Source organism: Coregonus lavaretus (assembly GCF_964263955.1).
Source record: "Coregonus lavaretus genome assembly, chromosome: 20".
NCBI classification, from domain to species: Eukaryota; Metazoa; Chordata; class Actinopteri; order Salmoniformes; family Salmonidae; genus Coregonus; species Coregonus lavaretus.
This window is the reverse complement of record NC_140007.1, coordinates 44,372,798-44,516,976: the sequence shown is the minus strand read 5'-3', so window position 1 is coordinate 44,516,976 and position 144,179 is coordinate 44,372,798. Positions and strand designations below refer to the sequence as shown.

General features: G+C 44.8%; 5 protein-coding genes across 5 annotated transcripts; 1 reads left to right on the top strand and 4 right to left on the bottom strand.

Annotated features, from left to right (window-relative positions):
* Positions 1 to 9,688: 9,688 nt before the first annotated feature.
* Positions 9,689 to 17,279, bottom strand: LOC311147343 (ragulator complex protein LAMTOR5-like). Its single transcript, XM_084184029.1, has 4 exons — positions 17,132 to 17,279; positions 16,983 to 17,044; positions 13,432 to 13,549; positions 9,689 to 10,091 (listed from the first exon to the last, which is right to left on the bottom strand). Exons 1-4 carry the CDS (start codon positions 17,164 to 17,166, stop codon positions 10,031 to 10,033), a joined length of 276 nt encoding a protein of 91 aa, XP_084040155.1. The 5' UTR covers positions 17,167 to 17,279; the 3' UTR covers positions 9,689 to 10,030.
* Positions 17,280 to 53,081: 35,802 nt separating this feature from the next.
* LOC311147563 (pepsin A-like) lies at positions 53,082 to 56,847 on the top strand. The gene is made up of 9 exons (XM_084184314.1): positions 53,082 to 53,143; positions 53,285 to 53,426; positions 53,855 to 53,972; positions 54,326 to 54,444; positions 54,762 to 54,958; positions 55,168 to 55,284; positions 55,591 to 55,735; positions 56,089 to 56,187; positions 56,640 to 56,847. The coding sequence occupies exons 1-9, from the start codon at positions 53,088 to 53,090 to the stop codon at positions 56,775 to 56,777; spliced, it is 1,131 nt and encodes a 376-aa protein (XP_084040440.1). The 5' UTR covers positions 53,082 to 53,087; the 3' UTR covers positions 56,778 to 56,847.
* Positions 56,848 to 57,296: 449 nt separating this feature from the next.
* LOC311147542 (uncharacterized protein) lies at positions 57,297 to 63,887 on the bottom strand. Its single transcript, XM_084184291.1, has 6 exons — positions 63,586 to 63,887; positions 60,211 to 60,513; positions 59,838 to 59,979; positions 59,606 to 59,712; positions 59,391 to 59,437; positions 57,297 to 58,468 (listed from the first exon to the last, which is right to left on the bottom strand). The coding sequence occupies exons 2-6, from the start codon at positions 60,317 to 60,319 to the stop codon at positions 58,283 to 58,285; spliced, it is 591 nt and encodes a 196-aa protein (XP_084040417.1). The 5' UTR covers positions 60,320 to 60,513; positions 63,586 to 63,887; the 3' UTR covers positions 57,297 to 58,282.
* A 599-nt stretch (positions 63,888 to 64,486) lies between these two features.
* On the bottom strand, positions 64,487 to 109,543 carry znf335 (zinc finger protein 335). The gene is made up of 30 exons (XM_084184931.1): positions 109,012 to 109,543; positions 107,548 to 107,793; positions 106,370 to 106,510; positions 101,009 to 101,135; positions 100,691 to 100,774; positions 99,947 to 100,063; positions 99,679 to 99,824; positions 98,198 to 99,452; positions 97,313 to 97,462; positions 93,738 to 93,905; positions 93,266 to 93,530; positions 92,651 to 92,825; positions 82,956 to 83,068; positions 82,463 to 82,481; positions 80,472 to 80,591; positions 80,164 to 80,240; positions 79,727 to 79,887; positions 79,238 to 79,458; positions 78,506 to 78,605; positions 78,203 to 78,291; positions 77,889 to 78,023; positions 75,349 to 75,506; positions 74,977 to 75,154; positions 73,869 to 74,075; positions 73,031 to 73,173; positions 71,973 to 72,115; positions 71,249 to 71,541; positions 69,735 to 69,878; positions 66,439 to 66,544; positions 64,487 to 65,559 (listed from the first exon to the last, which is right to left on the bottom strand). Exons 2-30 carry the CDS (start codon positions 107,791 to 107,793, stop codon positions 65,438 to 65,440), a joined length of 5,403 nt encoding a protein of 1,800 aa, XP_084041057.1. The 5' UTR covers positions 109,012 to 109,543; the 3' UTR covers positions 64,487 to 65,437.
* A 1,116-nt stretch (positions 109,544 to 110,659) lies between these two features.
* On the bottom strand, positions 110,660 to 117,883 carry mmp9 (matrix metallopeptidase 9). The gene is made up of 13 exons (XM_084185002.1): positions 117,529 to 117,883; positions 116,915 to 117,153; positions 116,434 to 116,582; positions 115,974 to 116,102; positions 115,525 to 115,698; positions 115,205 to 115,378; positions 114,748 to 114,921; positions 114,204 to 114,359; positions 113,436 to 113,610; positions 112,397 to 112,536; positions 112,137 to 112,287; positions 111,720 to 111,823; positions 110,660 to 111,522 (listed from the first exon to the last, which is right to left on the bottom strand). Exons 1-13 carry the CDS (start codon positions 117,661 to 117,663, stop codon positions 111,407 to 111,409), a joined length of 2,016 nt encoding a protein of 671 aa, XP_084041128.1. The 5' UTR covers positions 117,664 to 117,883; the 3' UTR covers positions 110,660 to 111,406.
* Positions 117,884 to 144,179: the final 26,296 nt, after the last annotated feature.

Genomic DNA, 144,179 nt, shown 5'->3' with positions numbered 1-144,179 from the left:
TCCCTGGTCTCACATCGCCCTTGACTTTGTCACGGGGCTGCCCCCTTCAAGTGGCATGACCGTCATTCTCACCATCGTTGACCGTTTCAGCAAGATGGCACACTTCATTCCCCTCCCCAAGCTCCCAACCGCCAAGGAGACCGCCCAGGTGGTCCTGGAACACGTCTTCCGGATCCACGGACTGCCAAAGGATGTAGTTTCTGACCGTGGTCCACAATTCTCCTCCGCTTTTTGGAAGGAGTTCTGTCACCTGCTGGGAGCCACAGTCAGTCTGACTTCCGGATTCCATCCCCAATCCAATGGGCAGTCAGAGCGGGCTAATCAGGAGCTCGAGAAGGCACTGCGATGCATGACTTCACGCAACCCCCACTCCTGGTCGCAGCAATTGACATGGGTGGAGTACGCACACAATTCTCTGACCTGCTCTGCCATCGGTATGTCCCCTTTCCAATGTGTTTATGGATACCAGCCTCCTCTATTTGCCAGCCAGGAAGAGGAGGTTACTTGCCCATCTGCACTTGCTTTTGCCCGTCGATGTCGCCGCACCTGGTCACAAGCCCGAGCCACACTCCTCAGATCCGTTGCCAGCTACACTACCGGGGCCAACCGTCGGAGAATTCCTGCTCCCACCTACCATGTTGGTCAAAGGGTGTGGTTGTCATCGAAGAACCTGCCACTCAGGGTGGAGTCGCAGAAGCTGGCACCTCGGTTCATTGGCCCATTCCCTATCATAAGAGTGATTAGCCCAACTGCTGTCCGGCTCCAACTGCCTAATTCCCTGAGGGTGCACCCCACTTTCCATGTGTCTAAGATTAAGCCCATCCATGAGAGTCCGCTGGTCCCTGCTGCGCCTGGTCCTCCTCCTCCACGGCTCGTCGATGGTGGTCTGGTTTACACCGTCCGCCGCCTGCTTCGGTCCAGACGGAGGGGTAGGGGTCTCCAGTACCTCATTGACTGGGAGGGCTATGGACCTGAGGAAAGGACCTGGGTGCCAGCTAGTCGGATTGTGGATAGGACTCTCATCACCGCTTTCCACCAACGGCATCCTGATCAACCTGCAATCCGTAGGGGCCGCCCCAGAGGGGTCCCTAACCGTCCTGCCCGCTCGGCTTCCTGTCCTGTGCCTGATCCTGTCTCGGGACCTGTCCCATCTCCCGACCACGGCCCTCCGGCTTCCTCCGAGGATGAGGACGTTCACTCGGACCGTTCGGAGGAGTTCTAGCCCTCCTCCGGCTCCCCTCCTCCCGCCCGGCGTGGTGTTGCTCTTGGGACTTCTGGGGCCGTCCCTTGGGGGGGGGGTTCTGTCATGGGCCTCTCACTCCACCAGGTTACCACCTTAATTTTCTTCCACTCTGCTCACCACTCTCTCTACTCAGCCTAACTAGCTCCACCTGTCCCTGCTCTGCTCTGCTCTAATTACTCTGCCAGCTGCGCTGCATTACCCACTACCTCTCCCAGTATTTAAGGCCCTGTCTTTCAGCTCTCCGGTGTCAGATCGTCTGCAAAGCTCACACCCGGAACCTGTTTGCTCGCGCTTCTGGCTCACCCTGGTTTTGTGACCCCGGACCTGCCTGTTTTTTGGATACTCTTCTGCCTCAGGAGATCCAGACCTGCTTCTGCCATTACGACTCCTGACTACTCTTCAATCCCGGTAACTCTGACCAGCCTTCTGCCTTGCTACTACGTATTTTGGATTTCCCTTGAACTGTACTGCTGCCTTGTTTCATTCCGCCCTGTTGTGTCTGTGTCTCCCCCCCCCAGGACTTCTGGACCACCCACCACCGGCTTCATAGGACGCATCGCTGCCACTGGGGGGGGCACAGACCCAGCACATTGGACGGGATCCCTGTTACCCCTGGAGCCTTCATTCACTCCCTACTTCCCTTTTCCCTTAAGTTTAATAAACTTTCTGGTGTGACGCAATTGTGGTCCTCTGGTCGTCTGTCTGAACCGTGACAGCGTTGTTTTAATATTATATGCCCACGGGGAGAAATGATGGGGCCTTTAAGTGTGACATAGCCTATTTAAAACAAGTTGTTTTGTTTCGAATTTGATTAGAAATATTTGTTCTCTTTTTATGCCTTATCAATAATTAATTTAATCTTCTTATTGACGATGTTTGGCATGTCCATGCTCAGCCATAATGTAATTTACACTAGGTCTAGCCCCTATATCAGTGTGAATTACTTAGAACAATGTGGACTGCAAATGGGTTCAAGTTAATGTATTTACCAAAGATAGGTCTACATTTTGTTATTTAATTTCTGTAAGCCATTTAACAAACTATAACGGATTAACATTGGAATTGGAGTTTATTCGAAGGCAATACATAAAAAAAAACATAAATACACAACTTGAAGCAACCACATATTTCGCCATGGAGCACGTTTTGATTGGCCAGTGAGGGGCCAAGGCTTGACACACCCACAACTTGTTTATTCATCAAAACTGAGCCCTTTCGGCCAAGGCCAGCAAGTACGCCGATATTTGCAATAGTGAAAATACCAAAAATATTTCTGAAACACCCCTGAACCTATAACGTTTCCTACCGCCTGCGCTTAGATTTACAATTGCGTTAGGTTTGTTAAAATAGAGCCCAAGGTGTTAGTTAGAAGCAGTGGAGGCTGCTGAGGGGAGGACGGCTCATAATAATGGCTGGAACGGAGCAAATGGAGTGGCATCAAACACCTGGAAACTACGCGTTTGATGTATTTGATACCATTCCACCTATTCCGCTCCAGCCGTTACCACGAGCCCATCCTCCCCACTTGAAACCCTACCTCTTTAAGGAATACCTGGAATAGTATAAAGTAATCATTTTACCCCCCACTCCCATAAAAAAAAAAAAAAGTGGTTGTCCCACTGGCTATCATAAGTTGAATGCACCAATTTGTAAGTGGCTCTGGATAAGAGCGTCTGCTAAATGATGTAAATGTAAAAAATCAAGGTGCCACTAACCTCCTGTGGTTAGAAGCTTTCTCAATGGGCACAAAGTGGATGAATCACTGTTGTTTCCACTTCATTTCAACAAAAATTCAGTTTTTCCTTCTGATGGCATTGAATCAAAATGGGAAACTAATTGGATTTACCAAAAAGTCATCAACGTAAACAGATTTAGAGATTTTGGGTATTTCTTTCTCATCCAACTTTTTACCTAAATCCAAAGACATGGTTCAAATTTGTATTGATTTCACTTGAATTCACATAGACGTTGAATTGACGTCGACTATGCCCAGTGGGTTCAGTTACCTACAGTTACAGCATCCAACTCCTTTTTTAGTGTTTTGTCAACTAGGGCAATTCATTACAATGTATTAGGCATGTTGATTAGTTTGTGCTGGAGTAGGCCGGGTTGGAAGAGGATATTGGTCATCAGGCGATACAAAAGTTAAATTAACAGAACAAAAGATGCTCTCATCTCAGAGTAATTGTTCTCAACTCAAGGTTTTTCAATATGTGAGAGCAAACAACTGAAATGAAGACATTAGATACTTTTAAAGTGTTGAATACAATGAGACACTGTATCAGTTTACTTTGATAGGCCTTACTGTGTGAACAAGCTTTGTGACCGCGTATCCATAGCTACAACTGCGGTAGCTCTGCCTCCCATTAGACTCCATACTACAGTAATACAATACAACACTAATAGCCAATCTGACATTCTCACATTCTTGAATCAGCTCTTTTGGTGTTAATGAGAAACGCAAAATACATTAGTCATGCGGAATGGTGAGATTACGTTGCTAAAAAGCTGCTTGGTGGTTAGTTGAAAAGCTTTTGGCTTAGTTTATTATCCCTGAAAAGGAGAATGGAACGACCATACACCACAGTATTGTGAACTCATACACCACAGTATTGTGAACTCATACACCACAGTATTGTGTACTCATACACCACAGTATTGTGAACTCATACACCACAGTATTGTGTACTCATACACCACAGTATTGTGAACTCATACACCACAGTACTGTGAACTCATACACCACAGTATTCAAAATGGTTCAAGTACTATTTGAAATCTTTCAAATACTTTGAGCGTTTGCATTAGCTCGTCTGGAGTGCCAGGTGCTCAGGGTTTGCACTTTTGGGACTTTTCTATTAGTTCCATTGCAACAAGGAGAGCTCAATCAATAATAATAGTAATACATTACACTTTTATAGTTTTTTTTTTATTACAGACAGAATCTCAAAGCGATTGTTAAGCTAAATAAACAACAAAGAAGTCATGTAAAAATAAATATAGGCTACAACAGTAGCTGGATCAGATAGATCAAGTCAGCTTGAGTACTTCTTGAAGCCTCCAGATGGACAGCCGCAGTCTTGAGAGGATCTGGAAGCTCATAGCAAGATGGTCAGTGGAGGTAGTGGACAGGTCAGCATGCCTAAGGGCAGGCAATCAAGCAAAGCTTAAGTTTTTGAAATGATTTCAAATATTATTTGAACCCAGGTCTGGACCATACACCACCGCAGTATGGTAAATTCATAGAGAGGTCTCGTTCTGTATAAAAATCTGCTGGACCAGTTGCTCTCTTCAGATCAGAGTTTTCTTGTTGCATTACCGGACAATCGTACAACTCTGTTTGGAACAAACAGATCATCACTACCCACTAGCTGTTTTAATTTAGTTAGAGGAACAAACATCCCACTGGGCACACTATGTCATTTCGACGTGGATATGTTGGGTAACATTTGGTTGAGACGTTGATCAATGAGATTACAACCTATATTCACCCACTCAAAAAGACAGCCAAAAGTTAATTGAATTTCCAATGTGTTATCACTGCTTTCAACCATCTAAAAGCACAACCAAATTCTAATGGAAAAACGATGTGAGATTTTTGGTTTAGTTGTCACCCAAATATTTATCACTGCACTTTCAACCATTTAAAAGCACAGCAAAGTTCAAATGGGAATACAATGTCAGATATTTTGTTTATTTATGCAACAGATTAATGTGATATCACTGTGCTTCATCTAATAGCAGAACCAAATGACCTGGATTGTAATTGAAATTACATTATAAGTACTTGGTGCAAGTGATCAATGCCGTTCGAGATTCTGACAGATTATTACAGCAATTGTGAAGATCTCCACAGACCTGCGGTGACCTAGGCATGCTATCTTGAACATGCACGCTTTATATGATTACAGAAGAAGAAATGTATAGTTCCAGTAACCTCAAAATGTGGCCATGATGTGTTAAACTCATTTTAAGGTTGAATGTTACATTAGTTTATAAGATAGCCTTAACTTTATGCTATTTACTGTATTACAAAAGTAATATTGAATTGTGTTTGGTTGACAGTGCAACCAAATATCAACATTTAAAGGAGATGCATCTACTGCTTGGATAGTTCCATCTGTGCCACTGACTTAGTGTGGCTTTAATTCCAGTTTGTCTACAAATTAACAATTGATATGTTGGATTCACGTCTCCATCTCAAACAAAAATCAAAGTTATAGAATAGGGCTAAATCAAATCAAACTTTAAATGCACTTTAAATAAAAGTTTGATGTAATTTAGTCATCTTCTTTAACATAGATGTTTGGTTGCGATGGAGACCTGAATCCAACATATCAATTGTTTATTTATTTATTAAAAGCTCCAGCACTCCAAGTCTCACAAATCGAAATTCCAACATATAAATTCATAGAGGGGTTAGCTGACAATGTCATGAAAACAATGCATGTGCTTGTGAACGCTGTGTGTTGTGATTCGGAATGGCCAGATCGCTAGCAACAATGACTAGAAGCTGCCATGTGGGGAATCGTAGTTTTCAGCTAGTTTTATATCTTGTTCTTGATATCATGTCTTGTTTTGAGGTGTTTTGACTGATGTCACGTCTATGCTAATATGGCTAAAATTCGCTAGCTAGCTAACCAACAACTGTAACGATGTATTTGAAAGACAATAAGTGCTCATTGTGCAAATGTATTTTATGTTTTCAATAAACATTGGAGACTAAATATAGTTTACATGTTGTCAACAATCTAAGCCAACCCGTCCGTCTTGCCCCATAGTTGCACACGCCTCGGTTTTGTTGCTAAACAACCAACCCGTCTTTTGTGTGGCAGTAGCAGCTATCATGAATATTACAGCCGAAAACAACCCACTGGACACAGACGTCAGTTCTACGTCTAGTTCTGATTTACATTTGATTGAGTTGTCAACTAACATGAATTCAACTTCAAATCAAAATTAATTTGAACCATGTCATTGGATTTACAGTGAGTTCCAAAACTATTGGGAGAGTGAGACATTTTTTAAAAATGTTTTGGTTCTGTACTCCAGTACTTTGTATTTGAAATGATACAATGACTGTGAGGTTAAAGTGCCAGCTTTAATTTGAGGGTATTTTCATCGATATCGGGAGAACCATTTAGAAATTAAAGCACCTTTTGTACATAGTCCCCCCATTTTAGGGGACCAAAAGTACTGGGCCAAATTCACTTATATGTGTATTAAAGTAGTCCAAAGTTTAGTATTTGGTCCCATATTCCTAGCACGCAATGATTACATCAAGCTTGTGACTCTACAAACTTGTTGGATGCATTTGCTGTTTGTTTTGGTTGTTTTTCAGATTATTTTGTGCCCAATAGAAATGAATGGTAAATAATGTATTATGTAATTTTTGAGTCACTTTTATTGTAAATAAGAATACAATATGTTTCTAAACACTTCTACATTAATGTCGATGCTACCATGATTACGGATAGTCCTGAATGAATCGTGAATAATGATGATTGAGAAAGTTACAGACACACAAATATCATACCCTAGGTTAGCATGTCCTGGTGGTATGATATTTTTGCTTCACAGGCTTGATGTAATCATTGCGTGCTAGGAATATGGGACCAAATACTAAACTTTTGACTACTTTAATACACATACATTATAAGTGAATTTGTCCCAATACTTTTTGTCCTCTGAAATGGGGGGACTATGTACAAGAAGTGCTGTAATTTCTAAACGGTTCACCCAATATGGATGAAAATACCCTCAAATTAAAACAGACAGTCTGCACTTTAAACCTCATAGTCATTATATCATTTCAAATCCAAAGTGCTGGAATACAGAGCCAAAACAATAAATAATGTGTCACTGTCCCAAAACTTTTGGAGCTCACTGTAATTAAAAAAGTACAAACATTCCCGAAATTCCTTTAGATCGATTACTTTTTGCTAATCCAATCAGTTTTTCCCATTGATTAAACGTTATCCCATTGGATTTTGTGTCGTTGAAATGACGTGGAAACAACGTTGATGCAATCAATTTGTGCCCGGTGGGAAAACCCTAAATTGTTATGCATTTGTGAGTTTAAAAAATACATAAAAGCATATCCCTAAAACCCTATACAAATAAATACATACATGCAAATACACTTGTCTAGAACAATAACTATTTATTCATGAAGACTGAAATACAGTATACTTAAGTATACTTATATACATACCTTAATTTTCAATAAGATGTTGACCAATTTCCCTCTTGATTTTAAATAGGAACTTCAGTAAACAACAAAGGTGGTGTTCTGCGCTCGAGGAGATGGAGATTCCTACACTTGAGATGCGCGATCCATCCTTTTGATAGTGCACTTGATAGGAGGCTTACTTGGAGAAGTTTCCTCGGCATATAATTCGACAGAACTGGTCCCGTTCACTTGAGGGCACTGAGGGAGAAGGTGCCATAATAACTTTAGTTCAACGTGTGAATTCCGTCCTCGGAGTTGCAACTCAATCTCCACCACCTCAACAGTACATTGGCGATGAAGTGAGTGAGGTCGCGTGAACCAAAGCCGCCCTCCATAGGGACTGACACGTGATTGAAACGTGGAGCTCGCTCTGAAAACCTCCCAACGTAGAAAAACAACGCCTGCTCTGCTGTCAAACCATCATGCTAAAAACACTGTCTTGGCCAGTAGGGTAATATAAAGCTAGGCTATTAGCTGAGAAGTGTGTGAACCATGTCAGAGTCGGAGATTGGGGTGAGTCTTTCTGCAGATTGACACAGACAGCCAGCCCGGGCGGTATCGCTGACTGCAGTGTTCTCTCTGCAGCAAACGGGACATCCCATCCACTGCAGAGGAACTTTAGCGCAAGATCTTATCTGTGTGACCTGAACTCCAGTTGTGTAATAATGAGATTATATAATGGTAAACCATATAACTTTTCTAGGTTTTGACACGAATACCACCTACCACACCCAGGCCTATTATTTGCACAGAATTACCTCTGCAGGACGCACTTGCTAAGAGAAATGCTGAACCGTCTAAAGGAGAAAATAATAGACCCTTGACATGGACAAAGTCAGAAGATTCATCCATATCCCAGTTAAAGTTTATCCACCTGAAACGCCCTAGAAACGCGTTTAACTGGAAATGCATTCACTTGAAGCCTTAGGCACCTGCTGGGACAGTGACGACATCAACGTTGCAGACATGTCAACTGTGAATGTTCACAAAAGTTAAACACATCATAATTAAAAGGAGAGAGATGAGAGAGAGCAGATTAACTACACTCAGAGGGGTCAGACAACTCCTTTTTTGAGGGAGCACTGATAGCTAAATTCCATATCTGTGAATTAACTCATCAGTAAAATAGATTTTTCTTTATTTTCAGAATACGAATAGATCAAACTTGAGGGGGGCTGCGATACATGATACACACTTGAGATACTTGAGTGAGCACTGTACTGGTCATGAACACACAGAATGTCTACGCGTCCCAAATACCACCCTATTCCCTATTTAATGCACTACTTTTGACCAGGATCCATAGAGCCCATAGGGCACTTGTCAAAAGTATAGTTAATAGAGTGCCGTTTGTATAGTTAATAGGGTGCCGTTTGTATAGTTAATAGGGTGCCGTTTGTATAGTTAATAGGGTGCTATTTGGGACACAGCCACAAATGACTGTCATTGACCTCTGACATTAGCCACATTAAGGTCAGTGCATTCTGAGTCTGCCTTCAGGCTGTAATGGGGACTGTGAGGGGTGGCCTTCAGGCTGTAATGGGGACTGTGAGGGGTGGCCTTCAGGCTGTAATGGGGACTGTGAGGGGGTGGCCTTCAGGCTGTAATGGGGACTGTGAGGGGTGGCCTTCAGGCTGTAATGGGGACTGTGAGGGGTGGCCTTCAGGCTGTAATGGGGACTGTGAGGGGTGGCCTTCAGGCTGTAATGGGGACTGTGAGGGGGTGGCCTTCAGGCTGTAATGGGGACTGTGAGGGGTGGCCTTCAGGCTGTAATGGGGACTGTGAAGGGTGGCCTTCAGGCTGTAATGGGGACTGTGAGGGGTGGCCTTCAGGCTGTAATGGGGACTGTGAGGGGTGGCCCGGAGGGGTGTGAGGGGGACTGTGAGGGGTGGCCCAGACTCAATGTTCAACTCCTGTAGGTCAAGTTTACTTACTCGTCCCAAAAGAGGGACATTTGTCACACCTCACATTTGAAAACAGACACAGCACTAAAGAGAGTGAACTGTGACGAGGACTCGATGTTCATCCGTCTCAGGTCAAGTCAAGTATCCTACAAGTGGGACATTCATTTGGCATACTTCCTATTTGCACTAAAAACTAGAAGATTCTCAGTCTAGCCAGTACAGCACAGTATGACTTAACTAAGTCCCCTGACATGGCAGTATGCTTTTTAATACAGAACAGACACCATAACACTATTGACAAATTGCATATTGATGTTACATTGCTTTTAATATTAATATGTATATATTACAATATCTCTACATGAATTGCAGATTAAAATGTCCCAAAAAGTCATTGCCAGGTCAACAAATATTGGCCCAAAAACTGATCAGACCTATTAACTTATACAAAACACAACTCAAATAGTATGGACTCTACTTTTAAATATGATTCTTGGCCAAACAGACAGTGGAAGATGAAGAGAAAAAAAAAAAAGCTATCTAACACCTGAATGCAACCTCCCAGATCCACACCATGTATTGTGTGGGATTATTTAGCATTAGTGAGCAAACAGCTTTACACACAGACTCCTCCATCTTCATTAGGCGACTTCATGACGACATCTTATGAACAGCTACTGTGATGGTTCCATGTGCTCTCACTAGAATATTCCTGTGGGTAAAACAAACAATGTGGCCTGTGGCCAATCAATTGCATTTCAATCAAGACATTACTAAACTACAAAACTGATCCCAGATCAGTAGAAACTGACCAACTGCCTCAGCTCGACATACCATTAAATACCATAGGCCGCATGTCATGGTGTAATTTGCATCTACAGCAGGGGTGTCAAACTCATTTTAGCTCAGGGGCCACATGGAGGAAAATCTATTCCCAAGTGGGCCGGACCGGAAAAATCATGGTATATATATATAACTTAAAAACAACAACTTCAGATTGTTTTCTTTGTTTTAATACGATCAACATACAACATAAAGCTGGAGCCTGAGGACAGTGTGTCCAAAATAGTACAAGCACAACATCACTATTAATCATAAAACACGTCAAGTTTATTTGAAAATTCTAAAGAAAAAGAACACAAACACACAATGCATCAGTGATTAACAGAACTGTTTCACAGATCACAGAACTATATCAGGGTGTCATTTCTCAGGCAGAAATGTAGATAAAAATAATGAAATCCTGTTCCCCAAACAAGTGCAAGAACCACAGAGTCAAGAATAGGTTAAATATACAAATAAAATAAAATAAAAACAATAGCACATCAACATAAAAACATAAACATAAAGCTGGAGCCTGAGGACAGTGTCCAAAAGCACAACATCACTATTAATCATAAAACACCTCAAGTTATTTGAAAGTTCTGAGGACAAAGAACACACAAACACACAATGCCTCAGTGATTCACAGAAGTATATCACAGATCTATATCAGGGTGTCATTTCTCAGGCAGAAATGTAGATAAAAATAATGAAATCCTGTTCCCCAAACAAGTGCAAGAACCACAGAGTCAAGAATAGGTTAAATATACAAATAAAATAAAAACAATTAAAAACAATAGCACATCAAGATAAAAACATAAACATAAATCTGAAAGCGTTGCTCAAACTCCCGTAACAGTCCCGTTATTTTATCTTTGAACCGCTTCATGTCTGCCACATGTTGGGTCGCGCACACATTTTTCAGACAGGGGAAGTGAGCTGCATCACCACCGGCGAGTTGCGTCTCCCACAATGACAGCTTCAACTTGAAAGAACGTATGCTGTCATAATACTGCGTGACAACTTTGTTGCGCCCTTGCAGCTGTTTGTTCAAGTTATTCAGGTGCTCTAACATCCACCATAAATGCAAGGTCCTGCATCCATTCTGCGGAATGAAATTCTAACACTGGTTTGCCCTTTTCTTCCATGAACTGTTCAATTTCTTCTCGTAAATCAAAGAAACGCCTCAGCACAGCACCTCGGCTTAACCATCTTACCTCAGTGTGGTATGGCAGGCCATAGATGTGGTCTTTCTCTCTGAGAAGGCTGTCAAACTGACGGTGATTCAGGCTTCTGGATCGGATGAAATTAACAGTTTGGATGACCACCTTCATGACGTTATCCATCTTTAATGACTTGCAACACAAAGCCTCCTGGTGCAAAATACAGTGAAAAGTCCAAAAATCACATCCTCCATTTGCAGATTGCACTTTCTCTCTGAACTTTGTCACAACGCCTGCTTTTTTCCCAATCATTGAGGGCGCACCATCTGTAGCCAGGCTGACAGCGCGGGACCAGTCCACTCCGACCCTGTCCAGCGCGCCGACGAGTGCGGTAAAAATATCAGCTGCTGTCGTTGTATCTGTCATCGGCACCAACTCCACGAACTCCTCGGTGATGGTCAATGTGTCATCAACTCCGCGGATGAAAATGGCCAGTTGTGCAACATCTGTAATGTCCGTGCTTTCATCAATTGCAACCGAAAACGCAATAAATGACTTTACTTTTTGCTTCAACTGGCTGTCCAAATCCACTGAAAGATCGGAAATCCTGTCTGCAACTGTGTTTCTTGTCAGGCTGATATTTGCAAAAGCCTGCCGATTTTCAGGGCACACAATCTCCACTGCCTTCATCATGCATGTTTTTACAAATTCACCCTCACTAAATGGTTTTGAAGCCACTGCGATTTCATTAGCAATGAGGTAGCTAGCTTTCACTGCAGCGTCACTGATGTCTCGGCTGTGAGTAAACACAGACTGCTGTTTCTTCAGACCCGCCAACAGTTCATTCACCTTCTCTCATCTCCGCTGTCCTTGAAAGTTGTCATATTTGTCGGCATGAAGACTCACATAGTGGCGACGAAGGTTATATTCTTTCAGCACTGCAACATGCTCTGAACACACCAAACATACAGCTTTCCCATTCAATTCCGTGAATAAATAGGATGACCATTTTTCTTGGAACACTCTGCGTCCACTTTTCTATTTTTTGACAGAGACATATTGGGGCAATGAGGGTGCCAAAGCACATAATGTTAAAAGTAGAAGCCCTAATAAATATCGCGGGCAAAACAAAGTAGCTCATTGGCTGCACGTGCTTGACCTACTTGCTCTGCCCCGGTATAAACAGTTTGCTTGCTTAACACAATTGCTATTGCGCCATCCAGTGGACGCAATTGGAACAGCAGTTTATTTTATTGAAAAATTGCAGCGCATTTTTATACTTAACAAAATTATAATAATTATTATTATTATTTTTTTTTAAATATTTTTTATTCTTTTATCATCTCGCGGGCCGGATTAAACCCGTTTGCGGGCCTTATCCGGCCCGCGGGCCGGACGTTTGACACCCCTGATCTACAGGATGCTGCCCTACGATCTATTCCCATTTAAGCTGTCCATCATTATAAATATAGCATGTTGCCCACAGGGGATCAGTGTTTTATGACTATGTCTTGAACATAGTTTCAAATGAGTTGTTTCGACTGCTCAGAGATATGCACAGTGCAGTGTAAAGGTGAAGTTCATGGACCTATATATGAAGCAGTGCACATACTTTTGATATCCACAAGGTGGCAGCACAGTCAAAGACAACCTAACTAGACAACAAGACATTCACTTTGCAGATAAGCGCCCAGTCGAGTCCCAAAGCCACCCCTAGTTCCTACCTATGCCCGCCATGTAGATGTGAAACACTTGCAAAGGTATAATAACATGGTTGGGCCTTTCCCTCTGATGGAAAGACTGGGAAGTCTTTGCATCATTATCTATCCAATACTTTCAGATCCACACAAGTCCCAAAGAGGAAGGGTCTAGAAACTCTATTTGTCAATAGTAACAGGTCATATAACTATCTGAGGGCGAGTTCGTTTTGCATCGCCGGGTACCCCGGGTGAGCAGAGTTTGCACATTTTATAGGTCCTAAAATGAAATCTCTACCAACCCGGGGCACTAAGCGATGCAAAGGGAACTCGCCCTAATATTGACTCCTGATTGGATGTGGTTCCTCACCCTAAATCTGACTCCAGGCACACTGTGGGGCTGTCTGTAGGGTCTCTGGTGAGAGAGGCTGCCTGTCTGACCAGTACAGACACCACTCCCCCGTGCTCATCAGACAGAGAGCCACGACCTGAAACAAACACAAGGAGACAAAGCAGACTCAGATTCAGTCATATGGAAGAACAGAGCGAAATGTAGGCTGATCTAGTTTCGAAAGTGGGCCTGGTACATTAGCCAGGGCCATGTATTCAATAGCATGTCTCAAACCTCAGATTATGTAAAATAGGGTCTAATCTTCAACATGCAAATATGAGATTTTTTTTTGTTGATTTTAAGTGTTTTTAGATAAATTACGTTTAAGGTTAAAAAATGACATGTTTATAAAAAAAAATAGGATTTTTCCAAAAGGTATAAAATAGTTTGACAACCCTGTTTGTAAGCTTTTAAATGATATCTCAACTGTTTATCTTTTCCAGTGATAAAGACATGGATGTCTCATGGTATGGTGGGGTTACCCCATCCATAGACGCTAACTACCTTTAGTGTCTATTGATGAAGTTATCTTCTTCCCAGGGGACTTTTGTTAATAGGCCTGACGCTCGGTCTAAACGTGAACACACATCGCTTACTGTGCGGTTTTTCGAAACATAAGGAATGTACATTGAGGGAAAAAAGTATTTGATCCCCTGCTGATTTTGTATGTTTGCCCACTGACAAAGACATGATCAGTCTATCATTTTAATGGTAGGTTTATTTGAACAGTGAGAGACAGAATAACAACAAAAAAATCCAGAAAAACACATGTAAAAAAAATTATAAATTGATTTGCATTTTAATGAGGGAAATAAGTATTTGACCCCTCTGCAAAACATGACTTAGTACTTGGTGGCAAAACCCTTGTTGGCAATCACAGAGGTCAGATCTTTCTTGTAGTTGGCCACCAGGTTTGCACACATCTCAGGAGGGATTTTGTCCCACTCCTCTTTGCAGAACTTCTCCAAGTCATTACGGTTTCGAGCCTGACGTTTGACAACTCGAACCTTCAGCTCCCTCCACAGATTTTCTATGGGATTAAGGTCTGGAGACTGGCTAGGCCACTCCAGGACCTTAATGTGCTTCTTCTTGAGCCACTCCTTTATTGCCTTGACCGTGTGTTTTGGGTTATTGTCATGCTGGAATACCCATCCACGACCCATTTTCAATGCCCTGGCTGAGGGAAGGAGGTTCTCACCCAAGATTTGACGGTACATGGCCCCATCCATCGTCCCTTTGATGCGGTGAAGTTGTCCTGTCCCCTTAGCAGAAAAACACCCCCAAAGCATAATGTTTCCACCTCCATGTTTGACGGTGGGGATGGTGTTCTTGGGGTCATAGGCAGCTTTCCTCCTCCTCCAAACAGTTGATGCCAAAGAGCTCAATTTTGGTCTCATCTGACTACAACACTTTCACCCAGTTATCCTCTGAATCATTCAGATGTTCATTGGCAAACTTCAGACGGCCCTGTATATGTGTTTTCTTGAGCAGGGGGACCTTGCGGGCACTGCAGGATTTCAGTCCTTCACGGCATAGTGTGTTACCAATTGTTTTCTTGGTGACTATGGTCCCAGCTGCCTTGAGATCATTGACAAGATCCTCCCGTGTAGTTCTGGGCTGATTCCTCACCGTTCTCATGATCATTGCAACTCCACGAGGTGAGATCTTGCATGGAGCCCAAGGCCGAGGGAGATTGACAGTTCTTTTGTGTTTCTTCCATTTGCGAATAATTGCACCAACTGTTGTCACCTTCTCACTGCTTGGCGATGGTCTTGTAGCCCATTCCAGCCTTGTGTAGGTCTACAATCTTGTCCCTGACATCCTTGGAGAGCTCTTTGGTCTTGGCCATGGTGGAGAGTTTGGAATCTGATTGATTGCTTCTGTGGACAGGTGTCTTTTATACAGGTAACAAGCTGAGATTAGGAGCACTCCCTTTAAGAGCGTGCTCCTAATCTCAGCTCGTTACCTGTATAAAAGACACCTGGGAGCCAGATATCTTTCTGATTGAGAGGGGGTCAAATACTTATTTCCCTCATTAAAATGCAAATCAATAACATTTTTGACATGCGTTTTTCTGGATTTTGTTGTTGTTATTCTGTCTCTCACTGTACAAATAAACCTACCATTAAAATTATAGACTGATCATTTCTTTGTCAGTGGGCAAACTTACGAAATCAGCAGGGGATCAAATACTTTTTTCCCCTCACTGTATCTTTCTTATCAGCAATAAATAATTTTCAAAAAACTAAAAAGGTTCAATTACTACACACCTTCATAGGGGCTAGTTTTCCCACACGGCCCTATCTCCATGTTACAGCATGTGTTCACGGAAGACAGACAGAAGAGAGGCGACCACCTGTGCTAATTAGCTATAGCATGCTCCTAACACCTGTGTGTAACGGAAGAAGGCCGCCAGAAATGTGTTGTAACAGAAAATTATTGTCGGCTGCAACTGTGATAAAGCCAGTTAAAATATTGTACAGTAAGTGTGTATTTAGCGTTTGTGAAATTATTTTGATGTGATATGAAAGTAGAGGGCTTTATGTTTCTAGAACCGTATAGCAATCGAGAATTGATTCACCTTCAGATGGAGTATCTGGCTGTTTTGGTCCTTGGACCTTAAAAAGGTAGACTTAGCGAAATGAGCAGCTATTGAGATGAATGAGATGCAAGACTTCGTTCACAGCGTGGTAGCCATGGCACCAAAATAGCGGAGAAGTTGAGCCATGCGCTTCGACGCACTTAGTTGTTGTGGAAATTGCCACACGATGCTGTTTACTTTCTGCATCTACGTCACGTCGCTGAGTCTACCTTTAAGGAGAAATGGTAGGCTCGCCCACACATCTTTAAGAGTACATTATTGGGCTATGGTGGGGTAAAATAGGTCAACTTTGTGCACCTTTATCTCTTGAATAGCCCCGTGTAGCTCAGTTGGTAGAGCATGGCGCTTGCAACGCCAGGGGTTGTGGGTTCGTTTCCCACGGGGGGCCAGTATGAAAAAATGTATGCACTCACTAACTGTAAGTCGCTCTGGATAAGAGCATCTGCTAAATGAAAAATATATAAGTAAATTAATGTTTTGGCATTCAGGTCCAACAAGTCACTTTCTGAGCACTTCTACAACGGTAAAATATGTATGGAAGGTTTTGTTCAAATGAAAAAGGGGTGCTGTCAAAAAGTGATTGAATTCAAATGGATTTACCCCCCTACCAGAGATAACAGGCTTTGGCTATAGCTAGGCTACTATTATTTGACTTATTGCATTGTCTAATATTTGTAACTATTGCCATTTCAAGAGGATATGTTCCTAGTTTTCAAACATTCAGTTAGTCTTTTGTTGAAGTGTCAATTGTTAGACAGAAGAATAAGAGAATTGCCATACATGGGCTGAAAGAAAATAGTGTAGTTAGCATCATTTCCCACTATGATGAAGATGACGACGACTGCGTGCGGTCGTCAGTCAAATGTTTGCCAGCTGAATAATAAGATAAATAATGAAAACAACAAGAAATTGGTCTAACTTTACTTACAGCCTAGAATATGTCCTTGTTGGTCCGTGCAGAGAACTCCGACAATGGCTGGATTCTTCATGCTATCAAAACGATATGGATACACATTTCAGGAATGTTTTCAAAAAATCTAACGATTTTGTACGAGTCTCGATCAAATAATCACTTACGTATCATCTAGATGTTGCTCCAGTGTCGACTCCATGATAATAAAAGCCTAAATCGACTTAGCTGCAGTTAATACATTTGATATTTTGCAAGAAATTGTATTGCGATTGTCTGCTTCCTGTCTTTTCTCGAGTCAGTCAGCTGATGCTCACGTGATACGCATTCCAACGGAACCACGCGAAGGCTAAATTACACCAACCGCGATTCCATCTGATTTTTTTCTGTAATGGGACAGGAGAGGGAATAAGAACACGTTACAACATTTCAACATACATCAGTGGTAAAGCAACATAAGAACAGTTCTTTTTTTCTCCCAAAAGCAATAGATGTACATTGTCAACAATTGACTACCTCCCTTTACAGATCGATAGGCTATCCTTTACCAACTAGGCCAGGGGTCTTCAAACTTGATCACGTCTTGTTTTATAATTCAGGTGATTGATGGTGTCAAGGAAAAGTAGGCCTAATGAACATTTAAAAATAATAATAGATTTGGTAGATAGTTTTTCATAATTTCGACCTCGGTCTCCACATTATAATTGGAAGAGGAAGTGTAAACTCTAACATAGCCTATTAGCTAGAAAGGTAACTCCATTTTTGCAAATAGCAGCTGTTTAGCTGGTTAAACAAAGGTTAGCCATGTGTTGGCAAAAATGTATGTCCAAAGCAAGAAAGTACTTTCCACTACTGGTAGGCCAGTGAGTGTAATTAGCTACAATGAGTGTAATTAGCTACAATGAGTGTAATTAGCTACAATGAGTGTAATTTGCTCAATAGGAATTTAGAAATAGTTGAAAGAAGATATTATCATCTTTTTCTACTGTAGGTATGTCATTCAGAATGCATTTATTCTGCTACCGATATTCATAAAAACATTGAAATAAAATAAAAACATTTCCCACTTAAAAATAATTAAATATATACCGCAGACCCAAGGTTGAATACCTCTGAACTAGGCCTTAAGTGACTGATAAATAAACAAAATAGGCCTACATTCCAGTGATTCACCTGGTGAAAATTATTCCAAACTCATATTTTACCCTTTTCTATAAATAGCTTACTGTGTATGTCCCACCCTGATTTACAGCCTGGCTGCCACTGTGCATTTAGCTACAGTAAGCAAAACGAGGAGAGCTCTCTGGCAGTGCCATCAACCACCCTGACGGATCGACTGTAGCCTACATAACAGATTTAATTTACACTTCTTTAATTTATTTTACCTTTATTTAAGCAGGGATTCAGCATTGAGACCAGGGTCTCTTTCACAAGGGAGTCCTGCATATACAATTTCATAAGACAAAATCTAAAATCAAATACAATATTAAACCAGTAAAATACAGCACAACACAAATATTCAAGAAAAACAATTACAGTCCTCAATAAGAAGGTCCCCAGTCAATATTTGAAATTGCCCGAGCGGCACCAGAACATCCAATTGTAATGTATTTTGTAGTTGGTTCCAGCAATGAGGTGCTTTAAAACTAAAAGAGGATTTCCCTAGTTTGGAGACTCGAGGAACCTCAAGAGTTAACCAACCTTGTGAACGGGTTTGGTATCTCATGTTTTTATATTTTAACAGCGAAGTTAGGTAAGTTGGAAGCTTGTGTAGTAAAGCTTTGTAAACAGAAAGGGAATAGTGAAGTGATCTATGGGACTTCAATGAGGACCAGCCAACATTTTGATACAGGATGCAGTGATGAGTACTAAAATGGTCACCTGTGATAAAGCGAAGGGCACTATGGTAGACGGCATCCAAAGGTTTAAGAGTAGTGGCAGCTGCATTCTGGTAAATGGAGTCTCCATAGTCAGGAACTGGCAGGAAAGTTGACTTTACAATCTGCTTCCTGCTATTTAGGGAGAGGCAAGATCTATTTCTAAAAACGACGTCCACTTTAAATCATAGCTTTTTAACTAGCTCATCCGTATGTTTTTTAAACATTAAATCTTTGTCAATCCAAATGGCCAGATATTTATAACCAGGAACCCTATTGATGGGAGAACCATCCAATGAATAAATATTTGGCAATTTTTGCGATAATTAGAGAACAACATGTATTTAGTCTTGCCCGCATTAAGTACAAGTTTTAAACCAACCAGGGCTTTCTGTAAGGCAACAAAGTCAGATTGCAGCTCTGACATAGCCTGGTCAACAGTTGGGGCAACGGCATACAGTGCATTCGGAAAGTATTCAGACCCCTTGACTTTTTCCACATTTTATGTTACAGCCTTATTCTAAAATTGATTAAATTGTTTTTTCCCCCTCATCAATCTACACACAATACCCCATAATGACAAAGAAAAAACAGGTTTTTAGAATTATTTTCTAATTTATAGAATGACCCCCCCCCCCCCCCCCCGAAATATTACATTTACATAAGTATTCAGACCCTTTACTCAGTACTTTGTTGAAGCACCTTTGGCAGCGATTGCCGCTTCGAGTCTTCTTGGGTATGATGCTACAAGCTTGGCATACCTGTATTTGGGGAGTTTCTCCCATTCTTCTCTGCAGATCCTCTCAAGCTCTGTCAGGTTGGATGGGGAGCGTTGCTGCACAGCTATTTTCAGGTCTCTACAGAGATGTTCGATTGGGTTCAAGTCCGGGCTCTGGCTGGGCCACTCAAGGACATTCAGAGACCTGTCCCGAAGCCACTCCTGCGTTGTCTTGGTTGTGTGCTTAGGGTCGTTGTCCTGTTGGAAGGTGAACCTTCGCCCCAGTCTGAGGTCTTGAGCGCTCTGGAGCAGGTTTTCATCAAGGATCTCTCTGTACTGTGCTCCGTTCATCTTTCCCTCCATCCTGACTAGTCTCTCAGTCCCTGCCGCTGTCAGAGTGACCATCGGGTTCTTGGTCACCTCCCTGACCAAGGCCCTTCTCCCCCGATTGCTCAGTTTGGTCGGGCGGCCTGCTCTAGGAAGAGTCTTGGTGGTTCCAAACTTCTTCCATTTAAGAATGATGGAGGCCACTGTGTTCCTGGGGACCTTCAATGCTGCAGACATTTTTTTGTTACCCTTCCCCAGATATGTGCCTCGACACAATCCTGTCTCGGAGCTCTACAAACCATTCCTTCGACCTCATGGCTTGGTTTTTGCTCTGACATGCACTGTCAACTGTGGGACCTTATATAGACAGGTGTGTGCCTTTCCAAATCATGTCCAATCAATTGAATTTACCACAGGTGGACTCCACTCAAGTTGTAGAAATAGCTCAAGGATGATCAATGGAAACAGGATGCACCCTGCAGCGGAAAATACAGAGCGTAGGTGTTGATAATGTACTCTAGTTGCACCGTGATTGGCTCAGTGTTCTGTCACTCATGGGGACATTACGTCACCGCCAAGTCTAAGTGTAGAGCTCTAAAATTCAAGCCCCTTGGGTGCTGCCATAGAGTTACATTAGAAGTGCCCATCCAAGAAGGCTTAAGGTCATTGAAAACAACTGTTAACTCGGAACTGCGAAATCTGACTTCAGTGAGTTCAAGACAACTGAGAACTCGGGAAAAACAAGCTCCGACTGGGAAAATATGTTTTGAACGGTCATCCAACTAGGAATTGTAAATCCGGATCACGGGCCTCTTTCTAGAGCTATGACCTGAAGATCACTGACGTCATCATGATTCGATCTGGGGTTTTTCAGAGTTCCAAGTTGTCTTGAAAGCACCATAAATCCAGAGAATGCCAGACTTTGATGACGAAGTTTGATGACGAAATTTGCCTACGAAGGACCGCCGCGCCACCTTCCTGTTCAAGTGAGCACAGCACAACTGTCTTGTATGCTGCTACATAATAATATGCCAGGGAGATATGTATACTGTAGCTAAGAAAGTAATACTAAGTGTATGTTGTGTAGTAAACGGTTAGTAGCCCATGTGCCTCACTGTCACAACTTCCTCCGAGGCTGCCTCCTCTCCTTGTTCGGGCAGGCTTCGGCGTTCGTCGTCACCGGCCTTCTAGCCACTGCCGCTCCTCATCTCATCATTCCATTTGTTTTGTCTTGTTTATTACACACACCTGGTTCATATCCCCTCATCAGTACCTGTATAAGTGTTCCCTCTGCCCCCTTGTCTTTGTGTGTGATTGTTCATTGTAGAGGATGTATGGCTCGGTGGAGCTAGATTTGTATTGTGTATCGCCGGGATATTCACCCGTGTGCCTTGTCTTCCCCAGGGCGCCGTTTACAGCACTGGTGTATATTATGCATTGCTGCGTACCTCTGTTTATTTGAATAAACCATTTATTCCGTGATTTCCTCTCCGTCCTGGCTCCGTCCTACATCACCCGCTACGCTCATCCTAATAATTTGGTCTATTTTCCCCTCTTAATTTCGCCTACTGTTCTGACTTGGTGGTGCACATGTAGCCTATAACCTGTTTTAGAGAAATGTAATCATCGAATATTGTAATATTGTAATAAAAAAAATGGTCTGCTTATATGCCCCCTTTATTTATCCAACGGTTCTGACTTGGTGTACAGGGAGAACACTGTAAGAACGGGCCATGTTCTGAATTATGTCGTTGTACATTTCAAAAGTGCTGGAAAAATAGTTATATTGACTATGTCCGTCCTAGCTCGCTCATTAATGTCTTAATCAAAATTACGGATTGCCTCTTACCCGCTTCTCGTCCCCTTATGCCATAGTTTGTTCATCTCAATTTTCAGTAGAACCCACATTTCTTTAAGCAAGTCAGCCATATCAGCTATGTTTTTTTAAAAGGCAGTAAATTAGGCTGAATGAACTGTTTCGCTGCCAGTCAAGGCTCTGCTGATAGCCAGGTTTAGTAGTGGTAAGGTGTTGGGACTGCTTTTGGGACTCTGCTGTTGGGACAGCTTTTTGCCCCACCAAGATGTACATGCTAAAATCACCACTGGAATAGGGTATGGTAGTAGGTGCCAGGCACACCGGTTTGAGTGTGTCAAGAACTGCAACGCTGCTGGGCTTTTCACGCTCAACAGTTTCAAGAATGGTCCACCACCCAAAGGACATCCAGCTAACTTGACACAATTGTGGGAAGCATTGGAGTCAACATGGGCCAGCATTCCCGTGGAATGCTTTTGACACCTTGTAGAGTCCATGCCCCAACAATTGAGGCAAAAGGGGGTGCAACTCAATATTAGGATTTTGTGATGTACTGCAGCCAAGAGTCAAGAGTTATTACAAAATGATCAATGCAGATAGTCCGGGTAGCTATTGGTTAACTACCTATTTAGCAGTCTTATGGCTTGCCGTGCGTGCAGTCTTTGACACTTTTTTAGAGCCTTCCTCTGACACCGCCTGGTATAGAAGTCCTGGATGGCAGGGAGCTCGGCCCCAGTGATGTACTGGGCCGTACGCACTATCCTCTGTAGCGCCTTGCGGTCGGATGCCAAGCAGTTGCCATACCATGTGGTGACGCAGCCAGTCAAGATACTCTCAATGGTGCAGCTGTATAACCCTTTGAGGATCTGAGGGCCCATGCCAAATCTTTTCAGCCTCCTGAGGGGGAAGATGCGTTATCGTGCCCTCTTCACGACTGTGTTGGTGTGTTTGGACCACAATAGATCCTTAGTGATGTGGACACAGAGGATCTAGAACAAGCGTAGCAGCTGGAACGGTGCTGTGTCCGGGTCTAAAAACCAGACTGGTGCTCATTTAGAATAGAATGACAAGTTTAAAAGTTCTTAGCTGAGAGTTGGCCAGGGATTCTAAAACTTTGGAAAGGCACGATAACTTGGAAATTGGACGGTAGTTATCTAAGTCAGAAGGAGCTCCTCCTTTGTGCCGCTTTCCAGATCTTAGGGATAACACCAGAAACAACTGGCAAGTAAAAAATATAGGTTAATGATTCTGCAATAAATGGGGCAGAGAGCTGCAGTAAGAAAGGTGATCAACCCCTGTGATTTTTTTAAACATTGGTTTTTAGCAAGGCACTTACTGTAGTACATCAGAGATTTGACTACTTTCCAGAAGTTTGCTGGATTCCCACCATTCTCAGATACATGGTTCAAGAAGTATGTTGACTTTGTTTTTCTAACCAGAGATAGACATCTATTTCTCAGATGTCTGAAGGACTGCCAGTCAAACTTAGTATCAGTCAAGCTAAATGTCTTTCCTGTAATTTTTCAGACAATTCATACGTTAACCAACGGTTTGATCGATCCTTTACTCTTAGTTTTTTATATGGAGAATGCTTATCTGCAACAGTGTTAAACAGAGAAGTAAAACAATTTAGGGCCTGATTTGAGTCAGAGATAGATGACACCATCCCCCCAGTCACACAACCCCAGATCAGACATGAAAATTCCTAAAATGTCTCTGTTATAATGCAAGGGCTGGATTAAGGTCTGTTAGCATGTCTTATGCAGGCAATGGAACAATGGTGACTGAGCACATTAGTAAATATTCCATTGGCAGTATACCTATGAGGGGCATTATATCAAATAATATCTAAAAGAGTAGATGTTTCATGAGCTGAAACAAAAGATCCCAGAAATTTACCATACACACAAAAAGCTTATTTCTCTCAAATTTTGTGCACACATTTCTTTTTGCATCCCAGTTAGTGAGCATTTCTCTTTTGCCAAGATAATCCATCCACCTGACAGGTGTGGCGTATCAAGAAGCTGATTTAAACAGCATGATCATTACACAGGTGCAGGGGACAATAAAAGGCCACTCTACAATGTGCAGTTTTGTCACACCACACAATGCCACAGAGTTCTCAAGTTTTGAGGGAGCGTGCAATTGGCATGCTGACTGCAGGAATGTCCACCAGAGCTGTTGCCAGAGAATTGAATGTTAATTTCTCTACCATAAACCGCCTCCAACGTCGTTTCAGAGAATTTGGCAGGACGTCTAACCGTCCTCACAACCGCAGACCACGTGTATGGCGTCTTGTGGGCGAGCGGTTTGCTGATACCAACGTTGTGAACAGAGTGCCCCATGGTGGCGGTGGGGTTATGGTATGGGCAGGCATAAGCTACAGACAACGAACACAATTGCATTTTATTGATGGCAATTTGAATGCACAGAGATACCGTGACGAGATCCTGAGGCCCATTGTCGTGCTATTCATCCGCCGCCATCACCTCATGTTTCAGCATGATAATGCACGGCCCCAAGTCACAATGATCTGTACACAATTCATGGAAGCTGAAAATGTTCCAGTTGTTCCATGGCCTGCATACACACCATGTCACCCATTGAGGATGTTTGGGATGCTTAGAATCGACGTGTACAACAGCGTGTTCCAATTCACGACAATATGCAGCAACTTCACACAGCCATTGAAGAGGAGTGGGACCACATTCCACAGGCCACAATCAACAGCCTGATCAACTCTATGCGAAGCAGATGTGTCTTGCTACATGAGGCAAAATGTTGGTCACACCAGATACTGACTGGTTTTCTGATCCACGCCTCTGCCTCGAACGAGGACGTGGCTTAACACAAGAGTCAATGAGGGTTACCTGTTGCTGGCCAGGACTGAAATCCCATCACTTGTTAAGTGCATTTGCAACATTTTAAAATCGCTTCTCAGCATCTCAACTCTCTCTCCCACCCACCCTCCCTCTCGCTCTCTCCCACCCCCACCCTCTCTCTCTCCCACCCTCTCTCCCTCTCTCTACCACCCTATCTCTCTCCCAACCTCTCTCCCACCATCTCTCTCTCTTTCCCAACCCCTCTTTCTCTCTCCAACCCTCTCTCTCTCTCACCCCTCTCTCTCTTTCTCAACCCCTCTTTCTCTCTCCAACCCTCTCTCTCTCTCACCCTCTCTTTCTCTCTCAACAAATCAATCTCCTAACATGACAGAATGGTTTTGACGTACATATGAAACGGACACTGAGAAAACACCTTCCTAATATTGACTTCTTAATGTTTTGTATACTCAGTGTATGTTTTACTGTATGAAAAAAATATCACATACATCATCACTATATTTGTAATTTTACAAACTTCTCTTTATAAGCCCATCTCCCATCTGACAGTGATGTCTTGGCTCTCAACAGGTGCTGGACAGGCTGTTGGGTATATCCTCTATGATAGGATCATACCTCAGCCACCAACATTATGTGTCCTTATCACAGTGTTATATAAATACCTACTCTATTCAATTCAACAAAAGTGTCTGGCAAATATTTGAAAAGGGATGTTGATTGTTATCTGGACAAAAGCAGCCGGCCGGACAAGCTAGCCTCCTGCTGTGGCCACGGATAAAATCTCTCTCTCTCTCTCTCTCTCTCTCTCTGTGTTGCTATGTACTCTCATCTCAGGATTCAGTTTGAGCCTCCCTGAGATAATAAATACAATTATAAATAATATTAAATAAATAAATATTTTCTATAAAATAATAGAAATGGAATAGCATTTATATATTATATTCATATAGGCCCTACTTCGGAAAATGATTCATGCATTCATGAGAAGCCTACAGTACATACCAATGCAAGGTTAAAAGACATACCAAATCATATAATTATTCCTATTTAGAAAGTGTCATTTTATTGAGATTAACCGTATATAATATACACATTTCTCCCCATCCATTTGATGTATAACTTGAATAAGCTATGATAATGTCTTTCTCTCCTGTGTCCTGTGAGATTACTACTAAACATTAACCCCTAGAAGCCTCATCTTTTAAAGTAATACATTCATCACCAATTATTTGTTCATGCATGCATATCCGTTGGCTGGTTGGGTCTTTATCTGTTTCTTAGAGATCAAATCAAATCAAATCAAATTTTATTGGTCACATGCGCCGAATACAACAGGTGCAGACATTACAGTGAAATGCTTACTTACAGCCCTTAACCAACAGTGCATTTATTTTAAACAAAAAAAGTAAAAATAAAACAACAACAAAAAAAAGTATTGAGAAAAAAAAAAGAGCAGAAGTAAAATAAAGTGACAGTAGGGAGGCTATATATACAGGGGGGTACCGTTGCAGAGTCAATGTGCGGGGGCACCGGCTAGTTGAGGTAGTTGAGGTCACCCATTATGTCACGTAGACAAGTTCTAAGAAAACTGACCGTAACCTAAGTTGAACCAGATGCTTTCAGGCAGGCAGACATCAATTTTCTGGCAGGGATACGGAGTGATGATTGGCATCAGGAGTGAATGGGATCTGAAAGAAGTGCCACAAAGGAAATAGACTCCAGCAGATATCATTTCTGTTGGATGGTCAGGGAGCTGAAGTGTCCGCCCACTCAAGATTCAAAGAAAATGTAGGACTAGAAGCCAAGACTCCAGAGGATGAGTCACTGTGGTTCAGTCAGGACATAAGTATATCCCGACATAAAGTCTCATAACATTGATGAAAATGTTCCTATCAACAAGTTTTATCTAACTATTCCCTATCCCCTAAATGCATGTTTGGCCTATAGTGTAGAGCCTACAGCAGTCTATAGTGTAGAGCCTACAGCAGTCTATAGTGTAGAGCCTACAGCAGTCTATAGTGTAGAGTCTACAGCAGTCTATAGTGTAGAGCCTACAGCAGTCTATAGTGTAGAGTCTACAGCAGTCTATAGTGTAGAGCCTACAGCAGTCTATGGTGTAGAGTCTACAGCAGTCTATAGTGTAGAGCCTACAGCAGTCTATGGTGTAGAGTCTACAGCAGTCTATAGTGTAGAGCCTACAGCAGTCTATAGTGTAGAGCCTACAGCAGTCTATAGTGTAGAGTCTACAGCAGTCTATAGTGTAGAGTCTACAGCAGTCTACAGTGTAGAGGCTACAGCAGTCTACAGTGTAGAGCCTACAGCAGTCTACAGTGTAGAGCCTACAGCAGTCTATAGTGTAGAGCCTACAGCAGTCTATAGTGTAGAGCCTACAGCAGTCTATAGTGTAGAGCCTACAGCAGTCTATAGTGTAGAGGCTACAGCAGTCTACAGTGTAGAGGCTACAGCAGTCTATAGTGTAGAGCCTACAGCAGTCTATAGTGTAGAGCCTACAGCAGTCTATAGTGTAGAGCCTACAGCAGTCTATAGTGTAGAGCCTACAGCAGTCTATAGTGTAGAGCCTACAGCAGTCTATAGTGTAGAGCCTACAGCAGTCTATAGTGTAGCGCCTACAGCAGTCTATAGTGTAAGGTATACAACAGTCCATAGTGTAGAGTCTACAGCAGTCCATAGTGTAGAGTCTACAGCGGTCTATAGTGTAGAGCCTACAGCAGTCTATAGTGTAGCGCCTACAGCAGTCTATAGTGTAGCGCCTACAGCAGTCTATAGTGTAGCGCCTACAGCAGTCTATAGTGTAGAGTCTACAGCAGTCTATAGTGTAGAGTCTACAGCAGTCTATAGTGTAGAGCCTACAGCAGTCTATAGTGTAGAGCCTACAGCAGTCTATAGTGTAGAGCCTACAGCAGTCTATAGTGTAGAGTCTACAGCAGTCTATAGTGTAGAGCCTACAGCAGTCTACAGTGTAGAGTCTACAGCAGTCTATAGTGTAGTCTACAGCAGTCTATAGTGTAGAGTCTACAGCAGTCTATAGTGTAGAGCCTACAGCAGTCTATAGTGTAGAGCCTACAGCAGTCTATAGTGTAGAGCCTACAGCAGTCTATAGTGTAGAGTCTACAGCAGTCTATAGTGTAGAGTCTACAGCAGTCTATAGTGTAGAGTCTACAGCAGTCTATAGTGTAGAGCCTACAGCAGTCTACAGTGTAGAGTCTACAGGAGTCTATAGTGTAGAGGCTACAGCAGTCTACAGTGTAGAGTCTACAGGAGTCTATAGTGTAGAGGCTACAGCAGTCTATAGTGTAGAGTCTACAACAGTCTATAGTGTAGAGCCTACAGCAGTCTACAGTGTAGAGCCTACAGCAGTCTATAGTGTAGAGCCTACAGCAGTCTATAGTGTAGAGCCTACAGCAGTCTATAGTGTAGAGTCTACAGCAGTCTATAGTGTAGAGTCTACAGCAGTCTATAGTGTAGAGCCTACAACAGTCTATAGTGTAGAGTCTACAGCAGTCTATAGTGTAGAGTCTACAGCAGTCTATAGTGTAGAGCCTACAGCAGTCTATAGTGTAGAGTCTACAGTGTAGAGTCTACAGCAGTCTATAGTGTAGAGTCTACAGCAGTCTATAGTGTAGAGTCTACAGCAGTCTATAGTGTAGAGCCTAAAGCAGTCTACAGTGTAGAGTCTACAGCAGTCTATAGTGTAGAGTCTACAGCAGTCTATAGTGTAGAGTCTACAGCAGTCTATAGTGTAGAGCCTACAGCAATCTATGCCTCATGACTCAGTAACCAGGACAGGATGACAGGGCTCAGTAACCAGGACAGGATGACAGGGCTCAGTAACCAGGACAGGATGACAGGGCTCAGTAACCAGGACAGGATGACAGGGCTCAGTAACCAGGACAGGATGACAGGGCTCAGTAACCAGGACAGGATGACAGGGCTCAGTAACCAGGACAGGATGACAGGGCTCACGTCTCATGTTTCTGTTCTGTTATTGCTGTGTTATTCCTAAAAGTAGACAGACTGTATCATTTTACCTAGTAGCCAGGTCAGCTAAGGCATGACAGCTCACCTCGCTGGATGTTTTCTCTCTCTCGCTCTCTCTCTCGCTCTCTTTCGCTGGAGTTGGTTGTGTGAGCCTCCCTCAGCCACCCGAACCATGGCCTAGTCACCCTGCTACCGTCGGAGACAGTACAGGTGGACCGAGAGACTGAAAAACAGCTTCTATCTCCAGGCCATCAGACTGTTGAAGGGCCATCACTAGCCGGCTACCACCTGGTACTCTGCCCTGCACCTTAGAGGCTGCTGCCCCTTATATAGAGAGATATTGATTGCATTGGATTGAACACTGGTAGCTTTAACAATGTTTACATTGCATTCAGAAAGTATTCAGACCCCTTCACTTTTTCCACATTTTGTTATGTTGCAGCCTTATTCTAAAATTGATTAAATTGTTTTTTTTCTCTCTCATCAATCTACACACAAAAAAAACATAATGACAAAGCAAAAACTGGTTTTTATATTTTTTTGCACATTTATAAAATAGAATAAACTGAAATATCACATTTACATAAGTATTCAGACCCTTTACTCAGTACTTTGTTGAAGCACCTTTGGCAGCGATTACAGCCTCGAGTCTTCTTGGGTATGACGCTACAAGCTTGGCACACCTGTATTTGGGGAGTTTCTCCCATTCTTCTCTGCAGATCCTCTCAAGCTCTGTCATTATGGGCTATTGTGTGTAGGTTGATGAGGAAAATGTTTTATTTAATCCATTTTAGAATAAGGCTGTAATTTAACAAAATGTGGAAAAGGTGAAGGGGTCTGAATACTTTCCGAATGCACTGTAGGTCTCCTCCACCCCTTGGTCCTGAGCCCTTTTTTTTTTTTTTTTTAATCTTCCACCCAAAGACTTCGTTTTTTATGGGGGTTGAGTATTCCCAGCAATCCTCCAGGATAGACTTTCCCATGTGAGTAGATGTGTGTCCTTTCAGTGATACCCAGTAAGCAATAGATCGTTTTTGTCGCGGTAGTCCTAAGGGTATCTCACCCATTTCCACTCGTAGGGAGGATATGGGGGATGATTTAAATGCGCCACAGTTTATTCTTAGGGTGGCGGCTTGGATAACGTCAAACTATTTTTATATCCCTGGGGCCGCTGAGCCATATGCCATGCATCCATAGTAAAATTCAGATCTAATGAGAGCGAAATTCCACAATTGTCACTGAATTACCACAGTGAATTATTGTAATATTTGTTTATGTGTCAATTAATCCCATAAGGGCGATTTGACACGAAAAGAAAATGTCATTCATATACATTCATAAGTGATGATCGGGATGCCCCCCCATGAGTACCCGGTTAGACATCTCATTGCATTTAGAGCTTTTTTACACCATCATATTATTCGTTCTATATGGCGTTTCCATGTTAGTGTGCTGTCAAACCACATCCCTACATTTTGAATTACTGGACCCTGCTCCAGGGTCTGTCCATATAATGACAGAGTCACGTTAGCTGGAATGCTCTTCCTGGTGAAAAATATAGACTTGGTTTGTTTTTTAAGTGCAGACCATTCTTCCACTCCTGCGATCGTTTCCTGTATTTGTTGCGTCACAAAGGTGACATTGCGGCCTCTCATCCATATTCCTCCGTCGTCAGCATACAGTGACGTCTTCATTCCAGGCCAGATAGAGCCAAAAATATAATTAATCATAATGTTAAAAAGGGTTGGACTGATCACACTTCCCTGGGCGGTCCCATTCTCCACTTCATGACTGGTTGAGAGAGGAGAATCGATCCGGACCTGTATTGTCCGATCGTGTAAAAAAAAAATTATAGTCCAGTTACACAGGACATAGGAGAGTCTGTCTGAGACCATACGTTCCATTAGTTTACATGTGTTTGAGGTGAGAGATATTGGCCAGTAAGCAGTTGTAGATCATGGGTATTTTCTTGGTTTAGCTATGGGGACAACTACAGCGTGTTTCCAGGGCTTTGGTAATATTCCTGTTTCCCATACTCTTGTTTATAAAATCGAGAACGATTTGTATGGAATTGTCTGATGGGTGTCGGAACATTTCATAGCATATTCGGTCTGTTCATTTCATAGCATATTCTCCTGAGTGGCGCAGTGGTCTAAGGCCCTGCATCGCAGTGCTAACTGTGCCACTAAAGATCCTGGTTCGAATCCAGGCTCTGTCGCAGCCGGCCGCGACCGGGAGACTCATGGGCGGCGCACAATTGGCCCAGCGTCGTCCAGGGTAGGGGAGGGAATGGCCGGCAGGGATGTAGCTCAGTTGACAGAGCATGGCGTTTGCAACGCCAGGGTTGTGGGTTCGATTCCCACGGGGGCCAGTATAAATTTTTTTTATATGTATTCACTAACTGTAAGTCGCTCTGGATAAGAGCGTCTGCTAAATGACTAAAATGTAATGTAAAAATGTCTGCTCCCGGGCTCGAGCCGCCAGCTGCTTTAATCACCTTCATCATCTCAGCCAAAGAGAACTCTGCGTCCAAGAGGTTAATGGCCCTTCTCTGATGTGTGTTGTTAAGTTTGCCTCCAACATGGTCTCCCTGCTTCTTAGCTGTTCTGGGTTTAGGGATGCGGTGCTGTGGATACCTGCGAAGGCCCGCACTAACATGTCTGACTAACACATCTCCTCATCTGTGCATGCAGTACTTTCTCCAATAAAGTCTGATGTCACAGTATTTTTTTTTTTTCAATAACTCTGTTTTGCCGTATGATTTCTTCTTGCTATTGCTCTTCTTCTTTGACGCTCTATCGGTTATGTGAATCTATGTGGGTTCTTTTAAGACTTTAAAGGGATCGGTTACTCTCCTTGACAGCTGTATGGCACTCCCTTGACCACCAGGGGACAGTCTTGCCCTTTCCGAATGATTTAGAGTTAGCGATGGATTATTCAGCCGCTCTCATTAAACTGTCTACTAGAGTTTCATTATCTTGATCAGGGTTGCCTTGTTTAGGGAAAGAGTTAAGTTCTTTATTGGCCTTGTTTTGGAACTCTTCCCATTTGGCTCTGTGGTGGTGGTGGTGGTGGTGGTGGTGGGGGGTCTGGGTAGCCAGGCAAGAGGATTAGTGCAGCGAGGCTATGTAGGTTTTATGTCAGTAATTGGAGCTGTAACAGGGTTCTTGGCTCCCAGATCTGTCCTATTGGCTTCTCAGACCATCACATGGTAAAAGTTGAGTATAGCTTGTCAGTTGTACCTCGTCCAAGATCTTACTGGCATCAGCTAAGGTGAACTGGGAGAAGAGTGAGGGTCTGATTATGGGGATGGGCCAGAGCAGGATCTCCTAGTCTTTCTGGGGGGTTACAGTGGAGCAGAGTACGGATGAAGTTCTTGGGGACCTCAGAGTTTAAGAGAGAAACTGGGAGCTGCAATATGTAACGTTTTGGGCGACCTGACCAAATTCACATAGATATGTAAATTATAGATATGTCATTCTCTCTGAAAGCAAGTCTAAGAAGCGGTAGATCTGTTCTATGTGTTCTATTTCTATGCTTCCCGTTCTTAAGATTCATTTTTGCATATTTTTCTTTCGGTTTTATACACCAGCTTCAAACAGCTGAAAATACAATATTTTGGGTTATGGAAAATACATTTTTACAATGGTTTAGATGGAACAATGATTCTCTACACAATGACTGCTTGTTTTGCCACATAAACCGACATTAGGCGAACTATTAGAATTTTAGCAACCATGAAATGGCGGAGCGATTTCTGCATATTGCACCTTTAAGGGTCCTGGTCACTAACAACTTGGCCACTTCAATGCTCAGGCACTGGCTGATGGCGTTGCATTGCCCACAGAGTCTCGTCAAGCAACTACAGAGGTTACTGGTGGATTTATGTTGGTCAATACTGGACAATCGCAGCAGTATTACACCTCCCTTTGCAGGAGGGGGGGCCAAGGGATGGTGGACATTGGGTCCAGAGTGACAGCTTTCCGTCTACAAGCTGCACAGAGACTTCTGTACCAGCAGGGGGTGCTGAAGCGACACTGCTTGGTCTGTTCTGAGGAGAGCAGGGGACCTTGGGTACGACAGGCACTTGTTCCTGTTGGATCTGGAGCAGGTCCACATGTCAACCATTACTCTGTTCTACCGCGCTGTGCTTTGGGCGTGGAAAATAAAGACTATCTGTTCACAGAGACGTTTCACAGCCAGGAGCATGGATAATGGAGGAGCCACTGTTTCACAACCCACTTATCCAGACCACAGTGCTGACCTCTGCCAGCTTGTGGGCCAAGCTTGTGAGAGCGGAGTTCACTAAAATGGGTGACCTGCAAAAAAGAGGCTGGGTAGAAATCTGCCAGCGACATGGCAGAGGCTTCCTCCATAAAGTCTACCATGCTGCTCCAGGTGGTGGAGGGGTCCATGCTGCACTACTGGGCTTGTTCAGAGAGCTGCTAGGGAGTGGGCAGAGACTCGTCCGTCTAACCACGAATGACACTGACCTACTTCCTTTTACCATTGCTGCTGCTGCAGGGGAACACCAGGGAATGATCCTACCGTTCAAGACTCCGGAGCTGGAGGCCTTTTGCACAGCCAGCAAAAAAGGCTCTGTACACGGTGGATGTGAATGTGGCTCAGAAATACCATCTGCATGGGCTGAGGGCAATGGGTTGGCTGGCAGGGTTGGGACCGGGCTCTTCTCTGAGAGGATGTTGGCGCTCCCTGTATAAGCCACCCATAGAGAAGCGTATTGCTGATCTACAGGAGAGGACTATTCACGGGGCTATCGCTTCCAACAGACACACGTCGCACCTTGATCCATCAGTGAGGAGGGGGTGTCTATTCTGTGGGGAGGAGGAAACAATGCAGCGTGTTGTTCCAGGCTGGTAGGGGTGTTTTCTGTCCTGGGTGGGTGGAGTACAGGCCTGGGGTTGGGGCTGACTCTGGACCTACATGTTAGAGAACCTAGGTAGAGCGTAGCCAACAAGGCAAAGGGACTGCCTAGTAAACTACTTGTTGGGGCAGCCAAAAAATGTCAGTGTGGAAGACCAGGAAACATGAGATGCAGGGGGTGGGGTGTACGGACCCCAGAGCAGGGGGGTGGGGTGTACGGACCCCAGAGCAGGGGGGTGGGGTGTACGGACCCCAGAGCAGGGGGTGGGGTGTACGGACCCCAGAGCAGGGGGGTGGGGTGTACAGACCCCAGAGCAGGGGGGTGGGGTGTACGGACCCCAGAGCAGGGGGGTGGGGTGTACAGACCCCAGAGCAGGGGGGTGGGGTGTACGGACCCCAGAGCAGGGGGGTGGGGTGTACGGACCCCAGAGCAGGGGGTGGGGTGTACGGACCCCAGAGCAGGGGGTGGGGTGTACGGACCCCAGAGCAGGGGGTGGGGTGTATGGACCCCAGAGCAGGGGGGTGGGGTGTACGGACCCCAGAACTGTGCTGCTGGGGGTTGGTGCGGACTCGCTCACACTGGAGCATGTATACGGGGGGCTGGTGAACTGTCAAGGGGACTTTTTAGGGGTGTGAGGCGTCAGGGGGGTTCTATGTAAAGTGGACGAGGAGGGGTGCTTTGTTCTAACTTTCAAGGTGCGTTAAAATGATGTAAAGTTTGTGCTTTTAATTCGACTTTGGGCAGTTCTGGACCAGTTCCGAATGACATTTTGGTGTACAAAACGCTCTGTGAACATCGTAGGGTCCCGTGCCTTATAGTGCCAGAAAGCCCCATCTGTCTGCTCTCTGTTTCCACTCTCTCAGCGGTGCTGACTTGAAGTGTCAGGTTTCACACCAGACATTTGCATAGGGAGTGGCATGTCACATTTCCTGGCCAATCCAGATGAAGAATCGATTTGCTCTCCCTCTGAGAGACTGAGCCCAGCCTGCGGCATATTAAAGGGGATAGTCTAGCGAATAGAGCAATCTTGTGATATTCTCAGTTGGATTCAGAGCTCTCAACATGAAAGAATACTAAATAATTGTATAAAATTTAAACAAGACCACTTTCTCCTGGTCACAGGAGATGGACGAAATCACTTTGTGCGTAAAGCTGACGAGTCTGCAAACATTTGAATGGTGTCTCGGTTCCGCTCAGTGGACATTTAGGAGAAAAGTCCCTTTCATCAGTAATATGAAATGGGGCCAATATTGTAGTCACTAAGTATGATCATATTTATTTTACAGTTATAAGAAAGGTGAAATCTTATCGTAAGTCATTTATAATTTGATTGTTACTATATTTAGAAAGCATTTCAGTCATATGGTCTCCCGAGTGGCGCAGTGGTCTAAGTGGTCACTGCATCACAGTGCTAGCTGTGCCACTAGAGATCCTGGTTCGAATCCAGGCTCTGTCGTAGCCGGCCGCGACCGGGAGACCCAATGGGGCGGCGCACAATTGGCCCAGCGTCGTCCAGGGTAGGGGAGGGAATGGCCGGCAGGGATGTAGCTCAGTTGGTAGAGCATGGCGTTTGCGATGCCAGGGTTGTGGGTTCGATTCCCAAGGGGGGCCAGTAAGAAAAATAAACTAACTGTAAGTCGCTCTGGATAAGAGCGTCTGCTAAATGACTTAAATGTAAATTTCAAGCCCTATTGCCCCACGGTTGTAGATTTTTCATATTTTCATAAAATGTCTGTATTTGAGCTTGTGTCCTTAAAAGTGACTACACCTCAGCAATTATAACTATTTTTTACCAGAACGGTGAGTTCCAGACCTTTCTAAAACTATGCAATATTACCAGTTATTGTTTATGGCCATCTCATGAAAAATTATTACGTTTGGGTACGTCTATTTAGGCAGAAATCTACATTTTGCCGTATCATTCAAGAGGTTGATAACTATCGGGCCAATAAAGTACAGTTGAAGTCGGAAGTTTACATACACCTTTAGCCAAATACATTTAAACTCAGTTTTTCACAATTCCTGACATTTAATCCTAGTAAAAAGTCCCTGTCTTAGGTCAGTTAGGATCTCCACTTTATTTTAAGAATGTGAAATGTCAGAATAATAGTAGAGTGAATGATTTATTTCAGCTTTTATTTCTTTCATCACATTCCCAGTGGGTCAGAAGTTTACATACACTCAATTAGTATTTGGTAGCATTGCCTTTAAATTCTTTAACTTGGGTCAAACGTTTCAGGTAGCCTTCCACAAGCTTCCCACAATAAGTTGGGTGAATTTTGGCCCATTCCTCCTGACAGAGCTGGTGTAACTGAGTCAGGTTTGTAGGCCTCCTTGCTTGCACACGCTTTTTCAGTTCTGCCCACACATTTTCTATAGGATTGAGGTCAGGGCTTTTTGATGGCCAGTCCAATACCTTGACTTTGTTGTCCTTAAGCCATTTTGCCACAACTTTGGAAGTATGCTTGAGGTCATTGTCCATTTGGAAGACCCATTTGCGACCAAGCTTTAACTTCCTGACTGATGTCTTGAGATGTTGCTTCAATATATCCACATAATTTTCCTTCCACATGATGCCATCTATTTTGTGAAGTGCACCAGTACCTCCTGCAGCAAAGCACCCCCACAGCATGATGCTGCCACCCCCGTGCTTCACGGTTGGGATGGTGTTCGTCGGCTTGCAAGCGTCCCCCCTTTTCCTCCAAAGATAACGATGGTCATTATGGCCAAACAGTTCTATTTTTCTTTCATCAGACCAGAGGACATTTCTCCAAAAAGTACAATCTTTGTCCCCATGTGCAGTTGCAAACCGTAGTCTGGCTTTTTTATGGCGGTTTTAGAGCAGTGGGTTCTTCCTTGCTGAGCGGCCTTTCAGGTTATGTCGATATAGGACTCGTTTTACTGTGGATATAGATACTTTCGTACCTGTTTCCTCCAACATCTTCACAAGGTCCTTTGCTGTTGTTCTGGGATTGATTTGCACTTTTCGCACCAAAGTATGTTCATCTCTAGGAGACAGAGCGTGTCTCCTTCCTGAGCGGTATGATGGCTGCGTGGTCCCATGCTGTTTATACTCGCATACTATTGTTTGTACAGATGAACGTGGTACCTTCAGGCGTTTGGAAATTGCCCCCAAGGATGAACCAGACTTGTGGAGGTCTACAGTTATTTTTCTGAGGTCTTGGCTGATTTCTTTTGATTTTCCCATGAGGTCAAGCAAAGAGACACTGAGTTTGAAGATGGGCCTTGAAATACATCCACAGGAACACCTTCATTTGACTCAAATGATGTCAATTAGCCTATCAGAAGCTTCTAAAGCCATGACATCATTTTCGGGAATTTTCCAAGCTGTTTAAAGGCACACTCAACTTAGTGTATATAAACATCTGACCCACTGGAATTGTGATACAGTGAATTATAAGTGAAATAATCTGTCTGTAAATAATTGTTGGAAAAATTACTTGTGTCATGCACAAAGTAGATGTCCTAACCGACTTGCCAAAACTATAGTTTGTTAAAAATTAATTTGTGGAGTGGTTGAAAAACGAGTTTTCATGACTTCAACCTAAGTGTATGTAAACTTCCGACTTCAAGTGTATGTACAAAAAATCAATATATCTCTCTTCTCTCTCTTTTCCACAAAGTATTTTGTCTTCTCTCATCATATTGCTGTATTTTTCCCTATAAAGGTGTCTAGTATCCTTTACCCAGGCCAGGGCTCTCTGGATGATTTCTGTCCTATCGGTCCTGGTGCTTCTCTTCTGCTGACACGGCAGAAACAGGGGAATGTAATTATGTAGCTTGGGGTCCTTCAGAGGAATCCATCACCTGCTACACAGCATTCTGGGTAATGTGTTGCTGACTAAACTTCCTCTCCTCTCATCCCTCTCTATGCCCCTAAATCAGAAACCTGCACATCCTATTGACACCTCCCTGTCCACTACCATCACACCCTCTCACCCCCTCAGCTCACACACAGATAGTCCATCCTCATCCACATTACGGCCAGAGGGAGTTGGTGAAAATGAATAGGTGTCTTAACTGCTATTTGCTACTGTATATCAATCAGCACTGCACCTATCTGTCTACAGAGGGTCCCTTGATTGACCTTTAACTCACAATGAGTCATCACACCAGTATATGGTATGATATGTGTCACACAATATGGCATTTTGTCATTAATATTGCTATACTGTACCTCTCTATTCCATTTAAAGGGCAGTCTAGATTACCGAGATCCAGTCCCTCACACCCTCACCCCCTGCTCCTCACCCCCTCAGTCCCTAACACTCTCACCCCCTGCTCCTCACCACTCTCACCCCCCTCAGTCCTTCACCCACTCCTCCTCACCCCCTCAGTCCCTCACACTCTCACCCCCCACTCCTCACCCCCTCAGTCCCTCACACCCTCTTCATCACCCCTCACCCCCTCAGTGCCTCACCCCCCCCTCCTCCTCACCCCTTATTACCCCCTCAGTCCTCACCCCCCTCCTCCTCACCTCCTCTCACCCCTTCAGATGACAGGGATCCTGAGGAGACAAGGGGTGGGGGGGGGGGGGGGGGGGGTTGAGGACTGGAAGGGGGAGGGGGGGGATAAAGAGAGAGAGACATGACACCATGCACAGTGAGTCAGACGGACATCACAAGCAGGAGAGAGTGACAACAGAAAGTAGCCACTGCGCTGAAGGGGGGCCACAGTATTGCTGTGTTGAGGAGAGAGTGTTACCCTACACTATCCTGTGCTTGTGTTGTTGCTATGGCGATGGGGACCAAGGTTCTACTTGTCATCATCTTACTGGTTTCTTTCAACTGGTCCAGGGGGGCTGTCATCACTGGGGTGAGTGACACATCTTTAATGTCATCTTACTGGTTTCTTTCAACTGGTCCAGGGGGGCTGTCATCACTGGGGTGAGTGACACATCTTTAATGTCATCTTACTGGTTTCTTTCAACTGGTCCAGGGGGGCTGTCATCACTGGGGTGAGTGACACATCTTTAATGTCATCTTACTGGTTTCTTTCAACTGGTCCAGGGGGGCTGTCATCACTGGGGTGAGTGACACATCTTTAATTCATGCTCTGTATGGAAATGTAAACTAATAGAGTTGTCATTGTGATACGTACTGTGGAATGAAAATAGAAAAATGTCTGGATGATTCATTTTTGGCTGTTCTTCTAGTTTAGAATGAGCTGAATGTGATCTTATAAATATATTATTTAGTATTTTATTGTTTTTATGCACAGTGACAGTTGAAAGGTAGAGAGACAGATACATAGAGAGTAGGGGTCATTAGAAGTGACAGTTGGAAGGTAGAGAGGGAGAGAGCGGGTATGTGTTTCCTGTTTCCAGTGTTTCCTGTCGAATCAAATTGTATTTGCCACATGCGCCGAATACAACAGGTGTAGACCTTACAGTGAAATGCTTACTTACAAGCCCTTAACCAACAATGCAGTTTTAAGAAAAACCTGCAATGTTAAGTAAAAAATAGATAGGTAAAAAAATTAAGAGCAGCAGTAAAATAGCTGTTCAGGAGTCTTATGGCTTGGGGGTAGAAGCTGTTAAGAAGCATTTTGGACCTAGACTTGGTGCTCTGGTACCGCTTGCCGTGCGGTAGCATAGAGAACAGTCTATGACTAGGGTGGCTGGAGTCTTTGACAATTTTTAGGGCCTTCCTCTGACACCACCTGATATAGAGGTCCTGGATGGCAGGACGCTTGGCCACAGTGATGTACTGGGCCGTACGCACTACCCTCTGTAGTGCCTTGCGGTCGTAGACCGAGCAGTTGCCATACCAGGCAGTGATGCAACCAGTCAGGATGCTCTCAATGGTGCAGCTGTATAACTTTTTGAGGATCTGAGGACCCATGCCAAATCTTTTCAGTCTCCTGAGGAGGAATAGGCTTTGTCGTGCCCTCTTCACGACTGTCTAGGTGTGTTTGGACCATGATCGTTTGTTATACAGCTCATTGAGTGCAGTTAGTGCCAGCATCGGTTTGTGGTGGTAAATAGACAGCTACGAAAAATATAGATGAAAACTATCTTGGTAAATAGTGTGGTCTACAGCTTATCATGAGATACTCTTCCTCAGATGCGCAAAACCTTGAGACTTCCTTAATATTAGATTTCGTGCACCAGCTGTTGTTTACAAATATACACAGACCGCCACCCCTTGTCTTTCCGGAGTCAGCCGTTCTATCCTGCCGATGTAGCGTATATCCCGCCAGCTGTATGTTATCCATGTCGTCGTTCAGCCAAGACTCGGTGAAACATAGGATATTACAGTTTTTAATGTCCCGTTGGTAGAATATCCGTGATCGTAGGTCGTCTATTTTGTTTTCCAATGATTGTACGTTGGCTAATCGGATTGATGGTAGAGGCAGATTACTCGCTCGCAGTCGGATACTTACAAGGTACCCCGACCTACGTCCACGATATCTCTGTCTGTAGAATATCCTTCACTTCCGACTCGTTGAAGAAAAAATATTTGTCCAATACGAGGTGAGTAATCGCTGTCCTGATATCCAGAAGCTCTTTTTGGTCATAAGAGACGGTGTCAGAAACATTATGTACAGAATAAATTACAAATAATGTGAAAAGACACCGTCTGGTTAGGGGGCCGTAAAATGGCAGCCATCTCCTCCGGCGTCATTACAGTGGGTATGTGTTTCCTGTTTCCAGTGGGTATGTGTTTCCTGTTTCCAGTGGGTATGTGTTTCCTGTTTCCAGTGGGTATGTGTTTCCTGTTTCCAGTGGGTATGTGTTTCCTGTTTCCAGTGGGTATGTGTTTCCTGTTTCCAGTGGGTATGTGTTTCCTGTTTCCAGTGGGTATGTGTTTCCTGTTTCCAGTGGGTCAGAAGCTCCCCTACTACACCAGACTCCAGCACATGCTAGGCAATGTTACAAAAAAACTTGCGTTTGAAAGTTTGCTACAATAAAAAAATGTGTGATGTGATCTCTCTCTCTCTCTCTCTCTCTCTCTCTCTCTCTCTCTCTCTCTCTCTCTCTCTCTCTCTCTCTCTCTCTCTCTCTGTCTCTGTCTCTCCTCTCAGGCATGTCATAGAGATGTTCAGTGTGGGTTTGGTCTGTGCTGTGCTGTCAGTCTGTGGCTTAGGGTACTGCGGATGTGTATACCACGAGGGGTAGTGGGGGACGAGTGCCACCCCTTCAGTCACAAGGTGAGGAACACACACACGTATGCATATGCTTGCTGGCACGTACTGGCTGGCACACGCACTCACACATGTGCAAACACACGCACTCACACACACACAGGTATACACAAACACACGCACGCACACACACACACAAACAAGTGCGCCAAAAACACACATATGCACAAACACACACACTACAGCTGGAATGAAGAGAATATCAAGGTCTTGGCAGCTTGGCAGTTGTTGCTTAGGATGATAACTTTGGATGTTATTGATTTGTTTTCATCATGAATCAAACCAATCAAAGTAATACATCACTTTAATCATCTGGAGATCATCAAACCAATCAAAGTAAAACATCCCTTTGATCGGCTGGAGATCATCAAACCAGATTCAGATTCAGATCAACTTTATTATCCCACCAGGGGGAAATTCATTTGCTTCAAAAGACAATACATAAAACATGAAAACAAAGAAACTACACAAAATAATTAATTCAAAGTTCTATAACTACACATTTAAAGTGAAAGTGAAATCTGCTGTGTACTCCAGGGCCCAACAGACGATCTATTATACAACCTAATGGCTGTTGGAATAAAAGAGTCCCCATATCTATCTGTTTTAAAGTCTCTTTCCCCTTGTCCAGCTGCTGCTCTGACTGAATTTGAGTGAAGGGGATGAGTACTGTGCTGTAAAATGCTTTCATGTTTTAGGAGGATGAGTTTTGTGTACAGGTCTATACCAATTATCCTCCCCGCCGTCTTAATCAAGCGCTGAAGCTTGACTTGGTCTTGCACTCGCATGTTCCCGAACACGCATATCAGATCAAAGGACAGCACACTCTGCAGGACAGATTTACAGAACATTTGTAAGATATGGCGGTCGACATTAAAATGGTTCAGTTTGCGTAAAAAAAAAACATTCTCTGTTGCAATTTATTTTCTTTGCAAAGGCACAGTCATTGAATTTCAGTTTATTGTCTATTTCGATTCCCAGGTATACAGTGGGGGAAAAAAGTATTTAGTCAGCCACCAATTGTGCAAGTTCTCCCACTTAAAAAGATGAGAGAGGCCTGTAATTTTCATCATAGGTACACGTCAACTATGACAGACAAAATGAAAAAAAAAAATATCCAGAAAATCACATTGTAGGATTTTTTATGAATTTATTTGCAAATTATGGTGGAAAATAAGTATTTGGTCACCTACAAACAAGCAAGATTTCTGGCTCTCACAGACCTGTAACTTCTTCTTTAAGAGGCTCCTCTGTCCTCCACTCGTTACCTGTATTAATGGCACCTGTTTGAACTTGTTATCAGTATAAAAGACACCTGTCCACAACCTCAAACAGTCACACTCCAAACTCCACTATGGCCAAGACCAAAGAGCTGTCAAAGGACACCAGAAACAAAATTGTAGACCTGCACCAGGCTGGGAAGACTGAATCTGCAATAGGTAAGCAGCTTGGTTTGAAGAAATCAACTGTGGGAGCAATTATTAGGAAATGGAAGACATACAAGACCACTGATAATCTCCCTCGATCTGGGGCTCCACGCAAGATCTCACCCCGTGGGGTCAAAATGATCACAAGAACGGTGAGCAAAAATTCCACAACCACACGGGGGGACCTAGTGAATGACCTGCAGAGAGCTGGGACCAAAGTAACAAAGCCTACCATCAGTAACACACTACGCCGCCAGGGACTCAAATCCTGCAGTGCCAGACGTGTCCCCCTGCTTAAGCCAGTACATGTCCAGGCCCGTCTGAAGTTTGCTAGAGTGCATTTGGATGATCCAGAAGAGGATTGGGAGAATGTCATATGGTCAGATGAAACCAAAATAGAACTTTTTGGTAAAAACTCAACTCGTCGTGTTTGGAGGACAAAGAATGCTGAGTTGCATCCAAAGAACACCATACCTACTGTGAAGCATGGGGGTGGAAACATCATGTTTTTCTGCAAAGGGACCAGGACGACTGATCCGTGTAAAGGAAAGAATGAATGGGGCCATGTATCGTGAGATTTTGAGTGAAAACCTCCTTCCATCAGCAAGGGCATTGAAGATGAAACGTGGCTGGGTCTTTCAGCATGACAATGATCCCAAACACACCGCCCGGGCAATGAAGGAGTGGCTTCGTAAGAAGCATTTCAAGGTCCTGGAGTGGCCTAGCCAGTCTCCAGATCTCAACCCCATAGAAAATCTTTGGAGGGAGTTGAAAGTCTGTGTTGCCCAGCGACAGCCCCAAAAAATCACTGCTCTAGAGGAGATCTGCATGGAGGAATGGGCCAAAATACCAGCAACAGTGTGTGAAAACCTTGTGAAGACTTACAGAAAATGTTTGACCTGTGTCATTGCAAACAAAGGGTATATAACAAAGCATTGAGAAACTTTAGTTATTGACCAAATACTTATTTTCCACCATAATTTGCAAATAAATTCATTAAAAATCCTACAATGTGATTTTCCCCACTGTATATGTGGTCACTCTATCGACTCCCCATTGATTTTCGTAGGGGATAGTGGAGTTTTGTTCCTTCTGAAATCACATTTCCATCTCTTTTGTTTTCTTAACGTTTATTTCAAGAAAGTTATATGCACACCGCTGGATGAATTTTGCCATTTCTCTGTCAAAAGAACAAGCCCGTAGCTCATCAGTCTTATACCTTATGCGTTATGCGTTGTACATTGCCATGCATAATAGATGGAAGTGTTCTGAAGGGCTGTTTTTTAAATCAGATTCCGAATTCCTCCTCTACTGCCACGCGTCCTTGGTTTAGAAGCCTTTCCTTGGGAACACGTTGATTGTATTAATGGTGGTATTCCATTGCAGTGTAGACTTGCAGCAAAGGGTCGGAGATTAAGCAGGACATCTCTTGTGTGTGATATCCGCGGTTGCGGCTCGCTGTATCCATTGAGGGCTAGGTCGACAGCTTGTTTGGTGCGTTTCACAAAAAAAAACGGATTAAAACTATCCGCCAAAGCACTGCTATTTGCCTCAATATTAATTATCCGATTTAATACCACTAAAACATGGTTGGTTGAGGTAGATCGCAACTTTAAAATATTTTTTTTTTTTTTTTTACGGAAGAGACGAGTACAAATGACCGTGTCGCTGCAAGAACAGACGCCAGACCTTGTTGAGGGTGCTGCTGTCCTTGTGAAAGTAACACATCACTTTGATCGGCTGGAGATCGGCTCAGCCTCCAGCCGGTTAGTTCACTCCTCAAAGTTTATCTCTGGCAATTGACAACTAACTGAATGGTTCTCCATTTCCCACTTGAATAGTTCCATAATCTCTCCTTACTATTAGTCGGTTGCGTTTGACGAAGTCTATACATTTAGCCCTAGAGCTGTTGGCTCAATGTGATGTAATGGAACCTAAGGGAGATCAATAAAGTTGAATTGAATTTAAATAATGTTTCTTTATTCCAGGTGCCCTATCCAGGAAAAAGGCAGCATCACACCTGTCCATGTCTTCCTGATTTGGTCTGCACCAGCTACACAGGTAGCAAATACAGGTGTACCAAAGACTTCAAAAACCTAGACTTTTGATGACAGAGGAAGAAGAGAGAAGAAGAGGACATCTCAAAGGGGAAAGATGGAAAACAATGACAGCAGCACCCTGGATCACACATTACCTTCACTCTGTTCCCCTTAGTCCCTGGATCACACATTACCTTCACTCTGTTCTCTTAGTCCCTGGATCACACATCAACTTCACTCTCTTCCCCTTAGTCCCTGGATCACACATTACCTTCACTCTGTTCCCTTAGTCCCTGGATCACACATTACCTTCACTCTGTTCCCTTAGTCCCTGGATCACACATTACCTTCACTCTGTTCCCTTAGTCCCTGGATCACACATTACCTTCACTCTGTTCCCTTAGTCCCTGGATCACACATCAACTTCACTCTCTTCCCCTTAGTTCCTCGATCACACATCACCTTCACTCTGTTCCCCTTAGTTCCTCGATCACACATCAACTTCACTCTGTTCCCCTTAGTCCCTCGATCACACATTACCTTCACTCTGTTCCCCTTAGTCCCTGGATCACACATTACCTTCACGCTGTTCTCTTAGTCCCTCGATCACACATCAACTTCACTCTGTTCCCCTTAGTTCCTCGATCACACATTACCTTCACTCTGTTCCCCTTAGTCCCTGGATCACACATTACCTTCACTCTCTTCCCCTTAGTTCCTCGATCACACATCACCTTCACTCTGTTCCCCTTAGTCCCTCGATCACACATTACCTTCACTCTGTTCCCCTTAGTCCCTGGATCACACATTACCTTCACGCTGTTCTCTTAGTCCCTCGATCACACATCAACTTCACTCTGTTCCCCTTAGTTCCTCGATCACACATTACCTTCACTCTGTTCCCCTTAGTCCCTGGATCACACATCACCTTCACTCTCTTCCCCTTAGTTCCTCGATCACACATCACCTTCACTCTCTTCCCCTTAGTTAGTCTTTGTTCTATGTACTATAGGAACTGTTATATTCCATGACAATATAACATCTGTAAATACACCTCACTGTGCCCCACTGGCCACCAAAGAAATGCCAAGACAGTATATACATGCTAAACTGTGCCAAGACAATATATAGATGCTAAACAGTGCCAAGAACTTACATAGCTGATTTAAAAAAAAATGGATGTACCAATTGCAGACTGTAGTTTTAATACACATGCCTGCCAAAAGCTTAATGCAAATCATAATAATATACTGTTTTATTCATATGCAAATGTTATGTTTTTTCTTTATTATCAAAATTGTATATATTTGCAAATAAAACTCACTGTATCGTACCACTGTGAAAAACATGTAATTACTCTCTGTGTTGTGTCTGTTGTTGTGCAATTATATAAGTAATATATATATACTGAACAAAATATAAACACAACATGCAACAATTTCAATGACTTTACTGAGTTACAGTTCATATAAGGAAATCAGTCAATTTAAATAAATGTATTCGGCCCAAATCTATAGATTTCACATGACTTGGCAGGGGCACAGCCATGGGTGGGCCTATGCCCTCCCAGGCCCACCCATGGCTGCGCCCCTTCCAAGTCATGTGAAATCCATAGATTAGGGCCTAATACATTTATTTAAATTGATTGATTTCCTTATATGAACTGGGTGGGCCTGGGAGGGCATAGGCCCACCCACAGCCAATCAGGCTTTCCCCACAAAAGGGCTTTATTACAGACATAAATACTCCTCAGTTTCATCAGCTGTCAGGGTGGCTGGTCTCAGACAGTCCCGCAGGTGAAGAAGCCAGATGTGGAGGTCCTCCGCTGGTGTGGTTACACGTGGTCTGCGGTTGTGAGGCCGGTTGGATGTACTGCCAAATTCTCTAAAACGACGTTGGAGGCGGCTTATGGTAGAGAAATTAACATTCAATTCTCTGGCAACAGCTCTGGTGGACATTCCTGCAGTCAGCATGCCAGTTGCACGCTCATTCAAAACTTGAGACATCTGTGGCAGCTCTTGGGGAACTGCCGGTGGCTGATGGATCGCTGGTTCGGGTCCCCGTTTTTGACCTTGTAGGAGATCTGTCGACGTGCCCTTGAGCAGGGCATTGACCCTGGATGCTGCTGTGTGTCACTCTGGATGGGAGTCTGTCAGATGACTAATGTGATGTAGTTGTTGAGCGGCTTCACTGCAGGTAGATTGTATGTTTTAAATATTTACAAAAATAAATAAACAAATTACAGGGATGTAAACAAATTTGTGTACAAAATGTGAGATAAATAGGCTTTTTGTGCGTATGGAACATTTTGGGGATCTTATATGTCAGCTCATGAAACATGGGACCAACACTTTACATGTTGCGTTTATATTTTTGTTCAGTATAAGTCCACACCTCATTGTTTTACTTGAGTATCACGTGGCCGTAATCAGCCTCTTCAAAGCTCTCCTGATGCCCTTGCCTTTCCTATGACTAAAACGTGTGAGAATCAATGTCAAATGAGGCTTATAAAGGTTACATTCAACATATGTTGTGGCTATAGAAACATCATTGTGAACAATCTGATTGTCAAAACAAGTCATGACATGAATAGTTGAGTCATATTTCATAGCTGCATTCTGATGTTTGTTAACAATGTCAAACATATTCCCAGTCAATCAGTCATTTAGAAACCATCATAGGGAGCAGTGTACTGTTCCTTACACATTCCTCATCATCATTACATTTACATTTTAGTCATTTAGCAGACGCTCTTATCCAGAGCGACTTACAGGAGCAATTAGGGTTAAGTGCCTTGCTCAAGGGCACATTTACGTCATTTAGCAGACGCTCTTATCCAGAGCGACTCACAAATTGGTGCATTCACCCTATAGCCAGTGGGATAACCACTTTACAATTTTTTTTGGGGGGGGGTAGAAGGATTACTTTATCCTATCCCAGGTATTCCTTAAAGAGGTGGGGTTTCAAATGTCTCCGGAAGGTGGTGAGTGACTCCGCTGTCCTGGCGTCGTGAGGGAGCTTGTTCCACCATTGGGGTGCCAGAGCAGCGAACAGTTTTGACTGGGCTGAGCGGGAACTATGCTTCCGCAGAGGAAGGGGAGCCAGCAGGCCAGAGGTGGATGAACGCAATGCCCTCGTTTGGGTGTAGGGACTGATCAGAGCCCGAAGGTACAGAGGTGCCGTTCCCCTCACTGCTCCATAGGCAAGCACCATGGTCTTGTAACGGATGCGAGCTTCAACTGGAAGCCAGTGGAGTGTGCGGAGGAGGGGGGTGACGTGAGAGAACTTGGGAAGGTTGAACACCAGACGGGCTGCGGCATTCTGGATGAGTTGTAGGGGTTTAATGGCACAGGCAGGGAGGCCAGCCAACAGCGAGTTGCAGTAATCCAGACGGGAGATGACAAGTGCCTGGATTAGGACCTGTGCCGCTTCCTGTGTAAGGCAGGGTCGTACTCTCCGAATGTTGTAGAGCATGAACCTGCAGGAGCGGGTCACCGCCTTGATGTTAGCGGAGAACGACAGGGTGTTGTCCAGGGTCACGCCAAGGCTCTTCATCATCATCAACAATAGTGGAGAGACAGATATTGGCACTCAAATAATGAAACTCAAACCCTATCCGTCTCCTGCAGTAAGGAAGAGGACATTGTGACAGATTACGATACAGTATACCAATATACTTCAGAATGATTTAATTACATAGCACTGTAAACTCTACCCACATGTACATCTTACCTCAATTACCTCGACAAACCGGTGCCCCCGCACATTGACTCTGTACCGGTACCCCCTGTATATAGCCTCACTACTGTTATTTCACATTGACTCTGTACCGGTACCCCCTGTATATAGCCTCCCTACTGTTATTTCACATTGACTCTGTACCGGTACCCCCTGTACATAGCCTCACTACTGTTGTTTTATTTTACTGATGCTCTTTAATTATTTGCTATTTTTCTTTTTTACTTAACACTTTTTTTCTTTTCTTAAAACTGCATTGTTGGTTAAGGGCTTGTAAGTAAGCATTTCACTTTAAGGTCTACTACACCTGTTGTGGCGCATGTGGCAAATACAATTTGATTTGATTTAATATTTAATATTTAATATATTTACATTTACATTTTAGTCATTTAGCAGACGCTCTTATCCAGAGCGACTTACAGTTAGTGAGTGCATACATTTTTCATATATCTACTGATGTTTTCTCATTCAGATAAAAGTTATTCCCAGTTATATTAGCGTTTTGTTTATATTGTGGAGGGTGCCATACGGAAGCAGTAGATCTCCTTTCGAATTGTGTCCTGCAGGTCATCTTTATGTTATTGTTTTAAATTAGAAAAAGAAACAAGCATTTTCATATTTAAACTGGATAAAATGTGATCTTTAAAATATTTTGTCAACTACTACCTCAACATCTTCAGACATTTAATTGTCTTGGACCTTTTTCTTCATATATTGCTGTGTTGTTGTTGAACGCTGTTATCAAATAACTTTGGCAATGGCAAGCTAGTCTACTTTCCCAAATGGAAACATGGGACATTTTGATAAGATTATGAAAGGTACAGCAAAGGATAATGCAATGCCATTCATTGAGCAAAGGATAATGTAATGTCATTCATTGAGTACTAGGGGAGAGTGGGGTATGTTGAGCCATTTTTTTACATTCAGCATGACTTAGTCCCAGATAGGTGCAGTGAAATATGTTGTTTTGGAGGGTCAGTCATAGTAGTACGGTGCCCCTGGAGCAAATTAGGGTTAACGACAGATTTTTCTCCTTGTCGGCTCAGGTTTCGCTAACAGTGATTGAGTTATGTTATTGCCTAAATTATTACTATGAATAACACGCACACTGCTCTTGCTAGTATCACTGCTCTTTATTAAGCTTTACATATCGGCCTCAAGGCCTTCGTCAGAGCTTTTGACGAAGGCCGTGAGGCCGATACGTAAAGCTTAATTAAGAGGAGCGATACTAGCAAGAGCAGCGATACTAGCAAGAGCAGCGATACGCAAGAGCAGCGATACTAGCAAGAGCAGCGATACTAGCAAGAGCAGCGATACTAGCAAGAGCAGCGATACTAGCAAGAGCAGCGATACGCAAGAGCAGCGATACTAGCAAGAGCAGCGATACTAGCAAGAGCAGCGATACTAGCAAGAGCAGCGATAGTAGCAAGAGCAGGGTTTCTTATTTTTTCTCATGAAATGTGTTTATAAAATGCAAAATCTTTCCTGTGCAAAGAAAGGAGAAGCAACGTCTCTGATTTATGCCTGTTGTGTCATTACGCGCTCAGGCATGCTTTGTTCGGAACTCTGTTTTGCTAACAGTGATTGAGTTATGTTATTAGCTTAAGTTATAACTATGCAATCTACTCATCACATTAAGAATGGTAGCCTGTCTTACATAAGTTTGCAAATGCTATGATAGATTAGCATACAATCCTTAATTATAAAGCGCAACTTTATGGTGAAAAACTAGCTTCCCTTAACTTGAAACTCACGTGCCACCTATGGATGTCGGCATTTGAAGTCGGCCTTGTTGTGACTTGATAATGTGTATTATGCATCTGTTTCACGTTGCACTGTATGCGCCGTTCCACAAGTAAATGAGCCAATTTATGATGAGGTTGAGTTGTGGTTGTACAAAACATTAGGAACACCTGTTCTTTCCATTACAAAATCAAATCAAATCAAATAAACTTTTATTTGTCACATGCGCCGAATACAACAGGTGTAGACCTTACCGTGAAATGCTTACTTACAAGCCCTTAACCAAAAATGCAGTTTTAAGAAAAATAAGTGTTAAGAAAGTATTTACTAAAATAAACTGAAGTAAAAAATATATAAATAACAAATAAAAATAGAAAAGAAGAAAATAGAAAAATAACAAATTATTAAAGAGCAACAATAAAATAACAATAACGAGGCTATATACAGGGGGGTACCAGTACTGAGTCAATGTGCGGGGGCACAGGTTAGTCGAGGTAATTGAGGTAATATGTACATGTAGGTAGAGGTAAACTGACTATGCATAGATAATAAACAGAGAGTAGCAGCAGTGTAAAAAGTCAATGCAAATATCCATTTGATTAGCCGTTCAGCTTTGGGGTAGAAGCTGTTAAGAAGCCTTTTGGACCTAGACTTGGCGCTCCGGTACCGCTTGCCGTGCGGTAGCAGAGAGAACAGTCTATGACTAGGGTGGCTGGAGTCTCTGACACCGCCTGGTATAGAGGTCCTGGATGGCAGGAAGCTTGGTCACAGTGATGTACTGGGCCGTACGCACTACCCTCTGTAGTGCCTTGCGGTCGGAGGCCGAGCAGTTGCCATACCAGGCAGTGATGCAACCAGTCAGGATGCTCTCGATGGTGTAGCTGTAGAACTTTTTGAGGATCTGAGGACCCATGCCAAATCTTTTCAGTCTCCTGAGGGGGAATAGGCGTTGTCGTGCCCTCTTCACGACTGGCTTGGTGTGTTTGGACCATGATAGTTTGTTGGTGATGTGGACACCAAGGAACTTGAAGCTCTCAACCTGCTCCACTACAGCCCCGTCGATGAGAACGGGGGCGTGCTCGGCCCTCCTTTTCCTGTAGACCACGATCATCTCCTTTGTCTTGAACACGTTGAGGGAGAGGTTATTATCCTGGCACCACACGGCCAGGTCTCTGAACTCCCTATAGGCTGTCTCATCGTTGTCAGTGATCAGGCCTACCACTGTTGTGTCGTCGGCAAACTTAATGATGGTGTTGGAGTCGTGCTTTGCCATGCAGTGATGTGTGAACAGGGAGTACAGGAGGGGACTGAGCACGCACCCCTGAGGGGCCCCCGTGTTGAGGATCAGCATGGCAGATGTGTTGTTACCTACCCTTACCACCTGGGGGCAGCCCGTCAGGAAGTCCAGGATCCAGTTGCAGAGGGTGGTGTTTAATCCCAGGGTCCTTAGCTTAGTGATGAGCTTTGAGGGCACTATGGTGTTGAACGCTGAGCTGTAGTCAATAAATAGCATTCTCACGTAGGTGTTCCTTTTGTCCAGGTGGGAAAGGGCAGCGTGGAGTGCAATAGAGATTGCATCATCTGTGGATCTGTTGGGGCGGTATGCAAATTGGAGTGGGTCTAGGGTTTCTGGGATAATGGTGTTGATGTGAGCCATGACCAGCCTTTCAAAGCACTTCATGGCTACAGACGTGAGTGCTACAGGTCGGTAGTTATTTAGGCAGGTTACCTTGGTGTTCTTGTGCACAGGGACTATGGTGGTCTGCTTGAAACATGTTGGTATTACAGACTCGGTCAGGAACAGTTTGAAAATGTCAGTGAAGACACTTGCCAGCTGGTCAGCGCATGCTCGGAGTACACGTCCTGGTAATCCGTCTGGCCCTGCGGCCTTGTGAATGTTGACCTGTTTAAAGGTCTTACTCACATCGGCTACGGAGAGCGTGATCACACAGTCGTCCGGAACAGCTGGTGCTCTCATACATGCTTCAGTGTTGCTTGCCTCGAAGCGGCATAGAAGTCATTTAGCTCATCTGGTAGGCTCGTGTCACTTGGCAGCTCACGGCTGGGTTTCCCTTTGTAGTCCGTAATAGTTTGCAAGCCCTGCCACATCCAACGAGCGTTGCCTGTTTGATGGTTCGTCGGAGGGCATAGCGGGATTTCTTATAAGCGTCCGGGTTAGAGCCCCGCTCCTTGAAATCAGCAGCTCTACCTTTTAGCTCAATGCAGATGTTGCCTGTAATCCATGGCTTCTGGTTGGGGTATGTACATACGGTTGCTGTGGGGACGACGTCATCTATGCACTTATTGATGAAGCCAGTGACTGATGTGGTGTACTCCTCAATGCCATCGGATGAATCCCGGAACATATTCCAGTCTGTGCTAGCAAAACAGTCCTGTGGCTTAGCATCTGCGTCATCTGACCAGTTCCGTATTGAGTGAGTCACTGGTACTTCCTGCTTTAGTTTTTGCATAGACTGACCAGGTGAATCCAGGTGAAAGCTATGATCCCTTATTGATGTCACTTCTTAAATCCACTTCAATCAATGTAGTTGAAGTGGAGGAGACAGGTTAAATAATAATTGAGACATGGATTGTGTATGCAAGCTATTCAGAGGGTGAATGGGCAAGACAAAATATTTAAGTGCCTTTTAACGGGTTATGATAGTAGGTGCCAGGCGCACCGGTTTGAGTGTGTGAAGAACTGCAGCGCTGTTGGCTTTTTCACGCTCAACAGTTTCCTGTGTGTATCAAGAATGGTCCACCACCAAAAGGACATCCAGCCAACTTGACACAACTGTAGGAGTCAACATGCGCCAGCATCCCCGTGGATCCCTTTCGACACCTTGTAGAGTCCATGCCCCGACAAAAAAACTCAATGTTAGGTAGGTGTTCCTAATGTTTTGTACATTCAGTGAATATGCTCTTCCACAGACCTTTAAACCTAATATTGCGTTGGTAATTAATGGGTGGGGTCATTTTTTTTTGCTTTTGCTGTTCTCCAAATAGTATTTTAGAGTTTTTAAATTGTGTAGAAATGCAGTAAATTAACTTAAACTTCCCAAAAATGTCCCCCTCCCCCCACTTCGCCGTATCCTAGGTTTAGCTGAACTGACCCCACCGTGGCACAGACTAGTATCCAGCTATATTTTTCTTCCCAAGATTAGATAATGACAGACTGTTCATAAAAAAAAAAATTCCGAAGCATATTTACTTTTGCTACATAGGCGTTTTATATTTGTAACCACATCACACTTTTCTTATCTGAAGTTGTGTTATCATCTGTGTTCCAAATGACACTCTGTTCCCTATATAGTGCACTACTTTTGACCAGAGGCATATGGGCCCTGTCAAAAGTAGTGCACTATATTGGGGATAGGGGTGCCATTTGGGACTCTCCGATTGCATGATATTGTGTGCTAAAGGAGGGCATGGCATGACATGGTCAATTGGCTGTGGATTGGGTCCTGGTGTACAGGGATAACTGTATATAAGGTCTTGGTTCTCCTACTCTAACTACACTCGCTCAGTCCAAGAAGAACCAGAAGCAACCATGATGAAGTGGGCTGTCGTCCTGTGTGCCCTAGTGGCCCTCTCCGAGTCTATTAAGTAAGTCCTGTGCTTTTTCTTCTTTATTTTATTTTATTTTCTGTCTGCATATTCTGTTTATTGTTGTCAGCACCGTGTCAAATTCCTGGTACATGTAATTGGCGAATAAAGGTGATTTAGATTGTGACTGTGTGTTTTCAGGATCTCTCTGATCAAGGGGAAGACTGCCAGAGAGACCCTGATGGAGAAAGGTATATGGGAGGAGACTAGGCAGAAGTTCCCCTCCAACCCTATGGCCAAGTTCTACCAGACCGGTGATGAGGCTATGACCAACGACGCTGACGTAAGGCAGAGACAGAACCAGTATGGCGATACACTGAATTAGCCTGGTGACTGGTCCCAGATCTGTTTTTTTTGCTATATAGCTAATGACCATGGGAGTTGTCTAGACAGCACAAACAGACCTGGGACCAGGCTGGTCTATAGGCTATATGATTGTTGTTTCAAAAAAATGTAATTACATGTTGGATATTGTGACTGCATAGTTTGAACCCATTGGCTCTACAGTTTGTGTTCATGTCTTGCTTAAATTAAATGTACACTGGCGTGATCAAATTAATTATGAGCTTAGAGTTGAGCATATAGCCATGCTTCCTTGACATGTAACCAGCTACATAGTTAGACAAATGCCTGTTTCTTCATAGTACTCTGCAATGTTCACTTGTGTGACCCTGACTCACAGTGCATCTCTGTTTCAACGTCTCTCCGCAGTTGTCCTACTACGGCGTGATCTCCATTGGAACCCCTCCTCAGTCCTTCAAGGTCATCTTTGACACTGGCTCCTCCAACCTGTGGGTTCCCTCCGTCTCCTGCTCCAGCCAGGCCTGCCGTGAGTATATTGTATGGGGTCTGGAGAATACCGTTGGCAGTGGAGAATAGCTATATTTCAAATGGTTTCTAAGTATTCTCTTGTGACGGTACCTAGCCAGAGAATGGGAGACTTGGTTGTGGGTTGAGGTTAGGGGCTGAGGGAAGCACCTTGAGGTTTACTGCATAAGGAGGTTGGTTCAACACAACGAAACAATAGAACAGGATGAATGTATTTTTATATTGTCCCCTTCAGGGTGTGGATTGTAGAGAATAGCTCAAAGTTTTAAATACCAATGAATAAAATGAATGTTCAGTTTTGCAATGGCACGGTGTGTACTTGGTCTGTAATGAAGATGTTTATGTTTTGAATAGAGAACCATGCCAAATTCAACCCTGCACAGTCCACCACCTTCTCGTGGGCCAACCAGCCTGTTTCCATTCAGTACGGAACTGGCAGCATGACTGGACAGCTGGCATACGACACTGTTTCGGTATGTAAATGTAGCTAGCTACACATTATTGTGATACACGTTCCATTGACACTTTCAATTACAACATACCTGTACATTACATACAATACAAATAATCTTCCACTCAGCACCCGCCCTCCCCTAGCACTCCCATCTTATAACATCACATGCTAAAAAAAATACACACATATATTAGTAACTGACTCCAGTATAGTCAAATATAATTACTATTTTGGGTACACTCAATATGGCCACCGGTCCACAATGGGAAAATCCTGTTCTAGTAATTCTATTTCTATGGTGCCCAGTGACTGATGCCTGCTGTTCTGTGTTTCCAGGTGGGAGGTATCTCTGTGACTAAGCAGATCTTCGCTGCCAGTCAGACCGAGGCCCCCTTCATGGCCATCATGGTTGCCGACGGTATCCTGGGCCTGGCTTTCCCCAACCTGGCAGCCTCTGGGGCCACACCCGTCTTTGACAACATGATGACCCAGGGCCTGGTGTCCCAGAACCTCTTCTCTGTCTACCTGAGCAGGTAACATAGTAACTGTACAAATACACCTGGATGGGAGGTGGCATTTTCTCATAGTTGTGATATTAATAAATAAGAATGTACCAGTGAATTGATATTAAATACAATTATACAACTGCTTAAAATTTTCTTTGAAGGAAAGGTGACATCCATTTCAAAATGCGTTGATGATTAAACAACCTTGTTGACCTTTTCTCCTCCTCCTCCAATAGAAACTCAGCAGAGGGTAGCGTGGTGTCCTTCGGTGACATCGAGTCTAACTACTACACCGGACAGATCACATGGATCCCCCTGTCCTCCGAGACCTACTGGCAGATAAACATGGACAGGTAGGTACACTAGTCCACACAGAGCCTATATCCTGGTCCATATTCATACCAAGATGAATGTCTATATATCCCCTTTACTCTACACAGAGCACTATGTCCCTGTCCAACATGTTATCAACTTTAGTATCATCCTTTCATGCCATTACCCAGAACACATTGGGGCAGTACATAAAATGAATATACCTACTTCCAGTCTGGAGCCTATGACTAAATCTTGCTGTGCACGTAGTTCAAGTTCAAGTTTATTTGCTCACAACAACAACAAAAAAAACAACAGGTAAACTCAGCAAGTATTTTTCCTTCCAGTGTTACCATCAACGGCAACACAGTGGCTTGCAATGGTGGCTGTCAGGCTATCATAGATACTGGTACCTCCCAGATCGTCGGGCCAACCACTGAAATCAAAAACATAAACAGCTGGCTCGGAGCCACCGCTGACAAGTACGGAGATGTGAGTCACACACATACACACACACGCACACACACACACACACGCACACACACACGCACTGACTGGTACAGAGATGTCCAACTAGAAGGCTTTTCACACTACTGAGCGGAACCAAACCAAGCTGCACTAAAGCTGCCTGGCCTTGTTAGTTGTTGGAACGACCGTGTTGTTGGAACGACCGTGATGTTAGAGCGACCGTGTTGTTGGAACGACCGTGCTAAAATTATTTTGGTTGGGACCGGCGTGGCAGTGTGAAAAGGGTGTACATCTGTTCTCTTGTTGTTTTTTTCCCCTCCCCTTTGATTAACCACAGAATAAAACTATAACATGTGATGTTATTATTCCTCTCCTAGGCCCTCGTGAACTGCAACAACATCCCCAACATGCCCGAGGTGACCTTCACCCTCAACGGAAACGCCTTCACCATCTCTGCCTCCGCCTACACCTCCCAGGTAGTCTACTGAAAGACATGTTGATACATACAACCTATGACCTCCCAGGTAGTCTACTGAAAGACATGTTGATACATACAACCTATGACCTCCCAGGTAGTCTACTGAAAGACATGTTGATACATACAACCTATGACCTCCCAGGTAGTCTACTGAAAGACATGTTGATACATACAACCTATCACCTCCCAGGTAGTCTACTGAAAGACGTTACATACAACCTATCTGCCTATCTGATCTTTAATGCTGATGTGTTTCGGATCAAGCTCCTTCATCAGAGCACCTGTACATCTGAGACTTGACCTTTCTTGTAGATCCTAGGAGCAAAGGGCCTCACATGCCTGATTTCCCTCCTCTTTCTCTCTCTGTCTCCATCTCTGTCTTTCTCTCTCTCTCTCTCTCTCTGTCTCTCTCTCTCTCTCTCTCTCTCTCTCCAACGGCTGCAGGACTGGCTCTCCAACAGCTGCAGGACTGGTTTTGGTAACGGTGGAACTCAGCAGCTTTGGATCCTTGGAGATGTCTTCATCAGGCAGTACTATGCCATCTTTGACAGGCAGAACAACAGTGTCGGCCTGGCCCAGGCCACGTAAGATATCCACTGAGAGAGAAGTCTGGATCGAATCGAAGTCTTCCAGTTATGAGAAGTAATATGTTGTGTATGTGATTGCAGCACTAAAATCGGCATGGTTGGGGAAATGCTGTAGATTGTGAAATGTGCACAGCTGCCAATGAATAAAACACATTTTAGCATGGCAAATAAACAGAGTGTTTGGTTGTCTATAGCTCTTTCTCCCTGAAGTGAAACTATCCTCTTGTGGAACCTCTTAATGTAAGAAAAATAATAGAATACTGTAGAATATGGACCTGAACATGGTGGAGGCAGATAGGCCTAGAGCCATAGATAACCATCTCTTATAGGACTCTGGGTAGGGGAACTCTCTGTCTGTAAGGTTTTCTCCAGAGGAAAGTGACTGATAAGGACATGGTGATCGGATGCCAGATAACCTGATGTCCAGATAGATACTGTATCTCACTCTGGTTCTGGTGCTGTCAATCTATCTCAGCCTGTCAATAGAGCCAGCTTGTTGAAAGACAGTCTGATATCAAATCCTGGTGCAGCGGAGTCATCCTTTATTTGTATGGTTTATAAGTAAACTATTATATAGATATAAATCAATCACCTTAAAGCTAGAATCTGCATTTGAAACAAAGTGGTCACCCCACCTCTGTTTTGGTAAAAAAGCTGAGGGATTGGCCTAGAGAAATGTAACCACTAAAATTCCTAGACAAAGCTATGGATGCAAGGACTGACCATCCATGATATCAACATGATAGTTCTATGCCTAGATTCAATCAAATCAAGCGTCAACCGGCGATAGCCGACTCCCGCATAGCTGATGTTTTGGCGGTGTCGGAACTGCGTTGGAGCTGTCAAATCGGTGAGCAGCTGCTCTTGCGATCGTCACGCAGGCACACCCGTCCCACTCCTGTTAGAAGTTCAGAACGAGAATATGTAGGCTATACAGAAATAATGACGCTCAAATTGAAAATCATTCAATGAAATAATGAGGATTTCTAAATCAGCCAAATCGAGATGTAGATTACATCTCACATTCCAGTATTTGAACTTGTAAACAAGGCTGCGTGGGGTATCTATTATTGCGACTCTGTGCAGCCAATAGCAGTGTCCGCTTTAGGTATAGTGCCCAGAGCCGCTTGTGGATTTGACAACTAACGCAGTTCCACCTCAGACACTGCAAAAACAACCGCTCTGCAGATATCGGCTAAAGCGGATCTGATTGAATAGAGCCCTAAACAAGGTTGAGGCTATGCAGTGTTTATTTACAAACATTGGAGTAAAAAAAGCTTATATTTTGGGTTCTGATGGGGTACGACAGTTGAACTAAGGTAATGAGGCATTTATAAGTTATATTCTTCAAGAATCAATGGGTATATATATAACAAAAATGTATGCAGCAACTAAGGATTCTGGCTTTAAAACACAGTTTTCGTACTTAATTATCCACATTGAAGCAAGATACAGATAGCCTGGTCATGACAACATATCAAGAGATACAGATATGTAATGTCCGGTTCAGCGTCGGTTGCTAGCCAGTGTGGAGTAGACCACCGTCCCAGCAGGCTCTCTGTGTGGGTCGGGGTCATGACCTCTGGGGCTGCGGAGTGTCTGTAGGTTAGCATACAGCTCTGTGGTACGGTTCTCATGAGGCTTGAAGTCCACTGTGGTGTAGACGACACTGCTCTCCTCCTGAGGGACATCCTGCCGGAGACATACATATTACATATTATTTGGTAACACTTTACATTAAAAAGAGGCCCAGCGCATTTAAAATTCAGTTTTTCATGTGTTTTCATATTGTACAACAGCTGATGAAACTAACACTGTAAAAGTGGAAACAGATTTGATCAGTGCTATTTCCTGATAGTTGCTGGTTGAAAGTACAATCTACACAGAACAGGACCTAATCAGCAGGTTTGCATGGGCGGGCGTGTCGGCTTTCCATGGTGACATAAACACGCGGTAACTTGATTAATAGACCAATAAAAGAGAGTTCCAAACCGCTCTGCCAATAACAGCTAGTATTTGATTTCCCCTCCCCACTCAGACCACTCACAGAAAGTCTTAGAAAAATTCTTGTTTGAGAAATAGTTTTGTTGCTAAAAAGCTATTTTTGCACAATTTAATGGAAACCTATTACAGTAAGGTACTTAATTGTGGTGGGGTTGGAAAGTAATAAAGGGGAATATATTTCAAAAAAGGATATGTATATATATATGTATGTGTATATGTATGTATATATAAAAAAAAAACAATGGGGGATTGGAAGTGATGCAGACAATTACATTGATGGAAGTTACAATCTAGCTGCAATATGAAACCTGATCTACCCCCTTAAAAATAAAAAGATACTAAAATTGTTGCCCAGAAATGATTTGATATTGAGATAAAAAACGGCCGCATTGGGCCTTTTAGGTATACTTCATAAGTAGCCGTACATATTTATAAGTAGTTTATAAACTGTTCATTATGGGGCACACTGCAGAAGACATCAACAGGGAAAAGACATAATGGGAACGTCAAGCTCAAACACAAATATTATTATTTGTTGTTGTTGTTGTTTTCTGGGACAAAATACATTTGACACAGAGTCACAGAGACAACGTCCAACTTTAGCACTTACTGAGAGGATGTGGGCCGCTGAGTCACTGGAAGTTGCTCCACATTTCTCTGTGAAGAAAAATACAATTACATCAATTTAACAAAGAACAGTCACAGTGAAACAATTTTCAAAAATCATTGCACCTTACTGGCTAAAGGTCATAGCCTACGCATTTGAAAAATGATTTAACATGAACAGCAATTAATGTATGGAACACTGAAAATGTGTCCTCTTACTTTTTGTGATGATTTTGTGATGAACCACAATAACGATTACTGAGCTGATAATCACCATAACGATGAAGAGTCCTGCAGCCAGTGGTAAACCAAAGCTCCAGGGAACACTAACAGGTGAATAGGACAAACATGACAAAATATTGACATAAGCATTACAACGCTCCCTGAAATATAACATTATCAACTGCGAGGAATAATTAACCAGTATGTGTGTGTGAGAGAGAGATTGCACCTGGGGCTGTCACTGTGGTCCTTGGAGAAAACAGGCCCAGAGGTGTCTGAGGAGGATGATGATGATGATGATGAGATGGAGGGTCTGATGGTTGACCTGACAGGAGGTCGAGGGGGTACAGGACCGCTACTTCGACCACTATCTAAACAGAGACGGAGTTTAATAAGCACTCATTTCAACACAGTTATTTTACAAGTTGACTTCCTCATCCTGCACAGATTTCCTTGGAGTCAACACTGATTGGATAACATACAGTATATGTATTCCAGTTTCTAATATCACAGTTCCTAGAATAGAACAGAATAACTTTATTTTTCCCCCCAGAGGAAACTTTATATAAGATTTAGTTTGATTTGTTTATGATGGTTCTTACCAATCTGGAGGTTATAGTCAGTGTAGATATGATTCACCCCAAAGGTGACAACAGCACACCTGTAGTCACCAGCGTCCACTGGCTTTAAATTCCACATCATAACGTCCATCACACCATTGTATTCTGTTGTGTATACTCTTCCCTTGTAGAAGTCGTTGACATATCCTCTGGTATTCACAACAGGAAATCCCCCAGGATACAGTTTAGAACAGAACTTCTCATAACCATTGTAGAAAGGAGGAAAGACAAATCTCAGCAGAGCTTGTCCATTCACCACCTGTTGTGCTTCTATCTCAGGGTCATCTAGCAAACAAACAAACGCTTAGAAATGACATGGCACAAAAACAGCAGATCCCCCATGTGAAAAAAATACTAGTTTACTATAGAATATTATACAGTACTTACTATAGGTTTCTAAACTGTAGTATACTATACACTGTAGTATCCCTCGATGTGTAGTGCTTACTACAAAATGTTGTAGTATACAAAAGTATATACTACAGTATTAGCCGCAACAAAAAAACACTGTACTGAATACTACAGTAATGTCCGCAAAAACACTGCACTAACTTTGCCCGGTCTCCCCACGGCTCTGCAAACTTCGGAGGCTCTGTTTACACACGTCTTCCGGCACTACGGGGTACCAGAGGATATAGTGTCTGACCAGGGTCCCCAGTTCACCTCCAAGGTCAGGAAGGCGTTCATGGAACGTCTGGAGGTCTCGGCCAGCCTGACCTCTGGGTTCCACCCCGAGAGTAATTGGCAGGTGGAACGGGTAAATCAGGACGTGGGTAGGTTCCTGCGGTCCTACTGCCAGGACCAGCCGGTGTTCTTGCCATGGGACGAATATGCCCAGAACTCTCTCCGCCACTCCTCCACTAACCTAACGCCTTTCCAGTATATTCTAGGTTACCAACCGGTTCTGGCACGTGGCACCAGAGACAGACCGAGGCTCCTGTGGTGGATGACTGGTTTCGGCTCGCGGAGGAGACGTGGAATGCTGCCCACGTTCACCTCCAACGCGCCGTGCGTCGTCAGAAGGCCACCGCTGACCGCCACCGCAGTGAGGCCCCAGTCTTTGAGCTGCGCGTCGGGGGGGGGGGGGGGGGGTTTCGGCATTCGGCGTCACGGGTTTACTAGCTACTGCCGATCCATTTATCATCACTCCATTTGTCTTGTCTTCAATCACACACATTTCTAAAAACCTGGTTTTCATGGGGTATTGTGTGTAGATTGATGAGGAAAAACATTTATTGAATCAATTTTAGAATAAGGCTATATAACGTAACAAAATGAGGAAAAAGCCAAGGGGTCTTTATACTTTCCGAATGCCCTGTACCCTGCCCATTCCCCTCCCCCATATCTCATTTTGTGCCACCCATAAGTGAGAAACCTACATGCCAAGTATAGACGATATTGTGTTGCCGACACCTTATAGAAAAGAGCAGAAGCTCTGAGCAGAATCCATTCAGACCAAGTCCTACCTACAGGTTATGGAACATGTGCTCTTTTAAGCCTTTTTTACATTGGCAGTTTGAAGTGACTCAAATCCAAATTTCTGTCATATCTGATTCAAATCTGTTCTTTTCCCTGCAGTCTGAACAGCCAAAAAGCACATGGAATCTGATATTTCAAGACACATTTCAAACCACCGTCCCAAAGTGCCTTCAGAAAGGATTCACACCCTTCGACCTATTCCACATTGTTGTTTTACAGCCTGAATTCAAAATGGATTAAATATATTTTTTTCCCTCACCCATCTACACGCAAATACCCCATAATTGATTACAGCTGTGAGTGAGTCTTTCTGGTTAAATCTCTAAGAGCTTTGCACACCTGGAACGTACAATATTTGCCCATTATTATGATCAAAATTCTTCCAAGCTCTGTCAAATTGGTTGTTGATCACTGCTAGACAACCATTTCAAAGTCTTGACAGAGATTTTCAAGCAGATTTTAAATCACAACTGTTTTAGGTTATTATCCTGCTGAAAGGTGAATTGTTCTCCCAGTGTCTGGTGGAAAGCAGAGTGAACCAGGTTTTCTTCTAGGATTGTGTCAGTGCTTAGCTCTATTACGTAATTTTTTTTAATCCTGAAAAACTTCCTAGTCCTTGCCGATGACAAGCATACCCATAACATGACGCAGCCACCACCATGCTTGAAAATATTTAGTGGTACTCAGTGATGTGTTGTGTTGGATTTTCCCCAAACATAAAGTTCATTTCTTTGCCACATTTCTTGCAGTTTTACTTCGGTGCCTTGTTGCAAACAGGATGCATGTTTTGGAATAATTTTATTCTGTACAGGCTTCCTTCTTATCACTCTGTCATTTAGGTTAGTATTGTGGATTAACTACAATGTTGTTGATCCATCCTCAGTTTTCTCTTACCACAGCCATTAAACTCTGTAACTGTTTTGTGGTCCTCTGTAGCTCAATTGGTAGAGCATGGCGCTTGTAACGCCAGGGTAGTGGGTTCGATCCCCGGGACCACCCATACGTAAAAATGTATGCACACATGACTGTAAGTCGCTTTGGATAAAAGCGTCTGCTAAATGGCATATTATTATTATTTTTAAAGTCACCATTGGCCTCATGGTGAAATCCCTGAGCGGTTTCCTTTCTCTCCGGCAACTGAGTTAGGAAGGACGCCTGTATCTTTGTAGTGACTGGGTGTGTTGATACACCATCCAAAGTGTAATTAATAACTTCACCATGCTCAAATGGATATTCAATGTCTGCTTTTTAATTTTTACCCATCTACCAATAGGTGCCCTTCTTTGCGAGGCATTGGAAAACCTCCCTGGTCTTTGTGGTTGAATCTGTGTTTGAAGGACCTTAGAGCTAATTGTATGTGTGGGGTACAGAGATGAGGTAGTCATTCAAAAATAATCTTAAATACTATTATTGCATACAGAGTGAGTCCATGCAATTTATTATGTGACTGAAGCACATTTTTACTCCTGAACTTATTTAGGCTTGCCATTACAAAAGGGGTTGGATACTTATTGACTCAAGACATTTCAGCTTTTCATTTTAAATTAATCTGTAAACATTTCTAAAAACATAATTCCACTGACATTATGGGGTATTGCGTGTAGGCCAGTGACACAAAATCTCAATTGAATCCATTTTAAATTCAGGCTGTAACACAACAAAATGTGGAAAAAGTCAAGGGGTGTGAATACTTTTTGAAGGCGCTGTACCTAGCTAGCTAGTTGACTGCCTGGGCTAGCCAAAAATAACTATTTTTGAAAGTTGGATTATCTTGTCCTTTCAGGCTTTAACATTGTCCTTACACTATGATTTTGAACATGTAAAGCAACTGGGAAATGTCCATGACAGGCATTGTTGTCACCTTAAGTTGCTACGTACCTTCTGAGTGATAGGAAGCACGAGCACCAATGAGCCTACACCAAAGACCCCCTGGACACACACACACACACCAGTCGTTACTATGACAATTAGCATAGCCATGTCAGCAAATGACTGCTGTCTGAACACACACATCCGATTTGGCCACTTGTAACATGCTGTTTGGACAGTCAGTAGTCCAAAACAGATTTGACCAAACTGAGATGAGCATTAAGGCCTGAAGTGGGAACAAGGCTTTAGTATTTCTCCAGTAGGTTTCCTGAAGGAGAAAAGCCTCCACTTCTATGACAAAAAATAATAAAAGTAAAACACTACAGTAAATACTACAGTCCGCAAAAAAACACTACAGTGAATACTATATTATTATTATTATTATTATACTATATTATTTATACTATTGCAAACATCTCAAACGAGACAAACCTGGATAAAATCTCACCTAATAGAAGAAGCAAGAGAAAGGTAATCTTCATCTTCAGTGAAATATTCACTGAGGCAGCTGACCCGTACATCCTACTCACCAAAAAAGGGAGTGAAGTGGACAGCTGTTTGACTGCATTGTTTCCGAGACCAGCCTTGTGATTCACTTCCTTCATTTGGGGGGGGGGGGGGGGGGGGGTGGCTCTAACTTGCAATTACAAGTTTTCAGAACACTCATTATTGGCTTAGAGAATGAGGATGACGGGTTGTACTGTTGTCATGGTACCAGCTCAGGTATCACGGTTTCAAGTAGTATAATAATACCTCTAGCTGTTAGAGCATTGGGTCAGCAAGGTCGCCGGTTCGAATCCTCGAGTTAACTAGGTGAAACATATGTGGATGTGCCCTTGAGCAAGGCACTTAACCCCAATTGCTCATGTAAATCGCTCTGGATAAGAGCATCTGCTAAATGACTAATATGTAAAATGTAATGATTTATTTGGCATCAGCTTTTAGCTTATTCAGCGATTTTCATTCAAGCAAATCATGGAACAAAATGCTTCATATGCAAAAAGATATGTACATTACCAAATGATTAACCACTCCCTTTAAACTGCAAATCACAATCAACCCTGTAGTCACAGTCATCCGATCCTCCAGAGGCATAGTCTTCACACAGTCCTTTCCTATTCCAAACTAAAAAGGTCCATTGGAAGCTGTGCTTTATTCTAAAACAGAGTCATTTTAATTTCGTCTTGTTGAGGAAACCGCAGATCTTAAATCATTACAGAGGAGGGCTACATACCAAATGGCAACCTGTTCCCTATTTAGTGCACTACTTCTGATCAAGGCTCTGGTCAAAGTAGTGCACTATGTAGGGAACAGGGTGCCATTTGGGGGCGCACAATAAATCATCCAACCGTGTGTAACTCCAACCGTTCTTTAATGTGCAGCAGCCCCCATGATTAACTTAGAAGCGACGGGGTGCAATGTTTAGAATTTACAAAAGCTTCTGTTTGTATATCTACTTAACAGTGAGAGTTATTCTATTCAACACTGCCAATATGAGTGATAAGTCTACAAGCCACTAAAATCCTCTCTCGTACTGTTCCTATCATCCCAGATATCTGAAGCACGGCAGAGCTCCTAGAGTAGAGCAGTGTGTTCTAGGGGATCGACCTAGGCAAGACCCCGCCCAGATTTGACAATCTTTGATCGCATAATGAGTAGTTGTTTGGGATGATTTTACAAGATGATTTGTAGATCAACGATTCTCTGCAGTCTCGCTCAGGCCAATCGAACCCGCCGGAGGTCACTTGTCCTCGTGGTTCCACCGTGCTAGTCCTGCACTACATACTGTCATCAGGCAGCCAATAGCAGACAGGTCCGCAAACAGCCAATCACAGAGAGCCGTCCCGCCCGACAGAGGTCTCTACTCATCGGTGAAGGTGATGACATCATACTGGATGCCCTGCTGTTGTAGCTGCTCCAGCTGTTCTTGTGTGGCCTCTGTATAAACCGTCTGGGTCTGCTGCAAGGCTGCATCTGCTACCGCTGGAACACACACACACACACACACACACACACACACAGAGAGACAGAGACAGAGAGAGAGAGAGACAGAGAGAGAGAGAGACAGAGAGAGAGAGAGAGACAGAGAGAGCGAGACAGAGAGAGAGAGAGACAGAGAGACAGAGAGAGAGAGAGAGAGACAGAGACAGAGACAGAGACAGAGAGAGAGAGAGAGAGAGAGAGAGAGAGAGAGAGAGAGAGAGAGAGAGAGAGAGAGAGAGAGAGAGAGAGAGAGAGAGAGAGAGAGAGAGAGAGAGAGAGAGAGAGAGAGAGAGACAGAGAGAGACAGAGAGAAAGACAGAGAGAGACAGAGAGAAAGACAGAGAGAGACAGAAGGTAGTGTTAACCAACTGACAAGAGAATAACCATTTCTCAAGGTTCTCCACCTCCAGTTCTTGAGCGCTTGTGTTCCAGCCCATCCCCTCTAAAACTACTGATTCAAATAATCAACAAATCCTGGTGTTACGTATAGAGACCATGATAACCTGAACCCGGTGTTGCTACAAGGTTGGAAGGACTGAACCAGGTGTTGCTACAAGGTTGGAAGGACTGAACCAGGTGTTACTACAGGGTTGGAAGGACTGAACCAGGTGTTGCTACAAGGTTGGAAGGAAAGCCTGCACACCCAGAAGCTGGCAGGAGTGGAGAACCGCAGCAGAATGTGTGTGAAGCAGACAGTGTAAACATACCGGTGACAGCAGAATGTGTGTGAAGCAGACAGTGTAAACATACCGGTGACAGCAGAATGTGTGTGAAGCAGACAGTGTAAACATACCGGTGACAGCAGAATGTGTGTGAAGCAGACAGTGTAAACATACCGGTGACAGCAGAATGTGTGTGAAGCAGACAGTGTAAACATACCGGTGACAGCAGAATGTTCAGCAACCTCCAGGTCCTCAGGACTGACTATCTGTTGTTCTGAACTGATGGGAAGATACTGGATCTGCCCGTCATGACTCAGGGCAATCTGCAAAGAGACAGTTTTAAAACAGTTAACAATCGAACATACGTTTTTCAAACAATAGAGTAAGCAATGCACATACAGTGAGGGAATAAAGTATTTGATCCCCTGCTGATTTTGTACGTTTGCCCACTGACAAAGACATGATCAGTCTATAATTTTAATGGTAGATTTATTTGAACAGTGAGAGACAGAATAACAACAACAAAATCCAGAAAAACGCATGTCAAAAATGTTATAAATTGATTTGCATTTTAATGAGGGAAATAAGAATTTGACCCCTCTGCAAAACATGACTTAGTACTTGGTGGCAAAACCCTTGTTGGCAATCACAGAGGTCAGACTTTTCTTGTAGTTGGCCACCAGGTTTGCACACATCTCAGGAGGGCTTTTGTTCCACTCCTCTTTGCAGATCTTCTCCAAGTCATTAAGGTTTCGAGGCTGACATTTGGCAACTCGAACCTTCAGCTCCCTCCACAGATTTTCTATGTGATTAAGGTCTGGAGACTGGCTAGGCCACTCCAGAAACTTAATGTGCTTCTTCTTGAGCCACTCCTTTGTTGCCTTGGCCGTGTGTTTTGGGTCATTGTCGTGCTGGAATACCCATCCACGACCCATTTTCAATGCCCTGGCTGAGGGAAGGAGGTTCTCACCCAAGATTTGACGGTATATGGCCCCGTCCATCGTCCCTTTGATGCGGTGAAGTTGTCCTGTCCCCTTAGCAGAAAAACACCCCCAAAGCATAATGTTTCCACCTCCATGTTTGACGGTGGGGATGGTGTTCTTGGGGTCATAGGCAGCCTTCCTCCTCCTCCAAACACGGCAAGTTGAGTTGATGCCAAAGAGCTCGGTTTTGGTCTCATCTGACTACAACACTTTCACCCAGTTCTCCTCTGAATCATTCAGATGTTCATTGGCAAACTTCAGACGGGCCTGTATATGTGCTTTCTTGAGCAGGGGGACCTTGCGGGTGCTGCAGGATTTCAGTCCTTCACGGCGTAGTGGGTTACCAATTGTTTTCTTGGTGACTATGGTCCCAGCTGCCTTGAGATCATTGACAAGATCCTCCCGTGTAGTTCTGGGCTGATTCCTCACCGTTCTCATGATCATTGCAACTCCACGAGGCGAGATCTTGCATGGAGCCCCAGGCCCCAGGGATATTGACAGTTATTTTGTGTTTCTTCCATTTGCGAATAATCGCACCAACTGTTGTCACCTTCTCACCAAGCTGCTTGGCGATGGTCTTGTAGCCCATTCCAGCCTTGTGTAGGTCTACAATCTTGTCCCTGACATCCTTGGAGAGCTCTTTGGTCTTGGCCATGGTGGAGAGTTTGGAATCTGATTGATTGATTGCTTCTGTGGACAGGTGTCTTTTATACAGGTAACACGCTGAGATTAGGAGCACTCCCTTTAAGAGTGTGCTCCTAATCTCAGCTCGTTACCTGTATAAAAGACACCTGGGAGCCAGAAATCTTTCTGATTGAGAGGGGGTCAAATACTTATTTCCCTCATTAAAATGCAAATCAATTAAATAAAAAAATATTTATATATTTATATTTATATATATATATATATATATATATATATATATATATATATATATATATATATATATATATATATATATATATATATATATATATATATATATATATATATATATATATAAATGTATATGTGTTTTTCAGGATTTTTTGTTGTTATTCTGTCTCTCACTGTTCAAATAAACCTACCATTAAAATTATAGACTGATCATTTCTTTGTCAGTGGGCAAACGTACAAAATCAGCAGGGGATCAAATACTTTTTTCCCTCACTGTACAGTATACAAGTATTCAGACCCCTTGACTTTTCCACATTTTGTTACGTTATTCTGAAATTGATTAAATCATTTTTTTCACTCAACAATCTACACACAATACCACATAAATGACAAAGCAAAAACAGTTTTTAGAAATGTAAAAAATAAAAATAAAAATTACATTTACATAACTATTCAGACCCTTTACTCAGTACTTTGTTGAAGCACCTTTGGCAGCGATTACAGCCTCGAGTCTTCTTGGGTATGACGCTACAAGCTTGGCACACCTGTATTTGGGGAGTGTCTCCCATTCTTCTCTGCAGATCCTCTCAAGCTCTGTCAGGTTGGATGGGGAGCGTTGCTGCACAGCTATTTTCAGGTCTCTCCAGAGATGTTCGATCGGGTTCAAGTCTGGGCTCTGGCTGAGCCAGTCCCGACGCCACTCCTGCGTTGTCTTGGCTGTGTGCTTAGGGTCGTTGTCCTGTTGGAAGGTGTACCTTCGCCCCAGTCTGAGGTCCTGAGCGCTCTGGAGCAGCTTTTCATCATGGAGTTTGCAACGCCAGGGTTGTGGGTTCGATTCCCACGGGGGGCCAGTATGAAAATGTATGCACTCACTAACTTTAAGTCGCTCTGGATAAGAGCGTCTGCTAAATGACTAAAATGTAATGTAAATGTAAGAATCTCTCTGTACTTTGTTCCGCAAATAATTTTTCCCTCGATCCTGACTAGTCTCCCAGTGCCTGCCGCTGAAAAACATCCCCACAGCATGATTCTGCCACCACCATGCTTCACCTTAGGGATGGTGCCAGGTTTCCTCCAGATGTGACGGTTGGCATTCAGGCCAAATCCTGTCTCGGAGCTCAACCGACAATTCCTTTGACCGCATGGCTTGGTTTTTGCTCTGACATGCACTGTCAACTGTGGGACTTTATATAGACAGGTGTGTGCCTTTCCAAATCATGTCCAATCAACTGAAATTACCACAGGTGGACTCAAATCAAGTTCTAGAAACATCTCAAGGATGATCAATGGAAACAGGATGCATTTGAACTCAATTTCGAGTCTCATAGCAAAAGGTCTGAATACTTATGTAAATAAGGTAGGTAGGTATTTGTTTTTGTTTTTTTAACACATTTGCAAAAATGTCTAAAAACCTGTTTTCACTTTGTCGTTATGGGGTATTGTGTGTAGATTGATGAGGATTTTATTTTAATTCATTTTAAAATAAGGCTGTAACGTAACATGGGAAAAAGTCAAGGGGTCTGAATACTTTCCGAATGCACTGTATAGATTCCATAGATAATTATACTAAAATACAGTTTTATTCTGGATTGAGTAATTTTGGGATTGAATTTTTTTGGGTGATGGAGTGTTTTTGGGGTCCTCTCTCTCTCACCTGTTGCTCCTGCAGGAAGGCCCCATCATGCTCATACTGGATGATCTGGCCATCTGACATCTGGATGTGGTTCCCGTCTGCTAGCACCACGTACTCCTGAGGAATGAAGTGTTGGACTCCATCCTGAGAGATGATATACTGGACCTGGGAGGGTGAGGGAGGACAATTAGACCTGGGAGGGTGAAGCAGGACAATTAGACCTGGGAGGGTGAAGCAGGACAATTAGACCTGGGAGGGTGAAGCAGGACAATTACACCTGGGAGGGTGAAGCAGGACAATTAGACCTGGGAGGGTGAAGCAGGACAATTAGTCATGGGAGGGTGAAGCAGGACAATTACACCTGGGAGGGTGAAGCAGGACAATTAGACCTGGGAGGGTGAAGCAGGACAATTAGACCTGGGAGGGTGAAGCAGGAGAATTAGACCTGGGAGGGTGAAGCAGGACAATTAGACCTGGGAGGGTGAAGTAGGACAATTAGACCTGGGAGGGTGAAGCAGGAGAATTACATCGTCACTGTCTGTCCCGTCTATCATACTGTTAAAGTGCATTCGTAAAGTATTCAGACCCTTTTACTTTTTCCACATTTTGTTAAGTTACAGCCGTATTCTAAAATGGATTAAAAAATAAAATAATCCTCATCAATCTACACACAATACCACATAATAAACAGGATGCACCTGAGCTCAATTTCGAGTCTCATAGCAAAGGGTCTGAATACTTTCGTAAATAAAGGTATGTTTTTTATTTTTAATACATTTGCAAACATTTCTAAAAACCTGTTTTTGCTTTGTCATTTTGGGGTATTGTGTGCAGATTGATGAGGATTTATGGTTTTAATCCATTTTAGAATAAGGCTGTAACGTAACAAAATGTGGAAAAAGTCAAGGGGGTCTGAATACTTTCCGAATGGACTGTAAGTAGTCGTATCTAGTTCCATCTGTAAAGGAATAGACGTATGTACGTATCTAGCAGAGGAGGCTGGTGGGTGGAGGTAGAGGAGGACGGCCTCGTCGTAATGGCTGGAATGGAAAGGTATGGAACACCATGGAAACCATGGAACACCATGTGCCCGTCCTCCTATACCTCCACCTCTGGTATCTCGCTATAGCTCCATCTACAGCAGGGCTGTCAAACATCCAGCCCGCCAGGGGGGTCCAATCTGGCCCGCGGTTGGGTTTGAGTAAAAAAATGTAATAAAGAAAAACATTTGGGGATTTTGAACTCAATAAACTAAAAAAATGACTAAAACCAAATCAAAACTGTTTAAAAATGATAATGGATCTACACATTCATACAGTTTATTGACTGTGTCCAGCTCGATAATAATAACCGAAATGAAAGCTAGACAGTCAGGGAACATTGAAAATACCAAAGGACTGGATAGATGACTTTTTAGCAAATTTTGGCCGCGAGGAAATATAACCGATTTTCAGTGCGGCCTCCTGGACCTCGTTGAAGACCGAATGTGCCCCCCCCCCCCCAAAATGAGTTTGACACCCCTGATCTTCAGTCACCTGGTTGTCTCCTGTCATGTACTGTAACGTCTGTCCGTCCACTGTGGTGATCTGCTGGATGTAAGTGGCCTCCACTTGGTCTTCCAGGCCTTGTTCCTGGGACACTACGATGTGGTCCTGACCCAAGCCTTGTTCCTGGGACACTATGATGTGGTCCTGACCCAAGCCTTGTTCCTGGGAAACTACGATGTGGTCCTGACCCAGGCCTTGTTCCTGGGACACTACGATGTGGTCCTGACCCAAGGCCTGTTGTAGCTGCTCTGGAGTGATGGTCTGTCCTGCCTGCAGAGCTGCTGGAGACACACAAGGACAGAGACAGGTCAGACAATGGGCTAATGCCTACCATACAACAACATTCATGTTAGCATTTCAAACCACCTTTGGGGGGAGCTTGTGTATTGCCCTAGAGGTGTGTGTACAGTATATAAACTGTGTCAGATGGTATGGATGGAGATGGACTTATTCAACCAGTGAAATGATCAGTGTATGCGTGCTAGTGTGGAGGCTCTTGTAGTACATTTTACATTTACATTTTTAGTCATTTTGCAGACGCTCTTATCCAGAGCGACTTACAGGAGCAATTAGGGTTAAGTGCCTTGCTCGAGGGCACGTCGACAGATTTTTCACCTGGTCGGCTCGGGGATTAGAACCAGCGACCTTTCGGTTACTGGCACAACGCTCTCAACCACTAAGCTACCTGCCGCCCCGTTGTATGGTTCCTTACACTGTAGCGTGGCGAGAGCCTCCTCATCACTGTTAACTATGACGGTCTGCTGGGAGCCTCCTCCAGAGCGGGTCTTCTTCGTCGGAGGGTCCTGGCTGTGGAGTCGCTCCATATGGAACTTGAGGTGGCCGTTACGGTTAAACCTGATAGGGTAACATGGATATTCACAAAATCAGCCACGGAGTCACCATTCTCTACCCTTTCTGCTCCAAGTGTGCACTTGTTCACTTCCCTCGTGAATTTAAAAGGAAAGGACTGGTGTAAGAAATATGGTGGAACCTTTCTCTAGCCCAGTGGTTCCCAGACCTTTTGGAACCGTGGCACACCTTGATATAATATTCTGCGGTACACCTAAAATGTCCTTATCTGACCCATACTGCAAATCATCAATTTTCTGTAAAAACATAGTTTAAAAAAAAAAAAGATTAAGTAGGGTTTATTTGAACTATTGTCATAGTTTCTTACTCAAGATGATCAATTTGTGTGTACCCCTTTAAGAGCGTCCCGCGAAAATGCAATATAATAAACTTAATATGGGTCATTACTTTTGAACGATTTGGGCTTGAGACGAGCTGTTTTCTGCTTCGTAAAGGTCCAACCATGATGAACATAAAGCCGTGCTCTGTTTGTTTCTATGGCAGAGGCTGTGGTTCAGCTCAGCCTAAATTCAGACTTGCCTTTGCTAATGGTTCTCACAGGAAAAGTAAAATGATGCAAATGACTTTGCTGGTGATGCGCGCCCCTCAAATGATACTAATGTAACAACAGCCTCACGTGTGCCTGGCTATTCCAGGGTTGGTTTTCCTTCTATGGGCACTGGTGCTCCCAAATAAAAATGCCGCCATTTATAAGTGAGTGTTCAGATTAGGGAAAGTTTCAGGGCACACCTCATAGTTCCTCGAAGGGACATCAGTGTCATCACTGCTTTAGCCCATGTTTACACCAATCAATGCCTTTGTGTAGGGAGGACTTTGGGTTAAAGAATTTACTTTGATAGAGAATTGCTCCAGTGCACTGTATCTATCTACAATCCCTAATAAAACAAGTTTGGGTCATACCTCTGTCCACAGATCTGGCAGGTGAAGGGCTTCTCGTTGGTATGCGTCATCATGTGCCTCCTCAGGTCCTTCTTGTTCTTGGAGGCGAAGCTGCAGCTTGGACACTTGTGAGGTCTCAGGTAGGCATGCATGCCCATGTGGGTCTGGGAAAAGAATGGGACAAACCTGTGATGACATGCTTTGGAAGCAGTTGTAGGTCACTACTAGGTCAACGCTGCCATTACAGGCTGCCAACGATACATTCAACCTCATCTATGTGGTGACTGTCAAAAGTCTTCCCTCATGCCCCGTCTCCTAGCCTCCCTCGTGCCCCGTCTCCTAGCCTCCCTCGTGCCCTGTCTCCTAGCCTCCCTCGTGCCCCGTCTCCTAGCCTCCCTCGTGCCCAGTCTCCTAGCCTCCCTCGTGCCCAGTCTCCTAGCCTCCCTCGTGCCCCGTCTCCTAGCCTCCCCCTTGCCCCGTCTCCTAGCCTCCCTCGTGCCCAGTCTCCTAGCCTTGAGCCCTCGTGCCCAGTCTCCTAGCCTTGAGCCCTCGTGCCCAGTCTCCTAGCCTTGAGCCCTAGTGCCCCGTCTCCTAGCCTCCCTCGTGCCCCGTCTCCTAGCCTCCCTCGTGCCCCGTCTCCTAGCCTCCCTCGTGCCCCGTCTCCTAGCCTCCCTCGTGCCCAGTCTCCTAGCCTCCCTCGTGCCCAGTCTCCTAGTCTCGTTCTGAAAAGGCATTGGAGGAGAACGTTTCATCCCTCAGATATTCTCCTCAAGGAGGCAAGGAAAGAGGATGAGAGAAATCAAGATGATTCACCATGAGATTCAAATGTCTCAGAGCTGATAAAAGATAGTCCCCCCACCTTGACAACTGGCCAGGAGGAGGCAGTGAAGTCACAGTCGGGACATTTAAAGGTGGAGGGGTCGATGTGGGCCCTCTTGTGGTTCTCCATGTCACTGCGGCCATGGAACGACTCCATGCAGATACGACAGGAGAACCTCTTAGGGTTGAGCTGGTTCTGCTGGGGGGAACCCACCATGGAGGGAGAACCTGGGGCCTCACTGCTCAGCTGGAGAAAGAAAGAAAGAAAGAGCACAAAGATGAGACTTATCAGACAGCAGACTTCTGGGGTGGGGGAACCTGGGGCCTCAGACAGAGGGAGGATGAGACGGCTTTCTGCAGCCTAATACAGGCCATACACTACATGACTTCTAAAATCTTAACAACTTGGACTTGCTCACATTTCCTTGTCCCAAATCTTTCATTCCGTCCATCCTCAACCCCAGGACGTGGGTGCTCCCTAGTTTATCCTGCCCTGCGTTTCTCGGTTGTTATTATCATCAAAAAAGAGACGGCGGCGGAGAATATGGACCAGCCAATGGTTGGGCAGACGAGGACAATATGGACTTTCTATTCTACAGAGTGAATTAGAGGTCATATAAAACGTTTGATATTGAAAAGGCAGCTGTGTTCTCTCCACAGCGCCACCAGTCTGTCTCCCATCCCCTCTGTCCTCACGGTGCGTGTTGTTGTTGTTGTTGTTGTTGCTGCTGCTTTCCTCTTCACCATCATCATTTTGGTCTCACATGCTGAGTGCTCATTGGCTATTGTCAGTAGCCGTTGCCCAATTGCGTCGTAGCACTGTTCAGACTACAAATTGCACAACCAACATTTCTGACATGTCAGAAAATTTCAAAAATCGGGACATCCGACAGGGGTCTGGAGAACGGAACAGCCATCATCGGTGCGTCCTTGACCAGCTCAAACTACGCGAGTTCACAGGATTTCACCCCGATCGTGAAAATTTTTCTGGGACGACAAAAAACGTGGCGAAACCGTACTAATGGCCACTCTGATGACCTCTCAGCCATCGGCTGTTCAACTGAACAGAACCTAAAAGCCACAATCCTGACCACATGGATCAAATGAATAGACAGAGCTATGGATGTGGTGGCTCTCTTTAGGCTTACCTCGACCTGCTGCAGCACCCCGTCTCCTAGCCCGGAGGTCAGGTAGAACTTCTCTCTGTTCTGCTGCAGCACCCCGTCTCCTAGCCCGGAGGTCAGGTAGAACTTCTCTCCGTTCTCTCTGACTATTTCTGTTCCCTCCTCCTCTTCCTCCATGGGCTGGGGACTCCCCTCGCCACTGCTGAAAACACAACAACAACACACACACACACACACACACACACACACACACACACACGGGAACACAGTGAAAACAGGGGAGTTCTACCTGAACTTGTCCAATGAGAGCAGAGGTTTTTTGTTTTCCCATTGCCCTACTGAACACAACCCTGGTGAGACCATGGTGTTGTAGCTGACTGATGTGATTGACTGTACCTGTATTCAGGTCCGGTGCTGTGGATCTCCTCTGTAGCTTGTTCCACCTGTTCCAACACACTGAAGCCTTCTGCCCTCTCGTAGTCCTGGATGGCCACCTGGGTGATCTCTCCATTCTCATTGGTCCCCGCCTCATAACCCTCCTGCACCTCCTGGACCTAATGGATCATTATTTTGGTGATTTAACATTTTGATTGTTTTTCACACCAACACAAAAATGAACACCAACAAACAGAACAGACAACAAACCCAGTGAACACCGCACAACGTCATCTAGAAGTAAAGGTCCAGCCCATTATAAATGAAACACTAAAAACAAACTGCAGCAAATATACAATAATATATCATAATAATAGTATTTCATAATATCATAATAATAATAATAATAATAATATCATAATAATAAATAATATATCATAATAATAGTATATCATAACAGATCATAATAAGATAATAATGTATCATAATAATAGAATATCATTATAATAGTATATCATAATATATCATAATAATAGTATATCATAATATAATAATAATAAATCATAATCATAGTATATAATAAATCATAATAGTATATCATAATATATCATAATAATAGTATATCATAATATATCATAATAATAGTATATCATAATATAATAATAATAAATCATAATCATAGTATATAATAAATCATAATAATAGTATATCATAATATATCATAATAATAGTATATCATAATATATCATAATAATAGTATATCATAATAAATCATAATAATAGTATATCATAATATATCATAATAATAGTATATCATAATATACAGTGGGGAAAAAAAGTATTTAGTCAGCCACCAATTGTGCAAGTTCTCCCACTTAAAAAGATGAGAGAGGCCTGTAATTTTCATCATAGGTACACGTCAACTATGACAGACAAAATGAGAAAAAATTTTCCTGAAAATCACATTGCAGGATTTTTTATGAATTTATTTGCAAATTATGGTGGAAAATAAGTATTTGGTCAATAACAAAAGTTTCTCAATACTTTGTTATATACCCTTTGTTGGCAATGGCACAGGTCAAACGTTTTCTGTAAGTCTTCACAAGCTTTTCACACACTGTTGCTGGTATTTTGGCCCATTCCTCCATGCAGATCTCCTCTAAAGCAGTGATGTTTTGGGGCTGTCGCTGGGAAACACAGACTTTCAACTCCCTCCAAAGACTTTCTATGGGGTTGAGATCTGGAGACTGGCTAGGCCACTCCAGGACCTTGAAATGCTTCTTACGAAGCCACTCCTTCGTTGCCCGGGCGGTGTGTTTGGGATCATTGTCATACTGAAAGACCCAGCCACATTTCATCTTCAATGCCCTTGCTGATGGACGGAGGTTTTCACTCAAAATCTCACGATACATGGCCCCATTCATTCTTTCCTTTACACGGATCAGTCGTCCTGGTCCCTTTGCAGAAAAACAGCCCCAAAGCATGATGTTTCCACCCCCATGCTTCACAGTAGGTATGGTGTTCTTTGGATGCAACTCAGCATTCTTTGTCCTCCAAACACGACGAGTTGAGTTTTTACCAAAAAGTGATATTTTGGTTTCATCTGACCATATGACATTCTCCCAATCATCTTCTGGATCATCCAAATGAACTCTAGCAAACTTCAGACGGGCCTGGACATGTACTGGCTTAAGCAGGGGGCACTGCAGGATTTGAGTCCCTGGCGGCGTATTGTGTTACTGATGGTAGGCTTTGTTACTTTGGTCCCAGCTCTCTGCAGGTCATTCACTAGGTCCCCCCGTGTGGTTCTGGGATTTTTGCTCACCGTTCTTGTGATCATTTTGACCCCACGGGGTGAGATCTTGCGTGGATCCCCAGATCGAGGGAGATTATCAGTGGTCTTGTATGTCTTCCATTTCCTAATAATTGCTCCCACAGTTGATTTCTTCAAACCAAGCTGCTTACCTATTGCAGATTCACTCTTCCCAGCCTGGTGCAGGTCTACAATTTTGTTTCTGGTGTCCTTTGACAGCTCTTTGGTCTTGGCCATAGTGGAGTTTGGAGTGTGACTGTTTGAGGTTGTGGACAGGTGTCTTTTATACTGATAACAAGTTCAAACAGGTGCCATTAATACAGGTAACGAGTGGAGGACAGAGGATCCTCTTAAAGAAGAAGTTACAGGTCTGTGAGAGCCAGAAATCTTGCTTGTTTGTAGGTGACCAAATACTTATTTTCCACCATAATTTGCAAATAAATTCATTAAAAATCCTACAATGTGATTTTCTGGATTTTTTTTCTCAATTTGTCTGTCATAGTTGACGTGTAACTATGATGAAAATTACAGGCCTCTCATCTTTTTAAGTGGGAAAACTTGCACAATTGGTGGCTGACTAAATACTTTTTTTCCCCACTGTATCATAATAATAGTATATCATAATATATCATAATAATAGTATATCATAATATATCATAATAATAGTATATCATAATAATAGTATACAATAATATATCCTAATAATAGTATATAATATATATCGTAATAATATATTCCATATATGTACCTCCTGCACCAGGGTCTCGCCAGTCTCAGACACGTGAAAGGTCACAACTTTTTGTCCCCCCCCCGTCGCCGAGGTAACGCCCGTCCAGGAGCCTGCTTCTAGAACCTTTGAGTCAGACGACTTCAACACCTGTACCTGAGGTGACAGACAGACAGGCTGCTCATAGACAGAAACTAGATGTATTGCTATTCATGCAGACCATAGCATGTCTCTACTGTTCCTTACGTGGATAGATCAACTAAGCATGGATAGGTCAGATAGAGGGCAAGATAGAACCTTGTCAGGATGTAAAACCAAAGCTTTGGGCCTTTTACCTGCAGTGAGTTTCCCACCAGCTCTCTGGCGTTGCTCATATTCAACAGCAGATCCAGAGCATTCTGGGCTGACAGGTCTGAGTTCCCGGCTGTGGAGACGGAGAGAGACAGTCTCAGTCATGGTTCAGTCATGCCTTACACTCAATATAATATACATTATATGCAAATGTTCCTATTGGGTTTGGTGGTGATCAACGGACCAATTTCTGCTGAGACAATACATTTATATCGAGCGATAAAAAGGCATGTCTTTTTTAATCCATGTAATTTTTGTCTGTCCTTTGTATGGCAGGAATCACTGACCCTGTTCGTAGATGATGGTGGTGTTTCCCATTGCATCTTGGGAGACTGAGGCGTTCTGCATTGTCTGCATGGCTTGTAGTGTTTCAGGATCCACTGCCAGCTAACACATGGGAAAAAACAGTCACAGGCCTGCAGCTTTACTAATTCAGAACCTGCAGCTTTACTAATTCAGAACCTGCAGCTTTTCTAATTCAGAACCTGCAGCTTTACCAATTCAGAACCTGCAGCTTTACTAATTCAGAACCTGCAGCTTTACTAATTCAGAACCTGCAGCTTTACCAATTCAGAACCTGCAGCTTTACTAATTCAGAACCTGCAGCTTTACTAATTCAGAACCTGCAGCTTTTCTAATTCAGAACCTGCAGCTTTACCAATTCAGAACCTGCAGCTTTTCTCATTCTAATGCATAGAAATACAAGTATGGCCCTTCAAACCTGTTTCCAGATCAGTTTGTGATTTTACATTTAAGTCATTTAGCAGACGCTCTTATCCAGAGCGACTTACAGTTAGTGAGTCGAACCCACAACCCTGGTGTTGCAAGCGTCATGCTCTACCAACTGAGCTACAAGGGGGGACATGTGATGTCTTTCCAACTGCTATGGTCATTGTCATGCCACAGATCTGTCATGCCAGAGATCATAGGAGTTGGCTAATCAACTCTAACAGATCTGGGACCAGGCTATGCCTCTAAATCAACCCTAACAGATCTGGGACCAGGCTCTCTAGACATACGATGGTGTTCTGTAGGCCCGGTGTGTCGTCGTGTTGCTGTTTGAGTTCCTCTATCTGCTGCAGGGTGAAGAAGGGTCTCCTCCTTCGTCTGACGGGTTCCTCGGGGTGAGTAGCGCTCCACTCCTCAAACGCCTCCGGGTGGCGACACTGGACGTGCAGACGCAGGTTCTTACGGTGCTTCGTCATGAAGTGGCACATCTCACAGGAGAACGGTTTCTCTCCTGGGAGGAAGAAATATTCACACATTAAAAACACACGTTAGCCACTGAGAGGCTCAGGGTCAGTCTCAGTGCAACGCCCCTGGATGGAGACCAATTAAGGGGTTGAGTGCCGGGTACAATGGCTGGAGAGCAGAGACCAGCAGTTCAGTTCCCACTTTGTACGCCAGGCCCGCAGTTTGAACCAGCAACCTTTTGGCTACTGCTCTGTCTCGCTAACCTCTCTCGGCTACCTACTGTCCCAACTGTCACCAAATCATTGGTGACTCACCTGTGTGTTTGATGGCCAGGTGTGAGACCAGGAAGTCCTCTTTAGAGGTGGAGTATTTACAGTAGTCACATTTAAAGGGCCGGTCGTTGGTGTGGGACAGCTGGTGGTTGAGCAGGAGCTTCTTGTTGTCACAGTCGTAGTCACAGAACTCACACTTGAACCTAGAACAGAAACATGCATTAGATCGCAGGTCTTGAATCTAAACATGTCGACTGGGTCGTGTACGGTAGGAGTAAAGGTTTTGAAACAGGGTGAAATCGAGGTACTAGCTGAGTTTTCTTTCACGGTACAAATTGTTTTTGCTCCAGTGTGTACTGAGCCCCACCTTAGCCTCTTCGCAGAACATAACCCTAGTCAGTCCTGGGAGGCAATGTTCTGCTAAGAGGCTATATTCTGCTAAGAGGCACAGTGAAAATGGCACTACATCCTGTACTGACCTGCTGTTGTCCACACTCTGGATGTGTGTGAGGAGATGCATCTTGAACGTATATCTCTTCTTGAAGGACTTCCCACACTGAAGTCAAAGCAAATACAGAGATTTATAAAGATTTAAAAAGAAAACTAGAAACATGATTGATTTGAGTGGATTATTGGAATGGTTAATGATGACAGTGATTAACCATTCCAATAATACACAGGTCTCCTCATTCACATTTAAGAAATCATTGATTGGCAATTAATAATTAAGATTAATTAATTTAATTGACTTTCTTGTACGTGTGTATGTACATCTCAGTGCTGTTACCTTGTCACACATGTGTGGTTTCTCGGTACTGTGTGTCTTCATGTGCTGAGTGAGTCTCTTCTGCATGGGATAGACTCTGTGGCACACCGGACACGGGAACGACAACACCTTAGATACCTGCTGAGAGTCAGACAGACCACATTGGAACAACACCTTAGATACCTGCTGAGAGTCAGACAGACCACATTGGAACAACACCTTAGATACCTGCTGAGAGTCAGACAGACCACATTGGAACAACACCTTAGATACCTGCTGAGAGTCAGACAGACCACATTGGAACAACACCTTAGATACCTGCTGAGAGTCAGACAGACCACATTGGACATGGGAACAACAGCTTAGTAGGGTTGGGCGATGTCAACCTTTGTCCTATCGTGATTATGTACCCAGAAATATTGTGATATACGATTCTATTGCCCCTATTGGTCACCCCCCCCAAAAAAACTCAAACTAAAATGACAGTTGGGCTATAATGCAAAATCGAATGCAACTGGACGAATCATGACGAAATATGTTTTTTTAAAGCCTGGCAAGTGCAAGCAATGGCAAACCTGTTCTAATAACTCTTTCTGGAGGAGGAGCAGAACAGGTGTGTCTGTATTTTACATTTACGTCATTTAGCAGACGCTCTTATCCAGAGCGACTTACATTATTCTTTTTATTTTTCATACTGCCCCCCCGTGGGAAACGAACCCACAACCCTGGCGTTGCAAACGCCATGCTCTACCAACTGAGCTACCTCCCTGCCGGCCATTCCCTCCCCTACCCCGGACGACCCTGGGCCAATTGTGCGCCGCCCCATTGGTCTCCCGGTTGCGGCCGGCTACAGCAGAGCCTGGATACGAACCAGGATCTCTAGTGGCACAGCTAGCACTGCGATGCAGTGCCTTAGACCACTGCGCCACTCGGGAGACACATGTATGGCACCCACATGATGGCACCCACATGATGGAACAGTCTGTCTTACCGTAGTGAGCTAGGTTATAGGACTACATCATGATGGAGCAGTGACTGTCTGATGAGGGCTGTCTTACCGTAGTGAGCTAGGTTATAGGACTACATCATGATGGAGTAGTGACTGTCTGATGAGGAACGGTCTGTCTTACCGTAGTGAGCTAGGTTATAGGACTACATCATGATGGAGTAGTGACTGTCTGATGAGGTCTGTCTTACCGTAGTGAGCTAGGTTATAGGACTACATCATGATGGAGAAGTGACTGTCTGATGAGGTCTGTCTTACCGTAGTGAGCTAGGTTATAGGACTACATCATGATGGAGAAGTGACTGTCTGATGAGGAACGGTCTGTCTTACCGTAGTGAGCTAGGTTATAGGACTACATCATGATGGAGCAGTGACTGTGATGAGGAACGGTCTGTCTTACCGTAGTGACATCATAGGCTGGAAATAAGCAGTCTACCATCTTCACAACTGGATAATAATTGCTTTATTTGCCTCATAAAATAATATAAAAATAAATAATATTGTTTGTTCGATCTATCATAAAGCTGTGTTTGAGAATAGCCTACGCCTAGCTTTGTTCTTGTTGTTTTTGAAAGCCACAACTTTAGGACAACACCCTCTTAGGCTAGAATATTTGGGAAATAAGCTCCTGTTGATAACTTTAGCTTGTATTAAATATTTAATGACAGGCCATTAAGACGGATGAGGATGGGTTATGGGTCATTTGGTTTTCAACCTCGCATGCGATGACTTTTCCGGCGCCCATATGGATAATTACTTCCTTAAAAAGGCCTAAACTTAAAGTTCCTTTATGCTATTGATATAGTTGGTTATTTTATAAGGGATGATCCACGGGGGGCCAGTATGAAAGATGGATGCACTCACTACCTGTAAGTCTCTCTGGATAAGAGCGTCTGCTAAATGACTATAAAATGTCAATTGGATCACAAAAAAAAAGAATGATCTGGATAGAAAAGGCCTCACTATGGTAATTTAACATTTATTGATAAAAGGGGAAAATACTTACTGACTCAGACTTTGTTTTCCTGTGAAAGGAAGAAAAATATGTTAGGGGATCTAATGATTGATTGATTAAACTTCGAGTTGATCAATCTCAAATCTAAACACCAGTAAAAGCTCAATGTGCCATGCACTGTAGGTCTGGTACTGTGAGTTGTGTACTGTGAGTTGTGTACTGTGAGTTGTGTACTGTGAGTTGTGCACTGTAGGTCTGGTACTGTGAGTTGTGTACTGTGAGTTGTGCACTGTATGTCTGGTACTGTGAGTTGTGTACTGTGAGTTGTGTACTGTATGTCTGGTACTGTGAGTTGTGTACTGTGAGTTGTGCACTGTAGGTCTGGTACTGTGAGTTGTGTGGAGCTCACAGGGGAATGTCACACATGGTGGCAGGAAATAACATACTGCTCCTTGTTGTGCATTGCAGAGTGTCTGATGACATCCTGTGTGTGTGTGTGTGTGTGTGTGTGTGTGTGTGTGTGTGTGTGCGCGCGCACACATACTTGTTCTTGTTGTGTATTGCTGAGTGTCTGATGACATCCTTCTTATACACACTGCTGTAGTCACACTCCTCACACTTAAAGGGCTTGTTCCCCTGGTGGTTGAACATGTGTTCCTGTTAACACAGCAGAGACCACAGGCTCTTATCATTCCCACGGTGGTTATTACAGACAGTACAGGGAACAGACCAGGCCTGAGACACGAGAGAACAACTGAAGACTGATTCAATGATTGATTGAAGAAGCAGTGTAATTATTTAGCAATAAAAGACTAAATGACCTGCTGAAGTCTACACACCTCTTGCAGTTGTCACATTTTGCTGCCTTAAATCTAAGGGATTACATTAGGTTGTTTTCCCTACAGATCTACACAACCTGCTCCACATTTTCAAAGTGAAAGAAAAAAAAAAGTATAGAAAATGTTCTAAATTAATACAAAAATGAAGATGTCTTGATTGCGTATGTCAGGGTTTCCCAACCGGCGGCCGGCGGGTGGCTTCATTTGGCCCCTGAGTTCCTATTGTATTATTATTGTTGGACTTGGCCTGTAAAAACACCTGGAAATCAGCTCCAAGTGATTTTACTGTACAGTGAGGGGAAAAAAGTATTTGATCCCCTGCTGATTTTGTACGTTTGCCCACTGACAAAGAAATGATCAGTCTATAATTTTAATGGTAGGTTTATTTGAACAGTGAGACAGAAAAACAACAAAAAAAATCCAGAAAAACACATGTCAAAAATGTTATACATTGATTTGCATTGTATTGAGGGAAATAAGTATTTGACCCCCTCTCAAATCAGAAAGATTTCTGGCTCCCAGGTGTCTTTTATACAGGTAACAAACTGAGATTAGGAGCACACACTCTTAAAGGGATTGCTCCTAATCACAGTTTGTTACCTGTATAAAAGACACCTGTCCACAGAAGCAATCAATCAATCAGATTCCAAACTCTCCACCATGGCCAAGACCAAAGAGCTCTCCAAGGATGTCAGGGACAAGATTGTAGACCCACACAAGGCTGGAATGGGCTACAAGACCATCGCCAAGCAGGTTGGTCAGAAGGTGACAACAGTTGGTGCGATTATTCGCAAATGCAAGAAACACAAAAGAACTGTCAATCTCCCACGGCCTGGGGCTCCATGCAAGATCTCACCTCGTGGAGTTGCAATGATCATGAGAACGGTGAGGAATCAGCCCAGAACTACACGGGAGGATCTTGTCAATGATCTCAAGGCAGCTGGGACCATAGTTACCATAGTTACCATCCCAGCCTATTACCATCCCAGCCTATGCCAACCTCCAGTCCCTCGACTTCCTGGCGCTGACGGAAACATGGATCACCACTGAAAACACCGCTACTCCTACTGCTCTCTCCTCGTCTGACCATGTGTTCTCGCATACCCCGAGAGCATCTGGTCAGAGGGGTGGTGGTACAGGAATCCTCATCTCTCCCAAGTGGACATTCTCAATTTTTCCCCTAACCCATCTGTCTATCTCCTCATTTGAATTCCATGCTGTCACAGTCACTAGCCCATTTAAGCTTAATATCCTTGTCATCTATCGCCCTCCAGGTTCCCTTGGAGAGTTCATCAATGAGCTTGACGCCTTGATAAGTTCCTTCCCTGAGGATGGCTCACCCCTCACAGTTTTGGGGGATTTCAACCTCCCTATGTCCACATTTGACTCATTTCTCTCTGCCTCCTTCTTTCCACTCCTCTCCTCTTTTGACCTCACCCTCTCACCGTCCCCCCCTACTCACAAGGCAGGCAATACGCTTGACCTCATCTTCACTAGATGCTGCTCCTCTACTAATCTCACTGCAACTCCCCTCCAAGTCTCCGACCACTACTTTGTTTCCTTTTCTCTCTCACTCTCCTCCCACACTACTCACTCTGCCCCTACACAGATGGTAATGCGCCGCCGCAACCTTCGCTCTCTCTCTCCCACTACTCTCTCCTCTTCCATCCTATCATCTCTTCCCTCTGCTCAATCCTTCTCCCTCCAATCTCCTGATTCTGCCTCCTCAACCCTCCTCTCCTCCCTTTCTGCATCCTTTGACTCTCTGTGTCCCCTATCCTCACGGCCGGCTCGGTCCTCCCCTCCAGCTCCGTGGCTTGATGACTCATTGCGAGCTCACAGAACAGAGCTCCGGGCAGCGGAGCGGAAATGGAAGAAAACTAAATTCCCTGCCGACCTGGCATCTTTTCACTCCCTCCTCTCTACATTTTCTTCATCTGTTTCTGCTGCTAAGGCCACCTTCTACCACTCTAAATTCCAAGCATCTGCCTCTAACCCTAGGAAGCTCTTTGCCACATTTTCCTCCCTCCTGAATCCTCCCCCCCCCCTCCCCCCCTCCTCTCTCTCTGTGGATGACTTCGTCAACCACTTTGAAAAGAAGGTTGACGACATCCGATCCTTGTTTGTTAAGCCTAATGACACTGCTGGTCCTGCTCACACTGCCCTACCCTATGCTTTGACTTCTTTCTCCCCTCTCTATCCAGATAAGATCCTGCGACTTGTGACTGCAGGCCGCCCAACAACCTGCCCGCTTGACCCCATCCCCTCCTCCCTTCTCCAGACCATCTCCGGTGACCTTCTCCCCTACCTCACCTCGCTGATCAACTCATCCTTGACCGCTGGCCATGTCCCTTCCGTCTTCAAGAGAGCGAGAGTTACTCCCCTTCTCAAAAAACCAACACTCGACCCCACTGATGTCAACAACTACAGACCAGTATCCCTTCTTTCTTTTCTTTCCAAAACTATTGAGCGTGCCGTCTTTAGCCAACTCTCTTGCTATCTCTCTCAGAATGACCTTCTTGATCCAAACCAATCAGGTTTCAGGACTGGTCATTCAACTGAGACTGCTCTTCTCTGTGTCACAGAGACTCTCCGCACTGCTAAAGCTAACTCTCTCTCCTCTGCTCTTGTCCTTCTAGATCTGTCTGCTGCCTTTGATACTGTGAACCATCAGATCCTCCTCTCCACCCTCTCCGAAATGGGCATCTCCGGCGCGGCTCACTCCTGGATTGCGTCCTACCTGACCGGTCGCTCCTACCAAGTGGCGTGGCGGGAAGCTGTCTCCGCACCACGTGCTCTCACCACTGGTGTCCCCCAGGGATCGGTTTTGGGCCCTCTCCTTTTCTCCCTATACACCAAGTCACTTGGCTCTGTCATATCCTCACATGGCCTTTCCTATCATTGCTACGCTGACGATACACAACTAATCTTCTCCTTTCCCCCTTCTGATCACCAGGTGGCGAATCGCATCTCTGCATGTCTGGCAGACATATCAGTATGGATGACGGATCACCACCTCAAGCTGAACCCTGGCAAGACGGAGCTGCTCTTCCTCCCCGGGAAGGACTGCCCGTTCCATGATCTCGCCATCACGGTAGACAACTCCGCTGTGTCCTCCTCCCAGAGTGCGAAGAGCCTAGGCGTGACCCTGGACAACACCCTGTCGTTCTCCGCCAACATCAAGGCGGTGACCCGCTCCTGCAGGTTCATGCTCTACAACATTCGGAGAGTGCGACCCTGCCTTACACAGGAAGCGGCGCAGGTCCTGGTCCAGGCACTTGTCATCTCCCGTCTGGACTACTGCAACTCGCTGTTGGCTGGGCTCCCTGCCTGTGCCATTAAACCCCTACAACTCATCCAGAATGCCGCAGCCCGTCTGGTGTTCAACCTTCCCAAGTTCTCTCACGTCACCCCCCTCCTCCGCACACTCCACTGGCTTCCAATTGAAGCTCGCATCCGCTACAAGACCATGGTGCTTGCCTTTGGAGCAGTGAGGGGAACGGCACCCCTGTACCTTCAGGCTCTGATCAGTCCCTACACCCAAACGAGGACATTGCGTTCATCCACCTCTGGCCTGCTGGCTCCCCTTCCTCTGCGGAAGCACAGCTCCCCCTCAGCCCAGTCAAAACTGTTCGCTGCTCTGGCACCCCAATGGTGGAACAAGCTCCCTCATGACGCCAGGACAGCGGAGTCACTCACCACCTTCCGGAGACATTTGAAACCCCACCTCTTTAAGGAATACCTGGGATAGGCTAAAGTATTCCTTCTAACCCCCCCCCCAAATTGTAAAGTGGTTATCCCACTGGCTATAGGGTGAACGCACCAATTTGTGAGTCGCTCTGGCTAAGAGCGTCTGCTAAATGACGTTAATGTGCCCTTGAGCAAGGCACTTAACCCTAATTGCTCCTGTAAGTCGCTCTGGTTAAGAGCGTCTGCTAAATGACTAAAATGTAAAATGTAAATGTAACACACTACGCCGTGAAGGACTAAAATCCTGCAGCGCCCGCAAGCTCCCCCTGCTCAAGAAAGCACATATACAGGACCGTCTGAAGTTTGCCAATTAACATCTGAATGATTCAGAGGAGAACTGGGTGAAAGTGTTGTGGTCAGATGAGACCAAAATCGAGCTCTTTGGCATCAACTCAACTTGCCATGTTTGGAGGAGAAGGAATGCTGCCTATGACCCCAAGAACACCATCCCCACCGTCAAACATGGAGGTGGAAACATTATGCTTTGGGGGTGTTTTTCTGCTAAGGGGACAGGACAACTTCACTGCATCAAAGGGACGATGGACGGGGCCATGTACCGTCAAATCTTGGGTGAGAACCTCCTTCCCTCAGCCAGGGCATTGAAAATGGGTCGTGGATGGGTATTCCAGCATGACAATGACCCAAAACACACGGCCAAGGCAACAAAGGAGTGGCTCAAGAAGAAGCACATTAAGGTCCTGGAGTGGCCTAGCCAGTCTCCAGACCTTAATCCCATAGAAAATCTGTGGAGGGAGCTGAAGGTTCGAGTTGCCAAACGTCAGCCTCGAAACCTTAATGACTTGGAGAAGATCTGCAAAGAGGAGTGGGACAAAATCCCTCCTGAGATGTGAGCAAACCTGGTGGCCAACTACAAGAAACGTCTGACCTCTGTGATTGCCAACAAGGGTTTTGCCACCAAGTACTAAGTCATGTTTTGCAGAGGGGTCAAATACTTATTTCCCTCATTAAAATGCAAATCAATTTATAACATTTTGACATGCGTTTTTCTGGATTTTTTTTTTGTTATTCTGTCTCTCACTGTTCAAATAAACCTGCCATTAAAATGACATGTAAAACATGTCTTTGTCGGTGGGCAAACGTACAAAATCAGCAGGGGATCAAATACTTTTTTCCCTCACTGTATATACAAATGTAAGAAAGGTTTGAAATGATTATGTTTTAGTCAAATATGATCTGTTTGGGCTTCTTATGGTCAATTTACAGCCAACAAATTATTTGTAATTATGTTCCGGCCCCCCGACAAAAAAAAAAATACAATAAAATAAAATTGACCTGTGGCGGAATCTAGCTGATGATACCTAGTGTTTGTCTTCACACCCCAGAGTTAATACTCGGTGGAAGCACGTTTGGCAGCCATTACAGCTGTAAATCATTTTGAATAGGAATTCTTTTTTTTAAATCATTCATGGACAGCAATATTCAAACTGTGTCTGATTTTCAAACTGATTTAAAGTAAGGACCACTCTGGTACACTCAACACCTCCCCGAAAGCCATTCTGCTGTGTCTTTGGCATTAACATTTGTGTAATTGTCCCACAAATATTTTTTACAAAAAAAGTTCGGTTTTGCGCTAACGCTTTCCATGGACTTTGCTCCTTTCATATTTATTTTGATCCTGACAAACTCCCCAGTTCATGCCGGTGACAAGCATACCCATAACATGTATTTAACCAAAGAAAACAAGTGATAGACAACAATACATATAAAAAATGAATTAAAACAAACAAACAAAAAACGGTGCGCAGGTTGGAAGCCCAAGGGCTTATATGAAAACCACACTACAAAGAAAAACAATATAAAATACATAAGTACAAAACTAAAAAAGGTTTGTTAAAACAGACAAAAGCAACTAATTATAAATGAATAACTGAATTGATCAGTAATTACTGTTTTGTTTAAATGTGGGTGTGCAGGTGGGTGGGTGAGAGTTAGGCTATATGGAGGAGATTACTGAGTAGTTTGGTTAATCAGGCTGACCCCCAGTCTTCATGGAGGAGATTACTGAGTAGTTTGGTTCATCAGGCTGACCCCCAGTCTTCATGGAGGAGATTACTGAGTAGTTCGGTTCATCAGGCTGACCCCCAGTCTTCATGGAGGAGATTACTGAGTAGTTTGGTTCATCAGGCTGACCCCCCAGTCTTCATGGAGGAGATTACTGAGTAGTTTGGTTCATCAGGCTGACCCCCAGTCTTCATGGAGGAGATTACTGAGTAGTTTGGTTCATCAGGCTGACCCCCCAGTCTTCATGGAGGAGATTACTGAGTAGTTTAGTTCATCAGGCTGACCCCCCAGTCTCCATGGAGGAGATTACTGAGTAGTTTGGTTCATCAGGCTGACCCCCCAGTCTTCATGGAGGAGATTACTGAGTAGTGTGGTTCATCAGGCTGACCCCCAGTCTTCATGGAGGAGATTACTGAGTAGTTTGGTTCATTAGGCTGACCCCCAGTCTTAATGGAGGAGATTACTGAGTAGTTCGGTTCATCAGGCTGACCCCCAGTCTTCATGGAGGAGATTACTGAGTAGTTTGGTTCATCAGGCTGACCCCCCAGTCTTCATGGAGGAGATTACTGAGTAGTTTGGTTCATCAGGCTGACCCCCAGTCTTCATGGAGGAGATTACTGAGTAGTTTGGTTCATCAGGCTGACCCCCAGTCTTCATGGAGGAGATTACTGAGTAGTTCGGTTCATCAGGCTGACCCCCAGTCTTCACTTGAAGTTATTGAGGGATGATGATGTTTTGGCAATGTGAAGATTAGAATGCCAGAGTATGGTATGTCTGTATCTGATAGTGAATAATAATAATAATAATAATAATAATAATAATAATAAGCCATTTAGCAGACGCTTTTATCCAAAGCGACTTACAGTCATGTGTGCATACATTTTTACGTAGGGGTGGTCCCGGGGATCGAACCCACTACCCTGGCATTACAAGCGCCATGCTCTACCAATTGAGCTACAGAGGACCACAAAAATCCATTTTAATTTGAGGTTGTAAGGCAACAAAATAGGAAAAATGTCAAGGGGGGTGAATACTTTCGCAAGCCAAAGCGACTATGTGAGGTGCGGAGGTGGGGAGGGTGAAGGTTATCGTTGTGTTATATAGATGGATTTCAGAAATAACCTGGAAGAATCCATTGAAGGGTATAGGTAAACTGTCTGGGAGGTATGTTTATCATAAACATACAGTGGCTTGCGAAAGTATTCACCCCCCTTGAAATTTTTCCTATTTTGTTGCCTTACAACCTCGAATTAAAATGGATTTTTGGGGGGTTTGTATCATTTGATTTACACAACATGCCTACCACTTTTTCTTATGAAACAAACAAGAAATAAGACAAAAAAACAGAAAACTTGAGTGTGCATAACTATGCATTTTCCTTGATGACCAAAAAGCTCAATTTTTGTCTCATCTGACCAGAGTACCTTCTTCCATATGTTTGGGGAGTCTCCCACATGCCTTTTGGCGAACACTTTTTTCTGGCCACTCTTCCGTAAAGCCCAGCTCTGTGGAGTGTACGGCTTAAAGTGGTCCTATGGACAGATCCTCCAATCTCCGCTGTGGAGCTTTGCAGCTCCTTCAGGGTTATCTTTGGTCTCTTTGTTGCCTCTCTGATTAATGCCCTCCTTGCCTGGTCCGTGAGTTTTGGTGGGCGGCCCTCTCTTGGCAGGTTTGTTGTGGTGCCATATTCTTTCAATTTTTTTAATAATGGATTTAAATGGTGCTCTGTGGGATGTTCAAAGTTTCTGATATTTTTTTATAATCCAACCCTGATCTGTACTTCTCCACAACTTTGTCCCTGACCTGTTTGGAGAGCTCCTTGGTCTTCATGGTGCCGCTTGCTTGGTGGTGCCCCTTGCTTAGTGGTGTTGCAGACTCTGGGGCCTTTCAGAACAGGTGTATATATACCGAGAGCATGTGACAGATCATGTGACACTTAAATAAAGTCCACCTGTGTGCAATCTAACTAATTATGTGACTTCTGAAGGTAATTGGTTGCACCAGATCTTATTTAGGGGCTTCATAGCAAAGGGGGTGAATACACCACTTTTCCATTATTTATTTGTTTTGTTTCAAAAAATTCAGTTATTTTTTTCATTTCACTTCACCAATTTGGACTATTTTGTGTATGTCCATTACATGAAATCCAAATAAAAATCCATTTAAATTACAGGTTGTAATGCAACAAAATAGGCAAAATGCCAAGGGGATGAATACTTTTGCAAGACACTGTAACTACATAGCCAATTACATGTATAACCGTAATAATGCAATTTAGATATTTAATAATAATAATATTTCATGATCAACCATGTCAAACGCTTTGGACAATAATTGAAAATACAAAAAGGGAACAACAACATTGCATTCACTCCACATAAAATCTAATAAAATATTATTTTTCACATACTTCGTAAACAACAGGTGTAGACTAACAGTGAAATGCTTACTTACGGGTCCTTACGGGCAGAATTAAGATCAAAGATACAAACATCTTATTTAAAAAATTGAAATAGTTATACGAGAAATAACGAATACCAATAAGGAGTAAAATTAACATGGCTATATACAGGGAGTACCAGTACCAAGCTGATGTGAAAAGAAGGAAGCCTGCATTAAAACAAAAAACAATCAAATCATCCATTATGTTTGCAACAAGGCCCTTATGTAATACTGCAAGACAACATGGCAAATAAATTCACATTTTGCCTTAAAATAAATCCAATCCAACACATCACAGAGTGAAACCCTCTGTATTTCCATGTAATGTGGTGGCAGCATCATGTTATGGGTATGTTTGTTTTCGGCAGGGACTGGGGAGTTTATCAGGATTAAAATAAATATGAAAGGAGCAAAGCCCATGTAAAAAGTTAGAGGAAAACCTGCCTCAGTCTTTTGAAAACCTAACCCTGGGATAGAGTTTTATTTCTCAGTGGGACAATTATACACATTTTAATGCCAAAGACACACCAGAATGGCTTTCCAAGAGCTGTTGAGTGTTCCTGAATGGCCCAGTCTTAGTACTGACTTAAATCTGCTTGAGAATCAGAGACAAGGTTTGAATATTGCTGTCCATCAATGATTCCCAACCAAATGTACTGAGCTTGAGCGATTTAGACAAAAACAATGGATAATATGTAGCCCTAAGACTTGGTAGAATCTTATTCAAAATGACTTACAGCTGCAATCGCTGCCAAAGGTGCTTCTAACTTAATACTAAAAATACTTTAAAAAATAAAATAAAATAAACTTTTTCTTTCACTTTGAAAATGTGGACCAGGTTGTGTAGATCTGTAGGGTAAAACAATCCAATTGAATCCCTTTAGACTTAATTTTATGGCAGCAAAATATGACAACTGTGCAAAGGGTGTGTAGACTTTCAATAGGCACTGTACGACTGACCGTCTGACTGACTGACTGACTGACTGGCTGGCTGACCGACTGGCTGGCTGACCGACTGGCTGGCTGACCGACTGGCTGGCTGACCGACTGACTGGCTGACCGTCTGGCTGGCTGACTGACTGGCTGACCGTCTGACTGGCTGGCTGACCGACCGTCTGACCGACCGTCTGGCTGACTGACCGGCTGACCGACCGTCTGACTGGCCTGTATGACCCGGCCCACTCACCTTGAGCGAGGACCATCGTTTGCAGCGGTAGTTACACTGCAGGCATTTGAAGCACTCTGGGTCGTTTCCTTGGTGAGAGTCTACGTGGAACCTCAGGTCCTCCTGGGACAGGAAGCGAGAGCCGCAGATCCAACAGTTGTGAGGCCTCAGGAGCGGCTTCAGAGACTTACAGTACCTAACAGAACAGACAGGGAGGAGGTTAGAGAGAAGTTTGCTGAAAGCTTCATAGCTCATACAGTACTTTATTTCTCTGGACGACCCACAGAAGACTGACAGCCTTATAATACCATCTAGAGGATGCAGGGGAGGAGGTAGGTCATGGTTTGGTTGCGAGAGTTCTTTCTGCAGATAAATCATTTACAGAATGATATACCTTTTTCACACTACAGAGCAATGCTGTGCTACCTGTACTGCATGGCCTGGTTACGCATCCATCACATCTGCTGGAACAATGCTGGAAAGGACCATTTGAAAAGAAAATATCCTTGCCAGCACACTTCCAGTACAGTTGGAGCCCTCCCAATACTTCAAAAAGGGTATATAGCTGTTGAAAGTATTCAGTGAGAAACGGTAGTCTGCTCCAGGTGTCAGTAATAATATGAAACCGGGTCGTACTTGCGGTTCATGTACTTCTTGTATTTCTTTCTGATGAACCGCTTGGAGGGTCGACCCCGTTTCCTGGGGAAAAGCTCAGCCTCTTCCGGCCTCCCATTGGACGACGGGTCTTTGTTCTCAGAGTCCGATTGGCTGATGCCGGCTTCTGCTGCGTTTCCATTAGCCAAGGGAGCTGGTCCGTTTCCCAGGCCTGAGGAACTGGCCTCCTCCGAGCCTTGAGGGTCCACACTGCCCTTAGGCTTTGACATCCCGTCTTCTGCTGCTTCTGTATACATCCAAAACAAGAAGTTCATGCCCTGATTAACAAACCTATTGAATAACAGCTAAGATCATTCAAATGAAAGACACACAGCATTCTCTTCATGCAGTTGGATTCCCACCAGCTTTTCAGCTAGAAAGCGTTCACTTTACAATGGACAGATTATTCAGGAAAAACAGAGGTGGCGAGTATTGTGCAGTATATGATACCCACCCTTGCCGTTGTAGCTGCCCTCTGTATAGGTGAACTTCCTGGGTCGTCCCACCCTGCGTCTGGGGCGGTCTGTGGAGGAGGAGGAGCAGGGAGGTGGGACAGGCCGTTTCAGCAGGGCAGGCTGTCTGCCCCTACAGTCCTCATCTGCTGGGTTATAGTCACTGTCCTCTGGAGAGAGAAAAGGGGGAGAGAGTGAGTGTGTGAATCCCAAATCGACTGCTAATCCCTACACCCAGGTGGCAGATCTGAGAGGGTTGGATATTTTTAATAATATAATATGCCATTTAGCAGACGCTTTTATCCAAAGCGACTTACAGTCATGCGTGCATACATTTTTTTTTTGTGTATGGGTGGTCCCGGGGATCGAACCCACTACCTTGGCGTTACAAGCGCCGTGCTCTACCAGCTGAGCTACAGAGGACCACGATATAGGGCTGTACTGCAGTCTGTTGTACTACAGAGTACTGCAGTCTGTTATACTACAGAGTACTGCAGTCTGTTATACTACAGAGTACTGCAGTCTGTTATACTACAGAGTACTGCAGTCTGTTATACTACAGAGTACTGCAGTCTGTTATACTACAGAGTACTGCAGTCTTATACTACAGAGTACTGCAGTCTGTTATACTATACAGTACTGCAGTCTGTTATACTATACAGTACTGCAGTCTGTTATACTACAGAGTACTGCAGTCTGTTATACTACAGAGTACTGCAGTCTGTTATACTATACTGTACTGCAGTCTGTTATACTACAGAGTACTGCAGTCTGTTATACTACAGAGTACTGCAGTCTGTTATACTATACTGTACTGCAGTCTGTTATACTACAGAGTACTGCAGTCTGTTATACTACAGAGTACTGCAGTCGGTTATACTACAGAGTACTGCAGTCGGTTATACTACAGAGTACTGCAGTCGGTTATACTACAGAGTACTGTAGTCTGTCATAAATACACAGTACTGTAGTTAGGGCTGTGGCGGTCATGAACATTTGTCAGCCGGTTATTGTCATGCAAAAGACTGCCGGTCTCACAGTAATTACCATGAATTAACATAAACACGTTTAGCATCTCCTGGCCTCCACAGATACAAGACTCTGATGCCTTTGGAACATTACATTTAGAAAAGTCTAATAAATCAATGTAATACACAACACCACAATACATCCGTTATTTATTTTAGGCAGGTCTAAAGAGACATTACGATATGAAGAAAATGTATTTCCGAAGAACAGAATATGAGTTGGCCTACTTACTGTATGTTATCTGGCTATGCTCCATGCCATAGGCTGTAGGCTAGTTAATTTAGCTGACAAGATATGCTTATAAGTGCCATTATTTTATATAATATGATTTTATAGTAAGAAGAATATAAATGTAACTTAGCTGAATAAAATAGAAAGGATATTTTTCCCATTCCGGAGCGAGTGCACATATGAAGTGGCTATGTTGAGCGTAAAAGTGATCATTTGAAACAGGTCCTACCAGCTAGATTTAGAGTTATTTGGCAACTTTAGTTGTGAATGATACAAACCTTAGAATGTCTTAGAAATCAAAACATATATGGGCTGCATGATGCGACTACAGGATACTGATGATTTGAAAAAGCTTGCGCTCTGTTCCTTGCCTCAGGCTGCACAGCTGTTCTCTCATCAAGTGATCATATATTTTCACCAATCAGACTATTCTCAATGTAATATTTTCTTTACTAATATGTCAAATTTGTTTCGATTTAGAATGGCCCATTATCAAAATGGCCAGGAACAGGGTCAAGACAAAAAAAAAAGACGTAATCCGTATGCACTGGAATAGCGAATGGAGGCCACTTCCCCGCCGGTGCGTTTTCCACTCATGTCGGGTAGGCTACTCCGGTATTTTTGCTGTAGGACAGGTGATACTCTGTATGCCATGGGGCTCGCCAACCCTGTTCCTGCAGCTACCCAGTGCTTAATTTGGGAAACCAAGTGAAATCCTCTGTTCAGGAACATCGATAGTAACATGTTGTTTTCACAACGCAACATATTTAATTAACTGTTGACAGCCCCTCTCTCTCTGCGCGATGGAGAAAGGAATTGAAGTAGAGAGGGGAGGAGATGGAAACTCGCGGTAGTGAGATACTGTATTCTGTAGCTAAAAAGGTAATGTGTCTATTTATTATGAAACTATTTTTTTTTTAAATGCCCTATTACTAGGCTATTCAAAATCAAAAAGCCTATAATTATAATGAATTTGTAGCCTAATTAACTTGTTTCATTTAGGCTAGACCAATGTACCAAAGATATCTTAAATCAGTATTTTTTTAATGTTTTTCTGCCATGTGTAATATGTGGTAGACTAAGTATTGTATAACGACACAATCATTCTTTTAAAATCAGTTTCTTTTTTCAAAATGTTATTATTATTTTAATAAATTCAGGCTTACGCTCATATATAGGCCTATGCATATGCTCTAATATGCATAAGGGTGTTTTGAATTAATCATCACCTTAGAAAGCGCTGTCCATTTAATTGTGTTAGACTTTGAAATATCATCCACAATGACCATGTGTTCCACTCAGTTTCAACCTGCTGTTGAACTTCTTTCTTCAAATTGATCATCACAGTGAGGTGAGTTTTAAAAATACTGTTTTGATGGTAAGTGTTTGATGCGATTTTCGATTGCATTTGCATTGATGTCAGAGTGGTTAGAGGGACAATAGAGCCCTGAGTACCAGGTCATTAGGACCTGATGGTTAGAGGGACAATAGAGCCCTGAGTACCAGGCCATTAGTGTCCTGATGGTTAGAGGGACAATAGAGCCCTGAGTACATTTTCATTACATTTTCGTCATTTAGCAGACGCTCTTATCCAGAGTGACTTACAAATTGGTGCATTCACCTTATGATAGCCAGTGGGACAACCACTTTACAATTTTTTTTAATGTTTATTGTTTTATGTTTTGGGGTGGGGTAAGGGGGGGGGGGGGGGGTCGAATGATTACTTTATCCTATCCCAGGTATTCCTTAAAGAGGTGGGGTTTCAAGTGTCTCCGGAAGGTGGTCAGTGACTCCGCTGTCCTGGCGTCGTGAAGGAGCTTGTTCCACCATTGGGGTGCCAGAGCAGCGAACAGTTTTGACTGGGCTGAGCGGGAACTGTGCTTCCGTAGAGGAAGGGGAGCCAGCAGGCCAGAGGTGGATGAACGCAATGCCCTAGTTTGGGTGTAGGGACTGATCAGAGCCTGAAAGTAAGGAGGTGCCGTTCCCCTCACAGCTCCGTAGGCAAGCACCATGGTCTTGTAGCAAGTACCAGGCCATTAGCGACCTGAAGAGCGTCTGCTAAATGACTAAAATATAAATATATGATCATTATCAGTTGGCTACTACCAACACACGTCCAGAGTGCATAAGAGGAGTTTACCGTGACTCAACAGTCACATGGTATTTTACTGTGGTCATGACTCATGACTGCCGGTGATGAGAGTGGATGAGTGAGTGACTGAGTGACTGACAAACTATCTGCTTTAGCCTTGTGACAATGCATTTCTGAAAAGTGCTAAAATTGAACTAAAATGACAGGGATCTCCACGTACTGTACCTTCAGGGTCATCGATGGCCCCAGCGTCTACGATGTCATCGTCCTCTGGCTCCTCAGGCTGGGGCTCCGGTTTCACCTCGGCCTGCTGACGGGCCAACGTATCACTACGCCTGGGCCGACCACGACCACGCTTCTTAGGAGGGGGGCCACCTGGAAGTAACACAAACACAACCAATCAGATCATCGTATTCCAAACAGGACCACCAATCAGCTAATTCAACTTTCCCTTTGGGGGTTGATTTAGGCATATTCCTTTTTTTTTTTTTTACCTCAATTTGGGGGTTAATAAAGTATCAGCTTGTTTTATTTGATCATATTCCATACAGGCCTCTTTGGCAGAGCGCTTGTTCGATAAATTATAAAGGGTTGTATTAGTCTAATTTCTCCCTGGGGATCAATAAAGTTTAATTCCAATTAATTCAGCTGGGGATAAATAAAGTTTGATTCAAATTAATTCTGTTTCTGTCCTCACCTGTGCCTCTAGACTATATACAAATCTAATTTCCCCTTCTGATGATCAATACAATTTGTTCATTAATATGTTCATGTGTCTTTCTTCTCTCAGCTCTCTCTAGGTGGGATGAGGCTACCGTACCTGTTGGTTTGAAGTGCCTGTCTCTCAGCTCTCTCTAGGTGGGATGGGGCTACCGTACCTGTTGGTTTGAAGTGCCCGTCTCTCAGCTCTCTCTAGGTGGGATGGGGCTACCGTACCTGTTGGTTTGAAGTGCCCGTCTCTCAGCTCTCTCTAGGTGGGATGGGGCTACTGTACCTGTTGGTTTGAAGTGCCTGTCCCTCTGCTCTCTCTAGGTGGGATGGGGCTACTGTACCTGTGGGTTTGAAGCGCCTGTCCCTCAGCTCTCTCTAGGTGGGATGGGGCTACCGTACCTGTGGGTTTGAAGTGCCTGTCTCTCATGTGGTTGATGAGGGTGTTTTTGGAGACACTCTTGTAGGGGCACATCTTGCACTTGAACTGCTGAACGATCACCACCTCCATCATCTCCTCCAGTTCAGCCATGGTGTGTGGGACGGGGACCCCTGGTCCGCTCCCAGCCCCAGTCCCCTCCACGACCGGAGCTCCAGACCCCCCCACCACACCGCCCTCCTCTCCCCTGGAAGGCCTCCCCAAACTGGGGGACCATGGAGGTTCAGGGGCCTCTTCCACCTCAGGCTCCGGGTGGTAGGAGTAGGTCCCACTGCTGCTGATGTAAGGGCCAGGCTGGCTCTCAGAACACTCCATAGCCTCTGGATGATCTGCTGTGCCTGAGTCTGCGGTGTCTGCCTGGGGGTGGTGGTGGTCTGTGGAGGAACCCTCGCCTCCCTCCCCAGCCCCAGCGTACCTCCCCAGGGAGGACTCTGGGCCAGTGCTGCTGCTGGTAGTCTCCATGTAGTGGGAGTGCTGAGGCTGCTGCTGGTCAGAGTGCTGTGGCTGGTCTGGGTCCTGGTTCTGGTCTGGTTCCTGGTTCTGGTCTGGGTCTTCTCCTTGCCCTTCCTCAGCCTGGTATTGGTAACATCCTGGCTGTTCCGAATCTGCAGCCCCAGACTCCATATACTGCCGCAGGGTTTGGTGACTCTGAGAGTGGGAGTTGGAACAACCGGGCTGCTCCGAATCTGCAATCGCAGCCCCGGATTCCACATACTGCCGCAGGGTTTGGTGACTCTGGGAGTGGTTAGGCAGTGTGTGGTGACTCTGGGAGTGGTTAGGGAGGGTTTGGTGACTCTGGGAGTGGTTAGGGAGGGTTTGGTGACTCTGGGAGTGGTTAGGGAGGGTTTGGTGACTCTGGGAGTGGTTAGGGAGGGTTTGGTGACTCTGGGAGTGGTTAGCACTGCTGCTGCTGTCGATGTAGCTCCGAGAGTGGTGCTGACTCGAATCCTCTTCCTCGTCCCCTGCACACTCCAGGTACGCCCCAGTCCCCGCGCTGCAGTCCACCATATAGTGGGTGTGGCGTAGGCGGGCAGGGGAGGAGGGGTTGGGGTTGGAGTCGGCAGCTCCACTCCCGCTACACTCCACATACCCCCTCAGGTCCTGGTCAGAGTTGTCGACTACACCGTACTCCGGGAAGCGGGACCGGACGAGGGAGCGGGAGGTGCGTGTCTGGTCGGGTTCCTCATCGTCTACATACGAGGAGGAGGACTCTCCAGTCTGGTTAAATCAAATCAAACTTTATTTTAAAATAGCAACACACTTCACCATAAAACAATGGAATGAAAGATAAACCAAAAAAATACTGAAAAGTCATGAAAGGAGATAAAGGAGCATAAAGAACAGAACATAAAAAGGATGACTAAAATAACAAGAGAATATTTTATTTAAAGGCCAAAGCTAAAAACACAAGCTTTCAAACCTCAATTGTGCCTGCCCCTCTTACCTGATCGGGTCCGTCCGCGTCTCCACCGCTACACTCCATGTACTGGGATGCATGGGAGTGCTGGGGCTGGTTGTCCTGGTCCTCATGGTCTGGGTAGTGACCGGAGTGAGAGTGACTCCCAGAGGGCTGGTCTGGGTCCAGGTTACCTTGCATGTCATAAACATTTAAATTTTAAAAAAGGGACAGCACTCACTTGAAATCTTTACGAAGATTTTCTTTCATAAAAACATGAAAGACCCCACAGTGGCATATGTTGCATATTTCATACCCTGCATGTCTCCCTGGTCGTGGCAAGTGGAGGTAGGACCCTCTCCCAGAGCCTCGATGGCGATGCGGTGATGGCTGGACAGGGCCGATGACGACATGTGGGCTACCATTGGGGCCCCTGGAAAGAGAGAGGGAGATGTGGTCCCACAAAAAAGAAATGTACTTTCCTATGTACAATGTACTGGGTGCTGAAACGTTGGTTCTCTAAAATCGGAGTTTCCCAAACTTTTTGCACTCAGACCCCCCCTTCCAGCATTGGGGAACATCCTGCGCCCCCCCCCCCCTGCACGCCCCACATCTATTTCTATGTGACAAGCACTGTTCATGACACAAACGGTTCACACCCCTCTTGTTGGCAGAGAGAAATGTATCAGATTTAAAGCTCATTTTGTAAAATATACACATTTTGTCATTTCTTATGTGTTCATGTGAAATCGGAGTGACTCAAACATTACAACAAAATCAATGGGCTAAAAAAAACCTAGCTCAAACGTTAGCTGACATGGGCTAGTTGATCTGGACATTTCTGACAAGTTAAAAAATCTCTCTCTAAGGTCTGAAATGACAAGAGGAAAACTGATAATGCACTGCCCAATTTTGCCCCCCCCCGCCGACCCCTTGCACTACCCAATTTCCCCCCCCCCCCGACCCCTTGGGAACCACTGCTCTAAAATCACTGTAGTGTGCTACTCGGATGAACTAACAGATACAGTCGGTACCAAAGAGGCCTCAGAGAAAAGCTCACCATCATCTGGTCCTTGTAGTATCAAATACTGCCCCTCACTGGCCTCTGCAGTTCCATCCTCTGCACTGGTCACTGCTCTAAAACCTGGAGAAGAGTGATACATAGATATTGGCTGTGATGGACAGGTTACAGTGTGTGGTCAAGTTCTCCACAAAGGAAATCACACCCACCCAAGACTTCCTTCTCCTTTTTGTTACCTGAACGGTGTGTATTTGTACTGACATTGTTTGTTACGTTTGTGTCCATTGTTCTATATATTTTCATGACGCTAGGAATTAAATTCCCTTGCTGGGGGAAAAAAGGTTTTCATTCCCTCACCAGGTCCGATGGTGGACTCTATGATCTTGTCTATGGCTGATCCCAGGTCTGAGGAGGTGGAGGCGGTGGAGTCGGACACCATCATGCCCCCGCAGTCTGACCCCGCCGCACTGGAGTGGACCGTCACCTGTAATACCATATGCCGTTTAGCAGACGCTTTTATCCAAAGCGACTTAGCTGTGTTGAATGTCACTGACTATTAGCCAAATCAACGCTAGGAAGAAAAAGACAAGTGCAAGTGTAATACAACAGTTATTAACTTTTGTCATTTTTAGCACTGGTGCTCCTAACTTCAAAAAGTAAGAAGCCCCATTCCATTTTATTTTTTTTACTGCAAACGACTGTCCCATCATTCTTAAATTGTCATCAGTTGTTGGCTTGATGTAGAACGCATCACTAGGCAGTGGGCAAAACATTAGAATTAAAATATATTTTAGTAATTGTACTCAAAAGTGCAACTGCAAACCTACAGTGGGGGGAAAAAAGTATTTAGTCAGCCACCAATTGTGCAAGTTCTCCCACTTAAAAAGATGAGAGAGGCCTGTATTTTTAATCATAGGTACACGTCAACAATGACAGACAAAATGAGATTTTTTTCTCCAGAAAATCACATTGTAGGATTTTTTATGAATTTATTTGCAAATTATGGTGGAAAATAAGTATTTGGTCAATAACAAAAGTTTCTCAATACTTTGTTATATACCCTTTGTTGGCAATGACACAGGTCAAACGTTTTCTGTAAGTCTTCACAAGGTTTTCACACACTGTTGCTGGTATTTTGGCCCATTCCTCCATGCAGATCTCCTCTAGAGCAGTGATGTTTTGGGGCTGTCGCTGGGCAACACGGACTTTCAACTCCCTCCAAAGATTTTCTATGGGGTTGAGATCTGGAGACTGGCTAGGCCACTCCTGGACCTTGAAATGCTTCTTACGAAGCCACTCCTTCGTTGTCCGGGCGGTGTGTTTGGGATCATTGTCATGCTGAAAGACCCAGCCACGTTTCATCTTCAATGCCCTTGCTGATGGAAGGAGGTTTTCACTCAAAATCTCACGATACATGGCCCCATTCATTCTTTCCTTTACACGGATCAGTCGTCCTGGTCCCTTTGCAGAAAAACAGCCCCAAAGCATGATGTTTCCACCCCCATGCTTCACAGTTGGTATGGTGTTCTTTGGATGCAACTCAGCATTCTTTGTCCTCCAAACACGACGAGTTGAGTTTTTACCAAAAAGTTATATTTTGGTTTCATCTGACCATATGACATTCTCCCAATCCTCTTCTGGATCATCCAAATGCACTCTAGCAAACTTCAGACGGGCCTGGACATGTACTGGCTTAAGCAGGGGGACACGTCTCGCACTGCAGGATTTGAGTCCCTGGCGGCGTAGTGTGTTACTGATGGTAGGCTTTGTTACTTTGGTCCCAGCTCTCTGCAGGTCATTCACTAGGTCCCCCCGTGTGGTTCTGGGATTTTTGCTCACCGTTCTTGTGATCATTTTGACCCCACGGGGTGAGATCTTGCGTGGAGCCCCAGATCGAGGGAGATTATCAGTGGTCTTGTATGTCTTCCATTTCCTAATAATTGCTCCCACAGTTGATTTCTTCAAACCAAGCTGCTTACCTATTGCAGATTCAGTTTTCCCAGCCTGGTGCAGGTCTACAATTTTGTTTCTGGTGTCCTTTGACAGCTCTTTGGTCTTGGCCATAGTGGAGTTTGGAGTGTGACTGTTTGAGGTTGTGGACAGGTGTCTTTTATACTGATAACAAGTTCAAACAGGTGCCATTAATACAGGTAACGAGTGGAGGACAGAGGAGCCTCTTAAAGAAGAAGTTACAGGTCTGTGAGAGCCAGAAATCTTGCTTGTTTGTAGGTGACCAAATACTTATTTTCCACCATAATTTGCAAATAAATGAATTAAAAATCCTACAATGTGATTTTCTGGATTTTTTTTCTTCTCAATTTCTCTGTCATAGTTGACGTGTACCTATGATGAAAATTACAGGCCTCTCTCTCATCTTTTTAAGTGGGAGAACTTGCACAATTGGTGGCTGACTACCCATTGTATTTACTGTACATAGATAATTTGTTTTGGACAAACAAATGTAACATACAAAACAGAACATCGGATTGTATTAAAAAAACGCAACAGCAAATGTATTTACATAGGTGATTAAAACATAACTTATTGTATTTAACAGTGCAAATGCAACTCTAAACTGTTATCCATTACGGCATTCAGCTAACAGATAATAATACAAAACTATGTAGCTAATAATATTAATGTTGTAATAGGGCAACGTGCTGACTATGAACTGATACTTAATATTTATATATTTCTTAATTCCATTCTTTTACTTTAGATATGTGTGTAGTGTTGTGAATTGTTAAATAGTACTGCACTGTTGGAGCTAGGAACACAAGCATTTCGCTACACCCGCAATAACATCTGCTAAATACACTACCAGTCAAAGGTTTGGACACACCTACTCATTCATGGGTTTTTCTTTATTTTTACATTGTACAATAATAGTGAAGACATCAAAACTATGAAATAACACATATGGAATCATGTAGTAACCAAAAAAAGTGTTAAACAAATCAAAATATTTTGTCTTTCAATTAACAGGTGTGCCTTCTTAAAAGTTAATTTGTGGAATGTATTTCCTTCTTAATGCATTTGAGCCAATCAGGTGTGTTGTGTCCACTCTAAATTCCAAGCATCTGCCTCTAACCCTAGGAAGCTCTTTGCCACCTTTAACTCCCTGCTGAAATCACCCCCCCCCCCATTCGCAGAGTACGACCCTGCCATACACAGGAAGCGGCACAGGTCCTAATCCAGGCACTTGTCATCTCCCGTCTGGATTACTGCAACTCGCTGTTGGCTGGGCTCCCTGCCTGTGCCATTAAACCCCTACAACTCATCCAGAACGCCGCAGCCCGTCTGGTGTTCAACCTTCCCAAGTTCTCTCACATCACCCCGCTCCTCCGCACACTCCACTGGCTTCCAGTTGAAGCTCGCATCTGCTACAAGACCATGGTGCTTGCCTACGGAGCTGTGAGGGGAACGGCACCTCCGTACCTTCAGGCTCTGATCAGTCCCTACACCCAAAAGAGGGCATTGCGTTCATCCACCTCTGGCCTGCTGGCTCCCCTACCTCTGCGGAAGCACAGTTCCCACTCAGCCCAGTCAAAACTGTTCGCTGCTCTGGCACCCCAATGGTGGAACAAGTTCCCTCACGACGCCAGGACAGCGGAGTCACTCACCACCTTCCGGAGACACTTGAAACCCCACCTCTTTAAGGATTACCTGGGATAGGATAAAGTAATCCTTCTACCCCCCCTTACCCCACCCCCCAAAAAAAGTAATATATATATATTGTAAAGTGGTTGTCCCACTGGCTATCATAAGGTGAATGCACCAATTTGTAAGTCGCTCTGGATAAGAGCGTCTGCTAAATGACGAAAATTTAAATTTAAAATGTGACAAGGTAGGGGGGTATTTCATTATACAGAAGATAGCCCTAATTGGTAAAAGACCAAGTCTATATCATGGCAAGATCAGCTCAAATAAGCAAAGAGAAACTACAGTCCATCATTACTTTAAGACATGAAGGTCAGTCAATACGGACAATTGGGCCAAGAAACACGAGCAATGGACATTAGACCGGTGGAAATTTGTCCTTTGGTCTGGAGTCCAAATGTGAGATTTTTGGTTCAAACCGCCGTGTCTTTGTGAGACGTGGTGTGGGTGAACGGATGATCTCCACATGTGTAGTTCCCAGCGTAAAGCATGGAGGAGGAGGTGTTATGGTGTGGTGGTGCTTTGCTGGTGAAACTGTGTGATATATTTAGAATTCAAGGCACACTTAACCAGCATGGCTACCACAGCATTCTGCAGCGATACGCCATCCCATCTGGTTTGGGTTTAGTGGGACTATCATTTGTTTTTCAACAGACAATGACTCAACACACCTCCAGGCTGTGTAAGGGCTATTTTACCAAGAAGGAGAGTGATGGAGTGCTGCATCAGATTACCTGGCCTCCACAATCCCCCGACCTCAACCCAATTGAGATGGTTTGGGATGAGTATGACGGCAGAGTGAAGGAAAAGCAGCCAATAAGTGCTCAGCATATGTGGGAACTCCTTCAAGACTGTTGGAAAAGCATTCCTCATGAAGTTGGTTGAGAGAATGCCAAGAGTGTGCAAAGCTGTCATCAAGGCAAAGGGTGGCTTTTTGAAGAATCTCAAATATAAAATATATTTAGATTAGTTTAAGACTTTTTTGGTTACTACATGATTCCATATGTGTTATTTCATAGTTTTGATGTCGTCACTATTTTTCTACAATGTAAAAAAGTGTAAAAAATAAAGAAAACCCATGAATGAGTAGGTGTGTCTAAACTTTTGACTGGTACTGTATGTGTATGTGACGAATAAAAATTGGTTTGATTTACTTGGATAATGAAATAAAGGTCTAGTCTCCTCTCACAATAACTAATCAATTTCTTTGATCTAGAATCTAGCTAAAAAACCGACATGCCTTTATGGTTAGGGTAGGGACGTCCCAAGGATTCCGGATAGCACTAACACGCTTCCCGGATAGTGTACGCTACGGTGCCAATAACTTTTGCGCAAGACCACGCGTTTCCATATGTCGGGTTGAATTGTAATCCATTCTTTTTATGGGTAAGTAAAAGCCATCTCCTCTTTGGCAATGCAGTAAGCGGTGTTCAATTTAATCTCTAGCTCAGTTAGCTCTGCCTGTTAACCAGCTTGGGCTGCCACCCGTTGCCTGTCAAATACGGCTGGTAGCTAGTACAGCTGGTAGCTAGTATGGCTGGCAGCTAGGCTGGCAACTAGTATGGCTGGTAACTAGTACGGCTGGTAGCTAGGCCAGCTGGTAGCTAGGCTGGTAACTAGTACGGCTGGTAACTAGTACGGCTGGTAACTAGTACGGCTGGTAGCTAGGCCAGCTGGTAGCTAGGCTGGTAACTAGTAAGGCTAGTAACTAGGCCGACTGATAGCTAGGCTGGTAACTAGTACGGCTGGTAACTAGTATGGCTGGTAACTAGTACGGCTGGTAGCTAGGCTGGTAACTAGTACGGCTGGTAACTAGTACGGCTGGTAACTAGTACGGCTGGTAGCTAGGCTGGTAACTAGTACGGCTGGTAACTAGTACGGCTGGTAACTAGTACGGCTGGTAGCTAGGCCAGCTGGTAGCTAGGCTGGTAACTAGTAAGGCTAGTAACTAGGCCGACTGATAGCTAGGCTGGTAACTAGTACAGCTGGTAGCTAGGCCGGTAACTAGGCTGGCTATGGGGGTCAACCAGGGTGCTCTTGAATATTAGAGATGCTCACCTGGGCCGACCCGGACACCAGGATAGACTGGGTAACAGTGGAGACGCTGGTGGACTGAGCCACAGAGGAGGAGTCTGGGAGGTGGACGGTGGCTCTATGGTGGGTGACGTCCGTACTGGAGCTAGTCTCTGGTAGGAACACCTGGAAACACAGAAACACGGGTGAGAGGCAGGGAGATGGACACTAACAAAAAAATGTATTACCGGAGCCCCTACCGAGGCATTCAAACATAGAAGAGTCTTTGAATCCTTGAAAAGCGCTTTATAAAATGTATTATGATTATCATTGCAAACACACAGGCTTCCCTTGTATTACCATTACAGATTGAATGTTTTTATCTCTTGTAGGTTATATCATGGTCCAAACACACTATAAAGTTGTGAAGAAAGCACGACAACGCCTCTTCTCCCTCAAAAAGCTGAAAAGATTCTCTGATGGGCCCTTAGATCCTCAAAAGGTTCTACAGCTGCACCATTGAGAGCATCTTGACTGGCTGCATCACCGCTTGGTATGGAAACTGTTTGGCATCCGACCGCATGGTGCTACAGACGGTGGTGTGTATGCCCCAGTACATCACTGGGGCCGAGCTCCCTGCCATCCAGGAACTCTATACCTGGCAGTGACAGAGGAAGGCCCTAAAAATTGTTGAAGACTCCAGCCAAGTCATAGACTTTTCTCCGCACAGCAAGCGATATCAATGCACCAAGTCTGGAACCAACAGGACCCTGAACAGCTTTTACCCCCAAGCCATAAGACTGCTAAATAGTTAGTCCGGGTAGCTATTTGGTTAACTATCTGCATTGACCCTTTTTGCACTAACTTTTTTGACGCATCACATACGCTGCTGCTACTGTTTACTATCTGTCACTTTATTCCTAGTTTTATGTACAGATCTACCTCAATTATCTCGTACCCCTGCACATCGGCTCGGTACTGGTACCCCGTGTATATAGCCAAGTTATCGTTACACATTGTGTATCTATTATTACATGTTTTACTTTTCTATAATTTCTCTATTTTCTTTCTCTCTGCATCGTTGGGAAGGGCCCCGTAAGTAAGCATTTCACTGTTAGTCTACACCTGTTGTTTACAAAGCATGTGACGAATACAATTTGATTTCGAATAGCAATAAAAAGTTTGAGGATTCTGAACAATTCAGATAGTGTTGTTGTTCTTACCAGGACACCCTCTGAGCTTTGTCCCACATGGCAGTCTGACTCTGGGGCCTGGCTGTGGTGACGGTGCCCATGGTGGTGCTGGCTGTGGTGGTGGCGGTGGGAGGCATGCGGGGCTGCTGCATCGCTGCTGTCTGCAGACATGGCCTCCGACGACTCCATCCCCATACCGCTCTCTGACGGCTCCTCCATCCCAGACCCTGACGGACCCACATCACTGCTGCTCTCCACCTCTATCTCCTCCTCCATCTAGGATAGAAAATAATATGGTCATTAGCAGAGCTTTTAGAATAGAATAGAATAACTGTATTTTCTCCAGAGGGAACGTCATTTTCCAAAAATACGTATTTTTGTTTTAGTCATTTAGCAGATACTCTTGTCCAGAACGACATATGACTATGTACATTTTCATACTGGTCCCCAGTGGGGAATCGAACCCACAACCCTGGCATTGCAAGCACCATGCTCTACCAACTGAGCCACACAGGACTTATGAGTAGCACATGTTCAGTGTGAGGGAATCAAACCCACAACCTTGGTATTGTCAACATCAGGCTCTAACCCTTGAGCCATCTTACTAATTTTCATCCTGAGGACAGTCACGGTCACACTACAGAGACTGAGACGTGATGATTGATGATCATACATCTATTCATTATCAATCTTCTGGCATTAGCCTATTCTTTCACAGGGAGTGTGCTTTTACACAAAACGTGTGTACCTTTTATTGGATATTGATTGTGGGAAATGACACTTATTTTAAAGAATAGCAGATTATTGCGTATCAGTTTAGATGACTTTCTGTAGAGTACCATTTGTGAGGGTTCATGAGAGAAGTCTGAGTGTGGAGGTAAATAATATCACTGACACTAGATGGAACAGACTGTATTGGAGCGCTTGCTAGCTTCATCGCTAACTAACTGCTAATTGCGCTGGACGTGGTTTCTTTTTCTTCGCGCTTAGATAGCACATTGGCGACCTTGATATGCAAATATACTAGCTAGTAACTAAGCTAGTAATAGTAGCTTTTCTAGGAAGACAAGGTTAGGTAGCCAGCTAACTCTTGGACAAGCCGGTCAGATCCTGCTAATAAACCCGCTGACACGAGGTTGCACATCAACACGCAACAAGGTCAGTGGCATATTTATATGCTTCGTTGTTAGCTGTTGGAATAATACAACAAACAGCTATTATTGTCCTTTTATACGTTGACAGCTATAACTAAAACACAACTGGAGTTCAGCGTGTAGCCAGCAACGACCCTTCTTTATGATTTAAACAGGCCTAGCTGCCCTCTCTCCTGCCTGCTCCGCGAGCCCTCTTTTTTTGCATTCAGGCATTCTAGAACCTACTAAGGCGGAGGGACCTCGAGGGCCTCAGCAAAAACAGACCGCCCGACGTCCGTCCCTGAAGAAAATTTTATAAATGTATCTATATAACACGAGATTCCTTGGGATTTTTACTTACTGTGTATTGCGAGTTGAATTTGTTTGACTTAGTAGACACGCCAAACGGTATAAGAAGTTGTACGCGATAATTGCTCCTCCATTCTAGTCGGGCGCCATCAGTATCTCCTCACTTCCTGTTTGACCAACCGGATCTTATTTCTCTTGTTTTGCTGAAAAGTGGAAGCTGCGTTAAAATGTGTTCCTTGTTTTTTCAGTAAATTAAGGGCAGCTCTTTTTTTTCTCCTAATCTTATTAAACGATTACATTCAATAGAGCACCGTATGGGAAATTACAGGACTATTGTTTCCTGAAGAAGGCGTATTACAGAATTTGCCCACGAGCAGCGTACTGGGCGCAGTAAAAATATCAAGTGTAGCGCGAGCTTGTTACAATGTTGCGGAAAATCTGTAGTTATGGCTACAAATGTACTAGTTGTAAATAGCAGCTTGATGTTTGTATAACTATGGTTAGATGTTACAATGTATCTATTTACTAATGGCAGCGGCTTATAACGCTGGATGTTTGGCTCTGTGTGCTGTGTGGAAGTTCAAATAAAAAACGGGCATAACTATTTCAAAAGATTTTTACTGAGTTACAGTTCATATAAGGAAATCAGTCAATTGAAATAAAATCGTTAGCCCAAATCTATGGATTTCACATGACTGGGAATACAGATATGCATCAGTTGGTCACAGATACACCCCAACCCCCAAAAAAAGGTAGGGGCGTGGATTAGAAAACCAGTCGGTATCTGGTGTGACCACCATTTGCCTCATGCAGCACGACATCTCCGTAGAGTTCATCAGGCTGTTGATTGTGGCCTGTGTAATGTTGTCCCACTCCTCTTCAATGGCTGTGCGAAGTTACTGGATATTGGCAGGAACTGGAACACGCTGTCGTACACGTCGATCCAGAGTATCCCAAACATCCTCAATGTGTGACATGTCTTGAGTATGCAGGCCATGGAAGAACTGGGACATTTTCAGCTTCCAGGAATTGTGTACAGATCCTTGCGACACGGTGCCGTGCATTATCATGTTGAAACATGAGGTGATGGCGTCGGATGAATGGCATGACAATGGGCCTCAGGATCTTACCACAGTATCTCTGTGCATTCATATTGCCATCGATAAAATGCCATTTTGTTCCTTGTCTGTAGCTTATGCCTTCCCATACCATAACCCCACCACGGGGCACTCTGTTCACACGTTGACATAAGCAAACCGCTCACCCATACAATGCCATACACGTGGTCTGCGGTTGTGAGGCAGGTTGGACCTCCTGCCAAAATCTCTAAATTAACATTTTGTCTCCAGCACAAGGTGCACCCCTGTAATGATCATGCTGTTTAATCAGCTTCTTGATATGCCACACCTGTCAGGTGGATGGAGTATCTTGGTAAAGGAGAAATGCTCACTAACAGGGATGTAAACAAATTTGTGCACAACATTTTAGAGAAATAGGTTTTATGTGTGTATGGAAAATATTTGGGATATTTTATTTCAACTCATGAAACATGGGACCAACACTTTACATGTTGCGTTTATATTTTTGTTGTGTATTATGCAGAACTTTGTGTTGACAGCAAAGAGGAAGACCCTTTAGTTTGGTGACAGCTGCACAAGATGATTAGCTAGCTATATAGTTACATTGACAAGAACTGATAATGAAGTGCTATTTGTTTATTGAATTTTCATTTCTGTTTTAATACAATACATTGCTTTACATACAAAATAACTTATGTGAGAGATACAATGGCATGCCATCCAGTGCAAAATACATGGCTTTTGAGCCAGTTAAAAAATATTAAATAACTCCAAATGAACACTTGTATTGTTGAACACAAAAATAAAACAGGAGAGTAATATAAATAAATATCAATTCATGTCTCATCCAAAATATCTGCGCCAGGGAGATGGTTTAAAGCCACAACAGATTTTGAATCGGTTCTGCTGGGGCTGAAATCATTATTTCAGGGCTGTGGTTATGTCTCTCTGGACCCTAGTCTAGATTAGATGACAATAACCTGTTAACTCACACACAGTTAAAAGGAAAGTGCCCATACATGTGTAGCACTTTTATGACCTAATTCTACTGTTGTGATGTTGGTACATGGAAGGTGATGTTGGTACATGGAAGGTGATGTTGGTACATGGAAGGTGAGTTGGTACATGGAAGGTGATGTTGGTACATGGAAGGTGATGTTGGTACATGGAAGGTGGCCGATCATTTCAAAATTTTACAAAGCACACAAACTATGTGGTGCCGTTTCAACTTTACAAACGGCACTGGATAAGAGCGTCTGCTAAATGACTTCAAATGTAAATGTACAAGGAGATGGCAACACAGCACAAACAGATCTCGGACCCTACCCTAAGAGGCCCTATTGAAAGGGTTCTTCAATCTTCAGCCCCCTAGTTAGAGGAGTCGGTACACTTCAGGAGGTCGTCCTTCACGTATCCCACATGGTCCACCTGTCTCCTAGAGTTCATTCGCCAGTAGATGTGATCCTGGCAGAAGTAGGAGTGGCCTACAATACAAAACAATCACAAGGATGAACCTTCTTTCATGTGTTGTGTGTTTAGTACACATGATGGTACACAGCAGTGTGAAGTGTCTTGATGTCATGGTTCCAATTACAGGAGGGAGGGAGGGAGGGAGGGAGGGAGGGGGGGGGGGGGGGGGGGGGTCTACAGTGTGAGTGGAGGAATGTAGTTGAATATTTACCCATGAATTGGAACACATCATGGGCATCAACGGGGACTCCTACAAAGACCAGGTCTGTGAAGCGAGGATATCCCTTGTCGATTTTCTGGGCCTCCACATCCAGCCTGTAAGGATCAGACACATTTGGTTTGTTCATTACAACACAGACCTACAGATACAGTAAATACTTATACATCTAACCCTCCACAGAGCTCTATTCATCCACTTCTTCTTCTAGTTACATTTTAAATTGTTTTGCTATATGAAATGATAATACAGCTAATAATCTTCTGCCACTTAGCAGTCACTTTTATCCAAAGCAATTTACAATACAGTCAGTGCATACATTTCTAGTATGCGTGTGATCCCTTCAAAAACTTGAATCCACAACCTTATCTCAACATCCCGTCCTCCCATATGAACTCGGGATGGACTCACCTCCAGAAGTTCTCGTCGCTGAAGAGCAGCACCTTGCCTTTCCCTCTCTGCAATGCTCCCTCCACCTTCGCTACAGTAGAGGGCAGACCCAGCGTCTCAATGCTGCGGGGTCCCAGGACACTCTGTCCTGTATACACCCAGAACCTGGTGCCTGTGGGACAACAGAGACAAAGGTTAGAGTGTTGTCATCTGTGGGGGTGGGAAGTGTGTGTGTGTGTGTGTGTGTGTGTGTGTGTGTGTAAAATCTGAATTATATTTACCTGAGAAGAAGTAGATTTTCTTGGTCACAAGGTCCTCGAAGGCTGTGTCAACGACGGCTGGCAGAGCCGGCCACCTCTCAGACATGGAGAACGGACCCTCCAGTCCACCATCAGTCTTGCTTGACAACCTCCAATATTGCCTGTTGGATCAGCAAAAACATCACAATTATTAATGTAGCTACATTGCATCGCTATTACTTACATTGTAAGAGAATGGGCTACACTATTAGAAGAAATGGTGCTATAAAAGAACCAAAAAGTGTTGAATAGCTCTTATGGCTGTCGTGGTGTAGCTGTTCTTAGTAATAAGAGGGGAATCCAGCGGGAGGAATCTGTGAACCCTGGGCTCGTTTATTTACATTCTGTCCCATACTCTTACATCATCTATCATGTTTCTCTCTCTGGTTATCTCTCCCTTAGCCCATAACTCTATCCTGTTTCTCTCTCTGGTTATCTCTCCCTTAGCCCATAACTCTATCCTGTTTCTCTCTCTGGTTATCTCTCCCTTAGCCCATAATTCTATCCTGTTTCTCTCTCTGGTTATCTCTCCCTTAGCCCATAATTCTATCCTGTTTCTCTCTCTGGTTATCTCTCCCTTAGCCCATAATTCTATCCTGTTTCTCTCTCTGGTTATCTCTCCCTTAGCCCATAATTCTATCCTGTTTCTCTCTCTGGTTATCTCTCCCTTAGCCCATAATTCTATCCTGTTTCTCTCTCAGGTTATCTCTCCCTTAGCCCATAATTCTATCCTGTTTCTCTCTCTGGTTATCTCTCCCTTAGCCCATAACTCTATCCTGTTTCTCTCTCTGGTTATCTCTCCCTTAGCCCATAATTCTATCCTGTTTCTCTCTCTGGTTATCTCTCCCTTAGCCCATAATTATATCCTGTTTCTCTCTCAGGTTATCTCTCCCTTAGCCCATAACTCTTGTGCGCTCTTAAACGGGCACACATCCATTTAACATCACAGACCTCAAAAAGGTTGTAGTGTTGAACCGCAAAGCAACCTTATATTTGTTTTACCAGTGTAACGGTTGCTCACCCATCCTTGAAGAAGTGCAGATCTCCATCAATCTCTGTGATGGTGTCGAACTTGTTAATCTGGCAGGGGTCCTGGGATGGGTCCACAGGCTCAGGCTCATCGCTGGGGTCAGGGCCAGGTGAAGGAATAGTGGGGATGGGTCCAGGGGGTGTGGGGTCAGGGCCTGTCTTGGATCCTGGGTGGGAAGATATTGGAAATGAATGCAATAAATGAAACGAACAACACTTAACTATAGTCATTTTTGTTCCATTACCATCTGGTCTCTGTGGTGATATAGGGAAATACTATGTTGTTGTCTGTATGTTGTGAATCCTGTGTGAGCACATGACATTGCAGCCTGGTCCCAGCCCACTTGGCAAAAACTGGTTGAATCAACATTGTTTCTACGTCATTTCAACCCAAAAAGATCTATGTGATGACATTGAATCAATGTGGAAAACTGATTGGATTTACAAAAAATAATCAATGTATGGGCATTTTGTCTGTTTTCCACCCAACTCTTAACCTAAATCTAATTACATGGTGACATTTGTTGTTGATTTCATGTTGAATTCACAGTTAGTTGACAACTCAACCAAATGTAAATCAAAACTAGATGTTAAACTGACATCTGTGCCCAGAGGGAGGTCTGTTTGTCACTCAAGACAGCACAAACATATCTAGGACCAGACTAGTGATATTGTGTAATCAAGTTTAAAGTTTTAATGTCACATGCACAAGTACAGTGAAATGCCTTTCTAATCATGTCATATTGTGATAATATCATACCATAGAGATACTGAATGCCTTCAACATCATCTTCATGCAGGGAGAAGTCTTCAACGTAGCCGTACATGGGATACATGAGGGCATCTCTGATGTTGGAGTGGTCCAGACCCAGGGCATGACCAAACTCATGGGCCGCAACCAGGAACAGACTGTAGCCTGAGAGAGGAGTGAGTGGGAAGAAACACATCATTAAGTCAGTTGTGGTGTGCACCTATAGCCTGAGTGCCAGTATGTTTGTACTATCATGCTAACTTCCCGTCACTCATTATCATGTTTGGCTTGACATTTACTGTAACGGAGTTGGCAAGAGCACAGACAGATCTGGGACCAGGCCAGTGCACCTACACTAATACACATTTTCCACGCTATTGAGTGCTAGCCTGGTTACGCAACCCCCCTAGAACCATGCTGGAAAGGACAATTTGAAAATAAATGATCTGACTCAGCGGTTCGAGTCGGCACAATATTTTGAAACAGGTATAGATGCACTGCCAGCAGTTTGAGTCAGCACGCTAGGTGCACTGACGCTGTCTACATCACTCACCACGATCTTGGCAGAAGCCCCATTTCGTGTCTACGTCAAAGTTGCTGGTGGTGGCGCACCACAGCCTGCCGTCTCCCCGTCCCTCGCTGGTGCATGAGTCATACTTCACCCCCTGGAAGACAAAGGGGAACTGGCACGGCTCTCCCTCAGAGTTTCCACCAATCACAGCCGTATCTGTCATAACACAGACACAACACTATTAGCGAACGTGTCACTGATGGCAGGCTAGTGATTCATGTATGTGTGACAGCGATCAGACCTGGGTTAAATTACTATTTAACTTTAGCTGTGCTTGATTGATATTTATTGGTGCAATGGAACCAATGGATAGTCCCAAAAGTGCAAACCACACCCATTTGCCACTCCTGGCAGGCTCAATCAATCACTCCAAGTATTTGAAATAAAACTAAAACTATTTGAACCCAGGTCTGGTAGTGGTGACAGTGACACTCCTCACCTCTGTTGGGACAGAAGCCATACTTCTTATCCTTGTCAAAGTTGTCTGTGGTGGAACACCAGCGGTATCCATCACTGCGGCCCTCCGTCGTGCAACCTTCATATGTCTCCCCAAGAAACACGAAAGGGAACACACATTCTTTTCCGTTGCTGTTTCCGTCGAATGTGTACAGAACTGTTTGTGTGTGAAAGAGCGCGAGAGAGAGAGAGAGAGAGAGACAGAGAGAGAGGGGGGCATATGATTAGAGAAATGTCATAGCAAACTCTGTCAAAAATACTTTCTGACCAATCATTCCCTCAAGTATTAGCTGTCAATCTTACGTTCGCTTGGACAGAAGCCGAATTTCTTGTCTCTGCCGTAGTCGGCTGTGGTGGCACACCAGGGCAGGTTGTCAGAGCGCCCCTCTGTGGTGCAGGTGGAATACTGCTTGCCCTCGAAGGAGAAAGGGAAGTGACACAAAGCACCCTCTGCGTTGCCAAAGCTAGTCTTCACAGCTGGAACAAAAAAAGTTATGTTTTTATTGGGTGCAATTGTGAATAATAGCTATGTCCGACATTATTAAATACATCTAATTTACCAATAAAATGGTTCACTGCAGCTCAAGGACTCAATCCTACAGATGATGTGGAGATGTTGGCAGAGGCGTATAATTCATTTCAATCTCAGTCAAGAAAATGCTTAAAATGGACAGTAGGGGGAGTCATAGCTCCATGAAATACTGACTGCCTAACTGAAACAGCCATGATTGACTATACATCTCCATGCTTACCTGGTCCTTTGCCGAGGGTCCAGTTTTCGTCATCATCAAAGTGGGCGTCTCCCTGTATACCCTCACCAGGGGGGAAGGCGTGGGCCAGAAGGCCGTCCTTACCATCGAAGGGGTAGCCGTCTCCATGGTCTGGAAAATAACAAGGCATTGAATTAATGGCATTCATTTCATGCAGAGTTGGGGTCAATTCCATTTCAGTTTGGTCAATTCAGTTGCTTCCTTTCATGTTTCTTCAATAAAGATTCATTTTGATGTGTACTCTTCAACTTAGAGATATGTTTTAAATGTAAATGTTCTGGGAGGCGTAGGTTGTTTAATTGACGCTATCAGATGGTATGGCACATATTGCATAGCCTGGAATCCAAACTGATATGCTCCGTTTCACTGAAGTGAAACAATGGTGAAACAGAGTATCCGTTTGGATCCCAGGCTGCATACAGTACTGCAGCCCCCTTCTTACCTGCTTTTCCAAATGACACCATGATGTCAGCGGTGCCGTCGAAGAGCCGCGTGAAAGTGAGAGGGGTGACATCACTCCACACTTTGAAGGCTCTGGCGAAGGCATCATCTATCAGAGAGGCTCCCATGTCCGGAGAGTAGTTCAGGATCCTACAGAGAAAAGCAAGATTGTACGGTCAAACTCACTATGCAGTCAACATCCACAGATTCAATTAGATAGTATCGTAGGCCATTGTTATGCAATGCGCTATTTGCACACCATTTCAGCTGTCTATAGCCAACTCGAGTCTGTTGAAGCACAGCGTCGGACATAACTCTGGAATGTGCTTTCTCAGTCAGGAAATGGTTGTAATGATACATGTATCTCATTACACTTAGCTACTGGGCTACTGAATATACATGAACACAACAAGAGGCATTAGGAGCATAACGCCGTGCAGTCTTTTGGCTCTTTTTTTATGCTTTCCCATCTTCCACTGTACCTGTACGTAACGTCGTGATGGTCCCATTTCAGGTCCCCCTCGAAGGTCTGGTAGGCGCGTACGTCAGGGACCCCGCAGCGAGGTGCCTTCATGGCTGCTACCGTAGACTTGTCCAGCGTCCCTGTCTCCTCCAGTCCCATCTGCCTCTGCATCCTCATCAGAGCCTTGGTGCTGGACACCATGGACTGGAAACCGCTGCGTTGCTGGACGTTCATGTAGCCGAACCTCTTCAGGTAGCTCTGGAGATAGGAAATAATGAATACGATGAGATTATTCCATAATTACATCATTGCAAATTCATGAAATTAGGTAAAATTATAATACATACATGTCTGCTTCAGATAGCTCTGATGATAAATTACACGATGAGGATTGGATTATAGCAAATTATGAGATTATTGCAAATCATAAAATGAGGTCCAACTATGCAGAATTTAGTGTCCCTCTAGTTTGAAACATAAAGACATTGGACAATCCCCAAATGTCTTTAATGACTATAAAGTAATCTCCCACCCTCACGTCATGTGTTTTGTCTTCAGAACAGAAAACAGGACAAATGAAGCATCTGTTCATAGACATAGATAAAAATCTTTATTCATCTGTTAATTACTCACGTCTGCCAGCTCTGTATCCGTCATGTTCTTGAGGACATCTCCAGGGAAGGTGACAGACACAGATTTCTTCAGGGGAACACACTGTCCACCCAGCATACACATCCCCAACACAAACAAAGCCAGAACTCCTCTCATGGTGAGACCAAGGGGAGGAAAAAGTCGTCCAGAAAGTAAACGAAGATGCAAGAATGCGCCAGATAGACAGTCAATGAAGATTAATGCTCTCTCACCGACAGAAAAAAGAACAGTTTCTCCCTTGAAGATCTGTGGATTTCAAAAAAAGTTCAGACAGTGTTGGCTCTTGTTGCTCTTCAATCTCTTTGTTGTGGCTGGCTCTTGAGACTAGTTGTCGTTCCCCCTTGGTGCTTTGGGTTCAGTATTTATGCTCTTAGTCTTAGCCACCCTCTTAACCCCCCCCCCCCCCCCCCCCCCTATCTCTCTCTCTCTCTCTCTCTCTCTCTCTCTCCATCCCAGTCATCACCACTCCCACAGGAACTGGGCATTATGTTATTGTTCAGGGGGTTTCCTAAATGTACTGATCTACAGATTTAGCCCAATACATCACTTCCTACTGATTAACCCTTTTTTAGCACAATTTCTGTTAAAGTTTTGACAAATACAAGGATGACATACAATTATGAAAATTATCTTGAATAATTATGTTAGGATGTTTTGGCTTTATTCAAGCCAAAATAATGTATGACATTTGGTCAGAAGAGTGACTCTGACATAATGTGAATCTTAAAGTAACGTTTATTATGTTCTACAGCCATAGCGAGAGCTGCAGTATCAAATAAATCCATTGTGATAGCGTGCTTTATTTAAAGGTCATATTCATCTGTGAGGTTTAGCCAGTGGTTTTGCAACTGTAAGACTCGTGGAAGCCAAATTTAAAATGTAAAATCATAACCTAAAATGGACTTGAACCTGGACTTCTGTTATCTAAAATAATACATTGTAGCCGCAACATTTTCTTGAATGAAGTTTGCTTCTACTTTTCTGTTTTCAGATTTGGGCAAACTGTGACATACTGAGTCAGTGGTCAAACTGGGTCAATATATAACTACTGTATGTTATGCTGTGTAACTGTCTAGGGCTGCCAATCAAACAAATACAAGCTAAAACTCTCAGTCTCTCGCCAATCCCCACAAAACGATGTAAATGTCTAGGGCTGCCAATCAAATATAACCAAGTAAACGCTCTCTGTTTGTCCCTGCATATCAATAATCAAATACATGTACAGCAACTGTTGTATGGTTCAGAAGTGTATGAATGAAAGCTGATATTGAACCAAATAGCTACAAACATGAAGCTAAATACAATGATACAGAATTTAGTTAGGATCTAGTAATACTATCTGCATTATTACTCAAATATAAAGCCACAGACAACACTGATCCATTGCACAACATGGTTGTACATCAACATGTAATAATGCCATTGCAATACTGTGTGGTTAATTCCATTTAAGGAACAATCCACTTTAATTTCACCATAACAGTGATGACATGCCATGAATCGTCACCTGAATCATTGTTATCAAACATGTGAGGCATATTAGGCCATGGGAAACTCATTAGTGTGTTTTTCTCACCCTAGGAGATATTTAATCATTCAAGACTGGTTTACTTCCGGCCCAAGCATCCGAGCACTTTACACAGGCCTATGCAGTTTCAGTGCAACACCTTTCAAATACAGATTATTATATGTGTATACGTAGGTATTCTCTTCAAAACTCTTGTCAGTCTAAATAGGTCTAAATACCCACTGGGCACAGATGTCAATTCAACGTCTATTCCGCGTTTGTTCAATGTAATTTTTTTGAATTTACGTGGAAACAACGTTGATTCAACCAGTGTGTGTCCAGTTGGGAGAGTTTGGTCTTAAGCTTTTCAAACAAAAAGGGGACCAGAACTACAATCTGGTAAAGTCAAGAACCCAAGGTGATATCATCTAGCCACATTATGATGAGCTACAATCTGGTCAAGAACCCAAGGTGATATCATCTAGGCACATTATGATGAGCTACAATCTGGTAAAGTCAAGAACCCAAGGTGATATCATCTAGCCACATTATGATGAGCTACAATCTGGTAAAATCAAGAACCCAAGGTGATATCATCTAGCAACATTATGATGAGCTATAATCTGGTCAAGAATTTAAGGTGATATCATCTAGCAACATTATGATGAGCGACAATCTGGTCAAGAATTTAAGGTGATATCATCTAGCAACATTATGATGAGCTACAATCTGGTAAAGTCAAGAACCCAAGGTGATATCATCTAGGCACATTATGATGAGCTACAATCTGGTAAAGTCAAGAACCCAAGGTGATATCATCTAGGCACATTATGATGAGCTACAATCTGGTAAAGTCAAGAACCCAAGGTGATATCATCTAGGCACATTATGATGAGCTACAATCTGGTAAAGTCAAGATCCCAAGGTGATATCATCTAGCCACATTATGATGAGCTACAATCTGGTAAAGTCAAGATCCCAAGGTGATATCATCTAGGCACATTATGATGAGCTACAATCTGGTAAAATCAAGAACCCAAGGTGATATCATCTAGCCACATTATGATGAGCTATAATCTGGTCAAGATCCCAAGGTGATATCATCTAGGCACATTATGATGAGCTACAATCTGGTAAAGTCAAGATCCCAAGGTGATATCATCTAGGCACATTATGATGAGCTACAATCTGGTAAAGTCAAGAACCCAAGGTGATATCATCTAGCCACATTATGATGAGCTACAATCTGGTAAAGTCAAGATCCCAAGGTGACCTCCTGAGTGGCGCAGTGGTCTAAGTCACTGCATTGCAGTGCTAGCTGTGCCACTAGAGATCCTGGTTTGAATCCAGGCTTTGGCATAGCCGACCGGGAGACCCATGGGGCGGCGCACAATTGGTCCAGGGTAAGGGAGGGAATTGCTGGCAGGGATGTAGCTCAGGTGGTAGAGCATGGCGTTTGCAACGCCAGGGTTGTGGGTTCGATTCCCACAGGGGGCCAGTATGAAAAATGAAAAAATAATGTATGCACTCACTAACTGTAAGTTGCTCTGGATAAGAGTGAAAGCTAAATGACTAAAATGTAAATGTGATATCATCTAGCCACATTGTGATACTGTGCGTAAGTATTTCAGGCAGGAAGATGAATCATGAACTGGATGAGGGACTTTTTTTCTATGAGCACATGGCTGATATCCAACTCTGGCCCCCATATACACTAAACCAAAGGTGTAGAGTAGCAGTCTGCAGCTGGGAATGCTACAGGTGATGATAAAACTGGAGGAAATCTCTGTCCCCTAACATGGGGTAGGGGACAGAAGGTAGGACCCAGGGTTGGGGTCAATTACATTTCAAGTAAGTACACAGATATTCCAATTATCCTCAATGCTTTCAAATGAGGAACATTTTGAATTGGAATTTTGGTTTACTTTCTGAATTGACTGGAATTGAAATGGAATTGAGCCCAACCCTGGCAGGACCATAGCAATAGAATCACATTCATTCTAGTTCTGTGGGCAGAACATGGGGTAAAGGACTGGCGGTAAGCTTTGCCCCCCCCCCCCCCCCCCCCCCCCCCCCCCCCAAAAAAAAAAAATGATGTGATTGGCAATAGGTTGTTTGGCTTTCTCAGAATTATTGGTAAAGGGGTATGACAAACAACACCAGAGAGATGTTGCCATATCTACTGTGATATTGGGTAAGCATATCATTGCGTCTTCGCTTGATATCTGTCCAAGGTGCAATAACACACTCACTCGGTCCCGCAAACAATTCAAATCAGTCAATAAAAGGTTATTTATATTTTCGTCTAATATTTACACACATTAAAACTCTACAGGTCCAGGAATATTCATTGGCCAATGCTCACTGTATGCGTGATGCCAGAAAATACCATTTAAGAAGAGTGGGTTGAGTAAAGAATGTCAGCTGATGGTAACAACAATCAAACGAGGGAAATGAAAACCATTGAAGCCCATCTTACTCTAAAACCACAATGGGAGCCATATACACACAGTGTTTGGGGAAAATATGCACTTCTGAGATGCACTGCTATAGTTTGTCAGAACCATGCTCAACTCGAAGCGTAACTGAGACCTGAAGACTAGTCTAATGTTTGGGCTTGAGCTCAGTTGGCTAACACAGTGTTGTACCACACAGATGTGTGTGTGTGTGTGTGTGTGTGTGTGTGTGTGTGTGTGTGTGTGTGTGTGTGTTTGTGTGCGTGCGTGCCTGTGAGACATAAGAGATGGAAAACACAGAACTGTTCAGGTGGGTTCTAAACAATGTAATTCCATTCAAAGTTGTTTTGTTTTGACCAAGAGAACACTGGCTGCTTCAGAGGCAAGCCAGCCTCATAGCTTCTGTGATACTTTTCTTTGCTTTGCTTGGTTTCAGGGAGTTTGTATAGTGCTTTGACCTTTCACCCTCATTATTCAGGCAGTTCACCCGTGATACAAGTCAGTATTCGACGTCCATCCATGTCTGAGGACATCGGGAGATGACGTGAAAACTGGCCACTAGGGGCAAAAATTGGGGAGGGTTGTGTGGTTTTTTATTGGTCACAGGGGAGGTTAGTGTCTTTTTTCCCTGGTTTACGTTCACCCTTTTGCAGGTTTTACTAAATAATTTCTTCCATCCTAGCCACATTTCCTCATCTGCTTGCATGATCCTCCCTATATCAAGGTGTTCTGGTACTTCCTTATGCACCACGCTTTTCCGCACGCTAACAATCCCACAGGTCAGTATAGTCTACCAGTCTAATGCTCTATCCTGCCCTCTATCCACCATTCATAGTGACAATAGTGGTAGGTGGATTGTTTGTCCAGATCTGCAATAGGCTAACTAGCAATCATACCACACATAAAATCTTTCAAAGCTGCACCAATTCTCAATATAAGCGGAGAGGCCAGATGCTTCATTGTGCATGTCACGCCCTGACTCAGGGGACGCTTATATGTTGAGTCAGGGTGTGTATATTCCTTGTTGTGCTTTTTCTATGTGTGGTATTCTAGTATGTATATTTCTATGTTGGCCGGTGTGGTTCCCAATCAGAGGCAGCTGTCGCTCGTTGTCTCTAATTGGGGACCATACTTAAGCAGCCTATTGGCACTGTCTAGTTGTGGGATCTTGTTCCGTGTAAGGTTTGTTGTTCTGTACTACATTTACATTTACATTTTAGTCATTTAGCAGACACTCTTATCCAGAGCGACTTACAGTTAGTGAATACATATTTTTTTTATACTGGCCCCCCGTGGGAATCGAACCCACAACCCTGGCGTTGCAAACGCCATGCTCTATCAACTGAGCTACATCCCTGCCGGCCATTCCCTCTCCTACCCTGGACGACGCTGGGCCAATTGTGTGCCGCCCATGAGTCTCCCGGTCGCGGCCGGCTGCGACAGAGCCTGGATTCGAACCAGGATCTCTAGTGGCACAGTTAACACTGCGATGCAGTGCCTTAGACCACTGCGCCACTACCTTGGACTTCACGTTTCGTTTCCGTTGTTGTTTTGTTGTGTTTATTACGTTAATAAACATGTACGCATATCACGCTGCGCCTTGGTCTGACCCGTCATTAAACGAACGTGACAGAAGATCCCACCAGACCTGGACCAAGCAGCGTGCCGAGGAGGAGCAGAGAGGATGGACTTGGCGGGAGATAAGAGAGGATCTGGCAAGGCAGATGGAGGCCCTGAAAGGGATCAGGGTGGAGAGGCAACCCCAATAAAACAAACATTTTGGGGGGGCACACGGGGTGGACGACGAGGCAGCAGGAGGCCGCGATAGGGCGGAGCTGCAGGTTAGGAGAGGAGGCCACCATGTTCCGGGGGCTGTTGGCTCAGAGGGAGCAGGAGTTATTCGGTCAGAGGGAGGCGCTACAGGAGGCTAAAAGGGAGAAGGAAAAAGTAGAGGCACGGCGAGAGGAGCTGGTTAGGCAGCAGAAGGAGCGGGGGTTAATAAAGGAACCCAGTCCTGCTCCTTGCACCAAGCAAGTGGTGCGTGTCGCCAGTCCGGTCCGGCCCGTTCCTGCTCCTCGCACCAAGCAAGTGGTGCGTGTCGCCAGTCCGGCCCGGCCCGTTCCTGCTCCTTGCACCAAGCCAGTGGTGCGCGTCGCCAGCCCGGCCCGGCCTGTTCCTGCTCCTCGCACCAAGCCAGTGGTGCGCGGTGCCAGCCCGGCCCGGCCTGTTCCTGCTCCTCGCACCAAGCCAGTGGTGCGCGTCGCCAGTCCGGCCCGGCCCGGCCCGTTCCTGCCCCTCGCACCAAGCCAGTGGTGCGTGTTCCTAGTCCGGTCCGGCCCGTGCCCGCTCCTCGCACCAGACCAGTGGTCCGTTTGTCCAGTCCGGCACGGCCCGTGCCCGTTCCTCCGGTGCCTGGTCCGGCACCGGCACCGTGCCTCTACTTTTTCCTTCTCCCTTTTCCCAGAAAACCTCTGCAACACAGCCTGCTCAGAAAGGCCTGAGTAAAGTCCCTGGACACTGGGGAGGGACAACACACTCCACATCAAACACTAGATGCCCTGCTGTGTGTTGCAACGTCCCATCAGCGGACCACTAGATTAACTAACCAACGACTATAAAGTACAGCTCAGCTGAGGGCCTCTGAAGTGGAGAGTAACGTCAAAGCAACCGCATTAATTCTTCAGAGAGAGTGTGTGTGTGGGGGGGGGGGGGGGGGGGGGGGGAAGTGAGTTTGGCGTATCTAACCACCCTACATAAACAGTTTGCTTACATTTAACAAGACAGTTTAAAACCAGACAGGCCATGTCACGATTAAGCACCAAAACTGACTTGTTGTAAAAGGAAAGTGGTGAGTTGTAAACATTTGAGTAGGCAGGAGGCTAGGCCATAGCCTGAAATCCAGACCTGTTTTGTGCTAACATTCCACTCCTTGTACACCGTGTCACAATGTTCGGTATGGCATGGAGTGGAAAGGAGTTTAACTGAATGTTATCACTAAAGCTATAGGCCAGGGCACCAGATCCTGGATCATAGGCCCTAGCTGACTGAACTGAGGCTGAGTGATCCTGGATCATAGGCCCTATCTGGCTGAACTGAGACTGAGTGATCCTGGATCATAGGCCCTAGCTGGCTGAACTGAGGCTGAGTGATCCTGGATCATAGGCCCTATCTGGCTGAACTGAGGCTGAGTGATCCTGGATCATATGCCCTATCTGGCTGAACTGAGACTGAGTGATCCTGGATCATAGGCCCTAGCTGGCTGAACTGAGGCTGAGTGATCCTGGATCATAGGCCCTATCTGGCTGAACTGAGGCTGAGTGATGCTGGATCATAGGCTCTATCTGGCTGAACTGAGGCTGAGTGATCCTGGATCATAGGCCCTATCTGGCTGAACTGAGGCTGAGTGATCCTGGATCATAGGCCCTATCTGGCTGAACTGAGGCTGAGTGATCCTGGATCATATGCCCTATCTGGCTGAACTGAGGCTGAGTGATCCTGGATCATATGCCCTATCTGGCTGAACTGAGACTGAGTGATCCTGGATCATAGGCCCTAGCTGGCTGAACTGAGGCTGAGTGATCCTGGATCATAGGCCCTATCTGGCTGAACTGAGGCTGAGTGATGCTGGATCATAGGCCCTATCTGGCTGAACTCAGGCTGAGTGATCCTGGATCATAGGCCCTATCTGGCTGAACTGTAAGTCGCTCTGGATAAGAGCGTCTGCTAAATGACTAAAATGTAAATGTGATATCATCTAGCCACATTGTGATTCTGTGCGTAAGTATTTCAGCAGTATTTCAGGCAGGAAGATGAATCATGAACGGGAAACTGGATGAGGCACTTTTTTTTATGAGCACATGGCTGATATCCACCTCTGCCCCCATATACACTAAACCAAAGGTGTAGAGTAGCAGTCTGCAGCTGGGAATGCTACAGGTGATGATAAAGCTGGAGGAAATCTCTGTCCCCTAACATGGGGTAGGGGACAGAAGGTAGTACCCAGGGTTGGGGTCAGTTACATTTCAAGTAAGCACACAGATATTCCAATTATCCTCAATGCTTTCAAATGAGGAACATTTTGAATTGGAATTTTGGTTTACTTTCTGAATTGACTGGAATTGAAATGGAATTGAGCCCAACCCTGGCAGGACCATAGCAATAGAATCACATTCATTCTAGTTCTGTGGGCAGGACATGGGGTAAGGGACTGTCGGTAAGCTTTGCCACCCCCCCCCCCCCCCCCCCCAAAAAAAATGATGTGATTGGCAATAGGTTGTTTGGCTTTCTCAGAATTATTGGTAAAGGGGTATGACAAACAACACCAGAGAGATGTTGCCATATCTGCTGTGATATTGCCTACCAGACGAGCTAAACCACTTCTATGCTCGCTTCGAGGCAAGCAACACTGAGGCATGCATGAGAGCACCAGCTGTTCCGGATGACTGTGTGATCACGCTCTCCGTGGCCGATGTGAGTAAGACTTTTAAGCAGGTCAACATTCACAAGGCCGCAGGGCCAGACGGATTACCAGGACGTGTACTCCGAGCATGTGCTGACCAACTGGCAAGTGTCTTCACTGACATTTTCAACATGTCCCTGACTGAGTCTGTAATACCAACATGTTTCAAGCAGACCACCATAGTCCCCGTGCCCAAGAACTCTAAGATAACCTGCCTAAATGACTAGCGACCCGTAGCACTGACGTCTGTAGCCATGAAGTGCTTTGAAAGACTGGTCATGGCTCACATCAACAGCATAATCCCAGAAACCCTAGACCCACTCCAATTTGCATACCGCCCCAACAGATCCACAGATGATGCAATCTCTATCGCACTCCACACTGCCCTTTCCCACCTGGACAAGAGGAACACCTACGTGAGAATGCTATTCATTGACTACAGCTCAGCATTCAACACCATAGTGCCCTCTAAGCTCATCACTAAGCTAAGGATCCTGGGACTAAACACCTCCCTCTGCAACTGGATCCTGGACTTCCTGACGGGCCGCCCCCAGGTGGTAAGGGTAGGTAACAACACATCTGCCACACTGATCCTCAACACGGGGGCCCCTCAGGGGTGCGTGCTCAGTCCCCTCCTGTACTCTCTGTTCACCCATGACTGCATGGCCAGGCACGACTCCAACACCATCATTAAGTTTGCCGACGACACAACAGTGGTAGGCCTGATCACCGACAACGATGAGACAGCCTATTGGGAGGAGGTCAGAGATCTGGCCGTGTGGTGCCAGGACAACTACCTCTCCCTCAACGTGACCAAGACAAAGGAGATGATTGTGGACTACAGGAAAAAAAAGAGGACTGAGCACGCCCCCATTCTCATCGACGGGGCTGTAGTGGAACAGGTTGAGAGCTTCAAGTTCCTTGGTGTCCACATCACCAACGAACTATCATGGTCCAAACACACCAAGACAGTCGTGAAGAGGGCACGACAAAGCCTATTCCCCCTCAGGAGACTAAAAAGATTTGGCATGGGTCCTCAGATCCTCAAAAAATTCTACAGCTGCACCATCGAGAGCATCCTGACTGGTTGCATCACCGCCTGGTATGGCAACTGCTTGGCCTCTGACCGCAAGGCACTACAGAGGGTAGTGCGTACGGCCCAGTACATCACTGGGGCAAAGCTCCCTGCCATCCAGGACCTCTATACCAGGCGGTGTCAGAGGAAGGCCCTCAAAATTGTCAAAGACTCCAGCCACCCTAGTCATAGACTGTTCTCTCTGCTACCGCACGGCAAGCGGTACCGGAGTGCCAAGTCTAGGTCCAAAAGACTTCTCAACAGCTTCTACCCCCAAGCCATAAGACTCCTGAACAGCTAATCATGGCTACCCGGACTATTTGCACTGCCCCCCCACCCCATCCTTTTTACGCTGCTGCTACTCTGTTAAGTATTTATGCATAGTCACTTTAACTCTACCCACATGTACATATTACCTCAACTACCTCAACTAGCCGGTGCCCCCGCACATTGACTCTGCAACGGTACCCCCCTGTATAGCCCTACTGTCACTTTATTTTACTGTATATATAGCCTCCCTACTGTCACTTTATTTTACTTCTGCTCTTTTTTTCTCAACACTTTTTTTGTTGTTGTTTATTCTTACTTTTTTTGTTTAAAATAAATGCACTGTTGGTTAAGGGCTGTAAGTAAGCATTTCACTGCAATGTCTGCACCTGTTGTATTCGGCGCATGTGACCAATAAAATTTGATTTGATTTGATTTGTTTTGATTGGGTAAGCATATCATTGCGTCTTCGCTTGATATCTGTCCAAGGTGCAAAATACACTCACTCAGTCCCGCAAACAATTCAAATCAGTCAATAAAAGGTTATTTATATTTTCGTCTAATATTTACACACATTAAAACTCTACAGGTCCAGGAATATTCATTGGCCAATGCTCACTGTATGCGTGATGCCAGAAAATACCATTTAAGAAGAGTGGGTTGAGTAAAGAATGTCAGCTGATGGTAACAACAATCAAACGAGGGAAATGAAAACCATTGAAGCCCATCTTACTCTAAAACCACAATGGGAGCCATATACACAGAGAGTTCGGGGAAAATATGCACTTCTGAGATGCACTGCTATAGTTTGTCAGAACCATGCTCACTCGAAGCTTAACTGAGACCTGAAGACTAGTCTAATGTTTGGGCTTGAGCTCAGTTGGCTAATAATAATAATATAATATAATATGCCATTTAGCAGACGCTTTTATCCAAAGCGACTTACAGTCATGTGCGCATAATATATATATTTTTTAACGTATGGGTGGTCCCGGGGATCGAACCCACTACCCTGGCGTTACAAGCGCCATGCTCTACCAATTGAGCTACAGAGGACACTAACACAGTGTTGTACCACACAGATGTATGTGTGTGTGTGTGTGTGTGTGTGTGTGTGTGTGTGTGTGTGTGTGTGTGTGTGTGTGTGTGTGTGTGTGTGTGTGTGTGTGTGTGTGTGTGTGTGTGTGTGTGTGTGTGTGTGTGTGTGTGTGTTTGTGTGTGTGTGTGTGTGTGTGTGTGTGTGTGTTTGTGTGCGTGCGTGCCTGTGAGACATAAGAGATGGAAAACACAGAACTGTTCAGGTGGGTTCTAAACAATGTAATTCCATTCAAAGTTGTTTTGTTTTGACCAAGAGAACACTGGCTGCTTCAGAGGCAAGCCAGCCTCATAGCTTCTGTGAGACTTTTCTTTGCTTTGCTTGGTTTCAGGGAGTTTGTATAGTGCTTTGACCTTTCACCCTCATTATTCAGGCAGTTCACCCGTGATACAAGTCAGTATTCGACGTCCATCCATGTCTGAGGACATCGGGAGATGACGTGAAGACTGGCCACTAGGGGCAAAAATTGGGGAGGGTTGTGTGGTTTTTTATTGGTCACAGGGGAGGTTAGTGTCTTTTTCCCCTGGTTTACGTTCACCCTTTTGCAGGTTTTACTAAATAATTTCTTCCATCCTAGCCACATTTCCTCATCTGCTTGCATGATCCTCCCTATATCAAGGTGTTCTGGTACTTCCTTATGCACCACGCTTTTCCGCACGCTAACAATCCCACAGGTCAGTATAGTCTACCAGTCTAATGCTCTATCCTGCATTCTATCCACCATTCATAGTGACAATAGTGGTAGGTGGATTGTTTGTCCAGATCTGCAATAGGCTAACTAGCAATCATACCACACATAAAATCTTTCAAAGCTGCACCAATTCTCAATATAAGCGGAGAGGCCAGATGCTTCATTGTGCATGTCACGCCCTGACTCAGGGGACGCTTATATGTTGAGTCAGGGTGTGTATATTCCTTGTTGTGCTTTTTCTATGTGTGGTATTCTAGTATGTATATTTCTATGTTGGCCGGTGTGGTTCCCAATCAGAGGCAGCTGTCGCTCGTTGTCTCTAATTGGGGCCCATACTTAAGCAGCCTATTGGCACTGTCTAGTTGTGGGATCTTGTTCCGTGTAAGGTTTGTTGTTCTGTACTACATTTACATTTTAGTCATTTAGCAGACGCTCTTATCCAGAGCGACTTACAGTTAGTGAATACATATTTTTTTTATACTGGCCCCCCGTGGGAATCGAACCCACAACCCTGGCGTTGCAAACGCCATGCTCTATCAACTGAGCTACATCCCTGCCGGCCATTCCCTCCCCTACCCTGGACGACGCTGGGCCAATTGTGTGCCGCCCATGAGTCTCCCGGTCGCGGCCGGCTGCGACAGAGCCTGGATTCGAACCAGGATCTCTAGTGGCACAGTTAACACTGCGATGCAGTGCCTTAGACCACTGCGCCACTACCTTGGACTTCACGTTTCGTTTCCGTTGTTGTTTTGTTGTGTTTATTACGTTAATAAACATGTACGCATATCACGCTGCGCCTTGGTCTGACCCGTCATTAAACGAACGTGACAGAAGATCCCACCAGACCTGGACCAAGCAGCGTGCCGAGGAGGAGCAGAGAGGATGGACTTGGCGGGAGATAAGAGAGGATCTGGCAAGGCAGATGGAGGCCCTGAAAGGGATCAGGGTGGAGAGGCAACCCCAATAAAACAAACATTTTGGGGGGGGCACACAGGGTGGACGACGAGGCAGCAGGAGGCCGCGATAGGGCGGAGCTGCAGGTTAGGAGAGGAGGCCACCATGTTCCGGGGGCTGTTGGCTCAGAGGGAGCAGGAGTTATTCGGTCAGAGGGAGGCGCTACAGGAGGCTAAAAGGGAGAAGGAAAAAGTAGAGGCACGGCGAGAGGAGCTGGTTAGGCAGCAGAAGGAGCGGGGGTTAATAAAGGAACCCAGTCCTGCTCCTTGCACCAAGCAAGTGGTGCGTGTCGCCAGTCCGGTCCGGCCCGTTCCTGCTCCTCGCACCAAGCAAGTGGTGCGTGTCGCCAGTCCGGCCCGGCCCGTTCCTGCTCCTTGCACCAAGCCAGTGGTGCGCGTCGCCAGCCCGGCCCGGCCTGTTCCTGCTCCTCGCACCAAGCCAGTGGTGCGCGGTGCCAGCCCGGCCCGGCCTGTTCCTGCTCCTCGCACCAAGCCAGTGGTGCGTGTCGCCAGCCCGGCCCAGCCTGTTCCTGCTCCTCGCACCAAGCCAGTGGTGCGCGTCGCCAGTCCAGCCCGGCCCGTTCCTGCCCCTCGCACCAAGCCAGTGGTGCGTGTTCCTAGTCCGGTCCGGCCCGTGCCCGCTCCTCGCACCAGACCAGTGGTCCGTTTGTCCAGTCCGGCACGGCCCGTGCCCGTTCCTCCGGTGCCTGGTCCGGCACCGGCACCGTGCCTCTACTTTTTCCTTCTCCCTTTTCCCAGAAAACCTCTGCAACACAGCCTGCTCAGAAAGGCCTGAGTAAAGTCCCTGGACACTGGGGAGGGACAACACACTCCACATCAAACACTAGATGCCCTGCTGTGTGTTGCAACGTCCCATCAGCGGACCACTAGATTAACTAACCAACGACTACAAAGTACAGCTCAGCTGAGGGCCTCTGAAGTGGAGAGTAACGTCAAAGCAACCGCATTAATTCTTCAGAGAGAGTGTGTGTGTGGGGGGGGGGGGGGACGGGAAGTGAGTTTGGCGTATCTAACCACCCTACATAAACAGTTTGCTTACATTTAACAAGACAGTTTAAAACCAGACAGGCCATGTCACGATTAAGCACCAAAACTGACTTGTTGTAAAAGAAAAGTGGTGAGTTGTAAACATTTGAGTAGGCAGGAGGCTAGGCCATAGCCTGAAATCCAGACCTGTTTTGTGCTAACATTCCACTCCTTGTACACCGTGTCACAATGTTCGGTATGGCATGGAGTGGAAAGGAGTTTAACTGAATGTTATCACTAAAGCTATAGGCCAGGGCACCAGATCCTGGATCATAGGCCCTAGCTGACTGAACTGAGGCTGAGTGATCCTGGATCATAGGCCCTATCTGGCTGAACTGAGACTGAGTGATCCTGGATCATAGGCCCTAGCTGGCTGAACTGAGGCTGAGTGATCCTGGATCATAGGCCCTATCTGGCTGAACTGAGGCTGAGTGATCCTGGATCATATGCCCTATCTGGCTGAACTGAGACTGAGTGATCCTGGATCATAGGCCCTAGCTGGCTGAACTGAGGCTGAGTGATCCTGGATCATAGGCCCTATCTGGCTGAACTGAGGCTGAGTGATGCTGGATCATAGGCTCTATCTGGCTGAACTGAGGCTGAGTGATCCTGGATCATAGGCCCTATCTGGCTGAACTGAGGCTGAGTGATCCTGGATCATAGGCCCTATCTGGCTGAACTGAGGCTGAGTGATCCTGGATCATATGCCCTATCTGGCTGAACTGAGGCTGAGTGATCCTGGATCATATGCCCTATCTGGCTGAACTGAGACTGAGTGATCCTGGATCATAGGCCCTAGCTGGCTGAACTGAGGCTGAGTGATCCTGGATCATAGGCCCTATCTGGCTGAACTGAGGCTGAGTGATGCTGGATCATAGGCCCTATCTGGCTGAACTCAGGCTGAGTGATCCTGGATCATAGGCCCTATCTGGCTGAACTGTAAGTCGCTCTGGATAAGAGCGTCTGCTAAATGACTAAAATGTAAATGTGATATCATCTAGCCACATTGTGATTCTGTGCGTAAGTATTTCAGCAGTATTTCAGGCAGGAAGATGAATCATGAACGGGAAACTGGATGAGGCACTTTTTTTTATGAGCACATGGCTGATATCCACCTCTGCCCCCATATACACTAAACCAAAGGTGTAGAGTAGCAGTCTGCAGCTGGGAATGCTACAGGTGATGATAAAGCTGGAGGAAATCTCTGTCCCCTAACATGGGGTAGGGGACAGAAGGTAGTACCCAGGGTTGGGGTCAGTTACATTTCAAGTAAGCACACAGATATTCCAATTATCCTCAATGCTTTCAAATGAGGAACATTTTGAATTGGAATTTTGGTTTACTTTCTGAATTGACTGGAATTGAAATGGAATTGAGCCCAACCCTGGCAGGACCATAGCAATAGAATCACATTCATTCTAGTTCTGTGGGCAGGACATGGGGTAAGGGACTGTCGGTAAGCTTTGCCACCCCCCCCCCCCCCCCCAAAAAAAAAATGATGTGATTGGCAATATGTTGTTTGGCTTTCTCAGAATTATTGGTAAAGGGGTATGACAAACAACACCAGAGAGATGTTGCCATATCTGCTGTGATATTGCCTACCAGACGAGCTAAACCACTTCTATGCTCGCTTCGAGGCAAGCAACACTGAGGCATGCATGAGAGCACCAGCTGTTCCGGATGACTGTGTGATCACGCTCTCCGTGGCCGATGTGAGTAAGACTTTTAAGCAGGTCAACATTCACAAGGCCGCAGGGCCAGACGGATTACCAGGACGTGTACTCCGAGCATGTGCTGACCAACTGGCAAGTGTCTTCACTGACATTTTCAACATGTCCCTGACTGAGTCTGTAATACCAACATGTTTCAAGCAGACCACCATAGTCCCCGTGCCCAAGAACTCTAAGATAACCTGCCTAAATGAATACCGACCCGTAGCACTGACGTCTGTAGCCATGAAGTGCTTTGAAAGACTGGTCATGGCTCACATCAACAGCATAATCCCAGAAACCCTAGACCCACTCCAATTTGCATACCGCCCCAACAGATCCACAGATGATGCAATCTCTATCGCACTCCACACTGCCCTTTCCCACCTGGACAAGAGGAACACCTACGTGAGAATGCTATTCATTGACTACAGCTCAGCATTCAACACCATAGTGCCCTCTAAGCTCATCACTAAGCTAAGGATCCTGGGACTAAACACCTCCCTCTGCAACTGGATCCTGGACTTCCTGACGGGCCGCCCCCAGGTGGTAAGGGTAGGTAACAACACATCTGCCACACTGATCCTCAACACGGGGGCCCCTCAGGGGTGCGTGCTCAGTCCCCTCCTGTACTCTCTGTTCACCCATGACTGCATGGCCAGGCACGACTCCAACACCATCATTAAGTTTGCCGACGACACAACAGTGGTAGGCCTGATCACCGACAACGATGAGACAGCCTATAGGGAGGAGGTCAGAGATCTGGCCGTGTGGTGCCAGGACAACAACCTCTCCCTCAACGTGACCAAGACAAAGGAGATGATTGTGGACTACAGGAAAAAAAAGAGGACTGAGCACGCCCCCATTCTCATCGACGGGGCTGTAGTGGAACAGGTTGAGAGCTTCAAGTTCCTTGGTGTCCACATCACCAACGAACTATCATGGTCCAAACACACCAAGACAGTCGTGAAGAGGGCACGACAAAGCCTATTCCCCCTCAGGAGACTAAAAAGATTTGGCATGGGTCCTCAGATCCTCAAAAAATTCTACAGCTGCACCATCGAGAGCATCCTGACTGGTTGCATCACCGCCTGGTATGGCAACTGCTTGGCCTCTGACCGCAAGGCACTACAGAGGGTAGTGCGTACGGCCCAGTACATCACTGGGGCAAAGCTCCCTGCCATCCAGGACCTCTATACCAGGCGGTGTCAGAGGAAGGCCCTCAAAATTGTCAAAGACTCCAGCCACCCTAGTCATAGACTGTTCTCTCTGCTACCGCACGGCAAGCGGTACCGGAGTGCCAAGTCTAGGTCCAAAAGACTTCTCAACAGCTTCTACCCCCAAGCCATAAGACTCCTGAACAGCTAATCATGGCTACCCGGACTATTTGCACTGCCCCCCCACCCCATCCTTTTTACGCTGCTGCTACTCTGTTAAGTATTTATGCATAGTCACTTTAACTCTACCCACATGTACATATTACCTCAACTACCTCAACTAGCCGGTGCCCCCGCACATTGACTCTGCAACGGTACCCCCCTGTATAGCCCTACTGTCACTTTATTTTACTGTATATATAGCCTCCCTACTGTCACTTTATTTTACTTCTGCTCTTTTTTTCTCAACACTTTTTTTGTTGTTGTTTATTCTTACTTTTTTTGTTTAAAATAAATGCACTGTTGGTTAAGGGCTGTAAGTAAGCATTTCACTGCAATGTCTGCACCTGTTGTATTCGGCGCATGTGACCAATAAAATTTGATTTGATTTGATTTGTTTTGATTGGGTAAGCATATCATTGCGTCTTCGTTTGATATCTGTCCAAGGTGCAAAATACACTCACTCAGTCCCGCAAACAATTCAAATCAGTCAATAAAAGGTTATTTATATTTTCGTCTAATATTTACACACATTAAAACTCTACAGGTCCAGGAATATTCATTGGCCAATGCTCACTGTATGCGTGATGCCAGAAAATACCATTTAAGAAGAGTGGGTTGAGTAAAGAATGTCAGCTGATGGTAACAACAATCAAACGAGGGAAATGAAAACCATTGAAGCCCATCTTACTCTAAAACCACAATGGGAGCCATATACACAGAGAGTTCGGGGAAAATATGCACTTCTGAGATGCACTGCTATAGTTTGTCAGAACCATGCTCACTCGAAGCTTAACTGAGACCTGAAGACTAGTCTAATGTTTGGGCTTGAGCTCAGTTGGCTAATAATAATAATATAATATAATATGCCATTTAGCAGACGCTTTTATCCAAAGCGACTTACAGTCATGTGCGCATAATATATATATTTTTTAACGTATGGGTGGTCCCGGGGATCGAACCCACTACCCTGGCGTTACAAGCGCCATGCTCTACCAATTGAGCTACAGAGGACACTAACACAGTGTTGTACCACACAGATGTATGTGTGTGTGTGTGTGTGTGTGTGTGTGTGTGTGTGTGTGTGTGTGTGTGTGTGTGTGTGTGTGTGTGTGTGTGTGTGTGTGTGTGTGTGTGTGTGTGTGTGTGTGTGTGTGTGTGTGTGTGTGTGTGTGTGTGTGTGTGTGTGTGTGTGTGTGTGTGTGTGTGTGTGTGTGTTTGTGTGCGTGCGTGCCTGTGAGACATAAGAGATGGAAAACACAGAACTGTTCAGGTGGGTTCTAAACAATGTAATTCCATTCAAAGTTGTTTTGTTTTGACCAAGAGAACACTGGCTGCTTCAGAGGCAAGCCAGCCTCATAGCTTCTGTGAGACTTTTCTTTGCTTTGCTTGGTTTCAGGGAGTTTGTATAGTGCTTTGACCTTTCACCCTCATTATTCAGGCAGTTCACCCGTGATACAAGTCAGTATTCGACGTCCATCCATGTCTGAGGACATCGGGAGATGACGTGAAAACTGGCCACTAGGGGCAAAAATTGGGGAGGGTTGTGTGGTTTTTTATTGGTCACAGGGGAGGTTAGTGTCTTTTTCCCCTGGTTTACGTTCACCCTTTTGCAGGTTTTACTAAATAATTTCTTCCATCCTAGCCACATTTCCTCATCTGCTTGCATGATCCTCCCTATATCAAGGTGTTCTGGTACTTCCTTATGCACCACGCTTTTCCGCACGCTAACAATCCCACAGGTCAGTATAGTCTACCAGTCTAATGCTCTATCCTGCATTCTATCCACCATTCATAGTGACAATAGTGGTAGGTGGATTGTTTGTCCAGATCTGCAATAGGCTAACTAGCAATCATACCACACATAAAATCTTTCAAAGCTGCACCAATTCTCAATATAAGTGGAGAGGCCAGATGCTTCATTGTGCATGTCACGCCCTGACTCAGGGGACGCTTATATGTTGAGTCAGGGTGTGTATATTCCTTGTTGTGCTTTTTCTATGTGTGGTATTCTAGTATGTATATTTCTATGTTGGCCGGTGTGGTTCCCAATCAGAGGCAGCTGTCGCTCGTTGTCTCTAATTGGGGCCCATACTTAAGCAGCCTATTGGCACTGTCTAGTTGTGGGATCTTGTTCCGTGTAAGGTTTGTTGTTCTGTACTACATTTACATTTTAGTCATTTAGCAGACGCTCTTATCCAGAGCGACTTACAGTTAGTGAATACATATTTTTTTTATACTGGCCCCCCGTGGGAATCGAACCCACAACCCTGGCGTTGCAAACGCCATGCTCTATCAACTGAGCTACATCCCTGCCGGCCATTCCCTCCCCTACCCTGGACGACGCTGGGCCAATTGTGTGCCGCCCATGAGTCTCCCGGTCGCGGCCGGCTGCGACAGAGCCTGGATTCGAACCAGGATCTCTAGTGGCACAGTTAACACTGCGATGCAGTGCCTTAGACCACTGCGCCACTACCTTGGACTTCACGTTTCGTTTCCGTTGTTGTTTTGTTGTGTTTATTACGTTAATAAACATGTACGCATATCACGCTGCGCCTTGGTCTGACCCGTCATTAAACGAACGTGACAGAAGATCCCACCAGACCTGGACCAAGCAGCGTGCCGAGGAGGAGCAGAGAGGATGGACTTGGCGGGAGATAAGAGAGGATCTGGCAAGGCAGATGGAGGCCCTGAAAGGGATCAGGGTGGAGAGGCAACCCCAATAAAACAAACATTTTGGGGGGGGCACACAGGGTGGACGACGAGGCAGCAGGAGGCCGCGATAGGGCGGAGCTGCAGGTTAGGAGAGGAGGCCACCATGTTCCGGGGGCTGTTGGCTCAGAGGGAGCAGGAGTTATTCGGTCAGAGGGAGGCGCTACAGGAGGCTAAAAGGGAGAAGGAAAAAGTAGAGGCACGGCGAGAGGAGCTGGTTAGGCAGCAGAAGGAGCGGGGGTTAATAAAGGAACCCAGTCCTGCTCCTTGCACCAAGCAAGTGGTGCGTGTCGCCAGTCCGGTCCGGCCCGTTCCTGCTCCTCACACCAAGCAAGTGGTGCGTGTCGCCAGTCCGGCCCGGCCCGTTCCTGCTCCTTGCACCAAGCCAGTGGTGCGCGTCGCCAGCCCGGCCCGGCCTGTTCCTGCTCCTCGCACCAAGCCAGTGGTGCGCGGTGCCAGCCCGGCCCGGCCTGTTCCTGCTCCTCGCACCAAGCCAGTGGTGCGTGTCGCCAGCCCGGCCCAGCCTGTTCCTGCTCCTCGCACCAAGCCAGTGGTGCGCGTCGCCAGTCCAGCCCGGCCCGTTCCTGCCCCTCGCACCAAGCCAGTGGTGCGTGTTCCTAGTCCGGTCCGGCCCGTGCCCGCTCCTCGCACCAGACCAGTGGTCCGTTTGTCCAGTCCGGCACGGCCCGTGCCCGTTCCTCCGGTGCCTGGTCCGGCACCGGCACCGTGCCTCTACTTTTTCCTTCTCCCTTTTCCCAGAAAACCTCTGCAACACAGCCTGCTCAGAAAGGCCTGAGTAAAGTCCCTGGACACTGGGGAGGGACAACACACTCCACATCAAACACTAGATGCCCTGCTGTGTGTTGCAACGTCCCATCAGCGGACCACTAGATTAACTAACCAACGACTACAAAGTACAGCTCAGCTGAGGGCCTCTGAAGTGGAGAGTAACGTCAAAGCAACCGCATTAATTCTTCAGAGAGAGTGTGTGTGTGGGGGGGGGGGTGGACGGGAAGTGAGTTTGGCGTATCTAACCACCCTACATAAACAGTTTGCTTACATTTAACAAGACAGTTTAAAACCAGACAGGCCATGTCACGATTAAGCACCAAAACTGACTTGTTGTAAAAGAAAAGTGGTGAGTTGTAAACATTTGAGTAGGCAGGAGGCTAGGCCATAGCCTGAAATCCAGACCTGTTTTGTGCTAACATTCCACTCCTTGTACACCGTGTCACAATGTTCGGTATGGCATGGAGTGGAAAGGAGTTTAACTGAATGTTATCACTAAAGCTATAGGCCAGGGCACCAGATCCTGGATCATAGGCCCTAGCTGACTGAACTGAGGCTGAGTGATCCTGGATCATAGGCCCTATCTGGCTGAACTGAGACTGAGTGATCCTGGATCATAGGCCCTAGCTGGCTGAACTGAGGCTGAGTGATCCTGGATCATAGGCCCTATCTGGCTGAACTGAGGCTGAGTGATCCTGGATCATATGCCCTATCTGGCTGAACTGAGACTGAGTGATCCTGGATCATAGGCCCTAGCTGGCTGAACTGAGGCTGAGTGATCCTGGATCATAGGCCCTATCTGGCTGAACTGAGGCTGAGTGATGCTGGATCATAGGCTCTATCTGGCTGAACTGAGGCTGAGTGATCCTGGATCATAGGCCCTATCTGGCTGAACTGAGGCTGAGTGATCCTGGATCATAGGCCCTATCTGGCTGAACTGAGGCTGAGTGATCCTGGATCATATGCCCTATCTGGCTGAACTGAGGCTGAGTGATCCTGGATCATATGCCCTATCTGGCTGAACTGAGACTGAGTGATCCTGGATCATAGGCCCTAGCTGGCTGAACTGAGGCTGAGTGATCCTGGATCATAGGCCCTATCTGGCTGAACTGAGGCTGAGTGATGCTGGATCATAGGCCCTATCTGGCTGAACTCAGGCTGAGTGATCCTGGATCATAGGCCCTATCTGGCTGAACTGTAAGTCGCTCTGGATAAGAGCGTCTGCTAAATGACTAAAATGTAAATGTGATATCATCTAGCCACATTGTGATTCTGTGCGTAAGTATTTCAGCAGTATTTCAGGCAGGAAGATGAATCATGAACGGGAAACTGGATGAGGCACTTTTTTTTATGAGCACATGGCTGATATCCACCTCTGCCCCCATATACACTAAACCAAAGGTGTAGAGTAGCAGTCTGCAGCTGGGAATGCTACAGGTGATGATAAAGCTGGAGGAAATCTCTGTCCCCTAACATGGGGTAGGGGACAGAAGGTAGGACCCAGGGTTGGGGTCAGTTACATTTCAAGTAAGTACACAGATATTCCAATTATCCTCAATGCTTCCAAATGAGAAACATTTTGAATTGGAATTTTGGTTTACTTTCTGAATTGACTGGAATTGAAATGGAATTGAGCCCAACCCTGGCAGGACCATAGCAATAGAATCACATTCATTCTAGTTCTGTGGGCAGGACATGGGGTAAGGGACTGTCGGTAAGCTTTGCCACCCCCCCCCCCCCCCCCCCAAAAAAAAATGATGTGATTGGCAATAGGTTGTTTGGCTTTCTCAGAATTATTGGTAAAGGGGTATGACAAACAACACCAGAGAGATGTTGCCATATCTGCTGTGATATTGCCTACCAGACGAGCTAAACCACTTCTATGCTCGCTTCGAGGCAAGCAACACTGAGGCATGCATGAGAGCACCAGCTGTTCCGGATGACTGTGTGATCACGCTCTCCGTGGCCGATGTGAGTAAGACTTTTAAGCAGGTCAACATTCACAAGGCCGCAGGGCCAGACGGATTACCAGGACGTGTACTCCGAGCATGTGCTGACCAACTGGCAAGTGTCTTCACTGACATTTTCAACATGTCCCTGACTGAGTCTGTAATACCAACATGTTTCAAGCAGACCACCATAGTCCCCGTGCCCAAGAACTCTAAGATAACCTGCCTAAATGACTACCGACCCGTAGCACTGACGTCTGTAGCCATGAAGTGCTTTGAAAGACTGGTCATGGCTCACATCAACAGCATAATCCCAGAAACCCTAGACCCACTCCAATTTGCATACCGCCCCAACAGATCCACAGATGATGCAATCTCTATCGCACTCCACACTGCCCTTTCCCACCTGGACAAGAGGAACACCTACGTGAGAATGCTATTCATTGACTACAGCTCAGCATTCAACACCATAGTGCCCTCTAAGCTCATCACTAAGCTAAGGATCCTGGGACTAAACACCTCCCTCTGCAACTGGATCCTGGACTTCCTGACGGGCCGCCCCCAGGTGGTAAGGGTAGGTAACAACACATCTGCCACACTGATCCTCAACACGGGGGCCCCTCAGGGGTGCGTGCTCAGTCCCCTCCTGTACTCTCTGTTCACCCATGACTGCATGGCCAGGCACGACTCCAACACCATCATTAAGTTTGCCGACGACACAACAGTGGTAGGCCTGATCACCGACAACGATGAGACAGCCTATAGGGAGGAGGTCAGAGATCTGGCCGTGTGGTGCCAGGACAACAACCTCTCCCTCAACGTGACCAAGACAAAGGAGATGATTGTGGACTACAGGAAAAAAAAGAGGACTGAGCACGCCCCCATTCTCATCGACGGGGCTGTAGTGGAACAGGTTGAGAGCTTCAAGTTCCTTGGTGTCCACATCACCAACGAACTATCATGGTCCAAACACACCAAGACAGTCGTGAAGAGGGCACGACAAAGCCTATTCCCCCTCAGGAGACTAAAAAGATTTGGCATGGGTCCTCAGATCCTCAAAAAATTCTACAGCTGCACCATCGAGAGCATCCTGACTGGTTGCATCACCGCCTGGTATGGCAACTGCTTGGCCTCTGACCGCAAGGCACTACAGAGGGTAGTGCGTACGGCCCAGTACATCACTGGGGCAAAGCTCCCTGCCATCCAGGACCTCTATACCAGGCGGTGTCAGAGGAAGGCCCTCAAAATTGTCAAAGACTCCAGCCACCCTAGTCATAGACTGTTCTCTCTGCTACCGCACGGCAAGCGGTACCGGAGTGCCAAGTCTAGGTCCAAAAGACTTCTCAACAGCTTCTACCCCCAAGCCATAAGACTCCTGAACAGCTAATCATGGCTACCCGGACTATTTGCACTGCCCCCCCACCCCATCCTTTTTACGCTGCTGCTACTCTGTTAAGTATTTATGCATAGTCACTTTAACTCTACCCACATGTACATATTACCTCAACTACCTCAACTAGCCGGTGCCCCCGCACATTGACTCTGCAACGGTACCCCCCTGTATAGCCCTACTGTCACTTTATTTTACTGTATATATAGCCTCCCTACTGTCACTTTATTTTACTTCTGCTCTTTTTTTCTCAACACTTTTTTTGTTGTTGTTTATTCTTACTTTTTTTGTTTAAAATAAATGCACTGTTGGTTAAGGGCTGTAAGTAAGCATTTCACTGCAATGTCTGCACCTGTTGTATTCGGCGCATGTGACCAATAAAATTTGATTTGATTTGATTTGTTTTGATTGGGTAAGCATATCATTGCGTCTTCGCTTGATATCTGTCCAAGGTGCAAAATACACTCACTCAGTCCCGCAAACAATTCAAATCAGTCAATAAAAGGTTATTTATATTTTCGTCTAATATTTACACACATTAAAACTCTACAGGTCCAGGAATATTAATTGGCCAATGCTCACTGTATGCGTGATGCCAGAAAATACCATTTAAGAAGAGTGGGTTGAGTAAAGAATGTCAGCTGATGGTAACAACAATCAAACGAGGGAAATGAAAACCATTGAAGCCCATCTTACTCTAAAACCACAATGGGAGCCATATACACAGAGAGTTCGGGGAAAATATGCACTTCTGAGATGCACTGCTATAGTTTGTCAGAACCATGCTCACTCGAAGCTTAACTGAGACCTGAAGACTAGTCTAATGTTTGGGCTTGAGCTCAGTTGGCTAATAATAATAATATAATATAATATGCCATTTAGCAGACGCTTTTATCCAAAGCGACTTACAGTCATGTGCGCATAATATATATATTTTTTAACGTATGGGTGGTCCCGGGGATCGAACCCACTACCCTGGCGTTACAAGCGCCATGCTCTACCAATTGAGCTACAGAGGACACTAACACAGTGTTGTACCACACAGATGTATGTGTGTGTGTGTGTGTGTGTGTGTGTGTGTGTGTGTGTGTGTGTGTGTGTGTGTGTGTGTGTGTGTGTGTGTGTGTGTGTGTGTGTGTGTGTGTGTGTGTGTGTGTGTGTGTGTGTGTGTGTGTGTGTGTGTGTGTGTGTGTGTTTGTGTGTGTGTGTGTGTGTGTGTGTGTGTGTGTGTTTGTGTGCGTGCGTGCCTGTGAGACATAAGAGATGGAAAACACAGAACTGTTCAGGTGGGTTCTAAACAATGTAATTCCATTCAAAGTTGTTTTGTTTTGACCAAGAGAACACTGGCTGCTTCAGAGGCAAGCCAGCCTCATAGCTTCTGTGAGACTTTTCTTTGCTTTGCTTGGTTTCAGGGAGTTTGTATAGTGCTTTGACCTTTCACCCTCATTATTCAGGCAGTTCACCCGTGATACAAGTCAGTATTCGACGTCCATCCATGTCTGAGGACATCGGGAGATGACGTGAAAACTGGCCACTAGGGGCAAAAATTGGGGAGGGTTGTGTGGTTTTTTATTGGTCACAGGGGAGGTTAGTGTCTTTTTCCCCTGGTTTACGTTCACCCTTTTGCAGGTTTTACTAAATAATTTCTTCCATCCTAGCCACATTTCCTCATCTGCTTGCATGATCCTCCCTATATCAAGGTGTTCTGGTACTTCCTTATGCACCACGCTTTTCCGCACGCTAACAATCCCACAGGTCAGTATAGTCTACCAGTCTAATGCTCTATCCTGCCCTCTATCCACCATTCATAGTGACAATAGTGGTAGGTGGATTGTTTGTCCAGATCTGCAATAGGCTAACTAGCAATCATACCACACATAAAATCTTTCAAAGCTGCACCAATTCTCAATATAAGCGGAGAGGCCAGATGCTTCATTGTGCATGTCACGCCCTGACTCAGGGGACGCTTATATGTTGAGTCAGGGTGTGTATATTCCTTGTTGTGCTTTTTCTATGTGTGGTATTCTAGTATGTATATTTCTATGTTGGCCGGTGTGGTTCCCAATCAGAGGCAGCTGTCGCTCGTTGTCTCTAATTGGGGACCATACTTAAGCAGCCTATTGGCACTGTCTAGTTGTGGGATCTTGTTCCGTGTAAGGTTTGTTGTTCTGTACTACATTTACATTTTAGTCATTTAGCAGACGCTCTTATCCAGAGCGACTTACAGTTAGTGAATACATATTTTTTTTATACTGGCCCCCCGTGGGAATCGAACCCACAACCCTGGCGTTGCAAACGCCATGCTCTATCAACTGAGCTACATCCCTGCCGGCCATTCCCTCCCCTACCCTGGACGACGCTGGGCCAATTGTGTGCCGCCCATGAGTCTCCCGGTCGCGGCCGGCTGCGACAGAGCCTGGATTCGAACCAGGATCTCTAGTGGCACAGTTAACACTGCGATGCAGTGCCTTAGACCACTGCGCCACTACCTTGGACTTCATGTTTCGTTTCCGTTGTTGTTTTGTTGTGTTTATTACGTTAATAAACATGTACGCATATCACGCTGCGCCTTGGTCTGACCCGTCATTAAACGAACGTGACAGAAGATCCCACCAGACCTGGACCAAGCAGCGTGCCGAGGAGGAGCAGAGAGGATGGACTTGGCGGGAGATAAGAGAGGATCTGGCAAGGCAGATGGAGGCCCTGAAAGGGATCAGGGTGGAGAGGCAACCCCAATAAAACAAACATTTTGGGGGGGCACACAGGGTGGACGACGAGGCAGCAGGAGGCCGCGATAGGGCGGAGCTGCAGGTTAGGAGAGGAGGCCACCATGTTCCGGGGGCTGTTGGCTCAGAGGGAGCAGGAGTTATTCGGTCAGAGGGAGGCGCTACAGGAGGCTAAAAGGGAGAAGGAAAAAGTAGAGGCACGGCGAGAGGAGCTGGTTAGGCAGCAGAAGGAGCGGGGGTTAATAAAGGAACCCAGTCCTGCTCCTTGCACCAAGCAAGTGGTGCGTGTCGCCAGTCCGGTCCGGCCCGTTCCTGCTCCTCGCACCAAGCAAGTGGTGCGTGTCGCCAGTCCGGCCCGGCCCGTTCCTGCTCCTTGCACCAAGCCAGTGGTGCGCGTCGCCAGCCCGGCCCGGCCTGTTCCTGCTCCTCGC

Excerpts from the sequence above, each read along its gene's own strand:
- znf335 (XM_084184931.1), bottom strand. The coding sequence starts at position 107,793 with ATGGAGGAGGAGATAGAGGTGGAGAGCAGCAGTGATGTGGGTCCGTCA. Across the intron at positions 99,825-99,946 it reads CGACCAGGGAGACATGCAGG|GTAACCTGGACCCAGACCAG; the intron begins GTATGAAATATG and ends ATGACATGCAAG. Across the intron at positions 75,155-75,348 it reads AGCACCGGACCTGAATACAG|CAGTGGCGAGGGGAGTCCCC; the intron begins GTACAGTCAATC and ends TTGTGTTTTCAG.
- LOC311147343 (XM_084184029.1), bottom strand. The coding sequence starts at position 17,166 with ATGGAGTCGACACTGGAGCAACATCTAGATGATAC. Across the intron at positions 13,550-16,982 it reads ACAAGGACATATTCTAGGCT|GTCGTGGCTCTCTGTCTGAT; the intron begins GTAAGTAAAGTT and ends TGTTTGTTTCAG. Across the intron at positions 10,092-13,431 it reads TGCCTGGAGTCAGATTTAGG|GAATATTCTAGTGAGAGCAC; the intron begins GTGAGGAACCAC and ends TTTTACCCACAG.
- LOC311147542 (XM_084184291.1), bottom strand. The coding sequence starts at position 60,319 with ATGGACGTTATGATGTGGAATTTAAAGCCAGTGGACGCTGGTGACTAC. Across the intron at positions 59,713-59,837 it reads GACCACAGTGACAGCCCCAG|TGTTCCCTGGAGCTTTGGTT; the intron begins GTGCAATCTCTC and ends TTCACCTGTTAG. Across the intron at positions 58,469-59,390 it reads CAGCGGCCCACATCCTCTCA|GATGTCCCTCAGGAGGAGAG; the intron begins GTAAGTGCTAAA and ends TGTCTCCGGCAG.
- mmp9 (XM_084185002.1), bottom strand. The coding sequence starts at position 117,663 with ATGAGAGGAGTTCTGGCTTTGTTTGTGTTGGGGATGTGTATGCTGGGT. Across the intron at positions 114,360-114,747 it reads GGGCTTCTGCCAAGATCGTG|GCTACAGTCTGTTCCTGGTT; the intron begins GTGAGTGATGTA and ends CTCCTCTCTCAG. Across the intron at positions 111,523-111,719 it reads TGATGTGTTCCAATTCATGG|GCCACTCCTACTTCTGCCAG; the intron begins GTAAATATTCAA and ends TTTGTATTGTAG.
- LOC311147563 (XM_084184314.1), top strand. The coding sequence starts at position 53,088 with ATGATGAAGTGGGCTGTCGTCCTGTGTGCCCTAGTGGCCCTCTCCGAG. Across the intron at positions 53,144-53,284 it reads GCCCTCTCCGAGTCTATTAA|GATCTCTCTGATCAAGGGGA; the intron begins GTAAGTCCTGTG and ends GTGTGTTTTCAG. Across the intron at positions 54,445-54,761 it reads TGGCATACGACACTGTTTCG|GTGGGAGGTATCTCTGTGAC; the intron begins GTATGTAAATGT and ends CTGTGTTTCCAG.